This window comes from Catharus ustulatus, chromosome 1, assembly GCF_009819885.2.
Source record: "Catharus ustulatus isolate bCatUst1 chromosome 1, bCatUst1.pri.v2, whole genome shotgun sequence".
NCBI classification, from domain to species: Eukaryota; Metazoa; Chordata; class Aves; order Passeriformes; family Turdidae; genus Catharus; species Catharus ustulatus.
Window position 1 is genome coordinate 52016845 of NC_046221.1, and position 144179 is coordinate 52161023.

The 144179-nt window shown below is 43.1% G+C and overlaps 1 protein-coding gene and 1 long non-coding RNA gene across 3 annotated transcripts; one reads left to right on the top strand and one right to left on the bottom strand.

The window, feature by feature from the left end:
• Positions 1 to 12345: 12345 nt before the first annotated feature.
• On the bottom strand, positions 12346 to 74101 carry TRANK1 (tetratricopeptide repeat and ankyrin repeat containing 1). Its single transcript, XM_033053418.2, is given in 32 exon segments — positions 12346 to 12526; positions 14484 to 14629; positions 24672 to 24721; positions 24724 to 24800; positions 26345 to 26448; positions 31471 to 31559; positions 32380 to 32536; positions 33219 to 33286; positions 33289 to 33340; positions 38327 to 38461; positions 38930 to 39129; positions 39725 to 40457; positions 42149 to 43116; positions 43119 to 43559; positions 43562 to 43771; positions 43774 to 44132; positions 44134 to 44281; positions 45627 to 45689; positions 45692 to 45802; positions 46646 to 46769; positions 46771 to 46898; positions 47270 to 47425; positions 49274 to 49441; positions 51102 to 51233; positions 51676 to 51814; positions 59825 to 59908; positions 64148 to 64266; positions 65323 to 65395; positions 66860 to 66980; positions 68954 to 69088; positions 71009 to 71103; positions 73559 to 74101. Coding segments are annotated over 31 exon segments (5697 nt in total). The 5' UTR covers positions 71035 to 71103; positions 73559 to 74101.
• Positions 74102 to 111358: 37257 nt separating this feature from the next.
• On the top strand, positions 111359 to 133643 carry LOC117005035. 2 transcript variants are annotated; one of them, XR_004419749.1, is made up of 3 exons: positions 111359 to 111397; positions 128961 to 130817; positions 133005 to 133643. It is a non-coding gene; the product is annotated as an uncharacterized LOC117005035 (long non-coding RNA). The 2 variants fall into 2 exon arrangements; XR_004419747.1 differs by lacking the exon at positions 133005 to 133643 and adding an exon at positions 131906 to 132132.
• The last annotated feature ends 10536 nt before the right edge of the window (positions 133644 to 144179 follow it).

Below are 144179 nucleotides of genomic sequence, written 5' to 3' on the forward strand. Positions count from 1 at the left end.
TATTTAAATCACTAGCAACTACACCGTTAAAGCATGAAACTTTGTGTGGCCTAAGCAGAAGATGGGCCATAGGGAGGTAATAATCTCCTATCTATCTCTTTCCAAAGAAATTAAAACTATTTCCACAGATCAAGCAGCACAGAATGACCATAGCAGGCTTCCAAGACACTGCAACCAATCTTCTTGCAACAAGGCAGGATGAACACAGCAAAGAGTATGAATACACACTACCTGCACACATGCATATACCATGTTCAGATGACAGGTTGAAAACAGTTACAGAAGTCCATGTCAGGAAACTGAAATAAATGTTCTAATTCTCAGAATACTTATTTTCAATGGTTATTAACCTGACAATTACAGTAATTTCATGATTATAAGCTGCACCTGATTGATTATAAGCCGCACTTCCGGATGTTGGCAATTTTTCGTTCTTTGTCCATATATAAGCCGCACCTGATTATAAGCTGCACGTTACAATACAGAGTGTGATAAAAGGTATCTATTTGATCACCATCTATTGAGGGTGGGGGCAGTGATCCTTATTTCCATGGGAGATATTCTGCTAATGGGCCATCCATTGAAACCAGGCTGGGCATTGTTCTTTATCTTTTCACAACCCATCCTTCCTCCAGCAAGTCATTTTCTGATAATGGCCCATTGAGTCAGGCTGTGTGACTGATAAAATTACTTCATCCCACTGGAAGTTGCTCCAACCAGGGGAAAGAGCCCAACATTTCTTACCAAGATAAAAACAGAGGTTTTGGGGACACTAAGGTAGCCCCTTTCTCCACTGGACTCCAGAGGAAAACCGGATTTCTCCACATCACCACTGGACCTTTAGAGGGAAACTGCACCTTCTGCAGGAGCACTGCTTCAACTGAACCACATCTGTCACTGCAGGAGGACTGCAACCACCATTTAATCAAACTGCTACCAACACCCTGCCTGACAGGGTGTCAGGATCTACTCTGACTTTGTCTGGGTTTGGAGTTTGTTTCTTTGTAGTACTGTATTTCTATTTTAATTTCCCTAGAAAAGAACTGTTATTCCTAATTCCCATATCTTTGCCTGAAAGCCCCTTGATTTCAAAATTATAATAATTTGGAGGGAGGGTGTTTACATTCACCATTTCAAAGAGAAGCACCTGCCTTTCTCAGCAGACACCTGTCCTCCAAACTAAAACAGCAACTTTTCATTCTTTGTCCACATATAAACCGCACCTGATTATAAGCCGCACTTCTGGTTCGGACCAAAATTTTAGTCAAAATGGTGCAGCTTATAATAATGAAATTACTGTAACTACTTTGGTGTTTAGCTATCTGACTCTTCAAGTATTTCACATTGATGTTGAGTATGTGTACGGTCAGAAATCTTGATGTACAAATGTAGGTATGAAAATTACAAAATAAAGTATGCAAACTCTTCCACTCTCCACCACACCAGCTCTTTGAGAGAGCATTAGGGAAAATACTCAAAAATACTGCCATCTACCACACCAAGATAAAGAGTAGGGATGTTGCTTGGTACTTTGCTAATGCATTTCTGAGTTACAAGCTAACAGAGACATGTCATGAATCTAATACCAAGGTGTCCCTGGGTCTTGCTATATGAGTGTAGATGTGAAGGTTTTATGAAAACTGAATTATAGAATAGTTTGGATTGGAAGGGACCTCAAAGATCATGTAGTTCCAACCCCCCTGCCATAGAGAGGGACACCTTACAGTAGACGAGTATGCTCACAGCCCCATCATCCAACCTGGCCCTGAACACTGCAAGGAATGGAGCATCTACAGCTTCTCTGGCCAAACTGTTCAAGTACCTTATCACTCTCACAGAAAAGAATTTTTTCTAATCTCTAATCTAAACCTATTGTCTCTCGGTTAAAAGCATTTCCCCCTTATCCTATCACACGTCCTTGTAAAAAGTCCCTCTCCAGCTCTCTTGTAGGACACCTTTAGGTAGTAGAAGATACTCTAAGGGGTCTCCAGAGCCTTCTCCATGCTAAACAACCCCAACTCTCTCATGCCTGTTTTCACATAGGAGATGCTCCAGCCCTCCCATCATCTTCATGTCACTCCTCTGGACTCCTTCTAGCAGGTCTACACCCTTCCTGTGTTGATCAACAATAACCATTTCAGTGAATACAGATAAAATAGTCTGTCCCTGTCTATCATTATTTTACTTGCCACTTTGTTATTGCTGGTTATGTTTTTTTAGCTCTTTCTTTTCTGTATTTAACTTTGTAAATACTCCAACAAAAAAGCTTGAAGCTCAGTAGCAACAGATGTGGTCCCTTTCATGTAAGGATTACTGCTTCCTAAATGGTTTTCAGCAAATACCGTCACAGGGGTTTCTGGCAGGAAAACTTTTTGATTTATTTACAGAGATAAGACAATTACTTTCTTCCTATGTTTTCAGTAAGTACTGAGGTAAAAGGCTTCTCTTTAGGAATGACAGCAAATGTTTAAAAAATGGCAAGTGATTAAATTATTTGCCGAGTCATAGTTTGTAACAGCTGACTAGGAAAGTGTTTTGGAGTAAAACTGTGGGCAGTATAATGAAAAAAATGCTTTTAAGAGAAATAAAGGAAAAAGGTAAAAAGTACACATCATTTACCACACAGTTCTTTGTATTAATGTGAGGTTCGAGGAAGCAAGAGATTTTTTTTCTTGGGAAGTCTGAAATTTGGAGACTCATCATGTTTAGGACCACACACCCCATCTTTCAATTGCAACAAATAGTTCATTCTTTTTCATTTAAGTGTAAGTTTTGTATCACCAGGGAGGCAGATTTTAAGCCACCAGTTTCTGAGCTTTTGAAGTCTTTTCAAAATTCTTTTAACATGCCTTAGACAGGCAGAAGTGGGTGGATTAGCTCTACACCCTGCATCCACTGCTTAGTTCCAAGGTTTCAGTGCAATATGCATCTCACACATATCAAAGCACCTGTCATGGGTCTTAAGCCCTTTGAGTCATAGGTGTTAGCTGTTAGCTGGTGCCAGAACACTGGGGCTTCCACCAGAGATGAGAAAGATTTAAAAAAAAAAAAACAAAACGAGAAAAACAGAACAAAAAAAATCCCACAACCCAAGGGTATATCTGGACAAACTCATTTTGCTAATGTAATATGTAAATAAGATTAATGCTGAGATCATCATTATCTAAAGAGACTGCCATGGAAAAGGAAGATTTATGTTTATTCATGCAGACCAGCATAGGGAAAAAAACCATTAAAAGCAGTGATATTGGTCTGGAGATCCAACTAGATTTCCCATTACTGAACATTACTGAAATCTTGACCTAATATGTCTCTGAAACTGCAAGCTCTGAAATTTGAATTGCCATTATTTTTGTATAGCAGTCAGTATTTCATATGTTATTGAAATTAGTTCCATCTGGGAGTCCTGATTCAAAGTCAGAGAAAAACCAGTGCGTTGCATGGAATCACATCAAGAATCATAGATCCCTGCTCCAAGAAAAGTTACCTGAGATTAAGTTCTTGGTAAATTCTGTTGTTATTTCTTTTTCTTTGTTTCCCCTTTGCTTGGTATTTTGATATAATGTTTAAGTTGGGTTTTTTTTCCCATAAAGAGAAAGAAAAGTATAGTAATTCAATCTTTAAAATGTGAAAGCAAGGATTTTGAAATTGTAATTGTCCTTAAAAAGTTTGGGTAGTGTTTACTGCCACAAATGTAAATAGCGAAGCTGGGAAACTAATCAGGTAAGTTTCTGCAAAATGCCCATCATTACAGAAAACAAAGCCAAATAATTTACATGAATGATCCAGCTTCCTTAATTCTTGACTTCTATACAGTGCAAGTGACTTGCATTACATTTAAGCAGTGTATGTTTCCAAACTATCTTCTAAATGCCTGCTTAAGGAATAAAACTTCTTTAAGAAGAAACACCTGGAGAGAGACTTTTACAATGCAATAGAAAATTATTCCTGCTACCCACATAGTTCCATTCTACAGCACCATTTCATTTTTATCCATGTAAAATATCCCACTTCCACAACACTGAGCTTAATAAGAAGTGATTAAATTTTTGACAAACGGTAATTACAGTAATTTCATGATTATAAGCCGCACCTGATTATAAGCTGCACGTTACAATACAGAGTGTGATAAAAGGTATCTATTTGATCACCATCTATTGAGGGTGGGGGCAGTGATCCATATCTCCATGGGGGATATTATCTGCTAATGGGCCATCCATTGAAACCAGGCTGGGCATTGTTCTTTATCTTTTCACAATCCATCCTTCCTCCAGCAAGTCATTTTCTGATAATGGCCCATTGAGTCAGGCTGTGTGACTGATAAAATTACTTCATCCCACTGGAAGTTGCTCCAACCAGGGGAAAGAGCCCAACATTTCTTACCAAGATAAAAACAGAGGTTTTGGGGACACTATGGGAGCCCCTTTCTGCACTGGACTCCAGAGGAAAACCGGATTTCTCCACATCACCACTGGACCTCTGGAGGGAAACTGCACCTTCTACAAGACCACTGCTTCAACTGAATCACATCTGTCACTACAAGGGGACTGCAACCATGATTTAATGGGACTGCTACCAACACCCTGCCTGACAGGGTGTCAGGTTCTACTCTGACTTTGTCAGGGTTTGGAGTTTTTTTCTTTGTAGTACTGTATTTCTATTTTAATTTCCCTAGAAAAGAACTGTTATTCCTAATTTCCGTATTTTTGCCTGAAAGCCCCTTGATTTCAAAATTACAATAATTTGGGGGGGGGGGGTGGTTTTACATTCTCCATTTCAAAGAGAAGCACCTGCCTTTCTTAGCAGACACCTGACCTTCAAACTGAAACAGCAACTTTTCGTTCTTTGTCCATATATAAGCCGCACCTGATTATAAGCCATGTTTCTGGGTTCACACCAAAATTTTAGTCAAAATGGTGCAGCTTATAATCATGAAATTACTGTATTGAAGCAATTTATTTTGTCTACAAACAGAAACCCTTTTAAAGGCAAAATATTTCAACAACTAAATAATAATCTAATAATGTTTAACACACAAATGTTTTAAATAAAAAGGTTATTGAAGGAGACTAAATGTTGCGGTTTAAGCCAAGCCATCAACTAATTACCACACAGCCATTCACTCACCCTCCAACCTTCTCTGTGGGAAGGGGAGGAGAATCATAAGGGTAAAATCTGTGGGTTGAAATAAGAACAGTTTACTAACCGAAATTAAGTAAAATGCAGTAATAATGACAATAATATAATAATTTTAATGAAAAAGGAGATAAAAAAGAGAGTGTGGAATAAAGTCTGAGAAAAACAGTGATGCACAACACAAGTGCTCACTCCCCTGACCGTGGCTCAGCTCCTCCCCAGAAGTGATCAGCTCCTCCTGTCCACCTCCTCCCAGTTTATGTGCTGAGATGGTATTTTATGTTATGGAATGTCCTTTCGGCCAACTGGGGTCAGCTGTCCCGGCTATAGTCCCTCTCAGCTTCTTGTGCACCTGCTCTCTAGCAGAGCATGGGAAACCAAAAAGTCCTTGACCTACAGTAAGCACTGCTCAGCAACAACCAGAATGTCAGTGTGTTGTCAACATTATTCTCATCCCTAAATTCAAGTACACAGCACTATACCACCTACTGAGAAGAAAATTAGCTCTATCCCAGTCAAAACCAGGAAACTACAATATGCTGGACACACTAAGATCCCATCAGAACAAACTCATACTCTGGACCCAATTTACAAATCTCGCTCATGCAGTCACATACAGCTTCCAGAAAGCATTCAAAAAACAAGACAAGACCAAGTGATCTAAAAAAATTTACAGGTTTTATAAAAACATTGTAGATTACAAAAATGTATCAAATTAAGCCTTAAAATTAAATCTTACATAGCACTTAAAATGTGTAACATTCTTTAAGATTATCAATTTTTTCAATAGGTATAGGTAGAAGTTCATATCAAAACTTTATCAAACAAGACAACCCCTAACTTTCACAGCTATCTAATCAAAAGAATATACACTGTCAGAAATACAAATGTGTTTAGTAATTTCTTGTCTGTAAAAATAGAAAAGAGGGATACTGTAAATATCTCACCTAAGACTCAAAAAGTTCTAAACATACCAAGACTCTTAAATCAGAGAAATTATCAACCTATTTTTCTGATGATTCCAGCTCAGAAGAATGATGGTGTGAGTTTACAAGGAAGAAGAAAAAGACTGAGTGGAAAAATACCCCTGAGATAAGTCAGAACATTAATATTTTTCTACTTGCTTGTTTCTTTGGCTTTTGTTACTTTTAAACTATCATATAGGTTTGAAAGGAAATTGGTCCAGTCATAGGTTTTAACAATTACATTATCATGACATAAATAATTATTTTGACACAATACAAGCAATAAAAAAACCCCAAAATAAAATACAGCGTAAGTTGCTCTTTTTCTTCAGACTCTTCTGATTTCTGATCCCATCCCTTGATTTTTAAAAAGAAAATTTCATTTTAAACTTAGATTGTTAATAGGATAAAATAGCCATCTGAAATAATTTTTCAATTATTTATAGTTTCCCATGTCTTCCCTTTTTCCTCGAGTGTTTTTTATGGACAAGTTCTTCAAAAGCCATAATTTCATCTTCCACTTCATTTCCCAAGTCTTTGTTGTGCACCAAGCCTATATTAAAAACAAAAAAATTAATGCAGCATGGAAAACCCAACACCTTTTTCTCCTAACAGCTTGACAAGTTATATAATTGCTATTTTATATGTCAGCAATATACCTTCATATGTGCATTATCATGTTTAAGAAGTATTTAGCTTAATATGACAATGTACTTAAGAGCTCTGCAAAGGAACAGTGACTGCTAAGCCACTTGCTACTCTAGCAATTAATTTTCATACTGAAAATCTGTTTCTATTATTTCCTTTGACTTTTCTAAGAAGTCTGTCTCATCTGTCTCTCAAGATTCTGTTTCAGCATTCCCCTGCTGACTTCCAAGACAGACTATAAGGTTGCTTTTGAGACTACAAGAGTACTCCCATTCCTATTAACTGTATCTCCTGAAATAGGAAGAGGAAACACAAGCCTTTATCACAACAAATTGTTCTAAAATTGAGCTACTTAGTCCATTTTCTAAGTCTAATCACTTCATTGCTGCCTATTTCTGCAACTGTTGCAATCTCACCACTAAACATATATTTAAACATGAACATTCAGGGAGGCAAATGAAGTCTTAAACTTGCCCTTAGAGATCTGTGATGCAAGACTGCATCAATGTATGCTACTTTTTATATGAAACCAAGAGAAATGGAAGTGAAAATAAAAGAAGCAAACACAAGCCTCCTTTATCACGCTGGGATCCACCAAGGACCAGGGAGAAGACTTGCTCCACTCTGGCCACCCTGCAACCAGCTGCTCTGTTTTGAAGGGCCACTGAGGAAGGCCTAGTTATCTTATGTTTCCCAGAGTGCCCCTGTAAGAGTGCCTCTCAAAAGTCAGTGAATATTCACAATGCTGTTGACTGGGAGACTGAAGTGATGCTTAGAGATCACTACTGAACAGTAGTGGGCACAGAAAGTTGTGCAATTTTAAAACATACCTTCTTCTGTTATCCTGTGAGAGTCCATTTGCTTCAGCCACTTACAAGCATCATCAATGGTCTCAACCAATTGGTTGGCATGCATGGTCATTACTTCTTCAGCTGAAATGGAGCACAATTAACATTCTGTGAGAATAGCTGAGAAATGGACAGCAGCTAAAAGTCAAGCACAAAATGAAGTCACACAGAGGGATGACGATGCTGCAAACCCAGAAGTCATGGTCACCTTTGAGTGATGAGTCATGATTTGTGTTCTCATATGGCAGATAATTCACTAATGAAGATCATGTATGTATTACTTCCCATTCTAATCAACATTTCTAGCACTATCAGAGCAGAAGTTCTATATCCTTGTGCTGCACTTTTTGAGTTATATCTGAATCCTGAAAACATTCTACTTTATTTCTGGGTTATAAAGTTCCTGACTTTCATTATCTCACTGAAATTATTCAACTCAAAGTAAAACATGGACCTAAAATGCTGCAGCCTTTGCTGAACTGCACCATTAAGAACCTGAAAAATACCTGTTACAAAGAGAGGCAAAAGTAACCTCAGAGAAAAATAATTTCTCTATATATATTTTCACTGAGTAGAAGAACAAGGTAACATTCATCAAGAAATTGTCATAATCAAATCCACTATTACCTGCTAAAAGCCTTATAATTACACCTGCTATATCCATCTTATTCATCACTGCCATGGTTCACTAAGCAGGAAGCCAAGTGAACAATAAGCTAAACTTCATGGACCTCATCCATATGTAAAACTTTCCACTAGGAGTAAAGATAAAGCTTACACATGAAGAGCACAACCCAACATTTAGTTACAAATTCAACATATTTCACTGATCAGAGCTGATGAACATATCAAATACTATAGTGTTGGGGGTTGTTTTTTTTCCCCTTTCCTCTCTGTGGAATTCTTCCCCATTGTCATGCTAAGAAACCTGATGGCTAGTGCAGTGGGAAGTGAGGGGGGAGGGCAATGGAGGGGGAAGGGGAAAAAATGGTGAGATCAGAAGCCAGAAGAGGAGAGGGGGAAGAACCGGTTTGCCCCATTTTGCTCGTGGAGTTGGAGCAGAATGACTGCCGCTGCTACCCACCACCCCCCACCATCCCAATGCCAGGAGCCACCCTTTGCTTCTGTTGGACACCACACTGCTGCCTTCTCACTTCAGCCTGCCATCTCCAAACACCCTGCTAAGCACCAGGACCAAGACTGTGAGAAAAAAAGTCTCTTCCCCATCCCTCTCCCACCTGGGCCCTGCCACCATTGCCCCCAGCCCACCTGCAGCTGCACTAGATCTGCCCTGCCCCACTGCCGGTAACTGCAGCATAGGGAAAAGGTGCCTGCAGCCAAAAAAAGGACTGGAACTGAAATACTGTTCTGTTTGTTGTTAATTTCATAGCTGCTGCTGGTTTTGTCTGTCTTGTTAGATATATTTGTAAAGAACTGTTATTCCTATCCCTATAACTTTGCCTGAGTGCCCCCTCAATTCCAAAATTATACTAATTTGGAGGGAGCAGGTTTACATTCTCCATTTCAAAGAGAGGCTCCTCCTTTTCTTTGCAGATACCTGTTTCTCAAACCAGGATATACAGTTTTTCACTACAGTCAGGCATCAAAGGCAAAATGACAACTTGACAGGATTGGTGGATTTCTATGACTGAAGCCAGTTAAGATTTCAGTTGTCACTTTCCCAAAGCAAGTATACTAAACAATTTTGCTTCTAGGCCATTAATTCACTAATTCAATTTTGCTTGCAAAAATCAGCATAGAATACTGCTTTAAGCATAAGGGGGAAAGGAATTAATATCAAAATATGTATCTTAAGCACCATAATTTACTGAATTTTTTTATACCAGTCTTGCCTTTGAGTAGCCAATACACCACAGATCTGTGGTTAAGTATCCACTTTTGTTCAGCCCTAGCAAAATTATTAGTTCAAGGGCAGAATAATCCTAGATATCCTCAGTCAAAGACTCCAAATACTCCTACCAGGCTACCCCTACATATCCAAATTACTATGGCTAGCAGAAGTAAATAGAAAACAGTAGAAACAATAGAAAAATTAGGAAAGATGACCTGTCAGTAAAACTGCGAAGTTACTGTAAAACTGTGTAAAACTGTGTAAGTTCAGAGAACACAGTACGTCTGACCATGTGGTTAAAAATCAGTTTACTCTCTAGAAATATTCTCTACTATTCACTTTACCTCTACTATGTAATTCATTATGTTGGAAGAGTTTAGAACATATTTTCAGTATTTCCAGCTCTCTTAGTTCTGCTTTTCCTCAGCTACCTGAAATACCTGGAAATACCTTTCTCTTGACCACATAAAGATTTTTAAATGGAGCTTTGCCAGGTCTAACAGTTTGGCCAAAAAATGATCTATGGTTTAAATTGTTTAAAGAAAACAGGAAAGGTCCTACATTTAGCCCAGGTTTTTTTCTCATAGATTTCCTCTACTGCATCTGAAATTTTTTTAATATTATCTTTGATTTTCCTCTGGCGTAATTTGGAACCTTCTTTATATGCTAAATGGTCTCGGGTGTAATCCCTTTCTGTAATGGTCTCCACTATTTCCAGTCCATCATGTATTTTTGGATCTATCTTTCTTCTGAAAAATGGCATAGTGTCTGTAGGCAGCATGGTTATTTGTGTGTTCTTCTGTGTTTCTGTGCTCCACATAGGCCTCACTGGCCACAGAAATTGCACTTCCTTCTGCATGTAACTCTTCTTCCCCACTGTTCTCTGTCGGTGTCAGAGGTTCAGAAGTGTCTGCCTCCATGCTTTCTGACTGGTTGAAATAGTTCTCAGAGCTTTGGATGAATCTGACTCCACAGTAGTCACACTGGGTTTGGTCAATATCTGCTCTTTTGAATATCTCTGATAAAAATTTCTCTTCTTTCATTGCAACAGGATGAACTCTGGAGTGGGCCTTCCTTTTCCACTTCACATATAGGGAAATAAAATAGAATGCATGATACAGCTGGCGTTGAGCAGATGCTTTCTGGTCTTGCTTCTGTTGCTTGCTGAGAGCAATGACTTCCAGGGGATCCTTTCGATCCTCTAAGCAATGAACCTCTCCAAATTCCTCTTCCAGCTCATCAGTATATTCTGTTTCATCCAAAGAGGCTATAAACCTGTCAAGGTTTACGCGTTCAAACTGGATGCCCCGTATGGGTGGATGCCCCTGAGTGTAGACAGTGTCCCACCTCCAGTGGCAGTCAACCAAGTGCTCTTCATCTCGTTCTGTCAGCAGCTCTTGCAGGCCTGCAGCAACTTGTCTTACATGTGTAGCATAACCCATTTTTTCCACGACCCTCAGTAATCTTTCAGGTACTTTAGAGGGAATGTCTTTTCTCATTGATTCCAGCATTGCCTTGATTTCAGGAAAGAGGTGGCATAAGACGGATCTATCCTTAGAACTCTGCATCTGGTCAGCATTCAGTAACATCACTAAGCACAGCACTACTGTCCGGTCAGCCTCCCCTGAAGTTATGCAGTCGGGATCCCTGAATGCATCCAGGAGGACATTGAACCTTCCATGAACACCACACATGGCTTCTCCTAGATAACAGAGATGAGATCTGAAATAGTATATGGCTACATTTGTGTCCTTTGGTCTATACTCCTGTATAATAGAAAATGTGTCTTTAAGTTCTTTGTAATGGTCCTTGCGTCTGAACAAAAACTCCCAGTAATGAAGGAGAGCAATGTAACTTTTTGGAAGGCAGAGAGTAACGTTCTTGGCAAGATGCATCAGGACAGCACAACATAGGATATACTGGAATTCCAGCAACATCACAGTATTTCCTATGTTTGGAACCAGGTACCTTGTGCATTTCTTGATCAGGACATTCATGAAACGGAAAAAAAATCTTTTACAGTTTTCCGGGTTCTTATGAACATAGAATTGCTCAAGTGAATTTTCAAGAAGTCGAACAAAGCACAAGTGTGTTTTTCCTTCATTTTCAGTATTTTTGTCAGGTAGCAACATACCACGTCTGCCCTCTATTCCTTTGGTCTTTTCTCCCTGGCCTTTATTCTTTGGGGAACTTTTTGCCTTTGCCAAAGCAAACATTAGCTCTTTGTTATAATTATCCTCTTCTTTAAAAAGAAGTTTCTCAAATTCTTCAGGATATCCTAAAGATAAGGACCTTCATCGCACTTAGCCACAAGTCAGTTGATTCTCTTCTGGCAGCAATGTCTTCATTATGAAACTTAAATGTGATGTACTTCCTCAACATTGCTCTACAAGGTTTGGAAATAACACTACTGAATTGCAATATTTCTTTGCATGCTTTTGGGTTCTCAGACAGTATTCTCAAATGAAAATGATTAAGAAAAAACATTCCTAGGAGGGCTTTACACGATGCATATTTGTCAGAAGTCAAAATGTCCTCAAAGCTTTTGCACTGATTCAGTAGCTCTTCAGGGAAAGTGCATGCGGCTTCCAACAACAGTCCATTTATTGCCACCAGATGCATTTTACACTGAAATATTGTCTTTGCTTCGTGATGCAGCAAGGACCTGTGGTAACCCTCACAGGTTTCATCTTCACAGTTCAATCCAGCAATGAACTTCATACAAATATGAGGGTACTTCTTGCTCAGTAACTCATGGGTGATAAAGCACAACCTGCTTAACAAGTGCTGATTCAAAGCTGATTTTACTTTCTCTGTGCTTACTGAGAAATCACCTTTTGCCTTTCTCTCCTTTAGACTTGGCTTGTCTAACAAAAACTTGATAATGGGTTCAGCTTCATTCATTTTGAGACACCTGGTAACTGTCACCTGTTGGGACAACCCCAAAATAGGCAAAGCATAACTTCACCATATCTTTCTCTGCATTGGTGGCTGCTTTCTTCAGACCGCTGACAAGACTCAGAAGAGCCATTAAGCCACGTGTTACCATGAAGAGGATGTTCTGGCTAGGAGTGCTGCTGCAATGACATAATACAAAGAGAGCTTCAACTGCACCAGCAGAATGATTCAGAGATAGAAACTGACAGTATGCATTGCTCAGTTTCATGAAGTCTCCTTTCAGAACTCCCTGCAAAAGCACAGCCTCAGCAACGCCACACTTCTGCCCAGTTTGTTCACAAAGCTCAAGGGCTTCTCTTAGGATGCTCCCACATTCCCCAGATGTAATTCTGAACCGCGACTCAGCCTGGCACGTGCTTCAGCAAGCAAACATGATGCGCGAAACTCTTTTACAGCTGTGAGGTTGGTTGCTTCCAGAGCAAACCCATGTTGTTTCATTAACTTTGCAGCCTCCTCCTGTCAATCCTTCCTTTTCAGTAAGTCTGCTGTTTGGTGCAAACATCCACGAGACTTTAGAAACTCAAGGTGATCCTCTGTATCAAGTTTTGAGAGGACTTGCATCATTTCCTCAGTCCTGTTCATATCCAAGTACTTTGCAGCTGCTTCCAAATACAACTGATTTGCTGTACAGGAGAGTTTGGAAGCCATTTCACCTTTTGCATTCGACATTCTTCATATCTGAAATAACAGAGACATCAATTTATGCCACAGATGACAAATCCAGACAAAAAAAGCTCTGTAATAAAAAAAAAAGCATTAAACAAATAGTTTCCCCTAGAAGCCCTTCCTTCAAAAAGGCCAACTCTTTTGTGTGATTTGCCTGTCAGGCAAGAGAGGATCACATCATCTTAAAAGATCTACAGAAAGAAATTACAGTAATTTCACGACTGTAAGGCACACCGGATTATAAGGCACACCGGATTATAAGGCACACTTTCGGGTGCCGGTAAATTTCCAAACTTTTTCCATATATAAGGCACACCAGATTATAAGGCACACTTTTTTTTTGCAGCAAGGATTTGCATGCAACAAAGTAACCAATAAGTAACGGAATCGCGTGAGCCCCGCCAAGCCACACAGTACCCCCCAGACCCACTGAGCCATGTGGCCCCGCCCTGGCCCCGCCGAGCCACACGGCCCTGCACAGCTCTGCTCGCTGCTCACACTTCTGGGTTGGCAAGTTTCTGAACTTTGTCTATATATAAAGTGCACCGGATTATAAGGCGCACTTCTGGGTTTTGATCAATATTTTAGGCTTTAAGGTGCATCTTACAGTCGTGAAATTACTGTAATTACAACATGAGGCTGTCTGAATCAAAATTATTACAATTTTGGTACAAACAAGATCACAAGGTTTACAGCATTAATGAAGCATTCTCCACACTGTCAAATCAATGTACAAATAAATTTAACACATTTTATCAGCATTAATCTTCTATTTTTAAAAAATATGAATTTCAGTGAATTCTCCACAGGTCAATATTCTGTAAAATTTACATAAACTTGTCAGTTTCAAGCCTGCTCTATGTATCTGCATAGACTTTGTAGCTTATTGAGTGTCTGACAAAATGCCTGCTGGCATCTTTTATAACATGCACTTCAGAATATTCAGTAATTATTAATGGCTGATGTGAAACCATTGAGGTATCTCCTAAGCCAGTTTTGTGAAATATTCTCTCCTGCATGCTGAGAATGAGTAACTTTTTCTATTGGATGAGTAAATTTTCATTAGGTTTTCGCTATCATCTTTCTCATGCTAAATGTGGCGGTGCAGATTTTTGGTGTCCTATGTTGATAAATTTCCATGAATGTTTAGTGGGGGGATGATTTAAAACCTTTTTTATTGTAAAAGTGACTTTAATTCTTCAAATTTTGATCAAAAAAATCTCTACATATAAAAGATTTAATAATTGTAAAAAGCAGTTACCATTACTAAAGGTACATCACAAAGGATTTATATAAAACAAAGTCAGTAGACAAAACTCCTCTGAAAATTTTTTAGTGAACTAGCTGCATTATATGGAATTTGGAAATGCAAAAGAGAATTATATTCCAATACCATCTTCCAAGACATACCTTTCAACTGCCTTTGCTGCTTCTTAATAGAGTTGTTCCTGACAATACATTTTAATGGCCAGATCAAACTCCTCAATTAGTTCATAACATTCAGATGCTTCTTTGTAGCACTGGCTTTTCTGATATTAAACTGCAGCATCTTTCATCTGCAATGCAGAAGTCAATAATGAAAGTGAAGTGCTGTTAACAGTCAAAATTATGTGAATGGAATAAATCTTGTAATTCCATCATGAGTCTCATGAAGTACAGTAATTTCATGATTATAAGACGCACCTGATTATAAGCCACACTTCCGGGTATCAGCAAATTTTCATTCTTTATCCATATCCATATACAAGCCGCACCTGATTATAAGCCGCACGTTACTATACAGTGTGATAAAAGGTATCTATTCGATCACCATCTGTTGAGGGTGGGGGCAGTGATCCATATCTCCATGGGAGATATTACCTGCTAATGGGCCATCCATTGAAACCAGGCTGGGCATTGTTCTTTATCTTTTCAAAACCCATCTTTCCTCCTGTTATAAATGAGCACAATGGGCTATTTAAGTCAATTATATAGCCAATTTATTAGTACAGAAAAGAGAAAGCAAAGTATCAGCGCTGGGCAACAGGGGAGTCACTGCTCTTCCAACTGCCGCACCGCTTGCAGCTCAGATGCCTCTTTTAAGTCTCTCGTCTTCCCGTCGAGTCCCCCTTCCGGTAACTTTTTTTTTCTGTCTCTTGGTGGTCGCTGACGAAGGTTCACGACATTCTTTTTCAGTGTCCTCTCTGTAACCTTGGTGCTGCAATATCTACAAGCATTCGTTATCACGCAAGCATAGCAGTTTCTGTTCTTTGCAGTTTCACAAGCAAGGCAAAAATGCAAGGATATAGTTGGGGAATGCAAGGATATGGCTAGGGCGATCACTTGTTTACACATTCTTCTCCAACAGTGAACAAAAAGGTCACTTGCTTTTCCTCACAATCCCCCCTCTTTGTTTTTACTCTTTTTGTTCACTGTATCTTACCAGTTCTTTTCTGCTGAGTTCTAAATAATCTTCCATTTCTACCTTATTCAATGGCTCATACTTTGCCCTAATAAGCATTAAATGAGCAGCCTCTAATCTTCTCTTGACTATATTGATAAGTTTGTTAAAGATACAAGGTCCAAAGGTCAATGTTAAAACAAACAGTATTAGTGGTCCTGCTAAGGTAGACAGAAGGGTTGTAAACCAAGGAGAGTGATTGAACCAGGATTCATACCAACTTTGTTGTGCCTCTCGTTCTCTTTTCCTTTGTTCAATTTGTTTCTTTAGCTCTGCCATGGCATCTACTGCTACGCCAGTGTGATCTACGTAGGTACAGCACTCCTCTCTTAAGGCTACACATAACCCCCCTTGTTGTAGGAGCAAAAGATCTAACCCCCTACGGTTTTGTAGTACTACTTCTGATAAGGATCTTACTGATTTTACTAATCCGTCTATAGCTGTGTTTATTTTCTGCAAATCTTCATCTACAGAAATTCTCAAATCTTTCATCCCTTGCTGTTGATTAATTAAGGACGCAACACCTGTTCCTACTCCGGCACCCCCTACACTGAGTAAGACTGCCACGGTGAGGGTTGTAAATGGTTCTCTTTTTGTTAAATGTTGCTTAGAGGTGGTATGATGTTTATGGACGTAATCCTTAGAATGATATGCTATTCGAGGGAGGATTAGAACTTGAATACAATATTCTGAGGTAATATTGAAACTATTAACTGCTAGACACGGTGTGACTCCCAAGGTGTTACACACCCACTTAGTATTTACGGCAGGGAGGAGCCATTGAGCTGGCTTCTTTGGATCTGATATAGGTATTACCATCTGGATTTTGCATAGATGATTCTTGTCTTTAGGGATGTTCCCTACACACCTCCCTTTACTCCTCACCTGAGCTAGAGATATCCCAGGGGTATTGTCTTGTCCCTTTCTCCATAGACATTCTTTGGGGTTTGTTTCATTTACCCACCCGTGTTCGGCAGTAGATCCTATAGCTTCATAAAAGGGCGGTTTTACCATGTAACATAGCTAGCATTCTTTTGTTATATTGGGGTATGTATCATTTAACACCTTAAAGGTGGCTTGCATTACTTTCCAAAGTGTATTATATTCTTGGACAGGCTGATTTTTCCTCGGCCAGTTTCTGGTTTCATTCTTGTTTTTTTTTTTGTTTTTTTTTTTTTTTTTTTTTTTTTTTTTGTAGCATTTTCCTTCAAGGCTGAGGTGTTTGGAGTCGAGGTGTTTACAATGTCTCCCTGACTTCCATCCCCTATTACTGGATTAGGTCCTACCGGTTCTGGGTCATGTGGTATTGGTTCTTTCTTTATTAAAAACATATTGCCTCTATCTTTCCCTGGTTCTCGAAGTCGGACCCCCCATGTCTTTCCTAATAACCATTTAGCTTTTTCTGGCTGGGAGACATTGAGATATATAAAAGAACAGTCTCCTGCGTATACCAACTCTCCTGAAGGTCCTCGCCAGGGTTTGGTACAGTCTGCCGGTCTAAATTCTGCTTTTAAAAAAGGATCTCCTCTCATTCTCCAGTCTGAGGCAATGGTTTCGCAGCCCCAATACTCACAAAAGTATTTCCCCGGGTAATTACAATATGACCTTCCTGGGTTTGATGCTGGACACATGTAAAATCCTGTTAAATTCATAAGTCTCCCACAATGTACTATGTTAGTTAGGTTACATAGTCCTACCATGAAACTCGGTGTGTTTGAAGTAATAACTGTTTGTAATGGATTAGGGGCATCCCATCTGCGGAGGGACCATTTGAAAGGCTCATGGCTGCCCTGGCTGGTTTCTACTCTCTTTACCAATTTCATTATTATTATTAAATGCATCATTAGGATCAGGTGACGTCCAATGCAAGTGATGTGGGCAAAACGAATTCTTTTTCTAGTTTCCCTCATACTATCACCTTTAAGTTCCTGGTTATCAAAGGTTGCAAACATCTTTACGGTTGTTCCTGTGTGAGGTTCCCTGTCCCCACCTTTTACCCCTCTGCCTCGCTTGCCAGTTAGGTTGCTGCTAACTGCGAGGTTTACCATCTTCACGGCAGCAAGGATATTCTTCAGGGGCGGAACTCACTCCTCTTTTCTACTTCCTTCTTTTGGAATGCCAATTTTTATTTTTCAATGGTGGAATGTCACACCTGAGTTCTCTTACTTGTTTGCGACACTCGACTGACACAATGTCTGTTTTGAATGGTCCAGGAGGCTCGTTGGGGTGATAGCAATATAAGTCAGGGTTTACCCCTTTTGAAAATATCTGCCACCAGAGTGGATCCCACTTTCAGCTCTCGAGCTGCTACTTTTTGGTTTAAAACCGAAGCAGTCAGCTCGCGCTGTCCCTCCCAACAGGGCTGACACACACTTTTAGGAGCCCTCCCTTTCTTGCAGTGGACCCACCACAATTCTTTACAAATTTTACAACAGAAACATGCAAACGGGTAGCAATTACAGTCTAGCCAGCTACACACTACTCTGATATCGTCATGCTCTGCATGCCCTTCTCCATTATACAACTGACCACAGTACTCTAACCTCACAGGTCTATAGTATGGTTGCTGGGCAAGTTTCTCTAAACTTTTACAATATCCCGGCGCTTCAGAAGTCCCAATCAATTCTTTTTGTAATATCCAATTATCTCCCACCCAAATGTCCCCCTTGTCCATTTACTTCCCTGGGGTCAGGGTGAAGTTCTTTTTTTTTTTTTAGGACGAGCTTTAGATCACCAGGATCACCAGTTGTTCCTTTGACTTCCCAGCGGGGGTTATTTTTGTTGGAGAACCTGGACGGATCTACTGGTCCTTTTATTCGGCTGGCATGCGTCCACCCTTTCTCTGCTGTTCGTATCGCGGTGTCTGTTGTAAGTAGCACTAGGTATGGTCCTTCCCACTTTGGTGTCAATGGGTTTTTTCTCCAGCTCCGGACTAGAACCCAATCTCCCGGTTGTACCTGGTGTAACACAAGATCTAGAGGTGGTCTCTGAGCCCACATTCCTTTTTCCCATAGTTGTTTCTACATCTTCCTTTTCCAGTGTTTCTCTAATCTGTGGCTTTTCTTTCAAGACCATCTCCCTTACTGCTGCCCGTTTGGTTTCTTGGTCAGCAGCATTATTTCCCCTGCTTTTAAAGTCTATTCCTGGCTGATGCCCTTTTAAGTGAACCACTGCTATTTTCTTTGGTCCCCTTAAGGCTTGTAATACTTTCACTATAAGCTTTTGACGAATCAATCCTTTTCCCTGTGAATTTATCAGCCCCCTTTCCTCCTATAATTTTCCAAAGGTATGTACCACCCCGAACCCATACTTGGAGTCAGTATATATCGTCCCTTCCTTTCCCTTTAGGAGTGTCAAGGCCCGAAGTATAGCATACAATTCACACGCTTGGGCTGACCATGACTTGTCTAAAGCTCCTGATTCTATTACCCGTAAATCAGTTCCTCCTATAATAGCATACCCAGATTTCCTTTCCCCTTTTACTATTCTAGAGGATCCATCCACAAACAGTCTTTCTCTTTCATCTAACTCTTCTTCCTCCAAGTCAGGCCTAATCTTAGTTTGTTCTTCTATAGTAGCTAGACAGTCATGGGTTAAAGGTCCCTGTTCCATTTCTCCATACAGGAAGGCAGCTGGGTTTTGCAGAGTGGTGGTTTCTAGGGTAAAGTCCGGTGCTTCTAACAGAATCCCTTCATATTTTAGGAGCCTGGCATCTGATATCCATTTATCTGCCTTTTGTTGCATTACCCCCCTGGATATTATGAGGGGACAATACCTTCAGACTACTATTAAAAGTGATTTTCTTCTTTTCACCCTTTTTAAATAATGCCCTAGGTATTTTACTTCTTCCTCCACAAACTGCAATTTGGCTCTTGAAACCTTTAGGCCCTTAAGTCCTAGAAAATTTAGGAGCTTTATACTCTCCCTTCTTACTTCTTCCTCTTCTTTCCCTGCTAACAACAAGTCATCAACATATTGCACCAGGGTTACCCCGGGGCTTGTCTGATAATCTGTTAAAATTTGCTCTAACGCTTGCCCAAACAAGTTTGGGGATTCGGTAAATCCTTGGGGTAGTACTGTCCATCTAAGCTGTTGTTTCCTTCCAGTGTCCGGATCTTCCTACTCAAAGTAGTCCCTGCTAGACTCATCAAGAGGACAAGCCCAAAAGGCGTCTTTCAAGTCTATCACGCTGTACCACAAATCGTTTGGGCTTAATTTACTCAACAACGTGTATGGATTTGTTACCACAGGGAATCTGGCTATAGTTCTCTTGTTTATTTCTCTTAAGTCATGTACTAAGCGATATGACCCATCCGCTTTTTTTTACTGGGAGGATCGGTGTATTATATGGTGACATGCAAGGTTCTAACAATCCCCGGCTTAACAGTCTGTCTACTTCAGGTTTTAACCCTTTCCTTCCCTCCAGGGACATAGGATATTGCTTTATTCTTACAGGAATTTCAGGGTTTTTGATTTTGACCTTAAAGGGAGAAATCTTTAACTGCCCCACGCTTCTGGGGTTATACCATACTTCCAGATTTATTTCTTTTTCATCCTCTTGTCTCAGGGGACAAAGTTTAATCTGTATTTCTTTTTCCACTACTTCTATTTGTATACCCAATTCTATAATCATGTCCCTACCCAGTAAATTATAATCTGATTCTGGAACTAGCAAAAAGTCTCCTAACCCTAATTTAGATTCTGATTCTACCATTACCCCTTTTATTATTTTCACATCAAAGGGTTCTCCTTTCGTCCCAATCACTGTTGCGGTGTCCCTAGACAGGGTACAACCTTTAGGTAAAGACTGGAGCGTTGATCTTTCTGCACCAGTGTCGACCAGGAAGGTAGTCTCCTGGCCTTGGGGACCCACTTTTAACTTTATCAAGGGCTCTTTCTGATGTTTTCGGGTTCCCAATAGATAGAGCCCCTGACCCCCCTAGTCCTCTTTAAACTCCTTCTCATCTCTAATCTGAACGCGACATTCCCTCCTAAAATGCCCTTTTTTTCTACAGTAAAAGCACACCTTTGAATCCTGTCTCTCTCTCTTCCCAGGAACCCGAACTTCAACCGATTTTTGCTCAAATTGCTTTGGTCTCTCCTCTTGCTTCCTGCTCTCTCGCACAGCAGCTACCATCATTCTAACTTGGCGTTTATCCTTTTCGTTTTCCCTTCGCACATAAACCTGATGTGCTTTCCTTAATAGTTCATCCAGCCCCCTATCTTGCCAATCCTCTAATTTTTGTAGCTTCCTTCTGATGTCATCCCAGGATTTTGAAACAAAATGTACTTTCAGTACTGCTTGCCCCACCTGATCGTTCGGATTCAGTCCCGAATAAAGTTGAAAGTTTTTTCGCAATCTTTCTAACCACTCTGCAGGGGCTTCATCTTTCTTTTGTCTTTCATTAAAGGCCCTATTAAAGTTCTGGGCCCGCGGGACTGATTTCCTAATCCCTTGCACAATTATTGTCCTAAGGTCTTGCATATGGGCTGGGCGCGCGCCGCGGCTGGACGAGGCGCCGCGCGCGGGTGAGTGCGCTCCGCGTGGCCCGCCCGGGCGCCGGGGCGCGGTCGCGCGCGCGCGGCGGCGACTCTGGACGCGCGCTGGGCCCTTCCCGTGGATCGCCCCAGCTGCGGCGGGCGCCGCTCGCCCCCCCCCTCCGCCCGCCCTCCGCCTTGCCGCGGCCGGCGCCCCAGCGGCGGCCGCCGCCGCGGGCCGCCTCCCAGCGGTCGGCGCGCGCGCGACCGCGGCCGGCGTCGGCCAAGCAGTTCGCGCGGGGGAGGGTTCCCGGGCCGGCGCCCCGCCTCGGCCGGCGCCTAGCAGCCGGCTTAGAACTGGTGTGGTTGGCTTTATGTGCTGGATTTTGATGATCCCAATTAGGGTTCTGTAAAGGCCACTTGATATCTGCCGCTGGCCCTTGCCTATGCTGTGCGTCCCAAATACGCATGCCTTCTCTCCTGATCATATTCTTTTCTTCAGCTGTGAACAAGATGTTTAGTATGGACTGTAATTCTTCCCAAGTATACATATTTGGCCCTAAAAACTGATCTACCCTCTCTGCCACCCCCAGTGGGTCTTCTATTTTCCTTCTTAAAATCCCTGACATCCCCTGAGCTGAGAGGTATAGCGCAGCACATCCCGACCTGCCCCGCATGCCCGGGCAGCGCGCGATGAGCGCGTGCGCGATGATGTCAGTGATTACGCGCCACGCGCGGCGCGCGGGCCACGCGCAACAAAGGCCGCGCTGCCGGCGAACTCTGACTTCCCCTGAGCTGAGAGGTATGAACCCTATACTCCCTATACTCGGCTGGGGGCCTCCCATCGGCATTTCCCTCAGTGGGTATAGTCCCTTCCGAGCCCTGCTGCAGGTAACTGGTCCCGCATATTCCGAGTGATCGGAATCTGAATCCTCTCCCGGGGGTGCACTCCCGGTCAGCAGGTTCAGGGGCCTGAGGTGGGGGCATATACGGAGGGGGGGCCATCAGGGTTTCCTCCGGTCGATTTTTCTTTCTCTTATCCTTGTTTTCCCTTGATTTTTCTGTTAATTTAAAGATAAATACCTCCGCACAGACGAGTTTCTTTATATTTACCCAAATATTCAGTCTTTGTTTCACCCAATCCTCTGAGGACCCATATACGGGCTAAAACACATTCTTTGAAATCTCCTTCCCACCCCATACTTCCACGCAGTAGTGTATCATTTTAACCTTATCTTTTCCCTGCGTGCCTGAAAAATGCTCCCAGTTATCCAGCAGAAATCCTAAGGGACTTTCTCTGGGTATGGGTGGAAGCCTGATGCTCATAGGGGACTTACTCTTCCCCTGTCCCATTCTTCCGGAGTGTCTTCAATAGTCGCACTCCGGGATCCCAACCTTCTTCCGGAGTGCCTCCAATCACTCAAACAACTCCCGCTTCCCCTAGTTCGTGGCCCAAGCCCTCGTGGGTCTGTGGGAACCGCACTACTGAAGGGTCCGCTCTCGCTTGGGGGTATCTGGCTGCCAGCCCCCCTCTCGTCCACACACCACACAGTCGCACTCCGGGATCCCACCCCCGCCCGGACGGCTCCCGTAATACTTACGCGTCCTGCGTCTTCGTCCGGACCTTGTGCACAAGCTTTTAAAGGGGTACGCCGGGCCCTCGAATCCCCCTTTGCTTTCTCCTTTCTTTAATTTTAGGATCGTCGGTCGGGATTGGGGTGAAGTCCAAGCCCGGGGGCCACCGAGTCGGTGGGGCGCCCCCCCCTTAGGCGAGACTTCCCCCTCAAATTCCCGATCCGAGTCATGGCACCAAGTTGTTATAAATGAGCACAATGGGCTATTTAAGTCAATTATATAGCCAATTTATTAGTACAGAAAAGAGAAAGCAAAGTATCAGCGCTGGGCGACAGGGGAGTCACTGCTCTTCCAACTGCCGCACCGCTTGCAGCTCAGATGCCTCTTTTAAGTCTCTCGTCTTCCCGTCGAGTCCCCCTTCCGGTAACTTTTTTTTTCTGTCTCTTGGTGGTCGCTGACGAAGGTTCACGACATTCTTTTTCAGTGTTCTCTCTGTAACCTTGGTGCTGCAATATCTACAAGCATTCGTTATCACGCAAGCATAGCAGTTTCTGTTCTTTGCAGTTTCACAAGCAAGGCAAAAATGCAAGGATATAGTTGGGGAATGCAAGGATATGGCTAGGGCGATCACTTGTTTACACATTCTTCTCCAACAGTGAACAAAAAGGTCACTTGCTTTTCCTCACACCTCCAGCAAGTCATTTTCTGATAATGGTCCACTGAGTCAGGCTGTGTGACTGATAAAATTACTTCATCCCATTGGAAGTTGCTCCAGCCAGGGGAAAGAGCCCAACATTTCTTACCAAGATAAAAACAGAGGTTTTGGGGACACTATGGGAGCCCCTTTCTCCACTGGACTCCAGAGGAAAACCGGATTTCTCCACATCACTACTGGACCTTTAGAGGGAAACTGCACCTTCTGCAGGAGCACTGCTTCAACTGAGCCACATCTGTCACTGCAGGAGGACTGCAACCACCATTTAATCAAACTGCTACCAACACCCTGCCTGACAGGGTGTCAGGTTCTACTCTGACTTTGTCAGGGTTTGGAGTTTGTTTCTTTGTAGTACTGTATTTCTATTTTAATTTCCCTAGAAAAGAACTGTTATTCCTAATTCCCATATCTTTGCCTGAAAGCCCCTTGATTTCAAAATTATAATAATTTGGAGGGAGGGGGTTTACATTCACCATTTCAAAGAGAAGCACCTGCCTTTTTTAGCAGACACCTGTCCTCCAAACTAAAACAGCAACTTTTCGTTCTTTGTCCATATATAAGCTGTACCTGATTATAAGCCGCACTTCAGGTTCGGACCAAAATTTTAGTCAAAATGGTGCGGCTTATAATCATGAAATTACTGTACACTTCAATAAAATTAAAAGTATCTGAATAAAATCAAATGCATATTAAAGTAACCATCACTAAAACTGAAGAAATAGTTTAAAAAACTTCAAAACATTTGTGTCTGAAAAACTAGCGTATAAAATGAAAGGTATTATACAGGATTTTCAAAATAATTTTATCCACTCATCTCTGCCAGTTGTTAGAAAATACCACACATGCTTCTGCTGATTTAAATTTCTCGAAAGAATAGTAAGAAATTAAAACAGTAATGGATGCAGAATGAGAACCCTAACGTTTTATCTGTAACTTAAAATATTTGGGACCAATCATTTTACAATTCTTTTAGTGGAAATACACTGAAAATAAAAATATTGCATATTGTTAGCACTACTTTGATCCTTCCAAGTTTTAATATTCCATTTTGATGGCTGTTATCAATGACATTTCAGTACCATCAGCGTACCAAATGAAGCAGCAGCTTAAGTTTCATTACATCAGTCATTCACTAATTTTTGACTGTAAAAGACTGATAATGACATTTGAGAAAAGCCAAAGAAATAAATAATGGCAGCCTGCATAATTGCATCATTCTCCACTTCATTCCTCTTCTCTGACAAATGATTCGTTTTGAACAGCCCAGCTTAAAGAGCTTTTTGGTTTAGCCATTACCATGACACAAAAAGATACTACTACTACTTTCTGAGTAATATGAGAGGAAAAAAAGCTGTAGGAAAAGGAAAGTGATAAGGTGAGGATTTAATACCTTTCCTAATTTTTTACACAATTCTGCAAAAAGACGGAACTCCTTTGAATCAGACATTTTAATGGTAGTTTTGGTTCTCCACATTCCAAGTAACTTTTAGCCAATGTCATATATTCCATCTGTTTTACCCTGTAGAAAGTAAGACAAAATTACCACTAACATCCAAATTAAGTTTAGGATCATGTGAGCTGTCACTGAATCCAACCAACACTGACATCACACATTATTCTCTATACATTACCTGATGAGTTATGATTTTACAATTAATTATATTTTGGGCTGACACTGCTCTGTTCAGAGGTCTGTTCCAAAATATGATAGCTCTGGCAGTCAAAAGACTCTTTTGAGGTTTTTTAACTAATGTATAGTACTGTGATTTTGTACTGCTTATCCTTTCTTGGTTTGTTCTCTCCTTTCTGCTGTTTAGTGCCAGTGTCATTAGAGACACAAGCAAATGTGTACTCAGCCCTTTTTTTGCATGACTAAACAATCTGAGCTTTCCTGGTATCACTGCAGCATGATCTAGATTGAATTCATGATTCTCAAGCCTGGAGAATCAGAACTGTACATAGCATTTCATACAGAACACACAAAAATCTTACTTAGCTTTTCACAACAGCATCAGTACCTCTATTAAAAAAAATTCAACTTTGGCAGCTTCATTATTACGTATGTTCTGTCAACTTAACATATCCTAATACACCAAATTCTTTCTACTCTAATTTTATGCAGTTGACAAGCATAGTGAACTGAAAAAAGTTTTATCATCTCATCAACAACATTTCTGTAATAATGAAATTTTATGAGCAACCTTATACTTCTAACCAGGGCCACTAATGTAAAGCAGGTAATTAAAAAATATTAAATCTCTACCAACTCCAGTAATTGCATTTCTTCAGATCTTCCCTCTTCTCCCTTGTGCACCAGCTCCCTCTGATCATTCCTTTCCCATTCTACTGTCATTGCTAGCTTCTGGTCTCCCCAGCATGAAGTGATTCACTTAGTTCTAGGTCTTTCTCCATTGAGTCTTTTCCTGTCTTATTTGAGATGAGTCTCAAAGAGTTTCCAAGCCTCTTCAGGAAACTGCAAACTCTCTCTCCTGTCCAACTCTTGAGCTATTTTACTCAGCTGAAATAATGAACTAAGTTATTAATCTCAAAATCTATTCCTTTAAAACTGTCCTTTGGTTCAGATCTAGTTCTGCTTGTTTAGTTGAAATTCACTGTAACACTAATTTTACCCCAAAGCTCATTTTTTGCTAGCAGCTTTTCTTCCCCAATGCACATCACCATTCCTTCTCCTTTGTTGAGTGGGATTAATGGAAGCTGAGCATGTGTTCTCCTATCTATATCTAAGGATGTAAAGTCTCTTGACACAATGCAAATCCTGTTGTTTTTCTCTCACACAACCAGTAAGCCCTAGCAACGACCAATTTCATTTGGACAGCCCTTCCACTACTCCCCAGAGGGAGTAGTGCCCTGGATCCTATAGTGCTAGACCTTCCAATTCCTTAAATCTCTTTCGCCAACCACAAACACATAAAGACACCCATCCTACACTATTCTCAGATGTCTCCAGTCCGGTCCCACAGCCATGGTGTGAATCTCACCATCCATACCCCCGAGGGGTCTGGCACTGCAGAATGACACTCACTCAGCTACACTGACACTTACCTTGGGTTGCTTTTCTTTGCGCGCACTTTGAGAACAGCATCGTGTGTCAGGGCCAGTTTTGACTTCTCAGTTGCTCCTCCCTTTTGATAACATTTGGCAGCCACCTGGGGTGAAATCACACACAGCATTCACACATGTACATCCAGCCCATGGCTTAGTTACATAAAAGCAATACTCAATTTTACAGTCACTGGAATGGAAAGCAGAAAGACTGGCAGGGTGCCTGGAAAAAGGAAAAGGTAAAACATTGTGGTATATTTTTAGAACAAAAAGAAAAGTTGGAAGTCAATCTATGTGCAACTACCAAAATTAGAATATTAATTACAATACTGTACATGGACATAGTGAAAGCAGAATTCCTGGTAAGGTGATAGAACAAATAGCATATGCAATTTGAATGATAGCCTAAACCATTAACTGGTAAGTGACCAGGCATCTATCTACAACATATTACTAAAAGTGAGGAAGACTGATTTGTGCAAAGTGAAATTAAAAAGCAAGGAACATTTACTCAATGCTTTTATCATACCAGCCTCTTTCTGTGAAAACTAAACAGAAACACCAGGAGTTACCATGCCCCTAGCAAGGTTTGCTTAATTGTCACCCTGCTTTTCTGCAACATCATGATTTCTTTCTTCTATCCATTAATTTAGTGTTGCTTCTGTTTGGAAATTGCACACTGCAAGCCACTTTTAGAACTGCCTAAGTCACCAGATAATGTCATCTTAAGGTATCATTGATTAGAAAAGATCAGGGTTATAAAGAAAACAGATTTGCAGATAATACACCTAATATATTCCAGATTTCAAGATTATTTTTTTAGCTGCATGGGTTTTTTATCTAAACTCTTTTCTATCCATTTAGAAATTTGCATTTTATTTTCAAGGAGAGATAAAGAGTATCTGTATAGTGGCAGCTGATTATTTTGGGTTTTAGTCTTGTTTTAAATATTTACTTTCCCTTCAAAGAATTGTATGTTGTTACCTGCAAAACACAGAAGCTTTCTCTCTGCCCTGATCATAAAAGTACCTCATTTTATTTTACAGAATCACAGAACATCTCAAATTGAAAGGAACTTATAAGGATAATAGAGGCCAACTTACTGCTCCCTGCAGGACTACCTGAAACAAATCCACACAAATAAGAATGTCATCCAGATAATTCTCGAACTCTGAACTCATGGCTTAATGCCTTGACCACTTTCCTGGCATGTCTGTGGTAGACCACGTTCTCAGTGAAGAGCCCTTTTCTATGTCCAATCTGATCTTCTGACCCAACTTCATTCCTTTTCCTCATTTCCTATCACTGGTAACCAGAGAGAGATCAGGACCTCCCGCTGAGGAAGTTGTAGACTGTGATGAGGTTATTCCTCAGCCATCTCTTCTCCAAGCTGAACAAGACAAGTGACTTCAGCTGTTCTTCTTAAAACATGCCCTCTAGAGCTGCCCACGGCAATGGCAGGAGGTTGGGACTGGAAGGTTCTTGAAATCTCTTCAAAACCAAACCACTCTTTTTCCAAACTTTTCATCATCTTGGTTACTTCCTTGGACACACTCTAATAGTCTGATGCTGTTGTTAGATTGTGGTGCCCAAAACTGCATGAAGTACTCCAGGTGAGTCTGCACCAGCACAGAGCAGAGCAGAACAATCATCTTTGACTGGCTCACAATGCTGTATTTGATGCACCCAGAACACCATTTGCCTTTTTGATTGTGCTGGCTCATATTCAACTTGTCACCAACCCAAACTCCCAGAACTCTTTCCATGGGGTTGCTCTCCAGCCTCTCATTCCCTAATTTGAATGTATAACCAGGAGTACTTCATCCTAGGTGCAGAATCTGGCACTTGCCCTTTTTTCATTTTCATATGGCTGGTGATAGCCCACAAAGTTGTCAAGGTGTCTCTGCAGGGCCTCTCTACCCTTGATGGAATCAACAGCTCCTCCTAGTTTAGTGTCCCCCTAGTTTAGTATGATTGCCAAACATTTAATGTACACTCCAGTTGTGTGTCCAAATTATTTATAAAAACCTTAAAGGGCACTTGCCATTAAATTGAGCACTGAGGAATCCAATGAGTGATGGGCCACCAGCTTGATATGATCCCATTTACTCTAACTCTTTGAGCCTGACTTGTCAACCAGTTTCTCACCTAATGTATTATGGACTTGTTTAGCTGTATGCCGAATCTTCCAACCAGAATAAAGAGAGACTGAGATAAACTATTAAAATCTTTGCTAAAACCAAACTATACCACACCTACTGGCTTCTATTGGTCAACTATATGAGTGGCCTTGTCATAAAAGGAAATTAAGTTGGTTACGTAGAACTTTCCCACAGTGAACCCATGCTGCCTATGACTAATGACTGCATCGTTGCTCAAATGTTATTTTCAGTAACTCCCAGAATAGCCTTCTCCATACCAGGCCCCAAAGTGAGACTGAAAGGCCTGTCATTACTAGGGTCTTCCTTTTTACTCTTCTTGAAAACTGGGACATTTGTCAGCTTCCAATTGACTGAGACCTCTCCAGACTTCCGAGACCTTTGAAAAACAATGGAAAGGGACCCCACAATAAAATGGGAAAGTTCATTCAGTAACTGGAATGAATCCCATCAAGCCAAATAGATTTATGTGCATCCAGCTGCAGCACCAAGTCTCAAACTAGTGCAGTCAGCTGGGAATTTATCATCCTCCAAGTCACAGTCTTCCAGCACATCATCAGTGTTAAAGACAGAGGTGAAGAAGGCATTAAATGTCATTACTTTGCCTATGTCCCTATTTGTGAGCTAAATTACTTCATCAAGTAATGGACCAATGTTATGTCCAATCCTTCTTTTGCTGTTAATGTGTTTTAAAATTACCTTTTTGTTGTCCTTCAGTGCTGGATTGCTTGAACTCTACTCGAGCTTCCACCACATGAATTTTCTCCCTACAGTGACTAACAGTATCTGTGTTGTTCTCTTCCAGTGTCACCTCCCTTTGTTCCAATGTCCACACACTTTCCCTTTTCCCCTAAGTTCAAGAAGATGATGCCTGTTCACCTAAGCCAGACTCTGCTCCACTTGCTTGACTTCTGACTCTTTGGAATTTCCTGCTTTTACACTCTTCAGAGATAGCCCTAAAACAGTGCCTATCATTAATTAGCTCCTTCCACAGCCCAAGTCTGCTCTCCCCATAGTCAGAACCAAAGGTTTGCAGGATTTTATCTTCTACAGCCAAAATCTTGAAATTCATTTACAGTAAATTCACGAATACAAGCCGCACTGAGTATAAGCCGCATCTCTGGGTGTTGGCAAATATTTCGGTTTTTGTCCATAGATAAGCCGCACACGAATATAAGCCGCTCTGTTGTTCGCAGCAAGGACCCGCGTGCAATTAGTAACAGAGCCGCGGCAGGGCGGGGTTTACTGGCTGAGCTAAGGCTGTGCAGGCTCGGCCCACTAGGGGCCGCTGACGGGGCCAGGTGGCCCAGCCCGGTGCTGCTGCTCGGGGCCGGCTGCCGCTGCCACTGGGCTCGGTCACCCCGGGTCGGCGCTGCCCCGCGGTGGCAGGCAGGGACGGAGCTTTCCCGCGCCCGTGGCACCGGCGGTGGGCGCGGACAAAGCACCCCGCCTCCTCCCCGAGCCGCGGCAATGGCGGCGCGGGGCTCCCGCCGGCTCCCCGAGACGCGGCAATGGTGGCGCGGGGCTCCCGCCGGCTCCCCGGGCTGCGGCAATGGCGGCGCGCACTTCCCACCCCCCCCGGGCCGCGGCAATGGCTGCGCAGGGCTCCCGTCGGCTCCCGGAGCCGCGGCAATGGCGGCGCCCCCCCCCACGTCGGCTCCCCGGGCCGCGGCAATGGCAGCGCGGCCCCCCCGAGCCGCGGCAATGGCGGCGCACCCCCCCGTCGGCTCCCCGAGCCACGGCAATGGCGGCGCGGCCCCCCCTGCGTCCTCCCGGAGCCGCGGCAATGGCGGCGCCCCCCCGCCCCCCCCCCCCCCCCCAACCTCTCCTCCCCGGGCCGCGGCAATGGCGGCGCCCCCCCCCCCTCCTCCCCTGGGCTGCAGCAGAGGAGGGAAGAAGAGAGCTCTCCCGCCTCTCTCCCCGCCCCCCGTGCTGCCTGCAGGGAGCCAGGGCGACACGGTAACACTGTAACAATTGCGAAATGCCGGCTTTTACTGGCCGGTGCTTGGCTCGGCACTCTGGCTGGCACGTCTGGGGTTGTAAATGTCAGAAAATTATTAATATATTAGCCGCACCCGACTATTAGCCGCACTTCCGGGTTTCCACCAAAATTTTTGTCAAATTGCTGCGGCTTGTATTCGTGAAATTACTGTACTTTGTGGTCACTGTGACCAACACATGAATCTCTGCTGTATTCATAAATGCCTCTCTGTTTATAAACAACAAATTTAGGAGGTCACTTTTCCTTAGTCAGCTCCCAAGTAACTGTACTCAGAGTTATATTCAAATGCTCCAGAAATTGCCTGGACCTGTCTGTGTCCACTGCATGATTTTCTCAGTTGATGTCTGGGAAGTTAAAATCACCCATAAGGACAAGAGCATTTGATCTAAAGATATCCCTTATCTCCCTGTAGAGTATTCCACTGATGTTGTTGTCCTGGATGAGTTTTGTTTCAATCCCATTAACTGTCATCCCATATCTGTATTAACTAGGAAGCTAGGAAACAAAAGACTATAAAATCTCTATGTTCTTTAAACAGAACTGGAATGAAACCATCATTTTCATACCCCAATTAATATACTTCCAAGAAACGCTTTCATTTTTCTACAGTATGTGCAATGATACTGTCAAGAACATGGTTTAGATTCACACATATAAGTCAATTTTGATGGATGCTAATAATTATTTTCTCCACTGTCTTTCATTTGTGCGCATTAAAGTGTATTTCCCTCATGAGACTGCAAATTTCTGGGCAGTGAATTTAAGATTACAAACAAAAGGTTTGCTTTCCCTGCTCACTTCTTATAAGTCATTTACAAGTAGACACACAGCTACAAACCACAAACTAAGGCAGTCTGCTACAGAGCAACTGAAGGTTTACAGATGATTTTATAGATACAGACAAAAGAAAAGGTTTCAGAATAAGCAAGAATCTTTACTTATTTCAGATAAACATATGTTCCTACCTCCCAGAACTGGTGTCTGGCATAATAGTCTCCCTGTGCAATCCATTCTTCTGGAGTTGAAGTTTTAGCAAACATGCTGTCATCTAAGTCTATAAGGGCAGGAGTGACCATTTTATGTTAGAATGGATAAACCCCAGAAACCACTTACCATATACCAAAACTAAGTATTATCTCACAACATTCCAAGCTCTGTGTTTGTGCTTACACCAGTAATGGTAACTATGAATCAAGTGTGGTAATACCGTTGTATGAAGCTACCAGTGAGAATACAAAAAAATGTAGAGTTTGGCTGGAGACTGGGCAGGTAACACAGCAGAAAAATGTGACCATTTAAAGCCATAAATGTCTGCAGCCATCAGGATCCATTGAGTTCTCTCCATGGTAACTGGCTGAGTAGCAGTGACCTGATCTCCCTTTATGTAGGAACACCTCTTAAGGTCACCCCTTGAGGCTGAGGGATCCCTTACTAAACACCACACATCAATGGGCTGGTAAATGACATTTTTGCACATGTGTGATATTTAAGAAAGGTATAGCAAGCTTATGTGAAAAGTAGAGTATTGAACACCAAATCAAATATTTTACATATCTGAATTTACTGGTTAGAACTCAATAAACTAATTATAAGATCAGGTCTGTCTAAGGGATCATGGACTCTTCTCCTATGACAGCAAGAAGACTTAAACTAGTGAGTTAGCAATAAAGTTATACTTTAACATATACATCTGATCTTTAGAGACAAAATAATTAAGATCCACTGAAATAAGTGTAAATTTGCAAGGGCAGTTATCAATGCATACTGTTAGAAGGAGTAAGAGATATAAATTTCTTTATTACACAGACTAAAAGCAGGAAAAATGAGTTTTGACTGTTTGACAGTCTTTTAAGAAAGTTTTAGGACAACTTTACCTTTCTTCTTGTCTGTTTTGACAACTTTAACAAATTTTCTTTTGATGAAATATTTAAGAGCTGGAGCCTGTTTATCACAGTCTTCATCAAAGATCCAAAGATTGACTCTAGCTCTTGTAATTGCAGTATACAATTGCTTGAGTTCTCCATTCAGCAACTGAAGCAGAACAAAAACATTAAATAAAATAAATGAAACGCCAGATGAGCTAAATTGTTAGAAAGAAACATACTCTGCAGTTATAAGAAAACAGAGAATTTATACAGAACTAATAAAAAGTAAGAAAGTGTTTTTAAGTAAGAAAGTCTAAATATTAAAAATGGGATTTCAATTACATAAGCCATTGTCTAGCTAACTTACAAGCAACTACTACTACAAATCAGTTGCAGGCTGATGACAAGTTATTTTCCTTCTAATCACTTGCACGTATAACTATTCATTTACCTTACAATCCTGAGAATATCTGATTTACCAGATTCTAAGCAACTTCCTTAATTTCCAGGTGGTGACACCAATCAGAAAGCAGACTATAGGAATAATGAACATTGAAAAGCTGAATTGCTATTTGCTTTAACCACAGTTGTTCTGTAAATATACCCAAAAGTCTATGACACAAGTCTGTTCTGTAATCAAATTACATTTGCAAACAATCTCTTATCTTTTAAAATCAATATTATATTACATTATTATTATGTTATATTATACAAATGTGAACAACTATAAAAGGTAAAGCAACCTTGATAAACATGGAACTAACAGGATGAAAGAATTTAAGAAATTTCCCTACTTTTAAGATTGAAGAATTTTGCCCTTCCCATTCCCAATGCTACAAAACAGTCACCTTGTACATTTCTACATTAAATGGAGTCCTTTCCTGCATACCAGTGGCATCCTCTAAGCGCTTCTCACTTGCACTTCCAGATCAGGACTATAAGAAGAAATTATCTTCCATTCTTTGCTAGCCTGAAATATCAAGAGAATAAGGTTTATTTCTATGTGCTAACCACTACTGCCTACATATGCACAAGATAAGGTCGTATGGTGTAACCTGTTCATCCCTATAATGGAAGAAGGCTCAGAGGACAAAACCAGGGGAGAAAATTATCTCAGGGAAGAATGTAAAGAATAATCAGCAATTTTTAATGAGAAAGCTGAACTTCATCTCAACCCAGCCTTTGATACTTGTCTGTGCCAGGTGGTCATCAAGGCATATAAACAACCTTCCTTAAAACAGCTAGTACAGAATTATACCTTCCTGAGCTGTCCACGCAAAAGCAAAGATGTGCCTTAGCCCAACAGACTGTGGACAATGTAAGGAGCAAACAAAACAAACCTTTAAGGGTGCAACTAGTTTGAGCTGGCTACAAGCCGCATATTACTTTTCAGGGACTGGTGATGGCCAGCATCATGATGGAGAAGCTAATGAGAATACATGTAGATATATAGATAGACGTATAAATATATACAGTAATTTCATGACTATAAGGCGCACCCTTTTGACTAAAATTTTTCCCAGAACCCGGAAGTGCACCTTATAGTCCGGTGCACCTTATCTGATGTACAAAGTTGCAAAATTCCAAACCTGGAAGTGAGAGCCACAATGGGGGGGCGGTTCTGCGGGAGCTCCGAGTCGCGAGGAGGGGCGGGAGCGGGTGGCCACGGCCGGCAGGAGCCGTGCGGGGAGGGAGGGAGCTGCCCCCAGCCCTGGCTCTGGTACGGGGAGGGCACCTGGGGCTGCGTTTAAAGGCTACGCCAGTCTGTGAAAAATGTTTGCAAACTGCCAGTAATTCATTACTTTGTTAGACGAGGCTCAGCTCCTTACTGGAAAAAAAAAAAGGGTGAGCCTCTGCCAGTAATTTGTTACTTTGTTGTATGCGGCTCAGCTCCTCGCTGCAAAAAAAAAAAAGGGCGAGCCATGAGCCCAGCCGCGAGTGGGGGACAGGAGTGGCCAGCCCCCGGACAGCGGCGGCCGCGTGGGCCGAGAGGCACCCCCTAGCCCCCGCTCCCAGCCCCCGCCAGCCGCACGGGCTGAGAGGGACCGCCCAGCCCCCGGTCTCAGCCCCAGTGGCCGTGCAGGCTGAAAGGGACTGTCCAGCCCCCGGCCAGCGGCAACCGCACAGGGAGAGAGTGGGTGGGCAGTGCAGCGCCGCCCCAAGTTGCGGACAGTCCCAAGCCGCCCTTAACCACAGCAACCCCAAGGTGTGAGCTGTGGCTGCCCTGAACCACAGCAGCCGCAAGCCCTGCCTCACCAGTCAGGGGTGGTTGGGAGTGCCGGGCCCTGCCCACGGGGAGGGCGCTTGGGGCTGCGTTTAAAGGCTACACCAATCTGTTAAAATGTTTCCATTTTGAGCACATGCCAGTAAACTCCACGGGGAATTCCAGGGGATTCCGTTACTAATTTATTACTTTGTTGCGCAGAGCACAGATCTACGCGGCAAAAAAATAGCGCGCCTTATAGTCCGGTGTGCCTTATACGATCTACAAAGTTGCGAAAGTTGCCGACTCCCGGGGGGTGCGCCTTATAGTCCGGTGTGCCTTATGGTTGTGAAATTACTGTATATACAGGGAGTACTAATGGGAATCACATCTGTTTTGTGAATCCAATGTATATTACCATTATTATGCTTACAGCAGGATTTCAGGATCCTGCTGTATCACTCTTCTAGATTAAAATAATATGCAATACTCAATATATCAAATAAGTAATTTGATATTAAACATGAAAACCTCCTTGGGTGGACTATACATTTTCATCTAAACACCCTTACAATGCTCCCTCTGTGGAGGAAATCAGGTTACCTTCACCATGGAGGAGGGTCAAGTTTTAGTCCTAGGGACAAGGATTCTCCTACAGACCCTCAATACCACAACCAACAAACTCACTGAGGAGGGGTCTGGTGATTGCTGGGCGAGGCAGCTCCATCAGCTTTAGCTTAGGGCAGAGTGAAAGGCAAATGGTGGTGGGATAAACTCACAAGTTGCAATTTGTCATACTAAAATCTACTATCTAAGACATGTTGGAGAGATCTTGGCCTGCAGGTTAGGATGGGCAGCCACTAAGTCTCCTTGACTCTACAAGAATAACAAGCTCAGTGAGCTGGACCCACGCATATCCCATGCTGGCATATATTGTCATCCTCAGGGCTCCCAGAAAAGATCTGCCTGGTCATTCATGTGATGAATGTATTAAGCTTTGTGTTGAACACCAATAACTGCTAGTGGTGATCTCAGCCAGGGGGTGGAACGGCACTTGACAACAACTTCTCTTGTAAGAATACTCAGAGGTGAGCAAAAAAACCCACTCATGGGGAAAGTCTAAAAAAGCGTGGTCAGAAAATACTGGACTCCAACACAGAGACATGTGAAAGATGTCTATAAATACGCAAAGATACTCCTAACTGTAAGTTAAATGAGGCAGCAGATCAGTGCTGTGCACTCTCATGTCATGTAGGAAATGCCAGCTCCTGATCATGCTGCTCTGCTGGTTCCTGATGCCCTGCAAGACCTTAAAATCATTACTATATTCTAAGTTACAGTAGTTTCACGAATACAAGCCGCACGGATTATAAGCCGCACCCCCGGTGCCTCGACAATGTTGCTGTCTTTGTCAATAGATAAGCCGCACCCCGAATATTAGCCGCACTTTCGTTCGTCGCGAGAATCCGTGCGCAGCTTTCACAAATTGGCCAATTAGTAACAGGATCGCGGCATAGCGGGGTTTACTGGCTCGGGGCGGGGCCAGGCAGGCTCGGCCCGCTCATGGTTGCCGACGGGGCCGGGTGGCCCAGCTCAGCGCCACGGCTCGGCGGGGCTGGCCGGGTGGTGCTGCCGCCGCCGCCGGGCTCACTGGCCCCCCTCTCCCGTCAGCACCGCCCCGCGCCGCGTTCGCTCGCCCTGCCGGCAGGGCTGCCGCCGCCGCTGGGCTCGCTGGCCCCCCTCTCCCGTCAGCACCGCCCCGCTGCCGCGTTCGCTCGCCCGGTTGGCAGGGCTGCCGTCGCCGCCGCCGCCAGGCTCGCCGCCCGCCCCGCGCCGCGTTCGATCGCCCGGTCGGCGGGCTGCCGCCGCCGCCGCCGGGCTCGCCGGCCACCCCGCGCCGCGTTCACTCGCCCGGCCCGCAGGGCTGCCGCCGCCACCAGGTTCGCCGGCCGCCCCCTCCCGTCTGCACCGCCGCCGCGTTTCCTCGCCCTGGCCGGCACTGCAGGCCCCCGCACCGCCGGGCTCCCCCACGCTGCTGGCCCCGATTCTGCTGGGTTTCCCCCGCTGCCAGGCAGCCCCACCCGTCGGCCTTCCTGCTTCTGCCATGCTCCCCTGCACTGCTAGCCCCAGTTCTCCCGGGCTCCCCCGCCCTGCTGGCCCGGGCTCTGCCGCCCCCCTGCCCCGCCCTGCTGGCTCAGGCTCTGCCGCCCGCCCCCCACACTGCTGGCCCCGCCTCTGCCAGGCTTTCCCACCTCTGCCGGGGCCGGCCGGGCTCCAGCTTGGCTTGGGGCTGCCGCGGGCTCTCACTTCCGTGTTGGCAGCTTTTAGAATTTTGTTAATGTATTAGCCGCCCCGGAATATTGGCTGCACTTCCGGGTTTCCACCAAAATTTTGGTCAAATTGGTGCGGCTTGTATTCGTGAAATTACTGTATGTTAATTTTTCCCTTTTGGTATTTAATTGAAATGTGATTAAATACTGCCAAGTTTCTGGCACAAAATGAAAAATACTCATTATGAGGCTGAAATAACATTTTTACAATCTAGAAATTTCTGAGCTTTGAGCAACACAAAACAAGTTAACTGTCTTCTCGCATCAGAAAAAAAGCAGAAAACCTTTCCTGCAAAATGTATTTTGAAGTTAAGATTTTGAAAAGTCATCAGTGAAGACATTCCTAAGCCTGTCACAGATTTTAACATGACAACCAGCTAAAGGAATCAGTTTGGTCAAGAGCTTGCTGTGTTTTGGGGGCTTGGCCTTTTTGCCTTCTAGATTTTTCATTCACATCTGCTTCCTGAAACAAGACTCTTCCTAAATCTCATTTTCAAGACAAATAAAAAGAAAACCCAACACTTTTATAAAGTGCACAGGGGCACACTGCTGTGTTTACAATGGTCCACAGATTCACCTTTTCTAAATTAGAAAACCTCAGGGTGAGCTGCTTTCTTGCCTGCTTGTTTAACTGCTCAAATCAACTCAATTATTCATGATTCACAGGAACATGGAAGAATTATATGAAAACCGTTCTCCAGGCCTGACATACATTAGTCTAAGCTAAAATGCTCTGCACAACTCAACTCTGCTGAACTGATTCTGCTAAATTCTGATTAATGATTGTTGTTTTCCTGATTACAACTTGCATCACCAGAAAAAAAACCAACTTTGAGAAATTTATCATCCAGTATTTACCTCATGCTCCTCCTTTCTGCCCTCATCACATAACATTCACTAACCTCTGTGAAGAGCCGCTAGTAGCTGCCCTCATTTTTTTTGTGGTTTTCATCTGCTGAAAGCCACACAAGACACTGAAGGGTTTTGAAAGGTAGAAGCAGAAGACATCTGCAACAGGGCTGTTCACACTGAATGTTAAATCACAGAGTAACTCAGTCATGGGTACATGGAGTGTCTGCAGGTATGTTCAGTAAGGAATACTTGGAATACTTGCCTGTTTGGGGTCAGAGTAGTTGTCTTGGTGTGCAGCAGAAGCATGTGTGTTTTTGTGTGTGTGTGTGTGTGTTTGTGTGTGTGTGTTCACCCCAAGATCTCCCTTAAATTTTAACACTAAACCTGAAGGAAAATGCACTTAAGGAAATGCATTCTCAATTAATAAACCTACGACCTCTCAGTCTTCTACTGTGATGAAACCACTCATCTTCAGAGAAAAGAGGGAACCCTTTCCCAGCTAAACCACCAATTATACCACAAGTAAGATCGACTTTAGAAAAAATGCAGAAAATGGATATGAATTAAATACCTCTGAATCTGTGAAAAAGTTGTAAAGAACATCATCAAATTCCAAGCCCTTTGCTTCATAAATTGTCAGTACAAGTGCCAAACTAAGTTTCTCAGGTATCTTCTCCTTTGCAGTTTCATTTGTCACTAATACCACCTCCAAAAAATACACTTAAAACATTAGAAATCAAAAAAGGAAAAAAAAAGTAAAAGCTGTACAGAGAAAAACAAACATGATGCTATTGCAAGGGCCTTCAAAAATCTAGACAACATTTCACAGAGACACTTCAGCACACTCCACAAAAAAGGTCACAAAGCTGCCACTAGAAGACTGACAAATGCATGATTTGTGCAGACAGTTTTAGGTGTGGTGTAAGAAAATTTGGAGCTAGAAAGGAACAGGTCAGACAGTACCTCACACAATACCTCACACCAAAAAAAGAACAGAAGGAACCAGACATATTAAAAAGAATCAGAAACCAACACAATAAAGGTTTGTAAGTTTAAAATGCCTAATTTATCAGTGAGACAAGGGCTTAAAAAAGAAAGCTATGGGCAGTTCATACAAGACTATTATTTAGCAACAGAGCTGGCAGAATCTGCAAAAAGCCTATGAAAAGCAAATCTGATGTGCTCCAAATTCTATGGGTTGCATTTTCCTTTTGTTGCCCCTCAGCAGAATTGCTAGGTCACTAACACTGCAGGATTCCAAGACAGTAGGTTTTGGCCCATCAAAGAGACCACGGTCCTGAGGAAGGCGATCAAAAGATTCTGGAAAATAATGTTGAAGCAAATCAACCACTCCAGATGCTAAATGGAGAATACCTGTAAAAAGCAGAATACAAGTTTTAGACTTCAGCCTGAAGTCCTTGTAAACACACTTTTAAAAGATTCTGTTAGAAATTTGGAATCAAGAAATATAATGACAAAAACATTAATCAGGGAAGGGTGAAGCTGTAAGCTTCAATTTATGTTTCTTCCAATTTAAGTGGATGTCATTCTTGGGCCTCTAAAGATCAGAAAACATACTACAATGGCTTGGCAGCATTCTCACAAAATAAAGATCACAAATGAGAAACAAGTATGAAAAGCAGAAGCAGCATACCAATGCAGTAAAATCTAGTGTTTTGGGGATAAGACAATAGAGATGGGAATGATAATTTTCCAATTTTCCCTCAGACACAGCCAAAGCATCCAGTAAGCACGAGAGTTAAAAAAAATTACAATTTTAAAAACATTCATTTTTGGTTTTCCAGTTGAGATGCCAAAAAACAGAACTGAAATATCAGAAAAAGCTGTCTATCTGATCTTTTTGAGAAACAGGCCACACAGAGAGTGGCTTTAAATTGGCCAGCAGGAAATTACAATTATTAGTGACATGTGAAGAGCACAGGTTCAGTTTATAAATTTGTTACTCTACCTAAATGGGACCTGTAGTTCTGGTACAACTGATATATCCGTTTGGGTTTCCTAACATGCTGCTTCTTGTTCATAGAGCTCTTGCTTGCATAATGAAACAGTGACCTCAGGTCACTAAAACGAAAAGCAACTCCTTTCATTATGCTCTGGGCAGTGTCATCGGTTAGAAACATGGCATTAGGGTCATTGATGCATTTCATTAATATGGCTAGCTCAGCTTGTGTGAAATCCTGTATTTCATCTCCATAAAACACATGGATAGACCATGGCAGCTCCCTGAGCTTTGAAAGTCTTTGAGATAAATTATACAGTAAATTTTCTTCATCAAAGTAACCTCTCTGTGATCGTATCTGCTGATAAAGACAGAAGAGGTGATAGATCTCACTCCTGTCTTCCGTGAAATTTGGTGATCTCTTTTGGCCTAGCTTTTTGTACTGCTCCTCAGTAAGCTTGCCCCCAAAGCAACTCAGTGCCTCAAAAGAGCCTTTCAGAAATGATTTTATTTCTTTCCAAACCAGTGCTGGATTGTACAAGCTTTTACCTTTTATAATTTTTGGCCATATTTCATTCGCAAATACATTGTAAGTCACAAAAGTCCAAGGATCACTTTCCTTAGAGCATGCATCTGCAGCTCCTCCATCATCACGCTCTTCTGCTTCAAGATTGCCTTCTTCATCCTCATCCTGCCAATTTGGTACAACCAAATCTTCCTGAGGACTCCAACCAACAATTACAGTAGTTTCACGAATACAAGCCGCACGGATTATAAGCCGCACTTCCGGTGCCTCAACAATGTTGCTGTCTTTGTCAATAGATAAGCCGCACCCCGAATATTAGCCGCACTTTCGTTCGTCGCGAGAATCCGTGCGCAGCTTTCACAAATTGGCCAATTAGTAACAGGATCGCGGCATAGGGGGCTTTACTGGCTCGGGGCGGGGCCAGGAAGGCTCGGCCCGCTCATGGTTGCTGACGGGGCCGGCCGGGTGGTGCTGCAGTCGCCGCCGGGCTCACTGGCCCCCCTCTCCCGTCAGCACCGCATTGCCGCTGCGTTTACGTACTCGCCCTGCCGGCGGGCCAGCCACTGCTGCCGCTGGCAGGCATGCCGGCCGCCTCGCCACTGCGTTGTTTACGTACTCGCCCTGTCGGCGGGCCAGCCACTGCCGCCGCTGGCAGGCATGCCGGCCGCCTCGCCACTGCGTTGTTTACGTATTCGCCCTGCCGGCGGGCCAGCCACTGCCGCCGCTGGCAGGCATGCCGGCCGCCTCGCCGCTGCGTTGTTTACGTACTCGCCCTGCCGGCGGGCCTGCCACTGCCGCCGCTGGCGGGCATGCCGGCCGCCTCGCCGCTGCGTTGTTTACGTACTCGCCCTGCCGGCGGACCAGCCACTGCCGCCGCTGGCAGGCATGCCGGCCGCCTCGCCGCTGCGCTGTTTACGTACTCGCCCTGCCGGCGGGCCAGCCACTGCCGCCGCCGCCGGGCTCGCTGGTCCCCCTCTCCCGTCAGCACCGCCCCGCTGCCGCGTTCCCTAGCCCTGCCGGCGGGTTGCCGCCGCCGCCGCCCGGCTCGCCGGCCGCGCCGCGCCACGTTCCCTAGCCCTGCCGGCGGGCTGCCGCCGCCCGGCTCGCCGGCCGCGCCGCGTTCCCTAGCCCTGCTGGCGGGCTGCCGCCGCCCGGCTCGCCGGCCGCGCCGCGTTCCCTAGCCCTGCCCGCCGCCGCCCGGCTCGCCGGCCGCACCGCGTTCCCTAGCCCTGCCGGTGGGCTGCCGCCGCCGCCGCCCGGCTCGCCGGCCGCGCCGTGTCGCGTTCCCTAGCCCTGCCGGCGGGCTGCCGCCGCCCGGCTCGCCGCGCCGCGTTCCCTAGCCCTGCCGCTGGGCTGCCGCCACCGCCGCCCGGCTCGCCGGCCGCGCCGCGCCGCGTTCCCTAGCCCTGCCGCCGGGCTCGCCGGCCGCCCCCTCCCGTCTGCACCGCCGCCGCGTTTCCTCGCCCTGGCCGGCACTGCAGGCCCCCGCACCGCCGGGCTCCCCCATGCTGCTGGCCCCGATTCTGCTGGGTTTCCCCCGCTGCCAGGCAGCCCCACCCGCCGGCCTTCCTGCTTCTGCCATGCTCCCCTGCACTGCTAGCCCCAGTTCTCCCGGGCTCCCCCTCCCTACTGACCCGGCTCTGCCGCCCCCCTGCCCCGCCCTGCTGGCTCAGGCTCTGCCGCCCGCCCCCACACTGCTGGCCCCGCCTCTGCCAGGCTTTCCCACCTCTGCCGGGGCCGGCCGGGCTCCAGCTTGGCTTGGGGCTGCCGCGGGCTCTCACTTCCGTGTTGGCAGCTTTTAGAATTTTGTTAATGTATTAGCCGCCCCGGAATATTAGCCGCACTTCCGGGTTTCCACCAAAATTTTGGTCAAATTGGTGCGGCTTGTATTCGTGAAATTACTGTACTCTTCTAAGACTTCCATCTTCATTTCTTGGAAAAAATGGGTCAGGCATGGATGCATCTAGTACCAGTAACAACTGCTTGGAAGTGACAAACAGTGGAAAATTTTCATTTTTAATGTCTTGTAGCCTGTGAATATTTGGGTCCAGAGGCTTGAAGTGACTGGTCACCTTGGAAGACTTGCTAAGTTCAATGAAATTCTTCTGGACTTCTCGGCACAAGACATGATTTTTTGTTACAAAGATCTGGTGCAGGTGCTCCAGCCTGTTTGATGCTTCTGCACTACACGTTAGGTCTTCTTCATGGTCACATGAATTCACTTCTGCACCAGCTGTGTCCATGGGAATCTTTTCATCCACGCTGTCCTGGTTTTGCTCATCACTCACCTGCTCCTCACTTGAATCATCACTCTCATGTTTTAGTCCACTGTCTTCCTTCTCTGAACTAGTTTTTTCAACCTCACTGCACTGTCTCTGGCGCCACATCTGCCTCTCCAACAGAGGTCCATCTGCCAAGGTGGATTTTTCCCAGTATGAATAGAATTTCTTCCAAAGCCTATATAAGCAGCAAGTTGTTTTCCCTGTCCCACTTCGCCCAATTAAAATGATTGGTTCCATAGGCTTTGGATTGAGGTCAATCACTGCGTACTCCAACTCCCCAACTCAGAAAGGGTAATCAACAGAAGACTGTGCATCATTTATAATGTTAAGTGCCATGTTAGTACTGAAGCTGTGAAACTTCATTATATTGTATTCCAGTTCTGCTGCACTAGCTGGAGGGAAATACTCAGGCATGCTATGTTCTTTTGATTTTTCTACCTCCATGTCTTCAATGTAACAACGTGGAACACGCTTCTGTGTTGTCACACTGTGGTTCTGATATCCTTCGTTTATACCCTTGAGCTTTTTCCTCAAAACGCAAGATAAGCCACGGTTGTAGGAAATGCATATATTTTCTAAGGCATGGTTCAACTGCAGTGATCAAGAACAATGGCCCAAATTCTAATTATTTCTGTGTAAACTCTACCTGATTTTTCTAGATGACTTTTTGTCTGTTCTGTCTCCATGATCTTTTCTGGACTCTCACTGCAACGAGGAGAAAAGTCAATGGCAAGTTCCCATAACATTCTTGCACCTTTGCCCAGTTTGTCTTCATACAGCTGGATATCAGCTTTCAAGTGTTTCAGTGGCTTCTGGAGGCCCCTAGACCATTCCCCATTGCCAAGCCACTTAATTGCCATAATGGTTTTAGCTTTCAGATAATGAGGCACAGCTTTACTGCTCAAAGTCTTTAGCATTTCAGGAGTGCACTCTATTTCCCAAGTCATGTTATCAAACTCCTGTACATATGCCTCAATATCCAGACTCTTTCCCATTTCTTCCTCTAGTTCTTCCTTCTCTCCATTAGGCAGGGCCTAAATTTCCCTGTTCCCTTCTTTTTCTCCCAATCATCCCCTTTTCTTTCAGGATGAGCTATGCTTCCACAAGGTTGCAAGGAACTCCTTCCCTCTTCTGAATTAGTCTGGGCTGAAGATGGCCTTTGCACCAGAGGATGATCCTTTTTCAGGGTGTCACTCACTTTCAATTGCTGAATTAAAGCTGTGATTGCCTGCACTAGACTTTCTGCTGTGTTAAGGGGTTGTTTATTCCTTCTGTTTCCTGCTGTGCCAGCTGACCCCTTTTTGGTTTTGTAGAACACAGGGTTTTTAAATCATTATGCACTGTGTTGCCAGATGGTGCCTTTAGTGAGAACCCAGATGAAGAACACCCCATGCTCTTTGACTGTGAAATCTCAGAGCCTGGAATGGGTTTAGATGTTTTAACTAGCTGCCCTGCTCTATCTTGGCGGTGCCTCTTCTTCTCCTGTGCAGCATTATTCCAGGCTTCTAGCAGTAGATCTCTCTTTTTAATTCTATGCATCACATCTTTTCCTGATTTGTTTTTTATGCTAAAGTTAATATCAAATTTTGCCAATAACTATATTACTCTCAGTCTGCTTTGAAAATCCTCTCTGGAAAACAATATGCATCACTGTATTTCCATTGTCATCTTGTATGTTTGGATTAAGATATGGAAAGTCAGATGGTCTTGAAGCAAAGAGGTCAAGTAGATACTTCAGGATGTTTAAACCAGTGCCATCTGGAAGCAGGAGAACAAACAGAAAACAAACTGACCTGCTTTACAAATCCACATTGTATTCCAACAATTTCAATACTCTTTTTTTCCCTGCTGCTAGTAAATGCTGCAGTTGCTTTTAAAAAGAAAAACAAAATCTACATTTCATGTTTACAAAACATGCTTATGTGAAACAGCTCAAAACTGAGCTTTTCCAAGTTTCAGGAAAAACATTACAAGGCAGAAAAGTTTTAGAAATTCCTAGTGCTGCAATTATTCCCATAGCATCAGTCAATTTAACTCCTTTTTTAACTTCTGGGTACAGACAGATTTGTTCATTTTCCAACATCAGCCCTGACTGCTACCCAAGGGGCACTGGTGATCTGTCATTCAGACAAGCAGCAGATCAAGGTAATGCTCTAGGATAATTTGGTTCACTTTAATAAGGCACCCAGACATAATCTCCTGCAGATAACTTTGCTTTACTAAAAGAACCTGCAGGAAATCCCAATTATTTCCTGATATTCGAGGTCTCTGGAGCAATGCCTACAAAATAAAATGTTACCTCCCTGGGAGGAAAAAATACATATATATTCTACAGCTTCCTGGATTTCATCCAGAAAATAGATGTGATTTAAATGAGACACTATATACGTGAAACATTTATTTTCTAGCTGTAAAATAGTGACATGCCAAAATCATTGTAAAAGAATTGCACATCAAAAACTTCACACATTTCAGAGAACATATTGTCAGGGTGCTTCTTAATCTTTTGAATTAAAAATTACAACTGGTATTATCTATGCTTTTAATCTCTCTAAAGCCGTTCAGTGAAATGTTTGTGCTTTAAAAAGTAACAAATTCAATATTTTAAATAATTTTAATCCTTCAACTCAAAAATGCATTTTTCTGTTAACTTAGAATTAAACTTGATTTGGGGGCCCAATTTCCGAGTTTATCCTAAGTTTTTATATTTTTACGTAAGCCCTACAATTCTTTCACTCACTTCTCCCCAGAACAAAACTTTACTTGATTTACAACTGGACAAAAACTGATAAACAGATTTCAGATGCCACTGCAGGATTTCCTTCAAAGTCTGCTGCCATTGCTCTAACTTTACCTTTGTGTCTTGCAACATATGCCCCGTTCACTTCATTCCCACTCAGCACTCATTTTAGAGAGCTTCAGAGAAGAACCTTCCTTGATTTCCCCATGTCACCTGAGATTCCATTACCTCTCCTCACAGTCCCAGCCAGAGCAGCCACAAAGCAGAATACATCAGCTGAACAGACTGGTGTGTATACTCTGGCCTGCAGCAGCCGAACCCATAGGTAAGGAATGGGGATGTTTTCAACAGCAAAAGCCTTACCTTTATTATTTAAATAGATGAAAACTGCAGCATGCAAAGGAGTATCTCCTTGTGCAACAGAGAGTTTCGAGGGTCTGCCCCTTTGGTCAGCAGCAAATATGCCACTTCAAAATAACTCTTTCTGAGACATATTTTCAGTGGTATTTCAGAGCTGGTTCCAATACCATCAGGCAGAGCTGGTGTGGAGGACAAGAAAATATTAGGGTTTCAATCTAATACACCAATCTGCTAACTACCAACAGCTCTGAATAGATGCAGTCAGACGCTGATTTCCAGGCAGGAGACAGGGGTGGTTTTTGCCAGCTTTTTACATGTATCTGTAAAACACTTTTTGACTAAGATCTTCATCATTTCCCCTTCTCTCCCATTAAGCTGAGCAACCAGTCCTTCTGTTCTGACACGAAGACACAAAGGCCAGAACAGATCTTCTCCAAGTCAGTCAGTCAGTGACTGAAACAAGAGGCCTCCTCGCTCCTCTGGCATTCAAAAGGCTTCAACAGGACCATGTGTCCATAACTTATACCTAACATCAAGCTTTAAGATTAAATTAAATATGTCAGAGGGATCCTAGGAATAAGTTCATGCAAAACAAGAAGCATGATGATGTCTACACTAGCTAAAAAAAGAAAGACATCTGGTCATCCATTACTGGTAGCATAACAGTAGACTGAACTCAAAGGCTGTGGTTTACACTTTCTACCAGGATAATATTGTATCTGAAGACAGAGAAATTAAGGCCCAAAAGAAACTAGAGGTGCAGGAGAAACAATAGTCCTTGGTCTTTTACTAACCCTAGCAGACGAATTTCAATTTATAAACATCTTCCACCTATGTAGCCTTACTAGCTTCACCATGTCCCACACAGCAGATGAAGCCAATGCACTGCACTCCAACAAGCTGCTTCACTTATACAGAGCCAAATAAACCCCCATGTGTTGGTATTTCTGAGACTATCTTGCTCCCAATGTGTAAAATAACATACTGCATCTCTATAGCACATTAATATCGTTGCTTTTCACCTCCTCTTTCAAGAAAGCATCTTATGAGGCGCACTTGCGCATCCAATCTTCCACACTGTTGGATAATGTTGCCAATGTCAACATCTGAAAGACTACAGGTTTTGAAAAGTTCTCCACCTGATGGGATTTTCCCCACTGGCTTTCCTTGTTAGGAGCTGCAAAACTTTGTGCCACATTTGGTTCCCCAGCAACTGTTTTACGAAGCTGTTAGCACAGGCACTGGAGATGTTGCATGAGATTTCTTCAGGGATTTCTGCAAGACAGTCAAGACAAGATAACTCACTCAAAGCCATATAATGAAATCCACCTCATTGTAAACTAATTTCAGAATAATTAACTCATTAAATTGAAAGTAAGGAACAGTAAAATATCTTTCCATCCTTATGCTGTCAGCCAAGTAAGTTTGAACATTTTGATGCATCATGAATTTCTGTGCATATTCCATTGGTTCTAAGTGCAAACCACAACATTTAATATAATTAAAAGCACATTGTTCCAGTCATAAAAGTTACAGAAACAGATAAGAGAAGGAAGGGTAAAAGAGCAATAAAGTTTATGTTAGCACCAAACACATTTTTCACAGCAATTAAGTTTTGTGAAAGGAGACATGGGAACTCACTGCACCTTTCAGAGAAGACAGCCATTTGAGAAACTGTTTAACTGCATCTTCCTTCAATACATTTTTGTTTTGTGCTCCATTTTCACACCTGTAGAACTGGACAAACTGTTCCAGAACATCCTGTAAAGAATCTGTATCAGCTGTGGTACTTTCACGCTCTCCTGCAAAGCATTACAGAAACTGAAAATCCACTTCCTTGCCAGCATTTTTTCAGGGCAAGACTGTAATGCATTACATCCTAGGGCTCTAAGAAATGTGTAGTGGTAGATTAAAAACAAATGGCTGAAACTCTTACTGCCAACGCCAGTCCTGTGATGGATTTCTGATCCCAAAGGAAATTTGATACTTTCATTAAATACACTCTTGTCCTGGTTTTGCCTGGGATAATTATTTTTCTTCTTAGTAAATGGTACAGTGCCATGCTTTGGATGTACAGTGGGAATACTGTTCATAGTACAGTAATGTTTTGGTTGCTGCTGAGCATGGCTTATCCTGAGACAAGCACTTCTCCACATCCAATGCTCTGCCAGCGAGCGAGTGCACAAGAAGGTGGGAGGGCATATGGCCGGGACAGCTGGTCTGAACTGGCCAAAGGGATGTTCCATACCACAGAATGTCATGTTCATTATATAAACTATGGGGAATTGTCATGAAAGGACCATTTCTGCTTGAGGATGGGTTGAGCATCGGTTAGTGAAGTGTGAGCAATTGTACTGTCCATCACTTGTGTTTCTTGGGTTTTATTCCTCTCTCTCTCCTTTTCCTAACAACAACAACAATAATAATAATAATTATAATAATAATATGAGTGGTAGTAATTTACTTTATTTCAATTTTTAGACTGTTCTTATCTCAACCCACCATGGGAGTGAGGGGAAAGTGAGTGAGCTGCTGCTTGGTACTTAGCTGGCAGCTGACGTCAAACCATGACTTTATCTACCATAATTCATTAAGCTGAAAACTGCAATAGCTTCTGTATGCAGGCAGGAAAATGCTGCAATTATATAATTGTTCAGAATTTTTAGAGTAGATGACTAAACCCAGTAATGTTTGCAGTACACACTTTTAATGAGCTTGTCTGATTCCCCAGTGCCATTTAAAAAATACAGCCATAAACGAATTTTTTGGATGAAAGTATTTGGCCTCTTAAAACTAAAAAACAAAGCCAAAAATATACACCACACCAAAATGCTATCTACAAGTTTAAGAGATATTTATGTAATGGGAAATAGCAGATTTTAAACAATGTCCAATAAATGCCCTTAAACAAACACAGAAAAACTTGGCTTGGGTTTCCTAAATGCTTTAAGAAATTCAAATACATGAAAGATCAAACAAAACAGTAGATTTACCTCTTAGGACAAAGAGAGAGATAAGGTTGGTCATCTTTTTAGAAAGAAGGACTGACCTAAGATTACCTCTAAAGCAGAGGCTTATTGTCCAGCCTCTTATTTGCACTAAGTTTAGAAAACTGTTGCAGGCTGTGCATCGACAAAAAACACAAAAAAAAAAAAAAAAAAAAAAAAAAAAAAAAAAAAAAACCCTGGCCACAAAAGACAGTGCAACCCGAAATGCCATCCAAAGCCATTATTACCACAGATATTGGTGTTAACCTTCAAATGGAGAACGACTGTGCTACAACCTTCTCCACAGCAGAGATATCCATGGTAAAGAAAAAAAACCTGTGGGAATTTCTTTGTCAGAAGCTGTAAGAGGCAAGCACAATGAAACCCAATGTTTTCCAATAAACTTATAAACAATACACATTTGAAAACTGAGCTGTAGCCTAAAAATTTTGATTTATGCCAAGCTTGATCTGAACATCACTTGTACATCAGTTGCTTTCAAGCAAGGACAAAATGTTCACTATTGACTAGCAGGAGATTACAGTGACAGCACAGAGGAAAATTTACATAAAACATACCCACAAGTACTTATTTGAAATAAAATGATTTTGTACCTAACGGTTATAATTTTAAAACAGGAAAAGCACACGCTGCATGTAGTACCTGTCTGTCTCCCAGAGGAAGTGTGTTTCTCAATGTGCTTGCTGACTTCTTTTACAGCATCAAATTTTTTGTTCTTTTTCAAGATATCTATGACATATCTTGATCGTGCATCTGGAACAGTGGGATCAATACCAAAATTCAGGAGCATGATCACATCTTCTGTCTGTCCTAAAGCAATACATGGTAAAAAATTAGAAGAAGAATAATTCATATTATTCAGGAGGTTTTTCTGTTTTCCTTTTTATTTCGAATTACCTAGCACAATTTCTAGCGTAATTTTAACTTTAAAAAAATCTAAATTCCTCCAGTGGCATAAGTTGAGAGGGTGGAAATCAGTCAAAGATTGGGCTTGAAGATCTCAGAGGCCTTTTCCAAACTAAATTATTCTGTGATTTTATGATTTATAATATTAATTATATATATAAAGAAATAAACTTTAATAGATTCATATAAAGATATATGTTTCTGAATATTATATATAAATATAAACATATAAACATAAATAAATAAATATTAAAAATATATGTGCTCTCTATGTAATAAATACCATATGAATATTACCAAATAAACTTTAAGCATCCAAAAGTCTGATGCTACTTTGACATTGATGTTTGTTTCCTGTTGCCACCTCGTGGGCAGAGTAAGAAATACAAGGAAAAAAGCCAGGGTAACATAAAATGAAATCCCACATAAACTGAGAAGGAAAGCATTTAGTTTTCCTCTTCTGACAAGGCACACTGCTACCTAGGCTTTTAATTATCACTTATTTAAAAGAACAGGAGAGGCCTGACAGTATCTTAGCTAGCCAGAAATTTTGTGGTCCTTTAAAAATTTTGCAATGAACTATGTTTACTTAGTTAAGGAATGTTCAGCTGTTATTTTAGCTGGTTTTAATTTAGATCTGTGTTGGCTTAGTGTCATTAGAAAACCCTGATAAATTACCTCACCAACCTGCAAAAAGGAACTCAAAGGACCCATAACCCTTAGAGAACTTAATCAATTGTTGAAGAGCAAAATTCAATAAAGGATTATTTAATGCTCTCCTATAACTAGAGATTAATTAAATGCTATAGGACAAGAAAGATATCTTAAGAGAGTTAAGATTCAAAGGCCTATACACTGCAGAAAACTTGCAGGTGCAGTAAAGGAGGCACTTCAGCTTTATACACCCCAGGAAACTTAGTCAATAGTAACTGTCTAACCAGGACAGTAAATCTAATAAAGCATTGTTGAACTGGATAAAACTTGGGTTAGTCATTTAAAAAAAAAGATAGTTGAGATGTTCTGTTGGTAATTAAGAGGAACAAAATACCATAATGCAATCAATTGGGCAGGTTTTTGGGAGTGTCTATAAAAAAATGTTGGATGCTATAGTATATATAAATGTCTGAAAATTCTTGTTTCTTTGAGCATGTCTATGGCAAATTAATTCCCATTATGTTCCCAATTTTGACTCAAAATTGTTTTTAGGAATGTTCATCTCACAGCATTTGCTCTCAGATTTAAAACTCTTTGCTTCAGGCCCCCAGGTGGTCTAATGTGATTTTAAGGGCACATCAGAATTTAAAAGGTAACTTCTATGATTCTAAAAACTGCAGCATACTTGTGAGTAAAAAAATAGTCACACATCAGGCATACAAATTAAAAAAGGAATTCTTGGAATATTTAAATATCACTTGCCACACTACAATTCTACATTCAGACACTTTCTCAATTTGTTCCTTAGCATGAAATAGCTAACACCAGGGTCTGAAACTTTCTTCTATTATAGATTTTTCTATATGAAAACAAAACAATACATACACACACTCACAAAAAATGTATTTACTGCGTTTCTGTGCATATTCACTGGAAGAGGTCACAATATGGAGCAGAGTCTGTCCATCTCTGTCTTTCTGGTTAATCCTATCCTTCAGCTCTGGCCTTCAAGTCAGTAACCATCTGAAGAGATGGTTCTTTGCTGAAATGATAAAAAAGCACACTTAAAGAAACAGATCCTGAGGTTTTTTCCCCTTTGGAGTGACAAGATGCAATTCTAAGGTTGATTTGTGACTCTACTATGTACAATGAAACAGTTGCACCACACTGAGATGGTGGAAAGAAACACTGTACCTTTTTTAAAGCTGATACATTCAGGTTACAAAAGACCCATATCAATCACACTTTTGCTTCAAAACACTGAAAAGAACAATTATATTAAGTTTCCACCACTATCAGGCATGGGTGATCAAAGAGAGTGTTTACAACATTTCTAAAAGAGTGCTTTATTGGCATGTGCAAGATTATACCCAGATGATCTAACCTTAGCTGTTGGGACATTATTTTTAATTAAAAAAAGGTCTAGCTGTCAGTTCTCTGATAAAAGCCAGCATTGCTTCATTTTAGTTGCAGATGTCACTCACTTGCTTTGATACACAGTCTGATAACAGCATGCAGCGGATACAGTCCGATGGACTCAGCCTGCACTCCAATGGACATCAGCCACTTCACTAACTCTGCTACTTCCTGAAGCTTCTCACCATGACCACACAACTCAGAAGTCTGGTAGAAAAGAGAACAATTACAACACATTATTTTTACATACACAAAAAGCATTTCTTTTCTGCTATTTTCCATATTCTCATGACAAGAATCAGTAGAACAACAACCAAGACATAGCCACAGTAAAATGGAACTATTTATTTCATGGACTTTCACAGAACAGCTTGGGTTGGACAGGACCTTAAATACCATCTAGTTTCAACCCTCTGCCGCAGGCAGGAACACCTTTCACTACACCAGACTTCTCAGAACTCCATTCAACCTCAAACACTTCCAGGGACAGGGTATCCACAACTTCTCTGGGCAGCCTGTTCCAGTGCTTCAGCACCTTCTGAGTTAAGAATTTCTTTCTGGTATCTAATCTAAACCTACTGTCTTTCAATCTGAATCCATCCCCCTTGTCCTGTCACATGCTCTTATAAAAAGTCTCTCACCATCTTTCTAGAGGGCTCCTTTCAGGTACTGGAAGGCCACAATTCAGTCACCACAAGGCCTTCTCTTTTCCAGGTTGAACAATTATAATTCTCTTAGCCTTTCCTCACAGGAGAGGTACTCCATTCCTCTAATCATCTTGGTGGCCTCCTCTGGTGGACTCACTCCCAACAAACTGATGTCAGGAATAGTGTGGCCTGGTCCACACTATGGTGGCAATGGTTCATCTGCATTTGGCGCTGGTAAGGCCACACCACAAGTCCTGTGTTCTGTTCTGGGCCACTCACTACAGGAGAAACATTGTGGTGCTGGAGTATGTCCACAAAAAGGCAATGGAGCTGGTGAAAGATTTGGAGCACAAGTCTGATGAGGAGATGCTGAAGGAACTGGGATTGTTTAGCCTGGAAAAAAGGAGGCTGAGGAGAGACCTCACTGCTCTCTACAGTTTCCTGAAAGGAGGTTGCAGCAAACTGGGGGCTGGTCTCTTTCATCATCTCACAGGCAAAAGGAGAAGAAAGGACTTTGCGTCAGCAGAGGTTCAGATCAGATATTAGGGAAAAAATTTGATTGAAAGAGTGGTCAGCACTGGAATAAGTTGCCCAGGGAGATGGTGGGGTCACCATCTCTGGAAGTGTTCAAGAAGCATCTGGATGTTCCATTTGGGGTTTAGGGATGATTATGGTGGTGCTGGGTTGATCATGAAGGTCTCTTCCAACCTTGATGATTCTGGGATTCTGAAAAAGCACACAGTCTGAGCAGAAGTCAGCTGAACTTTAAAAGTATGTTCTTAGCAAGGACTAAATGAACATGAAGCACAGTCTATAAGGGGTATATCCTATGATATAGGATACTGTGGAGGTGTACAGAGGAATCTCAGACGGAAATTGAGACAATATGCCAGAAAGATCAGGATATGAGGAGGTAGTCAGAAACAGTGTTTAGACAAAACTTCTCCATTTGTGCTGTCATCATTTCAAATAGCAGTCTTCACACATGCTTCCATCATTTATGAATAGTTTTTTTTCCAATACCTCATGCCAAATTTTGACTGGTAAGAATTACACTTTGAGCACAATTATCAAATCAAAATACAACAGATTACAGGGAGAATGTAGCAGCAGGGGAAGTTCAAATTGTCAGAAAGCCACATTTTCTAATTTTCGCAAGGGAGAATTGGTACTTAGGGATTTTTCATCATGATTCTTTCAGCTTTCCATGTATACAACAAACCCACTAGAGTAGGTAAGATTGCTTGGGCCAATTCAACAAAAAAAGGGCCACATTATTTTGTAAAGCCTGCCCATTTTTCCTGTCTCAATGAGGCATTTTGCTTTGCTGGAAGATACTTTGCTAAGACACTCTCCATGGGTCTTCTGCTATGTTGTCACACTTCATTGCCAGTGTGAAGGTACTGTGCCAGCACTGGCACACCACACCTGCCTAATGATACCCAACCAAGACATTCTTTCATATATCCATTCCCTAATTCTTCTACTATCTTGAAAAACAAGCCTGTGAAGAGATATGAATTTATTTCCCTTGCATTACCCTCATAATTACTTCTGCTCACTCTGTCAGGCATCTACAATAATTTCACGACTATAAGGCACACCCTATAGACGAAAATTTTGTCCCGAAGCTGGAAGTGCGCCTCATAGTCCAATGCGCCATAGATAATGTACAAAATTGGAACATTTTCCAAGGCGGAAGTGAGAGTCGCGAGGGGGGGCGGCGCTGTGGGAGCACCGAGTAGTGATGGAAGGGCGGTTGAGGGCAGCCCAGGTGCTGAGAACAGCGCGGGCAAGGAGGTGGAGAGCGGGAGCAGCACGGGCAGGGAGGTGGGGGCGGCCCCATGCACCGGGAGCAGCGCTAGCAGGGAGGCGGGGGGTGGGAGCAGCGCTGGTAGAGAGGCGGGGGGCGGGAGCAGCGCTGGCAGGGAGGCGGGGAGTTGGGGGCAGCACTGGCAGGGAGGTGGGGAGTTCGGGGCAGCACTAGCAAGGAGGCAGGGGGCAGCACCAAGCGCCAGGAGCAGCGCTGGCAGGGAGGCGGGGGGCGGGAGCAGCGCTGGCCCCAGGTACTGGGAACAGTGCTAACAGGGAGGTGGGGGCAGAAGCAGTGCTGGCAGAGAGGCGGGGGGCAGGAGCAGCGCTGGTAGAGAGGCGGGGGGTGGGAGCAGTGCTGGCAGCGAGGCGGGGGGTGGGAGCAGCACTGGCAGGGAGGCGGGGAGTTGGGGGCAGCACTGGCAGGAAGGTGGGAGCAGCGCTGGTAAAGAGGTGGGGAGTTGGGGGCAGCACTGGTAGAGAGGTGGGAGGCGGGAGCAGCGCCGGCAGAGAGGCAGGGGGTGGCCCCAGGCACCAGGAACAGCGCTAGCAGGGAGGTGGGGGACAGGAGCACTGCTGGCAGAGAGGCGGGAGGCGGGAGCAGCGCTGGAAGAGAGGCATGGGGCGGCCCCAGGCACCGGGAGCAGCGTTAGCAGGGAGATGAGGGGCAGGAGCAGTGCTGGCAGAGAGGTGGGGAGATGGGGGCAACACTGGCAGGGAGGCAGGGGGCAGCCCCAAGCACCAGGAGCAGCGCTGGCAGAGAGGCGGGGGTCAGGAGCAGTGCTGGCAGGGAGGCGGTGGGCGGGAGCAGCTCTGGCAGAGAGGCAGTGGGCGGGAGCAGCGCTGCTAGAGAGGCGGGGAGTTGGGGGCAGCACTGGTAGGGAGGTGGGGAGTTCAGGGCAGCACTAGCAGGGAGGCAGGGGGCAGCCCCAAGCACCAGGAACAGCGGTGGCAGAGAGGTGGGGGGCGGGAGCAGCTCTGGCAGGGAGGTGGGGGACGGGAGCAGTGCTGGCAGAGAGGCGGGCGGCGGGAGCTGCGTTGGCAGAGAGGCGGCGGGCGGCCGCAGGCACTGGGAGCAGCGCTAGCAGGGAGGCGGGGGGCAGGAGCACTGCTGGCAGAGAGGCGGGGAGTTGGGGGCAGCACTGGCAGGGAGGCAGGGGGCAGCACCAAGCGCCAGGAGCAGCGCTGACAGGGAGGCGGGGGGCGGCCCCAGGCACCGGGTGCAGCGTTAGCAGGGAGGTGGGGGCAGGAGCACTGCTGGCGGAGAGGCGGGGGGCGGGAGCAGTGCTAGCAGGGAGGCGAGGGGCAGGAGCAGTGCTGGCAGAAAGGCAGGGGTCAGGAGCAGCACTGTAGAGAGGCAGGGGACGGGAGCAGCGCTGGCAGGGAGGCAAGGGGCAGCCCGAAGCGCCAGGAGCAGCGCTAGCAGAGAGGCGGGGGGCGGGAGCAGTGCTGGCAGAGAGGTGGGGGGCGGGAGCAGTGCTGGTAGAGAGGCGGGGGGCGGCCCCAGGCACCGGGAGCAGCACTGGCAGAGAGGCGGGGGGTGGGAGCAGCTCTGGCAGGGAGGCAGGGGGCAGCCCCAAGCGCCGGGAGAATCACGGGCACGGAGGCGTTACTACTTTGATACTTTGTTTTGCACGGCACGGATTCTCGCTGCAAAAAAAAAGTGTGCCTTATAGTCCGGTGCGCCTTATATGATCTACAAAGTTGTGAAATTTGCCGGCTCCCGGGGGTGCACCTTATAGTCCGGTGCGCCTTATGGTCATGAAATTACTGTAACTGAAACCCAATTATAGAAAAAGCACCAGTTTGAAATTTTCATGATCGAAGTAGCACCAGGACTGTAACAGCCAAATTGCAAATTCTAGTATATTCTACCAATATGACTTAAACCTTTGTGAGAAACAGCAAAGCCTGAAAACAAGGAAAATTCCTGGGAAGCATGAGAGAAAGTACACACTGCCTCAGAACAGGAGAGGCATCCTATTTTTTCAAAGCCTGCAAACTTTGAGGAAATTAATGAACTGTCAGGCCAATGGATTTATTACAGGCCTGCAACCGGGTTGCATGGAAGGACTGAACAATAATTTTCACATTAAGTGTATAAGTACTGTCTTAATTCTGCAGTAAACAGAAGCATTTTGCTCTCAGCTTGTGAGTCTTGCACTCACACACCAACAAACCTTAACTAGCCAGCCAGTTAATGCCAAGCAGAAGTACTGTGTAGCCTAAGGCTAACATCTTCTAAAGTTCTTGTCAGGAAAGAAACTTTAAGAAATATAGAAATTCTTTACTGTGAGGGTGGTAAGGCACTGGAGCAGGTTGCCCAGAGAAGCTGTGGGTGCCCCATTCCTGGCAGTGCTCAAAGCCAGGCTGGATGAGGCTTTGAGTAACCTGGTCTAGTGGAAGGTGTCCATGCCCATGGCAGGGGGTTGGAATTAGACAATCTTTAACATCCCTTCCAACCTGAATCATTCTAGGACTCTATGGTAAAGCCCAATGGAATTTCTCCATTTCTCACAAACATTTCAAGACGCCTTCAGAAAGCTGGTATATCACTGCTATGGACACTGGCTGCTCCTGAACTACAGAGCTGGTGAACTCCCAGCTGGTTCATAGACAGTGTCCAGCTACACCTTCATAATACTAATGTACAGTAATTTCACGAATACAAGCCGCAGCACTTTGACAAAAATTTTGGTGGAAACCCGGAAGTGCAGCTAATAGTCGGGGACAGCTAATATGTGAATAATTTTCTGACATTTACAACCCCAGACGTGCCAGCCAGAGTGCGGAGCCAAGCACCTGCCAGTAAAAGCCGGCATTCCGCGATTGTTACAGTGTTACTGTGTTGCCCTGGCTCCCTGCAGGCAGCACAGGGGGCGGGGAGAGAGGCAGGAGAGCTCTCTTCTTCCCTCCTCTGCCGCAGCCCAGGGGAGGGGGGCGGGGGGGGGGGTGCCGCCATTGCCGTGGTTCGGGGAGCCGACAGGGGCCCTGCGCCGCCATTGCCGCAGCCCGGGGAGGACGGAGGGGGGGCGCGCCGTCATTGCCGCGGCCCGGGGAGCCGACGGGAGCCCTGCGCCGCCATTGCCGCGGTTCGGGGAGCCAACGGGGGCCCTGCGCCGCCATTGCCGCGGCCCGGGGAGGCGGGTGGAAGCGCGCACCGCCATTGCCGTGTCTCGGGGAGCCAACAGGAGCCCCGCGCAGCCATTGCCGCGGCCCGGGGAGGAGGCGGGGTGCTTTGTCCGCGCCCGCCGCCGGCGCCACGGGCGCGGGAAAGCTCCGTCCCCGCCCGCCGCCGCTGCCGTAGGAGCGGGGGAAGCTCCATCCCTGCCTGCCACTGTGGGGCAGCGCCGACCCAGGGTGACCGAGCCCAGTGGCAGCGGCGGCCAGCCCCGAGCAGCAGCACTGGGCTGGGCCACCTGGCCCCGTCAGCAGCCCCTAGCGGGCCGAGCCTGCACAGCCTTAGCTCAGCCAGTAAACCCCGCCCTCCCGCAGTTCTGTTACTAATTGCACGCGGGTCCTCGCTGCGAACAACAGAGCGGCTTATATTCGGGTGCGGCTTATTTATGGACAAAAACCGAAATATTTGCCAACACCCAGAGATGCGGCTTATACTCAGTGCGGCTTGTATTCATGAATTTACTGTACCTTGGAAATACTAAATTGCATTCAGAAATATCACATTACTGAAGTTAAATTTTCAAATAGTTGATTAAGTATAATCATATAGCATCCATGAATTATTTTTCAATTTATTTTTCTTGGTTCAAATCTCTTACTAAAATTATCAGGAAATAAAGAAATACAGTAATTTCACGAATACAAGCCGCACCAATTTGACCAAAATTTTGGTGGAAACCCGGAAGTGCGGCCAATATTCCGGGGCGGCTAATACATTAACAAAATTCTAAAAGCTGCCAACACGGAAGTGAGAGCCCGCGGCAGCCCCAAGCCAAGCTGGAGCCCGGCCGGCCCCGGCTGAGGTGGGAAAGCCTGGCAGAGGCGGGGCCAGCAGTGTGGGGGCGGGCGGCAGAGCCTGAGCCAGCAGGGCGGGGCAGGGGGGGCGGCAGAGCCCGGGCCAGCAGGGCGGGGGAGCCCAGGAGAACTGGGGCTAGCAGTGCAGGGGAGCATGGCAGAAGCAGGAAGGCCGGCGGGTGGGGCTGCCTGGCAGCGGGGGAAGACCAGCAGAATCGGGGCCAGCAGCGTGGGGGAGCCCAGCGGTGCGGGGGCCTGCAGTGCCAGCCAGGGCGAGGAAACGCGGCGGCGGTGCAGACGGGAGGGGGCGGCCGGCGAGCCTGGCAGGGGCGGCAGTGCCTGGCCCGCCGGCAGGGCGAGTACGTAAACGCAGCGGCGAGGCGGCCGGCATGCCTGCCAGCGGCGGCAGTGGCTGGCCCGCCGGCAGGGCTAGGGAACGCGGCGCGGCACGGCCGGCGAGCCGGGCGGCGGCAGGCTGCCGGCAGGGCTAGGGAACGCGGCGCGGCCAGCGAGCCGGGCGGCGGCGGTGGCAGGCCGCCGGCAGGGCTAGGGAACGCGACACGGCACGGCCGGCGAGCCGGGCGGCGGCAGGCTGCCGGCAGGGCTAGGGAACGCGGCGCGGCCAGCGAGCCGGGCGGCGGCGGTGGCAGGCCGCCGGCAGGGCTAGGGAACGCGGCGCGGCCAGCGAGCCGGGCGGCGGCAGGCCGCCGGCAGGGCTAGGGAACGCGGCGCGGCCAGCGAGCCGGGCGGCGGCAGGCCGCCGGCAGGGCTAGGGAACGCGGCGCGGCCAGCAAGTCGGGCGGCGGCAGGCCGCCGGCAGGGCTAGGGAACGCGGTGCGGCCAGCGAGCCGGGCGGCGGCAGGCCGCCGGCAGGGCTAGGGAACGCGGCGCGGCCAGCGAGCCGGGCGGCGGCGGCGGCAGGCCGCCGGCAGGGCTAGGGAACGCGGCGCGGCGCGGCCGCCGAGCCGGGCGGCGGCAGGCCGCCGGCAGGGCTAGGGAACGTGGCGCGGCGCGGCCGCTGAGCCGGGCGGCGGCAGGCCGCCAGCAGGGCTAGGGAACGCGGCACGGCCAGCGAGCCGGGCGGCGGCAGGCCGCCGGCAGGGCTAGGGAACACGGCGCGGCCAGCGAGCCGGGCAGCGGCAGGCCGCCGGCAGGGCTAGGGAACGCGGCGCGGCGCGGCCGCCGAGCCGGGCGGCGGCAGCCCGCCGGCAGGGCTAGGGAACGCGGCGCGGCCGGCGAGCCGGGCGGCGGCGGCGGCAGCCCGCCGGCAGGGCTAGGGAACGCGGCGCGGCCGGCGAGCCGGGCGGCGGCGGCGGCAGCCCGCCGGCAGGGCTAGGGAACGCGGCGCGGCCGGCGAGCCGGGCGGCGGCAGCCCGCCGGCAGGGCTAGCGAACGCGGCAGCGGGGCGGTGCTGACGGGAGAGGGGGGCCAGCGAGCCCGGCGGCGGCGGCGGCAGCACCACCCGGCCAGCCCCGCCGAGCCGTGGCGCTGAGCTGGGCTACCCGGCCCCGTCGGCAACCATGAGCGGGCCGAGCCTTCCTGGCCCCGCCCCGAGCCAGTAAAGCCCGCTAAGCTGCGATCCTGTTACTAATTGGCCAATTTGTGAAAGCTGCGCACGGATTCTCGTGACGAACGAAAGTGCGGCTAATATTCGGGGTGCGGCTTATCTATTGACAAAGACAGCAACATTGTCGAGGCACCGGAAGTGCGGCTTATAATCCGTGCGGCTTGTATTCGTGAAACTACTGTAGATACAAGGAAAAAATAAAAAATATGAACTTACCTCAAAGAGATTCTTCAGAGATACCTGGCAAACTCTGAGATTATGGGGCAATTCTTGCTTCTCAGACAACAACAACAGACAAGACTGAAAAAATACCCCAAACATTAATGCTCTTATAAGCACACTTAAAACTATGTTTTTCATTACTTTATCAGGTCTTGTCAGAAAGCCAACACAGGTTAACAGTATTTCAGATCTTTCTGTAATATCACAACTGAATCTTCATTTCTAATTTTCAACTTAATTAATGTAATATACAGTGGAGTGTAGGAAGTTAGAAGTGATTAAAGTTTCCACAGAAATAAAAACCATGCTAAAAAGGTTAGGCCCTAAAAAATTCTCCAATACTTAGAATACTTCCAGTGCTTGGAAGTAACCCTTTGCTTTAGGAATGGACCTTTACATTGGGGACAAGACTGCCCAGCTAACATCAACATCCCAAGCAGAAAGCAAGAAATGAATACTGTATATTCTTCTGCTTTCTTCCATTTTATCAGTTTCTCTAAAAAACTTTGTCTTGTTCCTTGAAAATCCACCTAGCTTCACAAGAAGACAACGGAAGGACTATGAATGCCATCTACCTGGACTTCTCTAAGGCCTTCGGTACAGTGTCCCACAACAGGTACAGCTCTAAATTGAAGCAATATCAGTTTAATGAATGGATGTTGGATGGATAAAGAATGGGCAGAATGGCTGCATGCAAAGAGCTGTAGTCAATGGCTTCGTGTCCAAGCAGAAACCAGTAGTGAGTGGTGTCCCTCAAGTGCCTATACTGCGACCACTCTCTTCATGAATAACATCGCCAGTGGGTTTGCGGGGTGGCCTCAATCACTCAGGAAGTTTGCAGATGGCACCAAGCTGACTGATGCAGTTGATAATGCCCAAGGGGAGGGATGATATCCAGAGGGACTCTGACAGGCTTGAGGAGCAGGCCCATTGGAATCCCAGGAAGTCCAGCAAGACCAAGAGTAATTTCACGACTATAAGGCGCGCCCTTTTGACTAAAATTTTTGCCCGAAACAAGAAGTGCACCTTATAGTCCAGTGCGCCTTATATATGGGCAAAAGTTCGGAAATTCGCCAACCCAGAAGTGTGAGCCGCGAGCTGCGGGGAGAGCCGGCAGGGCCACGGCTGCCAGGTGGAGGCGGGGCCGTGGGGCAGCAGCTGCCAGGTGGAGGCCGGGCTGTGGGGCCAGGGCTGCCAGGTGCAGGGGGGCCTGGGGGCCCGCGGCGCCTCTCCTGCAGGTACAGGCGGGCTCGGGGGCCTGCAGCGCCCCGGCAGGCATGCCCCAGCCCCAGGGACGCCGCAAGAAGCAGCGGTGGGCATAGCCCGGCCCTGCCAGGTATAGGCGGGCCTGGGGGCCCATGGCTGCCAGGTTGAGGCGGGGCCTTGGCCAGCAACCGCACGGGGGAAACTGGGGCTGGATCTTTGCTGCAAAAAAAAAGTGCACCTTATAGTCCGGTGCGCCTTATATGATGTACAAAGTTGCGAAATTTGCCGACTCCCGGGGGGTGCGCCTTATAGTCCGATGCGCCTTATGGTTGTGAAATTACTGTAAGGTCCTTCGCCTGGGTCAGGGCAATCTCCAGTATCAGTATAGACTGAGGAAGAAGGACCTGTGTGATAATGATGGATGAAAAACAGGATAAAAGTCACAGTGTGTGTTTGTAGCCCAGAAAACAAACATATCCTGAGCTGCATGAAAAGCAGCATGGTCAGCAGGTCAAGAGCGGTAATTCTACCTCTCTGCTCCGCTGAGACCAACCTGGAATGTTACATTGAGCTCTTGCGTCCCCAGTACAGAAAAGATATGGACCTGTTGGAATGAGGCCAGAGGAGGACCATAAAAATCATTAGCAGGATGGAGCAACTCTTCTGTGACGAAAGGCTGAGAAAATTGGGGTTATTCACCCTGGAGGTTTCAGGGAAAACTTACTGCAATAAGGTCAATATAAAAAGAGGGCTTAGAAAAAAGACTTTCTAACAAGGCCTTTGTGACAGGACAATAGGCAACAGTTTTAACCCGAGAGTATATTCACATTGGATGTACGGAAAAAAATTTTTATGATACAGGAGGTGAGGCACTGGAAAAAGCTGCTCAGTGAAGCTCTTAAGAGGATAGCTGACCCATCCTTAAGAGTACTGAAGGTCAGGTTGGGCTGGCCTTCAAGCAATCTGATCTAGTGAAAGATATCCCAGCCCAGAGTAGGGGCTTGGATGGGGAATGTGGGGCTCCAGTGAGTCCACAGCTCCAGTGTGGGTCCTCCAAAAGCTGTGGTTACTGTCAGAAGCCTGCCCCTTCATGGTCTCTCCACAAGCTGCTCTGCCTAAGCAGAATACTCTACGTTAAGTGGTAGTAAAACAGCTTGAACTTTACCTTATTTGCAAAGGGTATCAGTGATGGGTAGAGAAAGGAGGGTCACACTGCTTATGGTCTTGAAGAATGCTGAGACCAGCCTGACCCATCAATCCCAAAGTTATACCGAGGTCAGACAAAAGGAAGAGTGAAGTCCCAGATGAGCAAAGAAGGAGAGTTTTCTATTTTTTATGCTATGGAGAAGAGACTCTTGTTTCCCTATAACAAATAAAGAAATTATGGGGTGGATAGAATGTTCTAACTGTAAATATGAGCAGAGGCATTGGTGTCAGAGTAGATATTAAAATGGCTGTGATCCCATGAGTTTGAATAAAGAGGAGATGAAGACCCCTGTGGCTCCCCAGGGAAGATGAGAAGGGAGAAGGGAGCAGGGGGCTGATCACTGTGACATCGAGCATCAAGGCCATAAGAAAACTGTTTTCTTGTGTAGAAATCTCCATAGACTGAAGAGAGAAGTCTCCTCTTCCAAGTGAATTGGTGAAAAACTATTTTTAAAAAGATGGTCAGCTGACTGATTGTTTTTCTGCACATTGTCAGTATGAAAGAAAAGGAAGTGTGTCGGGGGAGGGGGAGTGTTCTAAAAGTTTTATTGTGAGGGGTTTTTTTTTCCTTATCATTTCTAGTAATAAAGTTCTTCTTTGTACCATTTAAAGCTGAACCTGTTTTGCCTTCCTCCTAATCCTATCTCACAGCAGGGAAATTTCAAATTGGTGAACCAAAACCACTACAAATACCAATGCTTCAATATTGCTTCAATATTGCTTCAATAAATAATACACTATTATATAGCGCATATAATATTATATAATATTTACTGACTGTTATAACTATATGTAGTTAATGTACTACAATTTAATTTATTATATGTAGTAAATAGTTCTGATAAAGTATTTCAGTCTGATCATTATAATAAATTTAAGTAAGTTATTTTATTCATATAGATATATTTGGTTTGCCATCCTTAATCCTGTGGGACAAAGTCATATAAAGGCTCAGTTACACATATATTATCTTTTAAACACAAATCATTCACCATGTCCACAAGTAGGATTGGGTCCCACCACACCCAGGCACCTCTCTGAGGAGTTTAGGAAGCAAGTGGGTCTTGTCTGAATCTTATGACTCAACAGTAGGGCTTCTCTGATAAACCTCAACTGAAGCTTCTATTTTGCCTGCGACAGTCGGCTCCCCTGGGGTTCGCAGGGCTGTTTCTCTCACTCTTTCCCCCTCACTCTCCCAGGCAGGGCTTGGCCCTTTTTTAAAAACCCTTGCTCTGAGGCACCACCACCTAGGCTGAGCCATGCCCTAGAACAGGGCTGTTGGAGCCAGTTGGAAATGGTACAGCTCTGGCGACCTTTCACAGGCGCCCCGCTGCCCCTACTGCCAGCACCTCACCACCAACACTCCATACAGGTGTAACTGTGACAATGATCAATTTTTTCCACAGTTACTTAAGAGAGGACTAAAATAATTTCACATGGTCCACCTTCTGATTTTTCTAATTTATCTGTTTTTGTTCAACAATCAAGTACCTCCACTGATATGCTCCCTTATTGTGGGTCTTTCACAGACAGTTTCAAATATCCAGCTTGTCAGAAGGAAAAGTTAAAAGGACCACAAATAAATTTGTATTTTTCCCTTCTAATTTGAATATTATTGAATAGTGACTCTATGTGGTACTGTAAGAGAAACAACAGACAGCAGCAAGAGACAAGCAGGATTTCAAGTCCATCATATCCCTTTCAAAACTGAGTTTCAGAAATTATTTATCACTAAAAGCATTTTCACAAGTCTTAAAAATCAAGACATTTGAACCAGGTAGAAATACATATTCACAGTTTGGGCTTTTAAAAGTAACACGAACTTATGCTGAAGTGGTAAGATATGAGTGCCCAACATGCAGTGGGAGGTGACATGGTGACGCATCGACACAGTGACACACTTACCTGCCACTTCCCTCTCTGGGCCAGCCTCTCTATCACTGCTTGCCAAATCAGTGCATCAAAATGTGCACTGAAAATATACTCATACACAGGGTGGAAATTTGGTGGCAAGATTTGTTCATCTGCAAGAATAAACAATAGAGAAAACTATTTGGTATATACAGCACTTCAAAGGTTGGAGCATCCAACTAAATTACTTCATTGCACAGCAATAATTTTAGCACTGGTTAATACCCAGGGAATTGCCCAGTGGGGTCTTAAGAAATGCTGGTCATCCAACTGATTCAGTACCCTGTTTATCAGTGGCCAGACTTCATTAAAGAAGGGGGAAAATTAATCCCTGCTCTCAAGAAACACCTCAAAGCCCCAAGGCATTGTAAACCTCATGGCACTTCTTTCCACTTACAGATCAACCAGCTACTGCCTCTGCAACAACTAGTCAAGGACCTTAACATGGGGCTACAGGTTCAAGAAAAGGCAGCAGAAGCACAACCTGAAATCTCCTGGCATGCCTGTAGGCCCATCATACAAAGCATTTAAACAGACTAAAAAACAAATACAGGAGGAGAGACTAAGGAGAGAGCAGGGAGACAGACAATGGATATTGCTGAAAAAGAACCTATACAATGTCACAGAAAGGCCACATTTCCTCTTTTCATTGCTGTCCATTACTAGTTGAGGGAAAGTCCTCCACACTGAAATACACTTCACTGTAAAAAAGTTTAAACAGTCTATCTTCCAATTATTTGAAATCTACCTGGTTAAAAGAAAAGTAGGGTGGTCTGGACAAAACTCACTTAAAGCCTCTGGGATCTAGAGCTCCAAATCTCTGATCCTAAAGTTAAATTCTGGGCTTTTCTAACTATTCCATAATTGACATTTTCCTGTGAGACAACTCACTCCCCTGCAGTATTCTGAGATTGTTGGTGTCTGCTGTATACAAACCGGACCAAATTCACCACATCCTTAATATATTCATAATCCTCAAACAGGCCTGAGGCACTAAAGGAACAAAGGATTATCTCACAAAGGACGTGCTACTAAGTGCCTTCATCACTACTGAAAGGCTCTTAGAAAAATTAAGGTCTTAATTTGAGTTCCATTAACACTTATGAAGATTCCTGCTACAAACTCAGCAATCTGAGATTGATGTGCAGAAGAATTCAGGAGAACCAGACCTCGATGGAACATAGAAACTGCCTCATAAGACTCTGATAACATGATGAATGAGTGGCCAGCTCTATAATAAGCCTGAAAAAAAAAAAAAAAAAAGAAAAAAGGAGAAAAAAATACGTTGGGAAAATATTCAGAGATGTTTACTACCAAAAAAAGAGGGTTTTTTTGTAAATTCTTTCATTATATTATAAATATGACACGTAGTACTATTTCTCATACACAGATAAAAAAATAAAAAGTGAAATAAACTATATTATTCTAATCCCTTGAAATTCACAATATACTACTGATATTATCACAGATATGTAGAGAGTTAGGGACATGCGTGCGGAAGATATCGTGCTGTACAGTCAACTAGGACACACCCCTCTGCAGTCAGACCTTTGCCCTGTACCTGGCTGCACCTAGCTGACGTAAGCAAGAGGAAGTGACACTAACTACCCAAGCTATAAAAACCCTTGTGACCCCTCAATAAACGCCATTTGCTTTCCACCACGTTGGTGTCAGGAGCATTTGGACCGAGTGGCCCTGTGGTTGGGTCACCGTGCCGGGCCTGAACCAGGTCACCACGCCTTGAGAAGGTGACACAGATACTAAAAGTGAAATACTGAAATTCAAAGCTTGGAAAATAATTGCAGGAAGAAAGACATACTTTCAGCACCTGTATGTTAACCTCCTCTGCATAAGACTGGCAGGTTTTATTGCCACAACATCCAGAATATGTATTTATGTTTCCACATCACTGCATTTTGCAGTATTTCCCACAATGCCTATATTCTTCAGCCAATAGTACCTGAATATGTTTATATTCACCCTGAATCAGCTCAGAATCACTGTGGAGTTAACTTGTTCAAATCAGGTAACTGGCATGTTGCAAAACAGCACAAGTTAAATGGGCATTTCGATGCAATTTTACTGTATCTAAACAAGAAAACATTCTTCTAAAGGCTCTGGGAGTCTTAAGTGGTTAGACCAGAAGAATGTTTATTGTACATAAAAGCCAATCCAAGTGTATGACTTCACATCATAAATACTATACAACTCCTACTTATTTCTAACAGATTGCTATTTGAGTCAAGGTGTACTTCATCAACATGTATTTAATCACAAGCCAAGTGCAGTGTGTTGTTCTGTCCACTGGAAATACAGTATGACCTTGATCACCAAGTACAACTCCCAGGAAGTGGAGACTTATTAACATGTAACCCTTGTTTGGGATATTGATTGTTACATTTCTTGAAAGCATTGGGACCCAGAGAGAATCAGCATCTCCTGGTGCAAAAGGGAGCTGCTTCATTTCATAAAAAATACTATTACAGCCGTGATTCTGATGCTTATGTATAGAATCAAACACTGATTCTGGAATTTTATGCTGTATTTACTCATCTTGGCCCAAAGCAAAAACACAATAAAATGAAGATAATGACACCATTATTAAATTTTTAAAAATAACAACAAAAAAACCAAACAACAACAACAACAAAACCCACAAAAAACAAGGAAGGCATGCAAAAACTGCCAGTTTAAGCATATGAATACCTTAACATACTCTGGATCCCACTGTAAGCTTTGGTGGGCTAAAACTATTGAATCCTTCCATTTGCCCAGGCAATACAAGACAGTTGACTTGTTGCACAACACAGTTATGTCCCGTGAGCACCTAAAGATATGGTTTTAGCATTACTGTTTATTCACTTGAAAAGGATCATACTTTATAGATAGTGATATGCATAAACTAAAAAACTACACATATCTCCCACCTGACAAAATTAGAGGTAAAAAACGTAGTTGTATATAATAAAGATAAATATTTGAATATCAGCTATGAAATGTCTTAGAGACATCCTAATGATACCATAGTGATACCCATGGTGATAACCTAGAAGAAAGTCAAGCCACTGGAATAATGAAGTATGAGGATTTAGTAAAAGTTCAGATCCCCTCAATACACCTACATATGAATCAGTGAAAGCCAGCAGCCAGGAATGGGGGAAAACAGACAAATGAATGGAAAATGTGGGATGGAAGGAGTACTAAACACATTTTGGTCACCAAAAAACAACCTCAATGCATTTTAGTACAGTAAATTCACGAATACAAGCCGCACTGAGTATAAGCCGCATCTCTGGGTATTGGCAAATATTTCGTTCTTTGTCCATAAGTAAGCCGCACCTGAATATAAGCCGCTCTGTCGTTCGCAGCGAGGACCCGCGTGCAACAAATTTGCCAAATACTAACAGAACCGCGGCATGGCGGGGGGTTTACTGGCTAAACTAAGGCTGTGCAGGCTCGGCCCGCTAGGGGCTGCTGACGGGGCCAGGTGGCCCAGCTCGGTGGTGCCGCTCAGGGCTGGCCGCCGCCTCTGAGTTCGCTCGCCCCGGCCCCGCTCCCGCCGCGGCGCTGGCCGGGCACGGAGAGAGCGCCCCGTTCGCGGCGTGGCGCCAGCCGGGCACGGAGAGAGCGCTCCGCTCGCGGCGCAGTGCCGGTCGGGCACGGAGAGAGCGCCCCGCTCACGGCACGGCACTGGCCGGGCATGGAGCATCCCCCCTCCTCCCTGAGCTGCGGCAATGGCGGCGCGGGGCTCCCGTCGGCTCCCGGAGCCACGGCAATGGCGGCGCGGGCCCCCCCCCTCCTCCCCGGGCCGCGGCAATGGCGGCGCAGGGTCCCCCTGTCTCTCCCCTGGGCTGCGGCAGAGGAGGGAAGAGAGCTCTCCTGCCTCTCTCCCCGCCCCCCGTGCTGCCTGCAGGGAGCCAGGGCAACAGAGTAACACTGTAATAATCGCGGAATGCCGATTTTTACTGGCAGGTGCTTGGCTCAGCGCCCTGGCTGGCACGTCTGGGGTTGTAAATGTCAGAAAATTATTCACATATTAGCCTCCCCCGAGTATTAGCCGCACTTCCGGGTTTCCACCAAAATTTTTGTCAAATTACTGAGCTTGTATTCGTGAAATTACTGTATATTACCTCTTGGTGAAGTCAATAGAAAAATACACATTTAAAACAAATGAGTGGTTGGTGTTAAATTAGGTTAATAGCAGTGTTAATATACAGTGGTAATTAATATTTAATAGTGACCATAACACGCAACATAATAGGTAATGTTATTAATGATTAAATAGTTTACTGATGAAAAGCATCTGGAAAGAAATACCCAAAGGAATCTTCTGCTGAAAAATTATTTTTAACAAGTCTCAGAATACTGAAAATGACCAAGTTATAAGAACAGAATAACCTGCATGAATTATTTTACAGATAATCAGATGATTCATGTAACAAGATGCTAGGACACGGCAAAATCACAGCAGGATTAATCCACAACATGTCAGCTAAGAAACAGAAGTAATTTAAGAGAAACCACTGCAGCTTATGGAAAATTAATTTCAGCTTTAATTGCACTAATTTATAAATGACGTTTATGTAAAAATGTTCAGATTCAAGTCACTAATTATCTCTCATATATATATAAGGAATAGAATAACTCTAAAACTGGTACACTAAAGAGTGTGAAAAAAGATACAAGAAAATCAAGTGTTAGGTCAAAAAATAAGTGTCTTGAATTAACTGTGCAACTGTACATATTTACATATTTCAGGCTTGTCTTATGGTTTACATCTCATAACTCAAGAATACTTACGGGACCCATTGCATTAAATAACCAAGCATTTGTAGAGCTTCATCATAGTTTTTGATGGCCAAAGAGTAATTTCCATTTTTAAAATCCTGGTTCCCAGCTTGCCTCTTCAACTGTGCATATGCAATGGGATCCATGCTAAGAAAAAGCAAAAACACTGAATTATGACACACTTCTTTCCCTAAAATTGACTTAAATTTTCATCTTAGTTTTTGCATACTTGAAAAGGAGAAGAAAAGAGCACATCATCTTTGTTTTCTGCAGTTGGACTAGTAAAATAGAGCTCTGGTGAAAGCCTCATCTTTGCTGTTGATGTCTCCTCAACTTTTCATCTACTTTTTAATAAACTTCAGCTAACCAGATCTACTACTGGTATGCATTTGTTTTCAATGTTTATCTTTGGGTCTTAAACTGTGTCTTGTAAATTAAGGTCCCAAATTACTGCAATGTGTGAGCACATACTCAATGCAGGAGGAAATATCTGAGAAAATAAACAGTATTTACATGTTTAAGAAATACATGAAGCTATGCATTTCAATTAATTAAATACAAAGCTCATTTACTTGCTTTTTATTTATGAATCTAGATACTCCACAATCCAACATACACAGGACTTCTTAGAAACTTAATTACTGCAAGAAAATATTGTAACATAAATAGAGCTTGAGGACCTCAAATCAGAGTTAAGACAGTTATTAAAATGAATACAGGAAGTGGCCAAAGAAAACAAAGGTTGAAACTAGCATCAACTGTAACTTAGTGAAAAACTATTTCATCATTAAAATTCTAAACTCAGGTCATTACACAAAACTAATCACATGGTCCAGCAGCTAGATGAAAGAAAAAAACACAAGAGGAAAACCAGTTAGCTACCTGTGTGAGAAACAGCATATAAGAAACAGACAAGAGAAATAGCCAATGCTAAAGTACTGCGTAGAATCATTCTTCACAGATTGATTTTATGATCAAAAGTTGTTTCCATTACCTGTAAAAACCTGTATGAATCTCACAAATCTCAGTGCAATTAAGTAAGATTAATTCACCAAATAGGAATGCACAGATAAGAAACAGCAGAGACAAAAATGAACAGCTTAGAACTGACCAAGTTACAAGCAGACACATTTGTAAATCTCATGTAGAAGACAGGAAAGAAGTTGAAATTTAGACATGGACATCCTTATGGATCTGTTTAGTCTGAAAAAGGTCATAGCAGCATTTGTGACTATGTGAACAATATTTTAATTGAATGTTCAGCCAGTATCTCATGAAGAGATATTGAAGAAGATGACGATGAACATGAAGTTCTCATATTCTCAGCCCTTGTAAAATGTCATGTTGGAGAAACTGGTCAACTCAAATGAAGACATCAAACATCCCTATCATTAGGGATATATTCAGATAGATAGACAGAGATAGCCTTATCTAGAGATAGATTCTCACTCAGTCCTACAAAACAAGAAAAAAAAATCTGTAAGAAGTCACCTTGCCAGATTTGTACCAGACCTTGGAAGTGCCAAAGACACTTTGCTCCCAGTACAAGCCAGCATCACTTGGAAAATAATGAAAGAAATTCTAGAGCAGATTTGGATTAAATTAGGGCAAGTGGAGTAGCCTAGTGATAGCTTCTTATCAGAATGTTGTCCTGAACTCAGCACAAACTGGACCAAATGAAGTTTCTTTACTGCTTCTGGGCTCTATGGCCAGTCAGCATCCTATACATTACAGTTCTCCTAAGATAAAGACAGCATGCATCTCTGGAGCTGTTTGCCTCTAAAAAGACAAAGAAAAACATTTCCCAGGTAAGTGAATAGAGAGAACATTTTATTGGGTTGTTTCAGTCTGAACCGGAGACCTGTACACAACCTCTATCACAGGCAACCATCAACACCACCTTCAGAATTTGCTTCTCTAGATACTCTTCCTTTCTAAGTCTTCAGGCAGAAGCAGTACTAGCAGAATTCAGGCTACTGTTCTGTAGCTTCACCAATGCAGTACCACACTGAATCAGCACACCTTGACAGCACAAAGCATCTCCCAATATTGAGAAGGAATTCTCACCCGAACTGGGTCTGCAGGCAAGCCATATTTCCGTATTTTGGCAGTCAGCTGTGAGACTTCTAAGTTCTGGCTGTATTTACAAAGATGTTAAATGGCTGGGGGTAGAGAGACAGAGTGAGACAGAACATTCTGCTTTTCATTTTATACCAACCTTTTCCCCGGAAAAGTGCTCTGTAGTAAACTGATGACTGTAGGGCACAGACATTGTCAGAAACAAGATGGTGATATCAACATTTCAACATTTGGCAAATGCAGCCCAGGATGCAATTACCAGAGATGTCTCAAAGGCCTGTTAACATCTCAAACACCACATACAAACGAGAAAGGTCCTCATTTTTCAGATTATCACTTATGTTGCTTTCTGTTTGTGCAAACTGTCAGAAAGGAATTGTTATAAATAACAAAGCCCAGCCACCTGACGTCTTCAACCAAGGTCACAGATGACACAGCTTGGCAGCTCACTTTTTCTTCAGATGCATGATCACCAAATAGGACTACAGAAACAGGACCCAAACCCAGTCAGAAGTTGGCCAGCCCTGCTGACATGCAGAAATCCATGCAAAACCTCAAGAAGTGGACACTGAAATGTTACTAATCTTTAGAGCAGAGATTTATTGTTTGAAAGGTACTAGGCAAAGAAGTGACATAGCAAGGAAATGGATGTGAGAAGCATATCACTAGGAACAAGAGAACACCTTTCACAAAAAGAGATGGGTGCACACACCCCAGGACACCAGCTCTGTACCTACTTAAGACCCTGGGAAACGAGAGTTTCACACCCATGGACAAGGCAACAGAAACAGTCCAATGTGACATTCTATGGTATGGAATATCCCTTCAGACAGTTTGGGTTAGCTGTCCCAGCTGCATCTCCTCCCAGCTTTCTGTGCCCTCACTCAGCCTCTCCACTGATGCAACAGACTGAAAAATGCTTAACTTAGGATAAGCGCTGCTTAGCAACAACAAAAACATCAGTGTTTCATAAACATTATTCTCATTCTACATCCAAAGCACAGCATCGTACCAGCTACTTGGAAGAAAATTAACTCTATCCCAGCCAAAACCAGATGACACCTCAAAACATCTTTCCTCCTTTCCTTGCAAGCTGAACTCAGGCCAAGCACGTGACTAGCCTTCCTTGAAGACTGTTTCACAGTTTGCAGCAGCAACAGGTCTGGCCTTGCTCCCAAGCACATCCTGTTTTGGTAAGGGAGACAAAATAGGCTTCTTTGCCTTCAGCTTCAAATGATTCTTCCCAGTAACAAGTTACACCTAAGAAAATGTACGGTTGAGCCATTTCTGGAGTTGCTTTTTCAAGAAACACATCTGTTTATACACACAAATACCTATGATTTCCAGTAAATTAAGAAAAGACTTGTATTTCCCATTTTATATACAAAAGAAAGATGCAAAAACATGTTCAACATTCTGTTTGCACAGTGTCATTACTGTGTCACCACAAAAACCTCACAACAGCAGGAAAAGTTAATCTTTCTGTTTCTCTCTGTAATAACAACAATCTTGAAACCCCTAGTCTACAAGACCTAACACAGCCCAAGAGGGAGCTGTTTACACTCCTGCAGTTGCTTGCTCAGCCTGGCAGTGTTCTGCCATCACTGTCCTGCTCTTCTTTGCACTGGTATGGCCCTACCTTGAATACTATGTGCAGTTTTGGGCACCACAAAATAAAAAATACATTAAGCTGTTAGAGAGCATCCAAAGGAGACCACAAGGGTAGTGAAGGGTCTGAAGAGGAACCTGTATAGGGAGCAGCTGAGGTCACTTCATCTGTTCAGCCTGAAGGAGACTCTTTGCAATTGAGAGATCTCTTTGCAACTTCCTCATGAGGGAAAGAGGAGGGACAGCACTATTCTCTTCACTCTCATGACCACCAACAGGATTTGACAAAACGGACTGAAACTGAGTCAGGGAAGTTTTAGGCTGGATATTAGAAAGAGGTTCTCCAAGGGAAGTGGTCATAGCACCAAGCCTGTCTGAGTCAAGAAGCATTTGGACAACACTTTCAAGCACATAATGTGATTATTAGGATGGGTGTCCTATGCAGGTCTGGGACTTGGACTCAGTGATCCTGGTAAGTTTCTTCCAACTCAGCATTTTTTATGATTCTATGACCGGGTAAGAGAAACAGCAACAAATCACCTTTGTATTTCCTTTGTATAGATTCACTCCAGAGGGTATTGACTATGGAACAAGGAAAAAAACAAACAAAAAACACTCCAAGACCAAAACACCAAGACTGCCCTAACATCAAGGTTTTTAAGCTTGTGCAGTACACAGCCAATGCTTGACAAATGTAATTGCACATTGGTAAAAAAAACACTGATAGGAAATACTCCCTCTGGCATGTTTTCATGAGAAAGCAAAACGTCTTCCCATTTGCAATAAATCTGAAGTTAATTCTCTGTAAATCGCTAAAAAATACAAAAGCTGGTGAGAGAGCCTTCTGCATTTATTCTTCTGCAGTGCACACTTTGCTCAAACTCCTTTCCAGTTGAAAAAGTCTGTTTTGTTAAGTGACCACTCCACTACCTTGCACAAGTGTTTTGCTTTCCAGGGGAAGGATCCAAAACCACTGAAGAGACAATGCTTCGCTCCGGGCTATGCTAAAGGAGATCTCCCTCTTCTTTTCAAGCACGACGACGGCACCACATCTCCCCCAGCTCCTGCGCACAAAGCATACCAGGCCAATACACACTCCCAGATGCGTGACCGGAGCAAGAATGCACTCTTCTCCTTTTCCTTCAACCACCCCACACATTCCCTGGAAGGCTTCCCAACCAGCACAGCCATCCCCTCTGCCCACATGCCAAATCCCGCACCCACGCTCCTCGTCACGGCAGAGCATCCCCTCTACGGAACTGCTCCAATATGCAGGAAGCTCCCAACAGTTCCACCGAGATGGGAAGCCACCCCCAAGAGGCCGCGGCTGCTCCCGCGCTGCACGAAGCATTGATGGAGCAGCGCAAGGAGCAGCGGGCAGCTCCCGAGGCGGCGGCTCTCCCGCCGCACCCCGGTATCCCCCACAGAGCGGCGGGCGGCCGACAGCGGTGCTCCCCTTACCGGGGAGAGTGAGTGGGATACAAGGGGTGGCCGAGGAAACACACCTACCAGACTGCCCATTCCCCGCCACCGAGACCCGTTCCACTCGTCGCCCTTAAACTCTCAGCCCCGCGCTCCGCCCCCACCGCCCGCGCCACCGTGTGAGTGGCAGTGGGGGAATCGAAACAAATCCACGGCGCTCGGGGAATCGAAACGAGACAGCTCCGCCCGTAGGGGATGTCCTCCCACCCCCGTCCCGACCCGCAACAGGGAGTGTGGCGAGGGTGGGAGGTACTGGGCGTCCGTCTCCGTGCCGGAGTATTCCGGCTCTGCAATGGCTCTGGGCTCCCTCCGCAGCGGGAAGTGTATGGAGTGCCATTTTTTAAAATAGCATCGCCTTGCCTTCAGGATACTTGGAAAACCAGCGTTCGTCCATGCTAGGGGCACCCCCGCGTCCTGGGAAGCCGTGCTGTCCCTCCGGCTTCTCACGACAGCCGTCGCTTAGAGGAAGCTGTGGCTCGTTTGGTCTTCACTGTGCAAGGATCACCTGGGGAATGAAGGCTTCTCCTCCTGCGATGCAACTGTTTGCTAATCTATCTTTTTCCATGGTCTTTTCACACCATAAAAAATGGATCAATAAGTCAAATATGAATACTCCACGATCGTTCAGTAATTCACCCCTCTGTGAACCACGTTTCTGACCGAGTTTTTCTCTGGCATTGAGTATTATGACCTGCAAGTCTTCCTCTGTTGGATGTCTTCCAGCTATTGGATTTCCTTACTCTCCAGCTGCTGACTGCTGCCCTGTTATTCTAGCACTGGAGCAGCCAGGGAGAAATCTGCTCACTTGTCAGGTGGCTATGATCTTCCCACAAACCTCAAAATTCTTATGAAGTCAGGGACTGGGTAGTTTTTGCTTCCTGTATGACTCCTTTCTCCAATTTGTGTGCATAAAAGGCACACTGTGAAAAAACAGTGTCCACAAAGGAAACAGAGGAGTCCTGCTCCTTTATTTGAATAAATGGGCCATACTCCCTAGACTCTCGAGCTATTGAAGGGTGCAGCCTCCTTTAATCCTAAACTTCCAACCACATGTTGCCCTTTTCTTTTACCCATTGGCTGAATTACAGCCTTCCCGAACCACCTACTACATATTCCCCCCTTGAACCTGTATTGTCATTTTCTCTTGAAGTTCAAGTTGTCTGGTTTCTGCAGACCCATTGGCTCAGACTGTCTGGGATCTGGAATAGACTTGTTTTAGAGCCATTTCTCCTAGTACTGTAAAGTTCAGAAGTTCAAGCTGGATCAAACTGCCTGGGTTCTGTAATAAACTCACAGGACTTGATGTTAGTAGACACATTACACACATTTCAAAGACAATTAACACCCGCTTCTCCTAAAGACCTTCATAGCTATTCTTCCAACACTTGATGGGTTCTTTCAGACCTAGACCTTTGTGAAGACATTAAGACCCATGTCTCCTACCACCAGTGAAGAGCCTAAATCCCATCCTACAGATCCAGTGATTTGTGAAGACATTAATGCCCTTGGTTTTATCATTTGTCAAAGAACTAGCTTCTTGATCAGACCTTTCCTCTTCTTCCTCCTCCTTTACTAATTGACAATATGGATCCATTGTTTTCTTCATTCACTGTTTCTGTCTCAGTACTGGGAGAACTGCTAAAGCTGTTGTTTGGGTTCCTGTCTCAACCATGGTCCTCTGAGAATACTGAACTTTTGCTATGTAGGCACAGGCCAGGACCCAGTACAGTACAAGAGGCTGCTGGTTTTCACCAGGATAGGCAAAGCACCCTTCTATTAGTCTGTGGCATGTCAGTTTGCCAGGATAACCTGCCTCTTCAGGTGTGAATTTCCAGTATTTGGTAGGGATAACTGTTCCTCTCAAGTGTGAGAGCAAGATACCCTTTCAAGGAAGATCTTGTGAACTTGCTAGAAATGTGTACCTACCACTATATGCTATGGAGAAACAAGATAAGAATGAAAAACAAAGGTTGCATATGGACTCTTGGGTGAGATATTCAGAAGTACCTGAAAGACCGTGATGCCTTGGAGCTCAGATGCACATCCATTTAGCAAACAGCTGCAAGGGCTTCAGATATTGCAGCCTCACCAGCTGCTGTTTATGACTAAGAAGTGCTCTCATGGTTCTTTTTAAAGTAACCTTTGGCAGAGGTGTGATAACAAATGGCTGGATTGGGAGATGAGTATAGTGAGTGCCACATCTGTTTGCTAAATGAACAAAACTGGTACTCCAGAAAATCTATTGCTTCTTCATTAAATCAAGGCTCTTTGTTAGAAAAGCTGTTTTCACCAGGCATTGAGTATTTCATGGGGTATAGTGCCTTTTAAATGCTGAAACCATCTATTTTCACTGCATTCTCATGACATTACCTGTAAACCTGCCTAAAGCTGTAAAAGGAAAATGTGATTTGTGATGGCATGCAACAACCACACTCATTATGCCTCTTCCTTACTCTGTCTAATGACCACCTCTGCCAGGACCTGTCAGGACCCTCTGTGCTTTGTTGTGCAGTCCCTGGGCAGCCTTGACCACCCTCAGTTTCCTTCCTTATCTAGAGCCAGCACCTGCAGAGCCACAGGTCAGAACAGGGCACCTCTGGAAATCAGTAGGTTCCCACTTCTGACTGCCACCATGTTATTTCACTGTCCTGTTTCAACCCAAGTCAACCTCTAGTGTTGGACCACATTCTCTTTCCAGGCCTCTCTTCACAAAGGGTTGTGTTGAAGGCTGCACAGACATGGGAAGTCCCCACATAGCTCTCTGCAGAACTGCTTACAGTTCTGTTTGTACCCATGTTATCCAGCTGTTTTAAGAACCCCACAGTTCTCCCAATAAACAGGAATAACAAAGGTTGTGACTGGAGTCTGAATTACAGAGACAAATATAATATGAAGAGGTAAATAATCCAGATCAGTATTAACCTTTTATAAACTATGTTCTAGACCTGCACATCATTACTTGATTTCCTCTATACACTTGCAATAGCTATTAAAAGAATGATTAGGCTGTAAGGCTGATCTCCCCTAAGGCAAGTAATGGCAGAATTATTTGTGTCTGGGGAACCTTATTTCAGTTCTCTTCTACTTGTGTCTTTTCTAAGTTAACTATTTCAGATGTGAACATCTATCCAATTTTCCATTTGTAACAACCCTATTATCTTTGTACAGATCTTTATATGGGCTATTTCAGGTAAGTGATCCTTTTCATGCATGCAGGTCTCAGAACTGGATTGACAAATGCTAATGCTAGTCATCAAATTCAATCTTCTTAGCCTAAAACTGCCCCTCATAACTTGTAAACAGTATTTGAAAGCAATTAAAGAGGAGTTTAGGTTGTCATTGTTCTGTGATGGCTTAAAGATACAGAAGTTAAATGATTAACAACTGAAAAGGCTATTTGAGTCCAAATAAGATGGTGTAAACAAGATCCTAAAAATAAAAGGTGGTATGACAGCACTGTGAACAAGTGACAATCCTCATTCCAGATAACCAGTACTGCCCAGAAGATGCTAAAAATGTTAGAAACTCCCCCTTTCCCTATGCTGATCCCTATATATATGTCTTTCCACTGAACTATGACTGTTAGACTCACAGTCTCCAAATTCACTCAGTAAATCCCAAGCTGCTTAGACATCTTTCTGAGGCACTCCTAGCCTTGTTTCCTTTTGAAGAGGGTTGAGGAAGAATTTTAAATCAGGTCTCCAACTTTTCTTCAGTTTGAAGAAGGGGGTTTAGTCCCTTAAGTGTCCAGGTGCTTGTTGCAGTTCAATCAAACATCAAGCACAGCCTCTTTATATTTTTGCATGAATAACCATGCACCAATCTTCACTTGGTATTTTGAAAACTCTCTACTATGAAGGTTTTTTTGTGTGGTAAGTCCCTGTGGAAAGCTGCTTTTATGGCAGGGCTGCACATGGATGTTCCTGAATCAACTTATTTCAATGAAGGAAAATAATCTGGAAGGTCTGTGAGGCAAGCCTGCGGAAACGTCAGATTCAATGAACTTTCTCTTAGGTTCCATTGAGTGTGCTTTACATTTCTGCACAAAAACTTAAAATTCAATGCAGGAAACACACCACCTTACCCTCCACATAGGGACTGAGAATCATAGTCCATGTGCTGAGGAACCTGCTTCTGTGGAGAGGCCACCTCCAGTACTGCAGTGCTAGAAGCACAGCATGTTGCAGAAGTCACCCTTCCCTGCTCTCCCTGCCCTTCATCTGTTTTAAATTAGACTTTTAAAGTGTTTAGAATGTGAGTAATAAGTAACTTTTTTCATCTCTAAAGGCCATCGCACGGGTTTTTTTGGTTTGTTGGTTCCCCCCTTCAAAGTTTACTATCACAGAAAAATTGACAGAATTAGGGGGTCAGAAGCTGAACTACTCTCACTTCTAAGAAAAGGGTTGTAGTTTATTGGCAGAGCACTCTTAAAGCACTTATACCATTACAACTCATAGCACAACATTTTTAAGATTTCTAGGGATATCAGCACTGAGCTCTGGAAGCTTCAAAGATTTTTTTTTCTCACACCCATCAAAAAAAGTTTAACTGCACTTTTTAATGTGATTTTTGTTTTAAATTCACAATGGTTAAACTTAAAACATTATTTTCAAAATAGCCAACTATTTCATATGTCAGTGAAAGCACACAATAATTTGTGCTGATGTCCATGAATGTTTCTGTCCTCACAAAGAAGGACTCAGCAAGCTCATAGATTCACAAACATACAGGCATGTGTCACTGAGCTGTGAATCCAGCAATTGCTGATGCAATTAGAACTTAACCTTGATCAACCTTACAAACCTATTATGAAGAATGGTACAAAATTAATAACATAGACAGAGCCAGAGAGTATTACATGAATCTAAAGCAGATGGTGCTTCCCACTTCTTGCATCATTTCAACTAAAACAGAGAAGTCCAAGTCCAAGATGAGCTGCCTGTTTGCTCTTCTCTAATACCTCATTTGTTTTGCTAGGTCTAAGGATCAGATTTGTTACTGAAGTTAAGCATTTTACTTAAGCATAAGTTAGGAATTCTTGCTTTTGGTTTTTCCAGTTGAGTTTTAAGACCCAGAAGTTCAAGAAATGACACTGAAAACTGTACACCTAATTGGATCTTCTGGTCCCTACACAAATTTCTCTAGCAAGTTAATTACACCACACAGACTTCAGACACCCTTAAAACAACACATGCTTAATGATGCCAGCAGTCTCAGACAAATAGCTGTATTGTAGTTATTTTGGAGCTGACTACTACTGAGCATGCCATCTTTAAATCATAAAGAAAAAACTCCCAGAGGAAGTGACACCATTTATTTTCAGACATGGAGCTACATATGTCAAAAATAGCTTTACCAGAAGAAAAAAATCCAAACCATGATTTTGGGTTCAAGTGTGCTCTTTCTGGACACATTCCATTTACATACTTTGCTACTAGTTTAAAAAATGAACTTGGAGACTTGAGAAGTAACAAATCTATTCTGCTGCTTGTCAGAAAGATGGTTCACATGGCCAAAACTGATGCTCATCAGTTTCTCAATCACAGAATATTCTGAGTTGAAACAGACACACAAGGACCAAAAAGTCCAACTCTTAAGAGAATGGCCTGTACAGGAACTAAACCCACAACCCTGATGTTATTAGCACCAAACCTTGATGCACTGAGCTAATTTGTTCAGTAAAGTGATTTGGGCAGATAGGAAAATACCAATGTGAAAACCCAATATCAAATCTTCATTTGAAGATGCCACAGCGTATACAGATTTCTTTATGTTTTTGGTTAGCTTGAATTTAAAACAGAAGAGAAAGCCTCTGTTTTCCCCATGTGAAAGCAAAGATGACCAGAGTGTTTAAGGTGGTGTGATTTCTTTTTCTTTGCTTATGGCAATACATGGATTAAAGAAAACTAAAACAACTTGCGAGCATCTCAGTGAAGACTGATTACTGCAATCATATTTTTCTGTGCTTGAGTCTAGTCCCAAAATTGCATTTGTTGATTTTCCCAGATCTATGAATGACTTTTAGTATCTGAAATATCTTCATATATGCCAATGTTTCATAAGTCTCAACATTATCCTATTTTAACTGAAATATAGTCACTGCTATCCAAAAGTGCTTTGGTCATAGGCTTTCTTCCTTTGTCCTGAGTACCTTGTTGAAAAGAAACCACCCCTGCTGTGGGAGAAGGGTTGTGGTAGCCAGAGAAGCATGTTACTGCTTTGGCAACGACCATGCTGAAGTAGGACTAATTTTTAATGAATAAAATTTTATTTTTATTTGGGGGGGAAGGGGAAAGCAGCAATCCCAGATTGTATTCAGATTTGTGTTCCTGTGCTGTCCCTTTTTTCCAGGGCAAAATGTTTTGTATACCCCAGTACAGTGGTCTTGTTGTGTTGTGGGCTGGGGGAGGTTTAGAAAATTTTTCCTATTATTATGTTAAGCTAGCCGGGATGGCTCCCCTTTTAGCCATTAAATGCTCAAAGGAATGGTTGGGCGGGCCCTGATTTTCTTGATGGCTAAAAGTGGAGTGCTGCTTTTGTCCTTCAGCGAGTGGGAGGACACTCGCAGCTCACCGGCTGAACTCGAGGAGCGAGGTTGCTTTCTCCGTGGTGAGATCAGGCTCCTTTGGACTCGGACTGCTAAAGCTTCCTGCTTCCTCTGAACAACTGGGAACTGGGACGCCCACAGTGAGCAGAATGTTTTCCGCATCCTTCTCCCCCCTGGGACAGCCAGTGCTGCCTCGCTCCCCCTGCTCCTGCAGCAGCTGCGACTGAGAGGCTGCCTGCCTTGCTCCATCTCGACTGTGAGGACGAGAAGGGGCATCGGTGACTGAAAAAAGGGGACTGGGACTGAGTTCCGTTCTGTTCTGTCACTGTTTTTTTTCTTTCATATAGCTGATGCTGTTTTTGTTTGTCTTATAAATATATCAGTAAAGAATTGTTATTCCCAACCCATACCTTTTTTGCCTGAGAGTTCCTGAATCTCGTTTTCCTGGCAATACTGTCCCTTTAAACCAGGACAGATCGGAACAAGATTGACAAAAAAACCCCACCAAACGCCTCAGTCTGTCATAACCCACTTTGTAACTCCTAGTGTCTGGAAAATCCCAGTAGTGTTTCACTGGAATTGGTGGGATTACAGCTATGTCTCACTTCCTGTGGAGATTTTTAATGTACATGCATTGATCGTGCATGTGGGAAATTCAAAAGCATCAGTGGAATTTCTAGGAAATGCTGAAGTTCTCCCCTGTGCAACCTGTGGCCCATTCTCAGCAGCCTGACAGTAATAAATGGGCACAAAACAAATAACTTCCATGTCTTTGACATCCAATCTGCTGTAGATTACTGCAAAAGTTAACGTATACTTAAGTTTACTGGTTTCTAAAGTTCCATTATTTTTCTCCTGGTGATGATAATCAGTAAAAATCAGTCAATCAGTAAAAAGCAAAGAGGATGTTTCCTCAAAGTAACTTCTATCATTTCTAGAACTACTGAGAATTATTCTAGAGCAAACAAACTTTCTCAGTAAATTAGTGAAAAGTTGAACAATGTTGTTCTATTGCTAAAGAAAATGTGCATACTCTTCATGATACTGATGTTGAAAGACTCACCTAGTATGGAGGGTTTACCAGCAACACTTAGAAATGCAATATGGTAGCATAATAAATATTATAAATTACTTTATATAAAATTTATAAATGTTATATAAATTACTTTTCTCCTCTGTCAAGCTGGCAATTTAGTAAGATGTCAAAAATACACAGAGACAGGCTTAGCATCTTGAATCCTTTCTCCTACAGCCATCAAAAGCCAATCTTTCAAATAACAAGATACTTTAGACCCTGGCTCCATAGTGAACTTCCCACCATGGAAACAAATTGATGGCAGTTGCTGCCCTCAAAATAGCCCACTTTGGGGAAGAAAGGCAGGATACTATATTCTATTTCCAGAGCACACCTAAAACACCCAATCCAGGAATACTGCACTGACAAGGTTTACAGCAGTGTTGGAAGTGGGATGAGAATATGGTTTTGAATCCCTTTGCCCAACTAGGTTCTCAGTTGTTACTGCCACCTGTACAGGGGAGTGACAGGAGCTGCTTTGGACTTTGCAGACCTTCATAAGGATGTGGTTGGGTGATGACTGAGGGACCCAGAGCTTGCAGCTGTGAGTTCAAGTGGTTTAGCTCAGCCAGTCACTGGCACAGAGGATTGCTCACAGTGTGAGCCCCAGTGGGGAAGCAGCAGGGGGGAGCTGGTGCTGAAGCAATGAAGCATGAGTCAGGTGCATGAAACAGTCTAGTTTGATATTTTCCATGAGTAGAGGCCACTGTTTGTGAGGAGCTGTGTGTGTAGACTGCAAATAGTCTCTATCACTGTTGGAAATGTGGTGATTCATTGTGGTCAATGTGTTTCTACCACCACTTTTTTTCTTCCTTTTGGTACTCCTTATTTCACTGAGTTTTTTTTTTTCTGTTTCTTCCTGGGCTTTCACGATCCATGGCAGATAGACCTGTCATCTTCCTTAGCCCTATATTTATGGCAGGTGGAAAAAATTCAGTCTCCTAAGTGTTATTTGTTTCTCTTGTTCATCCACAAGCATCAGTGACCTGTATTTGTGTCTCTTGTAGATAGCTTGGATAGGCTTGCAGCTGCTAGGGAGTACTCTCAGGTCCTAGGAGGCTGCCTGTCACTGGACTCCCTCTCTTCCTCCTGCTAGGCAGGCTGTGTATCTGTGGGTCAGAGCAAAATAATCAGGACTTGAAATAGGTTCAAAGGAAACTTGGAACATAAAATTTGGCAACATCACCCAGGCAATTGGTGCTAGAATCTGACTAACTCCATTCCCTCAGGCGCTCTGCCAGTCTCTCCTGTGGCCTTTGCATATTTTCAGGCATACACAAGTTAAAATACCAAAAAATATTTTGCAGTCTATCACCATAAAAAGCTGAAAGATTGTGTGCAGTCCTTTAATTCAGGACTTTAAACCATGGTAAGCACAGCCTCCTTTTTCCCCCAGATGAAATGCAGAGTGCATTTCAGAGGTTCTGAACTTAGCAGGGCTCTACTTCCAGGCAAAGGAAAAAAACTTAGCTGACAGGTTTTCCAACCATTGTTCCAAACACCTCCTTTCAATAAGAAGCCCCACATGGAAAAAACAGTTATCTCTTTCACCTGGAAATCTGATAGTTATATTTAAAACTTTCTTAAAATCTATCCTAGCTTAAAATAACTTACTGTATGACTAGAAAATAACTTTTATCCAGCCAGCAAAGGCAAAAACTTTGACCAGCATTGGCAGAAAAGCAAGTGAGCAACTAGGAGAGCAGCTCTAGGGGTTGAAGAAACATTCCAAGCAAAGAAATATGAGAGCCAAGTGAATAAATGGGCCAAAATTTATAACACTGACTCAATAAAACAGCCTCAAATGCAAACATGTTTAGGAAGTGCCCAATCGAAATCAGCAAATTAACTTAACTTGAATGCATGGATTAAGTTTATAAAATCAGTGATATCCCTGGAACACAGTTGCCCTGGTTAGTGAGCCATTTCTGTAAGCAGTTACATGACTGTAACAAGGAGCAAAGCTAAATAGCACAGCATGTGTGTATCAGTGCTGGAATAAGAGATATGATGGTCAAAACAAACTGTAGTGCTTGGAAGGCACATAGAACTCATGAATACAGCTGGCAGCCTGTTAAAGGGTGAGAACTGGGTGCATTTGTATTTACCAGATGGATCTTGTACCTACTCAGACAGGAAATGAAACCATCCTATTCTATTCTATTCTATTCTATTCTATTCTATTCTATTCTATTCTATTCTATTCTATTCTATTCTATTCTATTCTATTCTATTCTATTCTATTCTATTCTATGATGAACAGCAGCACATGTTGCTGTTGAGACACTAACAGCCTGATAATGAATACTGCCTCCCTTCGAGGCCACTCTGAGATTTCACAGCAATTCAGGATACTGCCATTACACTTGCATTTCCCATTTTCTGTGACAGAATGACACCCTACTGGCGGTGATCCAATCCAACGCTACTGCCTGTCAACCAACACATGCCTCCACAGGCTGTCACTCCTCCCTCCCACCCCTTACAACTCTCAGCTTTTTAGGATTTTACCTGTTCAATGCAGTGCACTAGCTTCTCCCTCCAGCATCTCCTGTTCCTTGTTGCTACGGTCCAGGGGTTTCAGCTGTGTAGAATGAGCCAGAAGGTGCTGTGGTGAGCTAGAAAGTTCGCTCAGAAGACGTCGTTATGCACGAGGAGTTAGGCCCTGCCCTCTCCATGGCGTTAGCCAATCACAGCTGTATCGAAGTTACTTAAGCCCGTGTTTGCCGAGCAATAAATGCATTTCACCATCGACTGTATCAGTGTAGCGAGTGATTTGCCCGGTGACTGGGATTGTAAAAGTGTATGTGTGTGTGTTCGCCGTGGCCCGCTCTAGCCAGGTCGCCACTTGCCTTCGTTCTCCCCCAACGAAGGCAGCATAGTGGTGCCGAAACCCGGGATCGCCCCCAGGTGTTCGGGTGAGGGAATAGCCCCCGATACACGCGGCTGAGGACGATCCAGGTGACGGGACTCGCGCTGGAGGAGGTGGGCGGTCGAGGCAGGTGGATCTGACCCCGACGGTGAGGACGCTCACGTACCGCCAAGAAATGGATGCGCTTGGCAAGGTAGTTTCCCCAATTGCTTAGGCAATGTGGCATCCAATGCAAATCAAGGAATTTTGATTACATAATCATGCAGTTGTTAAAATCGAGGGCGATAGACCGTACCACAGACACCCTGCATTCAGGGCGCTGGAGGGAGTGTACTAACGCCTGCGCTAACAACGTGATTGTCTCCAGCTCTGGTAAACGTTTGGAGAGCTGGGGAGGAGTTGTGAGGACTCTGGAGGGAGCGTGGTTAAAACGGGAAACTTGGAGAGTGGCCCGGGACCGTTTGGAAATCACACCGAAAGTGGAGGTGGTCGCCACTCAGTCTGCGTCTGGTGATCGTGCGGGGTTGAAAACTGACAACCGCTCGCGGCCCCAGTCCCTTATCTCAACCCCCAATCCAGCTACTAATCGGTCGCCAGACTGCGGGAAAATATGTGAGCCTCGGGGCATCTTTAAAGAGGCGAGCCCTGAAGAAGTTTAAAAAAAAAAAAAAAAAAAAAAAACAAAAAAAAACCCCAAAAAAAAAAAAACCCAAAAAAAAACCCGCTGCTCTACGCGTCACAAGATGGCACCGAGCCTGAGGGCGAGGGGCGGGGCCAAGAGCTTTCTCGCGCCTCACACACGGGCAGTGACGAACATGAGGGGCCATGGCGGGGCTGCGGGTGGAGGCTGTGGAAGCGCTGCTGCGGGAGCTGCTGAGGGAAGAGGCGCCGTCCCGCATTGCCGCCCTCGCCGAGGAGCTGTTCCAGGCGGTGGAGGGCATCTCTGAAGAGGATGGGAAGGTGGCGGAGGGAGAGCCCCCCGCTCCCAGCCCGTCGGGAGGAACGGGGGATGCCTCACACCCCACAGCCCTGGCCCAGGTTGGTGCCGCAGCTCCGTAAACACGAACTGCTGCTGCTTCCCACCCTTCGTGGTGAAACCAAACCTGTAGCACTACTGAAACGTAAAGAAAAGAATTAATTTCTTCATCGTTCGCCCCAATAGCGTGGAAGTTCAAAATAAAGTGGGCAATGTTATTTTTAAAAGTCAAAACAAAAAAAAAAAAACAAACAAAAAACCCAAAAAAAAAACAAAAACAAAAACAAAAAAAAAACCACAGGGAAAAGAAGCGGGGAGAAAGACAGGAGATTTGCCCCAAGGCATCTGGGCATCGAACCAGCCAGTCACAGAAGAAGAACATCTAGCTCCCATCCACGCAGCAGTCCCTCCATCAGCTTCTTCTCGCACCAGGACTGCAGGCGCTCCTCCTGGAGGGGCACCGGGTCCCCATCCAGCAGTCCAGGCAGGAGCGTGCCCACACATGCGAGAATTCCTCTGCCAGCGCCTTGGTGCACGGACTCAGCTGCAGGTAACAGGCAAGAGAAGAGGAAGAAATTCAGCCGAACTGAGTGTTACTGTGGAGGATGCACTGCTAAGAGAGTGCCAGAGACTAGAAAGAATGTGAGTGATGACACCACAGCAAGTGAACTAGAGCTAACCTCTGAAGCAGTGACTGCTCTGGAGACAGCAGAAGCTTCCTGCACTAAAGAAACGATGGAAGCTAGTTGTAACGGGCAGAGAGTACGCGGCAGTTAAAAAATGATGATGTCATCAAGTGGTGCCCATTAAAATCCATAAAGCCCGTGCTGTCTAACAAAACCGATGAAACTAACGAAATCTCTTGAGTTTCTTTTGATAGGTTCACCGCCATGATCCATCTCATCAGCCTCGCGTTCCATCTTCGTGCTTCAGTGTCCTGTTGTTGCCAAACCTGCTTCATCGGCAAAGCAAAGAACTCGAAGACAAGTTCCAACGTCACGGCCAAAAGCTCCGGCAATGAAATCAGTTCAACTCCCCTGTCTACCCAACAGCCCTGTTTACCACCCATGTGTTCACCCTAGTGGGACTAGTTGCAGTTGTTGTACCCGTGTTAATGTTCGGTTCCCTTTTCATTGTTAGCCTGGATAAGTTATAACCAAGTTGCGATTGCATTTAGACGTTTAAAATAGTTCGTGTGTTGTTACTAATATGTTTCACGAGTTGTTACTAACATCAGTTTAGCACAGCTGTGAAGGCTTAATCGGTCATGGAGAGGGGGGAAATGTGGTGAGCTAGAAAGTTCGCTCAGAAGACGTCGTTATGCACGAGGAGTTAGGCCCCGCCCTCTCCATGGCGTTAGCCAATCACAGCTGTATCGAAGTTACTTAAGCCCGTGTTTGCCGAGCAATAAATGCATTTCACCGTCGACTGTATCAGTGTAGCGAGTGATTTGCCCGGCGACTGGGATTGTAAAAGTGTATGTGTGTGTGTTCGCCGTGGCCCGCTCTAGCCAGGTTGCCACTTGCCTTCGTTCTCCCCCAACGAAGGCAACAAGGTGCAGAGAATCTCATGGAGTTCTTGCAGAGGGTGAAGTTAAAAGTCTTCCAAGTTAAATGGCTTTTATTGCTGTGGCTGATGCTTGAGTCGGTATCCCATTTTTCTAGGCTCTCAAAAAGTGGCAAATCCTGTGGCTGCCTTTTTTTTAACGTTCAGTTTGCGTCTGCTTGGGTATTTTCTTTGTTTCAGAGTACACTCAGTGAGTTGGTCTCTGCTTGGTATACATTGCTCTTACTAACCTCTTCCTCACAGATTAATTATTCAACAGAAGTGTATGACACCTAGCAGCACTGGAGAGTACTACCTGATATTTTAATGGGAATGCTGGCACCTGCCTGTTGAGAGTTTTGTACTGTGAAATAAGTAGCAAAGGAAGTACAGAGGAAGTACACCAACAATGCCACCAAGAACTGACAAACAGCCCTGCCAAGCACACCTTGAAGTCCTGCCAAACCAACCTAGCAGATATGGCTAGCTGATCATCACTACCTAACAATAACACTGAGCTATCAGCTTCAGGCAACCTGTCAACCTCGTCAAAGTTCTGCTCACGCACCTGACTGAAAGAGATCAGTAGCATGTTTTGTTTCCAGGCAGGAGACCCCTGTGCTTGGGATCTGCTCCTTAATAACCTGTTTAAAAAGCAATAAAAACTGTGTGGATGGGCATGATATCAGCCCAAGAGAGCTTATCTCTTCTGCATCTCCTGCTGTACTTACAAATTAAATATTAAGCCTACAGCTTAAGCAGTTTGAAGAATGGGTGAGGGAAGCAAATTAAAGTCATATTAACTAGATGTGAAGTGACCTTACCTATTAAAGTATGAAATACAGCAGCTACAGCACCAGCCACAACCATGCACAAAACTGCTTTGGTCCTGTCTCTCTTGCTTTTCACAAACACCAGACCTACATTTTTGAAGTCACTCATCAGACCCGTGAAGAACTTCATCAGGGAGTAGGCCAGCCCATAGCTGGCCAACATTTCCACAGCATCTTCCTTGACAGCAGCGATGCCCCTATTCAAGGCCTGCTGAAACACAGAAAGAGCCAATGAGGTAGCACATGTGGAAGGGTACCAAACACAATCTCCTGCATCAGGTTTCTGAAAGAGCAAGCAAATTTAGCTGTCATTGTTTTCACCCCAAGCTGGACTTTATTACTCTGGATTCAGCAGCAGTAACTTGTGACCTGTGACACAGGCAAAATAATTTAAGATAGACTAAATTCAAATCAAGTAGACTTGAAGATAAAGTATCTATTTCTGAACTATATAATGGAAATTCTGCCAGAAGTCAGTCTCTATCCTTTTTAGAATAATTTTATGACCTGCTAATAGTCATGGATAATACAAAACCACTGAAATATACTCTGAGGTTCCAACCATGATTTCAACAGAGCATAGTCCTCGTAAGTCATCTTTACAGGCATAAACTCTGACATATGCTCAAAGTCAAGGAGTTAAAAAATGTTTTCTGTGTAACAAGCTTTTCATAACTTTTGCAACAGCTTGTAACAGCTTTTCCCATGTAATTATTGTGAATAGCTGATATTAGCCTGTGACTTTCACTATGAAATGAGGCCAAATACACATGTGATTAAACATAACTGATCTCCTTTCATGTAGTTGACATATACATATTTGTGTACATACAAATTTGTTTGCATTTCATACCATGTTCATGTATATCTTCTTGTAGGAAATTTAAAAAGAACTATAGCACATATCTTTCAAGACGTATTCAGGTAGAACTAACTTACTAATTTATTCTAGGTCTGTGTTTAGGAAATGTCTGACAATTAATCACTGAGAGTTGGATGGATTGTTTTTACAACTAAGGTGAACTATAAAAAAGATGTGTAACCTTCCTTCAGATTCCAGCTTGAACCAAAATACTTCTAAAGTATTGAATAAAAATGACAGAATGATAAATTTTATCTGCAGTGTGACAGCATCAATCATCCGGTACACCTAGCAACTGTTAAAACAATATTAGATTCAAAAAGCATGAAGGATGAAATACAATTTAGCAAGTATTTAGTTCCTATGGATTACAGCTGATGTGTGTTGACAGGGCCGCAGCAATGAGGCCAACCAGGAACATCTCTCCAAGCCACCACACAAACCTTACTCACACTCAAACAGTTCTAATACCACTTTATCTGAATGAGCAAACCAGCTAGAGGTAATTGCGGTGGAGTCCTTCCATTTCAAATGGAAGCATAAGCTTTTTGGTGCAGTTACTTGACTTTATTTTCTGTTCCAAAGATACCTAAACAAGCAAATCCTATTGGCTTGAAAAGAACCTGCATCCCTGAAGTAGAAATGAGCATTTTTCCTACTGTTCTTTTCCACTCTTTCTATGAGACATTCTTAATTTTTAAAACTCAAGTTGCACTGTCAACATAGGTAAAAGCTGTAGAAAATACCAACTTCTCCACCTTTGATGTCTGCCAAATCTCTCTCTTTTAATGTGCTCTGACCTGAATGCCTGAGACTCCAAATGTTTTCATCTGTCTTGCTCCAGTTTGCTCCTCCCTGAAAACACCCTGTGTTAGATATGGAATATCTGCAGCTGCTAAGTGTAACTTTTCCTGGGATATAGATAATTCCATCTATTGCATTGACATCAGCTCAAATTATATTAAACCCGCTGATGCTCAAAGCACTAGTGTGTCCACAAAATTGTATTCAAACAATTTCTAAAAGACTGTGGTCTCTGAAATGAATAGTCAAGAGTAGTTGTCTTTCATGATGATACTTGTAACGCTGAAGTAATCAGTTTCAAAGTGTATACAGAGTTACACAATCTGCTAATTTAAACTTGCTAGAAAGATGCCAAATTTCCCAATTGCTGTTGCCAGCAATAGACAAATAGCCTTAAATTATGCCAATAAAAGGTTCCTTGATCGTGGCTCTTCCCCACTTTTTTCTTCTGTCAAGAATGTAATATTTCTGGCAGCTTCAATTGAAAGAGAAACAGCTAACCAATATCAGGCAGGCTATTTTAAAAACTTCTCATCACATGTAAACAGCTGAATTATGTCCAGCAGTTTCACAAGCACAAGTGCTTCTTTCCTACTTTGTACAACTACAGAATACCAGAGTTTGTGGAGGATGGTAATCCACTTCTCACAAGGTCATGGCATAAACATGGCTTTAAGAAATAAGTTTTTGTCAAAAGACATGGCACTATGATCCCTCTGCAGAGAGAGAGAAATCTTTGCCTAGCACAGACCTCGTGCCAGTGGAAACAGCTCCATATGACTCTAGCCCCAGGGTAACTAAGTTTTTCCACCTAAGTAGGACAGACAGAAAGACTTGAGCACTCCTCTTTCTTTCCCTCTCTGGTCTCTTTTGAATGAACAAATGATAACCAAGTAGATAACTTCTGAGTAATCTTCCCTGGAGACACCCTGTGTACCAGGAAAGGTAAACCGGCAAAATCCAAAAGGGACTTTTGTTAGAGATAGGTTGCCATTAATTTTTACTCCTATGGAACACATGGCTGACATGATGAAATACTCCAGAGGCTAACCCTGAAAAAGCAATCCTTCTGAATACTTCTTTGGAAAGATCCTTAGGAAATGAACAGCCAATAGGGTTGTGTTTAGGGATGGTTTAGCTTCTGTAGACTTTTTCTTTTCCACTTTAAGATGACAATATAAGACTCTTCATCCTTCATTTTCAAACTCCCTATGAAAAATTGCATAGCTTTTCAACCCTATGTAATTCCAAATATTTTTGCTGCTGAAGCTGTTGATGTCATATTTGATATCCTAAAATTCACAATAAATCCCAGATATCTGATAAAACTGTTTTGGTGTGCAGTATGAAAGACACAGACACTTGGTCCTTCATGGCATGCCAGCCACACAGCTGGCAATTTTCCAGTCTAATTTCCTGTTAGATTTCCAATTAAATCTGTCATAAAGGAAGCCAATATAAACCGGGGCAAGGCCTCCATTTTTTAATCAGACTCTATTTTGAACACTTTTTGTATGAACAGAAATCAATAATGAAAGTTCATCAGCAGCATCTCTACCACAAGGAAGCATACCTCCACAAAGATTTGTGTAGCTTGTGCGTGAAGTCACACAGAACTAGCTAGCAATAATACTAATGACAATATTTACCACAGCATGTTAGCTTGATCACACACATTTCAGATGTCATCCTACTTTGAACTGGCTTATTCATACCATGTTTGATGGGATCACTAGGCAATCCAGAGGCTGGAAGATAGACTGTTGGTGACATCACGTAATTGTGTGCTGTCTAATGTTCACTAGAATGAGAGAGGACTAGCATTTTTAAATTCCCATCCAAGAGATTAAAGTCAGAGGGATATGAAATACACTTAACATTGTAAGCCAGTAACTGCATCTTTACAATTGGGTGCTGCAGCTGGCTTTAGCCTCTTAGAAGGAACATATGAGACCTCGATCAAATTTCCAGGACACGCATAATGGATGAATCCAACAAACGTTTGCATGCAAAGGCAGTGATTTAAAAAACAACAGTTGTGAGAAAAATTTCAAAGGTCTAGTTTGTCCTATTTTGCATGAACTTTTAGCACTATTCACTAATGTTAGCAGAAAAAGTTTGGTTCCAGTCTAGGGCTACACATCTCTGTTGCCAAAAATTCAAAGGCTGTGTCTTAAGCTAGCTCAATAGTTTAACCATTATGCACATGATCCTCCCTTCCCAGAGACTACTGGATGACTGACACTTTATTTTGTATTGGTTTGGAGGTATAAAAACAATTTTAAAAATACACCAAGACAGCAACATCTATTGTACAAGTTTTCTTCTGCTTTTAAAACTGATTATTACCTACACACTACCTACATTTCATAGTCTGTATCTAACTATGCAACATTTTCTACTACATTTGAAGTTAAATACTGACTCTGTAGTCACTACTTAAACCTGATGCTTGTGTTTTAAACAGGAGGATGTAAAACCCAAGAAATGTAATTTTTGTCAATGCTCAATTTTGCTTATCCCAGAAAAGTAGAATGTGACATACTGGAAGCTGGCGTGTTTCTACAGCTTGTTTGAAACAAGGCTTCTGCCTGAGATGTTTTTAAGTCTGTTCAGGCTAGTTATCTATTTACAGGTGACATCAAAAATCTGCTCAATTTGGCCATATCTTGCCCAACTGTATGTTTGGTTCAGCAAACATTTGTAATGTGTTACCCTTCCCTGCACATATCTTTCTTCCTACCTGGTATTCCCTAAGAAAACAGAAGAGAACCAAAGTATCCAGTTAAAGAGCAAGTTGATGCAGGGGGCAATCTACCTCCTGTGTCAAATAATCTCTCTCGTGATGACTCTTGGTTGAGTTTTCATTTACTAAATCCTGTCCTATTGAAATCTTCAGCATCAAATGTACCAGCTGGCTCTGGCTGTCCTGCCTCCTGCAGTCACCACAGCAGGAACTGTGCTGCCAGAAGGATGGACACCTGACAGATCTGATGCTCTCAAAGCATGGCATAATTGGATCACTGTGTAGGTGCTACCTGAGTGCTATTGCAGCTGCATCTCTGCTTCTGGATGGGCTTCTCATAAACACAGAAGCCCCCATAGGCAATCTGAGATAAACAGGTAGTGCTCTGATGCAGGTGTGTGTAAGACTTCCATGGACTCTGGTCCAGAAGTGAGAGAAAACTGGGAAAAAATAATATGCACACATTTATTCAGGCTCAAGAATATTGTCCAAACACCCTGTATGATGACAGCCCTGCAAGGGTACATGGAGTCAGACCTTTTATCTTGAAAATTATGACTGAAGAGTGTTCAATTCATACTTCTGGGTCATTTTGGCAGGAGTTGATGTTTGGTTTGTTTTGTTCTGCAATGCTTTTATCCTAATTCCGTATCTCTAATTTTTGGGCCAGCATCTGTTGTAGCTCATGTGTCAGATGTCTGAAATGCCATCTGAGGTAAATTCCTATTAGCCCAATATTAAAACACTTCACTTTCCCCCTGCTTCATTACTAAAGCTGGCTGTGGGGGAACAGCCAGCTATCCACAGTGCTCTAAGTGCTGACATTGGTTCAATCCACAGAAATTATCCCAGTTCTCAGTAAGAGAGCAGAGCTCTGAACCCCACCTAAAAGAAGACAAAATGCCTGTCCTGAGAGAGGAACACCTCAACATCCCTGTGGTACGTGACCTGTCTCTGTAGAGGATGTCCTTGGAGAGCATTAGGACTGACCTGTAAAAAGAGAGTTGAAATTCTTCTGTTGCTTGCTGCTTTCTAATTCTCAATGCAGGGTAAGTGTCACATTTTATCTTTTAAAAAAGTTAGAGTACAAAAAAACATCAATTCAATTTACTCCGCCTACTTAAGGAATGAGAATATGGCCTAGAAGAAGAAAGCTCATATACCCTGTGAAACAAAAAACAAGCCATGAAAACGAGAATGCCATTGGTTGCAATGGAAACTAGAATGCCATTGTTTGCAATTTTTTCGCCATTCACCTTCCTGAGCAGCAAAGAAAAGCAAGAATGAACGTTTTTGCAAGGTTCTTACTCTAACAGAAATACCTGTTACTCTGTGACCATGATCAGGATCTCAGTATTACTTGATGACATTGGCCATTTGCTGTTCAATTTGTTGGCTGTGTGTCATGAGAGAAGTTTAAATAAATACTCTAAATCCAAAATAACATAGTTCTAGAGCACTTGCAGCTCTCAATTGACCTGGGATGCATCAGAGAACTGCACATTTAGACAGGCACAGCCAGGAGGTGCAGGAATAACTAGAGTAGCAGTGGCAAGAGTCACCTCAGTGAAAATGGAAAATCCTTCCCACGGTAAAAATTAAGGCAGAGAAGAAGTGTCTGGGAGCTGGAGGAGCAGGTATGGCACACTGCCCTAGGGCTCCTACTGCCTGTGCATAGATTAATGAACAACAAGATACAGTACAATGAGGCAGATAATAATAGTGGTGCAGGAAAGAAACCAGACTCAGTGAAGCCAAAAAGTGGCTCTTTTCAAAGTACGTTTGACAAAGTTCCAGAATATTTATGACAGAGAGCAATCTTGGAGAGGTAAATAAGCTGCTGCAGATGGTTGGCTCCCTGTGGGATGTGGAGAACACTGATCCTGAAGCCAAGAGACCCATGAACCACGACTGTGGGAAGCCCTTCAGGCCACACACCCTTGTCTGGAACAGGGATGCCTGACACCAGCATGAAGGAGACCGAAACCACTGCCATTTCCACTCATGTCTGCAGAGAAACATGACTCCTGAGGTGAGACCATGATTTCCTGGCCTTCTTTTAGGGGAACAGGACAAAAGCAATGTCAGAGATAGTCCTCTGCATTGTGACTTTCCTGGTATCCTCTGACTGATGCTAATCAGTTGTCCAAAATGTATTCAAGGGGAAACATGCAAGGGAATGCTTTGCTCCCAAAGCAGTGTGCAAGCTTTTCATTCAGGTTTCCCTGGAGCTGGTCTGCAAAGGTGAGAAGCATTTGGGATTAAGTTGCATAAGCATGGCAAACTCTGGGCTGAGGTTATTTGTCTTCAGATCTTCTTCATGCCAAAGACTCATTTTCCTTTCAAAAGCTGTTTCTGTTTCTAAGTCTAGGAGTACAGACAAATAAGATAGAGACATAAATTGAGACAGAAAACTAGGAGAAGGTTGGTTCCCTGTCTCTTCAGAATGACCAGTGGAATAACTATTGTTTCTTCACCAAATTCCATTTTGATTACTTTTAAGTGCTAGAAAACACTGGGGAGGATATAAATGCATATCAGGTATCCACACACAAGAATATTTGCCTTAATCACAAGTGATACAGTATCTACACCAGTGCTCCTTCTTTTATTTTTAATTTCCCACAGAAATGGACTCTGTTCTCTTCCACACATTATATCCCCAAAGTAAAAAGTAGAGCTGATTTCCTATCAGTTCCACATTTCATAAAATCACTTTTTCTCATGTTTATAAATTAAATCTCTGCAAGGATTGTTATAAGACTTGTTCGCATCACACAGCAAATCTAATCCACACAGGTCCCACACCTGTCAGTCCCTCACAACTCTGGCATATTGCCTATTTTTCAGCACTGACTTGTCTTTGATGAAATACTGCTCATGGTTCTCTCATTCTGAAATGAATAGTGACACTTTCTCCATGACTACACCTCACTAGGCTCCGGAGTGTATGGACAGGTTCAGGTTGGAAGGGGCCCTGGGGGCCAGCTTAGAGCACTGCCCCAGGCTGAACGTCTGGGAGATGTCCAGGAGACTCCACACCTTCTTTGGACAACCACCTGAGGGGCCACTCTCAGCCTGACCTTAACATGTCACCAAATTGGCATCTGAAGGTCCACATCTGCCTCCCTTGCACATTAAAATTTGCTAACATCAGCCTTTCCTTCCCATGTGTTCCTTTCTTTTCCTGAAAAATTTTTTGTTTCTTCATTCACTACCACCTCTTCTCACTCTCACCAAAGATCTTGTCCTCCACATTAACTCACCTATGTTTTTACTTCATGGCAAGAAATTATTTAGCTCCACTTGTCTTCTAATTTTCACCCCTCCTGTTCAGAATTTTTCAGAATTGAGATGTTGTGTTTGTTTCTTTTATATTTCTTTTGTATGTTCATATGAAGTCATGCCTCTGCTTTCACATAGGTAGCCTTCTTAAGTCATATTTTTTCATATAAGGTCCCCTGAAACTCACAATTACAAGATCCTGTATGTAGTGTAAATCCATTTAAAAATACTCAAATAGGAAAAGAAAATCCAAGCAAACACTTCAATATACCTGCAAAAGTACTTTTGCCAACTGAAGGATTATGGAAAATTAATGAGGTTTGTCCCTGGTTTTGCAGATTTTTAAAAACATTTTCCTTAAATTTTTTGAGTTATAAAAAATCTTGATGCATAAAGCAATTGTTGAAAATTTTGAAATTTGGCAGAAGCTATCAAAAATGCCTGTAAACCAGACCAAAATTTGGCCAAGCACCTGCAAAATATGAGTTGCACAGCTTCAGTAAAACTTGTTCAACTACTTTAACTATACAGAAATCTTGCCTATTGTCCCGGTTTAAAGGGACAGTATTGCCAGGAAAAGGAAATTCAGGAACTCTCAGGCACAAAAAAGGTATAGGTTGGGAATAACAGTTCTTTACTGATATATTTATAAGACAAACAAAAACAGCATCAGCTATATGAAAGAAAAAAAACAGTGACAGAACAGAACGGAATTCAGTCCCAGTCTCTTTTTCAGTCACCGATGGCTCTCCGATGGAGCAGGGCAGGCAGCTTCTCAGTCGCAGTTGCTGCAGGGGCAGGGGTGGGGGGGCGAGGTGGCCTCATCGCCCCAGGTGGAAGAAAGGGTGAGGAAGGAACTCTGCTCACCGTGGGCGTCCCAGTTCCCAGTTGTTCAGAGGAAGCAGGAAGCTTTAGCAGTCCAAATCCAAGAAGCCTGATCCCAACAGGAGAAAAGGAACCTCTCTCCTCGAGTTCGGCCGGCGAGCTGTAAGAGTTCCCCTACCCCCAGTGTCCTCTTACTTGCCGAAAAACAAAAGCAGGGCTCCACCTTTCCCTAATGGGGCTATCAGGTTACTTCAGTTATTCCTTTGTCTCCAGCTCTTAATGGCTAATAGGAGAGCCATCCCGGCTAGCTTAACATAATAATGGGAAAAATTTCTAAACCTCGCCAACCCACAACACCTATATTTCAGCTGTGCTGTGAGCTCCTGGGCATTAAGCTTAGAGCAGTGAAGGTCAAGCATCAACACCCAGCAGAGACCACAAAGGTTCAAATCCTTAAGGAACCAGGAGACAAGAACACTACCTCTATTTGCTCAAAGCAAAAGGCAAAGAAGTTTTGTTTCCACAGACTAAAGCTGCAGTACCCTACTATAAACTCTTTCTCTCAGGAATTGTGGGGTGATTGATTCCCCAGTTTCGCCTCTTTTGGAAAGTACCCTAGAGGAAGGATCAGTAAAATTTTATTGCTTAAATTCTCTTCTTTCTATACACTTTCCACTCTTTATTAATGGTTCAAAGCCCATATCCTCCTGTGTGGAAGACAAATAATTGACATATCCTCTCAATTCCCCTTCTGCATGGATTTTAAGGGATGCATTAATTACACCCAGCAAACTGTGTGAAAGCCAACAACCAAATTCAAGGCCATCAATACTACAGCAAAACCTTTTATTATCACCACATGTACTATCTTACCAGTTAATGGCTGCTCTAGAGATTAGCCCACTGCTGCTGTTGTTTCAAATTACTGATTTTGTCATCTGGTAGTCATCTGGGAGAGCTGGGTTGCTTCACTGGCCTATGGTCATGCAAGTACATATTTTGGGGTTTCATGTAAAGTAGAAGAACAAATTTGTTACTCAGAAGTTGAAAGTGTGATAATTAGGGGGAGCTATTTTTGTTTACATCTGTTCTTTGCTCCTTCCCTCCCCTAATGTGGTTCAAGTTCATCAGTAGCCAGCAGCAGACCAAAGTAAGTGTACCTCACAAACTGCTACTCCTCTGCTATCAGTGGAGCTAGGCAAAATATGTAAAGCAACTGAGTTTCTGCTATTTAATGAACATTTATTGCACATGTTGAAAGGGTAAAGCAAAACAAAGCAAGCCTGCAAGTTTTGTTCATTCAGCATGAGTAAATGTTCTCTCTCTCACTGCAGACAGGAGGTAAGGAGCCTGCTGAGCAAATGCATAAATTCTTGACTTGTCTTATGACCGAGCTTAGGAAGAAGCCTTAGTACTGCAGTACGTCAAAAACCCCAGAACAATCTATAAAATACTTGTCAAAGCTCTGTGATTACAAAAAATACACATAACCATCAAACAAGGCTTCTGTGCCTGGCTTTGGAAGCTGGAGCTTGACCAGTTGTCCCCAAACACATAGTACAGCCCCACCTTTACTGGCGCTTAGTGCACCATGCAATTATCTGCTGTCCATTAGCTTACTCTTGAAGCATTTATCTGCCCATGTGGCCCAGCACAGACTTGTTACTTATGTTCCAGGCTTTACCCATCTTCAGCCATGCAGAGGATATTTGAGGTCTGATATTTTCCTCAGCTGTTGTGTCGGGAGCAGGGAGCACGGCTGGTTAAGGGCTGTCATTAAGCAGCTGTTCCCTCCAGAACACTGTCAGCTGGACAAAGCACAGTTTGGGCTATGCAAAGCTGATTTATTAGGTGTGAGTGCGTGTGACTGCAAGTGTAGTGCTGCCAGAATAGCGCATGTCCTAATTGCTTAGAAGTGACGAACAGAGGGCACCCCGACCACCAGCCTAAATACAAACTTGGTGTTTCCTCTGCTGGAAACACCCATCATAAATAAAGTCCACTACAACAGTAGGAAAACCTTTCATTTGTATCTGTTTTGGGGCTTTTTTTCCCTCTTCCATTCTTACTCTTTGTAGCAGCTTAATTAGGATGAGATTAAAGTCACTCAGTGGACTTAAAAACAAATCGTGGCTAGTGGCTGTGGCTGATTTGTGTAAAGCTAGTGCAAAACATACTTTAAAGTATTTCCAGTTCTTACAGAAGTTCCCAAAACTTCAGTATCTGCAGAAAGTGACAGTCTCACTACACCAGTTATTCTGCCTCTAGAATTTAACCTAATATATCCATTAAAAATAAATGGAAAGGAGGTGGTAAAGATGTGCAGTGGAGGAAAATGGAAAGGAGAAGAGACAGTCCTTCCCCAAAGTAAAATTTTCCCTTAGAAAATCTAGCCTTCTCTGTCCTCAGCCTAAATTTTGAGAACCTTGGACTCTTTGCCCAGTTCCCACAGGTGTTGTTGACAGGACTGGCCAACACTTCCTTTTAAAAATAGCTCGATTGGTTCTTTCAGTGTCCAATGCCATGAAGTCAACAAATCAACCCACCATGAAATTACTGCACATGGGTTTTTCCAGACGGTGGCTATATGGAGAACAAGTAACAAAAAAGTTTCTCTAGAAATCATGCACTCTTTTTAAAACACCCTGTCTTTCACAAGGAGAAGCACAGTAATATTTCTACACAAGCAAGGCTGAAATACCCTTCTGACCTAGAGGGATGCCATGGGAGAACCTGATTACTGCTGCTTATGTTATCTCACGGCAGCTGAGAGCCAAATTACTACTCTTATAATAAATGGCTTTCTGTCACAATGGAAATAAGGTGAAATACCAGTTTATTTGAAAGGCAGTCAAGCTAGATAGGTTCTGTCCTTACTGGATTCAGGGAAAAAGGGGAGATGTGGAAAATGTATCAAAGCTTCAAACTTTTCCTCTGTACCTCTTGGTAACATGTAAGTTTATGAAGGGTGTCAAAAAAGCATTTTCTGAATATACTGGGACACACAGACCACAGAGACAGGGGTCCACTGGAGTAATTAATTGCCTAATACCTTTAGCAAATCCCTGGCTAGTGCTTCTACTCAGAATTCCTTAAGCAGTATCTAGGCAGTCTGCTCCACAGAGAGTGAGCCTTGGAAGCACCCATGGAGTTGAAGCAAGTCTTATGACTTTGATTTCTATGTGTCCAGCAGGGGTGAGTCTTAATCAGAAGTGCAGTCACAAGTCAGTTTGTGAGTGTTCTTGATTATGCCAAATATGTGTTCTAGTTTGATGCTTAATCTAATTTCAAAGGTGTGACCAGACATACTATGGATGGCTTTCTCCACTGAGGAGCTGCTAATAATGCTACAATAATTCTTAAATTGGGTTTTGCTAACAGCATTTCTACAGACTCCTTCAGCAGCAGAATATTCACAACCATGACACCTCTGACAAACTCAATGCTCTTTTAGCCACCAAACTTAACTCCAAGCTTAAAACTATGTTCACTGACATCTTTTCCCATTCTTGTATTCCTGATGCAGTGATCCCTTCTTGCTAAAAGTGATTCTTTCAATTGCAATGAACATTTTTCCACTACTCCTTTTAACTCATTGACTTGAATTGCACAAGTAAACCTTACTACCTCATTTTCATTTGTTTTATACAGGCACGAGACTCTGAATTTTTAAGTTCAGGAAAAACGCTGAGGGATTCTCAAAGCTTAAGTGAAACTGATCCTGCTACACCATAGTGCAAGTAATTTTGCCTAATAGGTTCTCTGTCTGAGTCACTGGTTTTAAATAATGGGTGTCTTTACTCAGGGATTTCAAAAGTGGTAAGAAATGCAATGAAGACAGACTATCTACCACCCTTTCACAGCACTGCTCTACTGAGGTTTCATCTCACTGCTCTATTGTGCTGAGGTTTCATCAGAACAGCCCCCATTACAGTCCCTCTGTCCCCCAGACCAGCCTTGTTCTACTTTCTGAGTCATTTACACACAAAGCCAAATGAGATGCAATCTCCTTTCTTTCTTCTCCATATGTGAGGTTTTTTGTCCTCTTGATGATGATCAGGGAAGTAGAGAGGATGTAAAACATTAATTCAGAACAGCTATAATTTATCTCTGAGTTGCTCCAATGCAAAATACAAAATTGGTCTTGGATGGGCATCCTGCCAAGATTCTTAAGCAGGGAGAGAGAGTTAAGTGCCACACTATTGACATTTTGGGGGTTGAAAAATTGAGCTGGCTTGCTTTGATAGCTTAGCACAGCCTGTAACCCGAGTGAATGCTTCACTACATTTCTCTGTCTACAAGAAAAACAGGTTAGAATTTATCCTTTGCTGAATCTTGAATACCAAAGGACAAAATTCAGCTGTTGGGCTGCCTTAGTCAAGGCCTGCAGGGCAGTTGGGCAAAAGCAGTAGGAGCTCCCAAATCAGCTTGTGAAATGTGATGGTGGGTAAGGCCACCAACTCGCACTGCAGTGGCATACATCCCAGGGGTAAATATAATGCTGAAGCTCTTGTAGGGGTGGTGTGTACTATAAGAATTCAAACACTGCAGACACGTGAATGAAGCCAACAGTACACAGCAACCCCGACAGAACTCTGTTTTCTACTTGCATGGTTCAAAAATTAAAATTGGGATATGCAGAGTCCCTGGTGGCACACTTCTTGGACACTAAGACTACCAAACCTTCAACTGCAGGTCAGGAACAAATCAGTCCATGCTGATCTTGACAAATAAATTCTTCTGACATCAGGGAAATGAGGTCCTGAAGCAGATCTTACAGAGTTGTAGTGGGAGCAAGCATCTGAAATAATTTGAAGCAGTCAATGTTGGTTGTGCCTTACAACAAAAAACTGGAAGGTGTACTTGCAAAGAAAATGAAAATTTCTTTGAGAAAATGCCATATGATGGTTTTAGTTACTACTCCCTTTGGTCATGTTCTTGCTGATAATCTATTATGTTTGTTCTGAGCAGCCTAGAAGAAACTTGCTTGTATTAGTCAAAGGTCCCAAAGGAAAATTTAAAACTGGAGTTTAAACAAGGTCACAGTCAGCTGAAATTCAAGAAATGATCTAACTTAGGAACTGCAGTTTAAGAGCCATAAAAGTATTGTGGGATGATCCTCCAAAGGACTGTCATTTGGTAATTGTGATCCTAAATTTTCAAAACCAGCCTACTACAACTGTAAAAGCATAGTTTTCTACACTGGTTATTTATAGACTTTAGTGGTGCTGCACAGCACATATATTTTCTAAACACTCTATTTGGAACTCTTTGGTCCAAAGAGTCAAAACCATGACTGTGCAAGAGTAAGTGAATGCAGGTGTCGTGACACCTCCCTTGAATAGTCTAACTTTGGGTTCAGATGATCCAAAAAAGAGCCTTTCTCTCAGATCACCCCAGATTTACTGCAGGCAGTGAATTCTCTGAAACTGGTGACTCTACTGTGATGACAACGTAGGGCAGGACTCATAACCCCAGTGAGCTCTGGGGCCAATCCCCAGGAACATGTATGTCTCTGCCTGTTGCTGGTGGGTAATTACAAACCACAATCGGTTTGTCCCTGGTGAATCAATCTAACAGGCACTTCAGCCTTCTTTAGGTCGTCATGCACTTTATAAACATCACTAAATGGCATCACAGAAAACAGTTTCTCACTGTCAGATGCTTTAGACTTTTACACCTTTCATCGTCTCGCCTTCTCCATCCTCGTATGCATCCCTGGCAGTTCCCTCTCTCAGGTGTGAGACAGGTCTATACACACTCCCTGTCTGCCATCTGAGCCACAACCTGGTGGGTCCAGTTGTCCTCACATCTTGGGTCTCATCACAGAAAGATGAACTGGCTTTAAAAGCCTGGTAAATTGCTTCCCACCCTACCATGGGGCAAGACCAAATTGCCTTAAACATAACGACTCTATTTTCATAAACTCATAAGCAGAGGCAATTATTGTATCTCTTTGTGCATTTCTCACTGTCTATGAGGCAACTCACAACTACTGTGTTGTCTTTTTGGAAGACTCGACTTTACGTTTTAACTTCCTTTTATAAGTGTTTGATATTGGAGAAAATCCTTTGTAGAGGTTACACTGGAGCAGAACTGTTGCCATCACTGAAAATTTAAGCAAGAGTGTGACTGATTTCTCAACTCCAGGCAAGTGTACCAAAAACCTTATTTTATAGTAGGAACTGAGATGCAATAATTCTGTAACTCAACAATCTCTTCAACAAATACAGTTCAAATCTAGGGGAAGAATTTAATTTCTTTTATTAGCTATATGACTTATTTCACTTTGAACAAAAGACCGGCCCACTCAACTACATAATCAAATACTATAATTTTTTTTTTCAGTCTGTAATTCACATGCTGCTGTTGATCAGAAGACTTTAAGGAAAATAAGGTATTTCTTTCTATTATAGAGCTTTTCTGAAGTCTTTCCTTCAGGAGACTATCTTGATTTATTTTAATAAAGTCGCCTTTGAGGAAGGAGATGCTTGTCACAGTGGTATCTAGTGGATTAAGTCTTTTGTTCTTGAAACCGGTGGAATTTATAACCAAAGAGCCTTGAATCATAGCCATTGTAAAATTAAAAGGAAATTCTGTTCTGAAGGTCTGTTGCATGCTTATCTTGAAACCCAAACAACATAGGACAAAGAACAATAGTTTGAAACTCTTTCAGTCATGGCTTTTATTTCACCCCCAATTTGGGGATCAACTCTTGAGCCCCAGTTTGGGCTAGGACGACTTGGCTCTCAGACTCTGGACAAAGATTTACAGCAGCAATGGACGTCCTGTCAACAGCAGTAAAACCCAGCACTTTCTACTAAACCCTGGCTGGCTGTGGCAGGATGAAGTGGCACACTCCTCGTGCTTGTGTCACCAGACTCACAGTGCACTCAGCCTACACCGGGTCCCAGCCCTGCACCAGGCACCTCAGTGACAGACAACCCCTCCTAACCAGAGACCTGGTGGAGGGACAGCCTTTAATTGAAACTGGCAGTGGAGCTGAGGTGCAGGAAGGTACACCCCAGCCTGCTGACTTACTGCAGCAGTCAGCAGTAATTTCTTGGAAAGGGAAGTAGCAGGGTAGTCACTCAGCCAGGCCCATCCCTGCTGCCTGCACTGGGAAAGTACTCTTGCAGCCAGCATCAGAACAACTGCCAACATCTCTGGGAAAGAAACAAGGGCATAAAGTACAAAATAAAGAGAAAAGCCTCTGAAAAAGGCCATTGTATTTTTTGGTTAGAATTTTATGAAGCATCACAGGCCCTTTTAAGATGGGACTTCAACCAGCACTGTGACAATATAAGCTTTTTCCAAACTAATGTTTCACAAATGTTAAGTAAATGTATTTAAAGTGCTATTATATGCAAGTGGTAGGACCTGATCCAGGAATCTCAGGAATCAGTGCAAATCAGAAAGTGCATTTTCCTTGAGGAATAGCTTTCTTAGAGTGCTTCTGCTCTTCCAGGTGTATTACAAGAAGACATGGAAGGATGCAGCAAGTGTCAAGACCCCTCCTCTCAGTTTGTCCATCTTCACAAACTTAAACAGGTGAAATTATACCAGCAATGGAAAGAAGGAATGGTACAATTCTACAGGAGGTGGTGCAACTAAGCTTGGCTTTATATTAATTTAATATTGGTTTTACTATTCTAAAGATAGTGTCTTTTAAAGGGTGCTAACTACCCTCAACCACGTGGTCATGACAGAAGTCACAAGTCTTGTTTTGTACAATTTGGACATGTTTCTCTTACAGCTGTTAGATAAAATAGTCTTGAAGTTTCAGACAAGTAATACTCTGCTTTCTGTCCTATGTTAGGTATTTGAGGGTACAAATGTGCTGTAACCTTCCATACAAGTTTACATTCCAGGGCAATGTTTATTTGCAGTATTTCACAGTTTACATTGTACTATGATGAAAGAATTGTATAAATTACATTTATTTATCTACTTGTTTATTTAATTTTTAAAATACTGATTCATACTAGGATTACTGTTCTTCTCTAGAGACTAAAAGAACTGAAGCACCTTAAAGCACCCATGAGGTCAAAAATGTTTTGTACTGTATGAAGCAAGCCGAAGTGCCACAGCTAGAATGAGGGGCTGTGCAGAGGCTGGTGACAGACCCACTGTCCCTGTGACCCTGGAAACCCTTGCTCAGGGCCTTTCCAACTTTCTGATTTCAGGCTGGGTTGTCTGCCTACAGCAAACTAATAAACTGCAAGGCAAGCCTACGGAGTATCTTGACCAAAATACCAAAACCTCCTGCTCCTAAATAACCTGATGTCATTACCACATATTTATTGGCTGTTTCAGTGCCAGCATCCCATCATGCCATAGATCAAGGTTTTCCATCAAGACAAAGTAGTTGGGAATAAATAGATTTTGAAAGAGGAAAGTGAAATCCAGGTCAGAGCAAGAAGAGATATTCTGTTTTGAAGCATTATGTGCAGTCTAAATTCTTATGCTTCACAATATTTAAAATATTTTTGGACATTACCCTGTATTTGCTGCTGAAAAACTCATCAGCACATGAATAGTTCAAAGAATGGTACTGAAAAGTGACAACAGGAAAGGCAGAGCTATGATTTGTCTGGCAGTGAACTTCCCGATGACTAAGCACTCACACCACATGAGTGGAAAAATCTGATACTACACTTGAAGGCCAGAGGCCATAGTCCGAAAAAACAATCTCTTCTAACAAGGAAAAGGTCATCAAGACTAAGATTTCATTTAATCTATCAAAGTGTCTTCAGTTTTTAATGGGCATGATGGCAGTCATAACTTCAAATGCCAGACCTGAAGTTCTGATACAGCCAATTTGGCAGGTGATGAATGAAAACCTACCATTCTACTCCCCAGAGACTTTAAGTATAAACAGCTTTAGAAGGTATCTGATAGAGAGAAAGAAGTATTCACTCCTTCTCAGGGAAGACAGTATAATATTCTAAGAAGTCACACAGGTTCCATAGAGAGAAATAGGTTTTGCCTTCGGCTAGACAAGTTCAGTGCTTCTTGTCTTCTGGTCAGAGTTGGCACTGTAATATACTAGAGACCAAGAGACAAAGGATGGTATTAATTTTAAAAAATAAAATAAAATCCATCCATGTAAGAAAACACTCACAATTCTCTTATGGATTTTTAATAACACTTTTGAATCTGGGAGCCAAACCAGACAGTGGTGATTAAAACCACTACTCCAAAGTTGTATTTAACTAAGGCTGAAATTCAAATAACAATTTGAGCTGATCTGAAATAGAGAACGAGGTGGTTTGCCTCCTTCTGTTGTGAGCAGTCCTGCCTTTACAAACCTTTCTGCTAGAGGTTAACCTCTCAAACCTCTCTTCCTTATTTGCCAAAGAAGAGTGAGGATACAATCAATACCCTAGAAAGCTAGTAACTTTTTTCCAGACAGTGAACAGAAAATAATGCACATACACCATGTAATCCAAGGAGCTGGAAGTCAGACCACAGACTGATTTGCAAATAATGCAGGAATGTTTTCTTCTAATATCCTTGCTCCTCAAGGACCAAACTTTTCAGCATAGACAGTGCATAGATAGTATTTGCCTAGCAGTGCTGCACATGTTTAGTTTTAATAAAGACATTATGATAACTGAAAATACTGTTACCAGTCTTTTCTGATGATAGGAAGAGAGAAAATAAATTAAGGGCTGTAATGCACTGACTGAAATTTGGGTGCATACGAGTGATGATCCTATAGTCACAGACATATCTTTACAGTTTTGTGTGCATCAAAAGTCATTTTCAAGTGCTATCTTTAAAGTAGGTTCAACCCCAATCATGACTTTTTCAGCATGTATTATTTCTCTCATCTTGAAATAGGAACAAAAAGCCCTCATGTAAAAAAAAACAAGGTGGGACATTATAGCTTTGAAAGGTATCACCATGAACTTTTTCAAAAGAGCTTATCTATCACTGGTCGACTATCCTCTTCTACAGTGACGTGCAACAGGTAACCTGACGCTTCCTTAAGACAGCAGTGAATGATTGAGGTTATTTTATTTCTCCACTGCTTCATGGTTAAAACAAAGCACAAATGGTTGCTGTGTTTAAAGTTTGCACACTGTGAGGGAGCGGTGCTTGTGGTTTGATCCCAGTCCGTCAGTTGAGGTCAAGGCCACACAGCCACTGGATCACTCCACACCCTGCACTGTGAAAGGGGAGAGAAAGGAAGAGTAAGGTGAGAGAACCCAGGGGCTGAGATACCAGCAATTTATTCACAAAAGCAAAAGACACACACACAAGCAAAGCAGAGCAAGCAATTCATTCACCATTTTCCATGGGCAGGCAGGTGCTCAGCCATCCCCAGGAAATCAGGGCTCCATTGAGCAAAAAGGTAACTTGGGAAGACAGATGACATCACTCCAGATGTCCCCTCTTCTTCTTTGTTCAGACCTTTGTATGCCAAGCATGATGGCATTCGGTCTGGAACATCCCTTGTGTCAGCTGGGGTCAGCTGTCTTGACTGTCCCCTCCCAGCTTCTTGTGCACCCCTAGACCTCTGGCTGGTAGGGTAAGGAATAGAAAAGGCCTTAACTCTGGGCAAGCACTGGTCAGCAATAACTAAAACTCCCTTAAATTATCAACAGTGTTTTCAGCACAAATCCAAAACATGGCCCCATACCAGTTACTATGAAGAAATGTAGCTCTATCCCAGCCAAAACCAGCACATGCAGATATCAAAACCTTCCATGTAAAGTACTTTAATTGAATTATCAGGCACTCTGCATCCAATGAAGAAAAGAAAGTACTTGCCAATGAAACTACCCATTTATTCACTCATCATTGTGCTCCTGCACAACTCTGGAAAAAACACTGGAGGCAGAGAAAGGGGAAATGATAACTTGTTTCTCGACAATGTCAGCCTTACATACAAGAAATGTTTTTGCTACATTTTTTTTCACCTTATCTTTAAAATCCTTCAGTGAGGGTTGAAAAACTTGCCACACACAAATTAAAGAAAAAAAAAGGCAACGCAGCAGCCCTAGTGCTTAAGAACTCCTGGAGCAATAAGAAAAATATCTATATCTTATCTGAAAATACCTGTTTATTAGCTTAAAAAAATAAAGGTTTGTAATTTTTTTTAATCCTTTGAAGCACATGTTTTCATCTTTTGAATCTGGAGGTTTGTCAACTCTGAAAAACATGAAGAATTAGCACAACAAATATAATAAAATTTGATAACACTGGATGTCCTAGTAATTTTTTTATTGTTTACTTTGTTGTCAACAAGCCTAAGTATGGCATACGCCTGCCTGCATTTATTAAATGAATCAAATTACTTCACTGTATTACTTTTCTGAATGGCTTAAGTCCAGAGCTAGAATAATTTTAGACCTTCTTACTATGCAAAGACATTTCACTTCTGTATTCATATTTAACTAAACTGGCTCACATGTTCTAAGCCAAGTCCTCTCTTTCAATCGGCACATCAAAAGGAAAATACAGCCTATGTTCTGATGCTGTCATTAATTCAGCAACTGGACACAGACCTGGAAAGGCACTTTTCTTCTTCACAGCCTTCTCATTCAGATGGCTTCTTACAGTGGCTCTCAGACATTTTAGATTTCAAAGCTGCCTAGCAGAGTTTAGGAAATCTGACTTAGTGTGTTTTAAGCTGACTCTTTTGATGTGTTTCTTAGCAATGTGCTAGCTTGGATTTCCTAGTAAGAAAATAATTACTTTTTTTCCTCCTGCTTATAGCTTAGATGCTTGTCAGAGGCAGATTGTTAGTAGCTAACTTGGCAGTATCATTACTTTCAGCTGCTGGCTCAGTAGGTGATTCACCTAAATGAGTAGAAGTAGAAAAACCCAATGACGTGATGTTAATTTCCTTCAGCAAGACAGGTAAAATGCAGAGGTTGCAGGCAAGCAGCTTTGGAGAGTGGCAGCTATCCAAACAGCTACTAGTGCTGCCTTTTTCAGACTTCTTTAAAATTACTGCCTTGGCAGAGGGAAATGCCCTGAGCAATCCTTCCAAAGCTATTGTACACGCTCCACGAGGTATTGTGCAGCCTACATCTGTATGGCGGATATAAATTTTCCTCCTGAAAGGAATAAATCTTTCACAAGTAAGGGAAAGAGAAGATATGGTTTCTAAATGAATGATTCATTGTTTGAGGATGCAGCCTTGATTTGCTGGAGTTGCTACAATACCGCAGCAGCAATGCCAACTTACCATAGCCCGTAATGCTCTCTGGAAGCTCAGCAAGCTGAAAAGGCATTGCTGAGAGAAATTATTTATTTTTAAACAGGAGATCTGTATTTACCACAAAACTACTTTCAATCTTGCACCTTCCTTCATAGGTGGCTTCAAATTATGCATAATTCCCCCCCAGCACTTCTGGGGGAGTGAAGAGCATAAACAGGAAGGCAGTGTACACTGAGAAAGATGGCAGGACACCCCAAAATAGTAATTTAAACAACTCTCTTGCTGAGCCTGCCAAAACATGGGTTTGGGCCTTTTTTAATTAAAAAAAAAAATACTGTCAACAATTTTCTGCTGTATTAATGGCATATGTGGCTTTGCTAATTCATATTTATCCAGTGAAAGTCTAAAAGCATATAGTGCATTTTCTTTGGGAAAAAGCACAACAGGGCTAGATAAGAATAAAGTCATAATTTCTTGGGACTTCTTGCGTTTAAAGCTCTATCTGTAGTAACACCAAATCTCTCTTTTGGCAGCAGAAAAACTATATGTTATCAAGTTGATAACCAGGTGTCTGTAGCAGGCTAACAGTACAAAACAGGGAATTGGCACCAACTAAACACCCGAGCCTCTTAGACACTACCAAAAATGATGGGTGAAGATAAGAGAGAGGTTAAAGGGAGAAAGAGACCTCAGCATGCAAATTTGTGATGCAGAAAGCTAAGGGGAAAATGGGGAAATGAATTATTGCAGTTGCTGAAGGAAACTTGGCTCATACTGCAGAAGGGCCTGTGACTGTCTTAGGAAGAGGAAACACATATTTCACGTCTTTCCGATGAGCTGCAGACTTTCAGACAATGCAAAACAACAAAAATAATTTAACAAATAAGTAATGCCAGCCAGTCATTGCAAAAGGATCATGATGATAAAAACATGGCAACCTCTAGGTAAGGATAACCTAAGCCCGCACAGCTCTTCTGTTGCAAAATCAACTAAATTTTCTGCAGTTGTAGCACACATTGCCATCTCTTTTATTTGATGTTCTCATTAGTCGTCCTAAATTCATAAAACAGAGAGTACTACAAAAATAGGAAATCAAAGAGGACTGCTGATCACTATCAAATACTTTTCTGCTCCTGTATCTGCCAAGGCACAAGGTGCAAATAAAACAAGCAGGATGGAAATCAAAGTAGGAAAATTGCTTGTAAAGAAGACGCTAGATGAGGAAATGGATACCTAGCCTCTAATAACAAAATGAACTCTGATGATTTTTAGCTTACCTCTTTTTTTGTAACATTAAAGTTTTTATTTTACTTTTAAAAATGGACAGATTTCTTCCCGATTTTATGACTGCACTGGCAGAGAGTTATCTTTGGGTGGTTCTTGACCAAACTGAGTACTGAGTAATTTCACGATTATAAGCCACACCATTTTGACTAAAATTTTGGTCCAAACCTGGAAGTGTGGCTTATTATCAGGTGCAGCTTATATATGGACAAAGAACAAAAAGTTACTGTTTTAGTTTGGAGGACAGGTGTCTGCTGAGAAAGGCAGGAACTTCTCTTTGAAATGGAGAATGTAAAGCCCCTCCCTCCAAATTATTATAATTTTGAAATCAAGGGGCTTTCAGGCACAAATATGGGAATTAGGAATAACATTTCTTTACTAGGGAAATTAAAATAGAAATACAGTACTACAAAGAAACAAACTCCAAACCCTGACAAAGTCAGAGTGCAACCTGACACCCCGTCAGGCAGGGTGTTGGTAGCAGTTTGATTAAATGGTGGTTGCAGTCCCCTTGCAGTGACTGTTATAAATGAGCACAATGGGCTATTAGGTCAATTATATATCCAATTTATTAGTACAGAAAAGAGAAAGCAAAGATGCAGCGCTGGGTGACAGGGGAGTCAGTGCTCCTTAACTGTCACACCGTTCGCGGCTCGAATTTCCCTTTTAAGTTCTCGTCTCCCTGTCGAGCCCCCCCTTCCGCGAACCCTCCTTCCGGTGCCTTTTGCGCTTGCTCAGCCTGTTGCTCGGGGGCCGCCTCTTTTTTTTTTTTTTTTTTTGCCTCTTGGTGGTCGTTGACGAAGGTTCACGACATTCTTCTTCAGTGTTCTCTCTGTAACCTTGGTGCTGCAATATCTACAAGCATTCGTTATCACGCAAGCATAGCAGTTTCTGTTCTTTGCAGTTTCACAAGCACGGCAAAAGTGCAAGGATATAGTTGGGGGGGTGCAAGATACGCGGGCATAGCAGTTTCTGTTCTTTGCAGTTTCGCAAGCAAGGCAAAAACACAAGGATATGGCTAGGGCGATCCCTTGTTTACACATTCTTCTCCAACAGTGAACAAAAAGGTCACTCGCTTTTCCTCACAATCCCCCCTCTTTGTTTTTACTCTTTTTGTTCACTGTATCTTACCAGTTCTTTTCTGCTGAGTTCTAAATAATCTTCCATTTCTACCTTATTCAACGGCTCATACTTTGCCCTAATAAGCATTAAATGAGCAGCCTCTAATCTTCTCTTGACTATATTGATAAGTTTGTTAAAGATACAAGGTCCAAAGGTCAATGTTAAAACAAACAGTATTAGTGGTCCTGCTAAGGTAGACAGAAGGGTTGTAAACCAAGGAGAGTGATTGAACCAGGATTCATACCAACTTTGTTGTGCCTCTCGTTCTCTCTTTCTTTGTTCAATTTGTTTCTTTAGCTCTGCCATGGCATCTACTGCTACGCCAGTATGATCTACGTAAGTACAGCACTCTTCTCTTAAGGCTACACATAACCCCCCTTGTTGTAGGAGCAAAAGATCTAACCCTCTACGGTTTTGTAGTACTACTTCTGATAAGGATCTTACTGATTTTACTAATCCGTTTATAGCTGTGTTTATTTTCTGCAAATCTTCATCTACAGAAATTCTCAAATCTTTCATCCCTTGCTGTTGATTAATTAAGGACGCAACACCTGTTCCTACTCCGGCACCCCCTACACTAAGTAAAACTGCCACGGTGAGGGCTGTAAATGGTTCTCTTTTTGTTAAATGTTGCTTAGAGGTGGTATGTTGTTCATGGACGTAATCCTTAGAATGATATGCTATTCGAGGGAGGATTAGAACTTGAATACAATATTCTGAGGTAATATTGAAACTATTAACTGCTAGACACGGTGTGACTCCCAAGGTGTTACACACCCACTTAGTATTTACGGCAGGGAGGAGCCATTGAGCTGGCTTCTTTGGATCTGATATAGGTATCTGGCTTTTGCATAGATGATTCTTGTCTTTAGGGATATTCCCTACACACCTCCCTTTACCCCTCACCTGAGCTAGAGATATCCCAGGGGTATTGTCTTGTCCTTTTCTCCATAGACATTCTTTGGGGTTTGTTCCATTTACCCACCTGTGTTCTGCAGTAGATCCTATGGCTTCATAAAAGGGCGGTTTTACCATGTAACATAGCCAGCATTCTTTTGTTATATTGGGGTATGTATCATTTAACACCTTAAAGGTGGCTTGCATCACCCTCCAAAGTGTATTATATTCTTGGACAGGCTGATTTTCATTCTTGGTTTTTGTAGCATTTTCCCTCAAGGCTGAGGTGTTTGGAGTCGAGGTGTTTACAATGTCCCCCTGACTTCTATCCCCTATTACTGGATTAGGTCCTACCGGTTCTGGGTCATGTGGTATTGGTTCTTTCTTTATTAAAAACATATTGCCTCTATCTTTCCCTGGTTCTCGAAGTCGGACCCCCCATGTCTTTCCTAATAACCATTCAGCTTTTTCTGGCTGGGAGACATTGATATATATAAAAGAGCAGTCTCCTGCGTATACCAACTCTCCTGAAGGTCCGTGCCAGGGTTTGGCACAGCCCGCCGGTCCAAATTCTGCTTTTAAAAAAGGATCTCCTCTCGTTCTCCAGTCTGAGGCAATGGTTTCGCAGCCCCAATACCCACAAAAGTATTCCCCCGGGTAATTACAATATGACCTTCCTGGGTTTGATGCTGGACACATGTAAAATCCTGTTAAATTCATAAGTCTCCCACAATGTACTATGTTAGTTAGGTTACATAGTCCTACTATGAAACTCGGTGTGTTTGAAGTAATAACTGTTTGTAATGGATTAGGGGCATCCCATCTGCGGAGGGACCATTTGAAAGGCTCATGGCTGCCCTGGCTGGTTTCTACTCCCTTTACCAATTTCATTATTATTATTAAATGCATCATTAGAATCAGGTGACGTCCAATGCAAGTGATGTGGGCAAAACGAATTCTTTTTCTAGTTTCCCTCATACTATCACCTTTAAGTTCCTGGTTATCAAAGGTTGCAAACATCTTTACGGTTGTTCCTGTGTGAGGTTCCCTGTCCCCACCTTTTACCCCTCTGCCTCGCTCGCCAGTTAGGTTGCTGCTAACTGCGAGGTCTACCATCTTCACGGCAGCAAGGATATTCTTCAGGGGCGGAACTCACTCCTCTTTTCCACTTCCTTCTTTTGGAATGCCAATTTTTATCTTTCAATGGTGGAATGTCACACCTGAGTTCTCTTACTTGTTTGCGACACTCGACTGACACAATGTCTGTTTTGAATGGTCCAGGAGGCTCGTTGGGGTGATAGCAATATAAGTCAGGGTTTACCCCCTTTGAAAATATCTGCCACCAGAGTGGAGATCCCACTTTCAGCTCTCGAGCTGCTACTTTTTGGTTTAAAACCGAAGCAGTCAGCTCGCGCTGTCCCTCCCAACAGGGCTGACACACACTTTTAGGAGCCCTCCCTTTCTTGCAGTGGACCCACCACAATTCTTTACAAATTTTACAACAGAAACATGCAAACGGGTAGCAATTACAGTCTAGCCAGCTACACACTACTCTGATATCGTCATGCTCTGCATGCCCTTCTCCATTATACAACTGACCACAGTACTCTAACCTCACAGGTCTATAGTATGGTTGCTGGGCAAGTTTCTCTAAACTTTTACAATATCCCGGCGCTTCAGAAGTCCCAATCAATTCTTTTTGTAATACCCAATTATCCCCCACCCAAATGTCCCCCTTGTCCATTTACTTCCCTGGGGTCAGGGTGAAGTTCCTTTTTAGGACGAGCTTTAGATCACCAGGATCACCAGTTGTTCCTTTGACTTCCCAGCGGGGGTTATTTTAGTTGGAGAACCTGGACGGATCTACTGGTCCTTTTATTCGGCTGGCATGCGTCCACCCTTTCTCTGCTGTTCGTATCGCGGTGTCTGTTGTAAGTAGCACTAGGTATGGTCCTTCCCACTTTGGTGTCAACGGGTTTTCTCTCCAGCTCCGGACTAGAACCCAATCTCCCGGTTGTACCTGGTGTAACACAAGATCTAGAGGTGGTCTCTGAGCCCACATTCCTTTTTCCCATAGTTGTTTTTTAAATTTCATTAACGTTACTAAGTATTTATTAAGATGCTGATCATTAATGTTAGGGTGGGTCTGGACTTTCTCCAGGTTGTACGGCATTCCATACAGCATTTCAAATGGGGACAATCCCACATCTGCTCGCGGCTGAGTCCTAATATTTAGTAAGGCCAACGGAATGCATTTTACCCATGATAATTTAGTCTCTAGTACTAATTTGGTCAACTGTTTTTTTATTTCCCCGTTCATTCTTTCTACTCTTCCCGAGCTTTGTGGATGATAGGGGGTATGTTTTTCCCATTTAATTCCTAATGCCTCTGCCAATTCCTGTGTCACTTTTGATGTAAAGTGCGGACCCTTGTCCGAGTCAATAGTCTCAGGCACCCCATATCTGGGTACTATTTCCTCAAGCAAAATCTTTACTACCGTTCGAGCTGTTTCCCTAACCGTCGGAAATGCTTCTACATAATGGGTGAGATGATCCACTATTACTAAAAGATATTTAATTCGTCCTACTTTGGGTAGCTCTGTAAAATCTATCTGCAGACTTGCAAATGGTCTTTTTGCCAACGGCCGTCCCCCTGGAGGTAGTTTTCTTAGGTTGCTACGATTGACTCGTAGGCAGGTAGGACAGTTTTTTGTAACATATTTAGCTATATCCAGTAGCCCAATGCTCATGAATTTAGTTGCGAAATGGTCAACTAACCCCTGGGCCCCCCAGTGTGTTCCTGGTCGAGTATGTGTTCCCTGATGTAACTTATACAACATCCGTTGTATAAGTTACAATACTTCTCGCCCATCCTCTGTCATCCACTTCCCCCTATCTTCTTTTACCCCCATTCTCTTCAATTTTTCTTTCTCTTCACTAGTAAATATAAGTTCTACATCTTCCTTTTCTAGTGCTTCTCTAATCTGTGGCTTTTCTTTCAAGACCATCTCCCTTACTGCTGCCCGTTTGGCTTCTTGATCAGCAGCATTATTTCCCCTGGTTTTAAAGTCTATTCCTGGCTGATGTCCTTTTAAGTGAACCACTGCTATTTTCTTTGGTCCCCTTAAGGCTTGTAATACTTCCACTATAAGCTTTTGATGAATCAATCCTTTTCCCTGTGAATTTATCAGTCCTCTTTCTTCCCATAATTTTCCAAAGGTATGTACCACCCCGAACCCATACTTGGAGTCAGTATATATCGTCCCTTCCTTTCCCTTTAGGAGTGTCAAGGCCCGAAGTATAGCATACAATTCACACGCTTGGGTTGACCATGACTTGTCTAAAGCTCCTGATTCTATTACTTGTAAATCAGTTCCTCCTATAATAGCATACCCAGATTTCCTTTCCCCTTCTACTATTCTAGAGGATCCATCCACAAACAGTCTTTCTCCTTCATCTAACTCTTCTTCCTCCAAGTCAGGCCTAATCTTAGTTTGTTCTTCTATAGTAGCTAGACAGTCATGGGTTAAAGGTCCCTGTTCCATTTCTCCATACAGGAAGGCAGCTGGGTTTTGCAGAGTGGTGGTTTCTAGGGTAAAGTCCGGTGCTTCTAACAGAATCCCTTCATATTTTAGGAGCCTGGCATCTGATATCCATTTATCTGCCTTTTGTTGCATTACCCCCCGGATATTATGAGGGGACAATACCTTCAGACTACTATTAAAAGTGATTTTCCTAGCTTCCTCTACCAACAATGCACATCCGGCTAACATCTGTAGACATGTGGGCCAGCCTCTACTTACAGGGTCTAAAATTTTTGATAAAAATGCCACGGGTTTCTTTTTCCCTGCCCAGTCCTGGGTAAGTACCCCAAATGCAATTCCTTCTTCTATATTTACGAACAAAAAGAATGGCCTCTTTAAATCTGGAAGACTCAGAACCGGAGCATGAACTAGACTCTTTTTTAGTTCCTCCAGTTTATTCGTGTCCTCCTGGGTCCACTTCATTAACCCTTCTTGTGTTAGCTTTTGATACAAAAATCTAACTTTACTACTATAGTTCTCAATCCATTGTCTACAATACCCTGTGAGGCCCAAGATCTACCGAATCTGTTTTTTATTCTTCGGTATCGGTAGCGATAGAATAGCTTGAATTCTTTCTGGGTCTATCTTCTTTTCACCCTTTTTTAAATAATGCCCTAGGTATTTTACTTCTTCCTCCACAAACTGCAATTTAGCTCTTGAAACCTTTAGGCCCTTAAGTCCTAGAAAATTTAGGAGCTTTATACTCTCCCTTCTTACTTCTTCCTCTTCTTTCCCTGCTAACAACAAGTCATCAACATATTGCACCAGGGTTACCTCAGGGCTTGTCTGATAATCTGTTAAAATTTGCTCTAACGCTTGCCCAAACAAGTTTGGGGATTCGGTAAATCCTTGGGGTAGCACTGTCCATCTAAGCTGTTGTTTCCTTCCAGTGTCCGGATCTTCCCACTCAAAGGCAAAGTAGTCCCTGCTAGACTCATCAAGAGGACAAGCCCAAAAGGCGTCTTTCAAGTCTATCACGCTGTACCACAAATCGTTTGGGCTTAATTTACTCAACAACGTGTATGGATTTGCTACCACAGGGAATCTGGCTATAGTTCTCTTGTTTATTTCTCTTAAGTCATGTACTAAGCGATATGACCCATCCGCTTTTTTGACTGGGAGGATCGGTGTATTATATGGTGACATGCAAGGTTCTAACAATCCCCGGCTTAACAGTCTGTCTACTACAGGTTTTAACCCTTTCCTTCCCTCCAGGGACATAGGATATTGCTTTATTCTTACAGGAATTTCAGGGTTTTTGATTTTGACCTTAAAGGGAGAAATCTTTAACTGCCCCACGCTTCCGGGGTTATACCATACTTCCGGATTTATTTCTTTTTCATCCTCTTGTCTCAGGGGACAAAGTCTAATCTGTATTTCTTTTTCCACTACTTCTATTTGTATACCCAATTCTATAATCATGTCCCTACCCAGTAAATTATAATCTGATTCTGGAACTAGCAAAAAGTCTCCTAACCCTAATTTAGATTCTGATTCTACCATTACCCCTTTTATTATTTTCACATCAAAGGGTTCTCCTTTCGCCCCAATCACTGTTGCGGTGTCCCTAGACAGGGTACAACCTTTAGGTAAAGACTGGAGGGTTGATCTTTCTGCACCAGTGTCGACCAGGAAGGTAATCTCCTGGCCTTGGGGACCCACTTTTAACTTTATCAAGGGCTCTTTCTGATGTTTTCGGGTCCCCAATAGATAGAGCCCCTGACCCCCCTAGTCCTCTTTAAACTCCTTCTCATCTCTAATCCGAACGCGACATTCCCTCCTAAAATGCCCTTTTTTTTTACAGTAAAAGCACACCTTTGAATCCTGTCTCTCTCTCTTCCCAGGACCCCGAACTTCAACCGATTTTCGCTCAAATTGCTTCGGTCTCTCCTCTTGCTTCCTGCTCTCTCGCACAGCAGCTACCATCATTCTAACTTGGTGTTTATCCTTTTCGTTTTCCCTTCGCACATAAACCTGATGTGCTTCCCTTAATAGTTCATCCAGCCCCCTATCTTGCCAATCCTCTAATTTTTGTAGCTTCCTTCTGATGTCATCCCAGGATTTTGAAACAAAATGTACTTTCAGTACTGCTTGCCCCACCTGATCGTTCGGATTCAGTCCCGAATAAAGTTGAAAGTTTTTTCGCAATCTTTCTAACCACTCTGCAGGGGCTTCATCTTTCTTTTGTCTTTCATTAAAGGCCCTATTAAAGTTCTGGGCCCGCGGGACTGATTCCCTAATCCCTTGCACAATTATTGTCCTAAGGTCTTGCATATGGGCTCTATGTGCTGGATCTTGATGGTCCCAATTGGGGTTTTGTAAAGGCCACTTGATATCTGCCGCTGGCCCTTGTCTATGTTGTTCGTCCCAAATACGCATGCCTTCTCTCCTGATCATATTCTTTTCCTCAGCCGTAAACAAGATGTTTAATATGGACTGCAATTCTTCCCAAGTATACATATTTGGCCCTAAAAACTGATCTACCCTCTCTGCCACCCCCAGCGGGTCTTCTATTAGACGTCCCATTTCCTTCTTAAAATCCCTGACATCCCCTGAGCTGAGAGGTACTGATATGAACCCTATACCCGGCTGGGGGCCTCCCATCGGCATTTCCCTCAGTGGGTATAGTCCCTTCCGAGCCCTGCTGCGGGTAACTGGTCCCGCATGTTCTGATTGGTCGGAATTCGAATCCTCCTCCGGGGGTGCACTTGGGTCGGCAGGCTCAGGTACTTGGGGTGGGAGTACATATGGAGGGGGGGCTATTAAAGCTTCCTCCTGTCGATTTCCCTTTTTCTTACCCCTATTTTCCCTTGATTTCTCTGTTAATTTAAAAATGAACACCTCTGGTCGTTCTACCCAGACCTTTGCATAATCACTTTCTTCTGCACAAAAAGGGGTCTTGGTGTTCACCCAAATATTCAGTTTTTGCTTCACCCAATCCTCTGAGGACCCATATACGGGCCAAAACACATTCTTTGAAATTTCCTTCCCACCCCATACTTCCACGCAGTAGTGTATCATTTTAACCTTATCTTTTCCCTGTGTGCCTGAAAAATGCTCCCAGTTATCCAGCAGAAATCCTAAGGGACTTTCTCTGGGTATGGGTGGAAGCCTGATGCTCATAGGGGACTTACTCTTCCCCTGTCCCATTCTTCCGGAGTGCCTCCAATCACACAAACAACTCCCGCTTCCCCTAGTTCGTGGCCCAAGCCCTCGCGGGTCTGTGGGAACCGCACTACTGAAGGGTCCGCTCTCGCTTGGGGGAATCTGGCTGCCAGCCCCCCTCTCGTTCACACACCACACAGTCGCACTCCGGGATCCCACCCCCGCCCGGACGGCTCCCGTAATACTTACGCGTCCTGCGTCTTCGTCCGGACCTTGTGCACAAGCTTTTAAAGGGGTACGCCGGGCCCTCGAATCCCCCTTTGCTTTCTCCTTTCTTTAATTTTAGGATCGTCGGTCGGGATTGGGGTGAAGTCCAAGCCCGGGGGCCACCGAGTCGGTGGGGCGCCCCCCCCTTAGGCGAGAAATCCCCCTCAAATTCCCGATCCGAGTCACGGCACCAAGTTGTTATAAATGAGCACAATGGGCTATTAGGTCAATTATATATCCAATTTATTAGTACAGAAAAGAGAAAGCAAAGATGCAGCGCTGGGTGACAGGGGAGTCAGTGCTCCTTAACTGTCACACCGTTCGCGGCTCGAATTTCCCTTTTAAGTTCTCGTCTCCCTGTCGAGCCCCCCCTTCCGCGAACCCTCCTTCCGGTGCCTTTTGCGCTTGCTCAGCCTGTTGCTCGGGGGCCGCCTTTTTTTCTTTTTTTTTTTTTTCCTCTTGGTGGTCGTTGACGAAGGTTCACGACATTCTTCTTCAGTGTTCTCTCTGTAACCTTGGTGCTGCAATATCTACAAGCATTCGTTATCACGCAAGCATAGCAGTTTCTGTTCTTTGCAGTTTCACAAGCACGGCAAAAGTGCAAGGATATAGTTGGGGGGGGTGCAAGATACGCGGGCATAGCAGTTTCTGTTCTTTGCAGTTTCGCAAGCAAGGCAAAAATACAAGGATATGGCTAGGGCGATCCCTTGTTTACACATTCTTCTCCAACAGTGAACAAAAAGGTCACTCGCTTTTCCTCACAGTGACAGATGTGATTCAGTTGGAGCAGTGCTCCTGAAGAAGGTGCAGTTTCCCTCCGGAGGTCCAGTGGTGATATGGAGGAATCCCATTTGCCTCTGGAGTCCAGTGGAGAAAGGGGCTCCCTTAGTGTCCCAAAACCTCTGTTTTTGTCTTGGTAAGAAATGTTGGGCTCTTTCCCCTGGCTGGAGCAACTTCCAATGGGATGAAGTAATTTTATCAGTCACACAGTGGGACTCAATGGGCCATTAGCAGAAAATGACTCGGTGGAGAAAGGATGGGTTGTGAAAAGATAAAGAACAATGCCCTGCCTGGATTGAATGGATGGCCCATTAGCAGACTATCTGCCGTTGAGATAAGGATCACTGCCCCCACCCTCAACAGATGGTGATAGAATAGATACCTTTTATCATACTCTGTATTGTAACATGCGGCTTATAATCAGGTGCGGCTTATATATGGACAAAAAACGAAGAAGTTGCTGGCACCCAGAAGTGCGGCTTATACTCAGTGCGGCTTATAATCGTGAAATTACTGTACATTGTGTTTAGACACTTAGGAGCATCACTCTTTGGTGATGAAGTATGGTAAGTGGTGTTTGCTTTCCAAGTGGTTGTGCTCCCTCACTGACAAGTCCATCGTTTTTCACTTTCAGTGCATGCTGAGAAATAACCCAGATTGGTTTTGTAGGACAAAGCTCCATTTTAGTAATGGTTTTTCTTAAATGAAATCTGATTCAAAATTGCCATTAAAGAAGAACTGTCTTTCTTCTTCATATCACAATTAAAAAGTCTCACTAAGTTACAGTACTGGGACAAGAATGACATACATCAGATTTACTGGTATCTGAAGCATGATTTGAGATGACTTCTCTGCACAAAAGATATTCACAAAATAACTCTGTGGACCATTTTGGAGCCCTAATCTTAATGACCCAACTTTAACACGCCACTAGCATTACACTGAACACGTAAGTTTCAAAAGATACAGCTTTAATATAAATATATGGAACCTGATGGTAATTTGGCTTGTCATTTTGCTGTTTGCTTAAAAGGTTGAATAATCAGATGCTTCATCCTTGGACTGAAGATGAATATTCTAAGTCCTATTACTTTTCAGTTTTTCTCCCTTGGTGCTGTGATATGTGAAGAAACTGCTGAGACTTCCTATTCCTTTGGTCTTTGATAGTTGCAGGAAAACAAGGAGGTTAAAAGAGCAATAAGGGAATTAAAAGGATTATTAAAAGAACCTGAAAGGAAACACAAGCAGTGTCAGGAGGAAAGCACACTCTGAATGAATGCACTGCTTCCTGACAGTATCTGCAGTCTTTGACTAGGCTCAGCCCCTGGAGACTCCTGGAAGGATCCTAACAGCTAATTAGAAAAATGACATGAAGTGATGAGAGTCTCCCCAGCTGATCTTTATTCTTTGCTCTCCTCCTGAGGGGGGGATAAAAAGCAAAAGGAGAAGATACACACCAGTAACATCAGAAATTAAGCCACATTGATTATGGTGGTTATTCTATTGGATTTGTGTTGCAGGGGTTGAGCTGCATGAAAGGAGGCCACAGGATTAAGAAAAAAGGTCATTCTTAAGAAGCCATCCCTTGAAGTGTGTGTGAAAGGCTGTAGGAATAAAATTATTCTCAGGCAAGGCTGTGCTCTTACTGCACCTTTTTAAATATTGCTCCACCTTTTTAAATACAGCCAGGGGTGGAAACGGCATGAATAATTCACCCAAGAGACCTGCTAGATTGAAGTGGAAGAAAAAAATGAATTTCCTTCCTTTTCTACCAGTATTTGCAAACTGTACCTTGCTTTAATCTTTCCTGTTGGTAATTCTTACTGCTCTCCTGACACTGGATTAAATTCTAGTTTGGCACATTGTCTGAGAAATAGAGAGCAGTGACATAGCAGAAAGAAAGAAAAAGATAAAAGAAAATCAGGAGCCAAAATTGATCTGCCTGCACCAGCAGCACAAATACAAATTACAGTAAATTCACTAATACAAGCCGCACTGAGTATAAGCCGCATCGCCGGGTGTTGGCAAACATTTTGTTTTTTGTCCATAAATAAGCTGCACCCGAGTATAAGCCACTCTGTGTTCGCAGCGATGACCCGCGTGCAACAAAGTTGCCAAATAGTAACAGAACCGTGGCAGGGAGGGGTTTATTGGCTCAGCTCGGGCCATGAGGGCTCGGGGCTGCCGACAGGGCTGGGTGGCCCAGCTCGGCGCTGCTGCTCGGCGGGGATGCTCGGGGCCGGCCGCCGCCACTGCTGGGCTCGCTCGCCCCAGCCTGGCGCTGCACCGCGGCGGCCATGGGAGCCGGGGATGTAGCCTGCCTGCTCCTGCGGCGGCGGCACACGGGATGGGAGCCCCCCGAGCCGCGGGGCCAAGCGGAGAGAGCTGCCCTGCCTTCCCCCGAGCCGCAGGGCCAAGCAGGAGAGAGCCCCTGCTTCCCCCGAGCTACAGGGCTAAGCAGGAGAGAGCTGCCCTGCCTTCCCCCGAGCCGCAGGGCCAGCAGGAGAGAGCCCCTGCCTTGTCCGAGCCGTGGGGCCAGCAGGAGAGAGCTGCCCCACCTTCCCCACCCCCTGTGCTGCCTGCACAGAGCAGCTCCACCTGCCGTGCAACAGAGTAACAATTTGTAACAACCGTGTAAATGCAGGGTTTTACTGGCAGGAGCTCGACTTTGCAGTTTGCACTGACTTGGTTTGCACTCCCAGGATTGAAAATGTCAGAAAATTATTCACATATTGGCTGCACCTGAATATTAGCCACATTCCCGGTATGGGAGCAAAATTTTGGTCAAAACAGTGCGGCTTGTATTTGTGAAATTACTGTATAATGAAAAAAAACAACCTTCCATGCAAGCTTCTCAGGCTGTAGTTTATACATAAAGGTAGCTTTACCTAGAAATAGCTACTGATACAATTTATTATGTTACAGCTTAGCTTAGCAGGACCATTCTTTGCAACTGTGGGGATAAGAAGTAATTCTCCTTGGTCCGGCATTTCTGCGCAGATAGATCACAGTTGTTAGGTAACTAAGGCTCATTACTGGGTGTGTGAGAAAGGAGAGAAAATAAATAACAACTGTCACACAGCTGTCCTGGAGGAAGGAGCTGCATCTTTCAGCCAAGCTGAACCACTTCTGAGTACACCGCAACAGCTTAGAAGCATAATGTTATATGAAAGGCAGTGAGATGCTAGTGGAGGCTGTCACAATTAAAAGCTTAACACCATGTGGCCCGGGGTAACCGATCCAAGCCTCAAATATCCCAGGGGCAGCCATCATATAAATCAATTAGACCTCATGTGCAAAAGAAGAGCTCTGTATATAAGGGCTGATCTCCACCAGAAAATGACATTTACTTCTCTTTAATTTAAATACTGTTTTAATAAGTGAAGGACTCTATGGCTCTTTCACTGCTGAGAAAAACCCAAGTCTCAATTAGAGGCCACAGCCAATATGGGTGTAATAGAGACATGCAGGGATGCCCACATTTGTTGTCAGTGGTAAGAAGCAAAGACTATTAAAAAGAAAGTGACAGTACTTTGCCAAAGGATGTTTAACAGAGACAAAATATGGTCTGGAGTTCTTAAGGATGTGGACTGAAGTGAAGGAAGTGGGTCCTGTTTCTTGCCTGGCTGTGGACTTATATGACCTCAATATTAATGATATCTTTGCAACGTGCATTGAGAATTTAAGTATGTAGAAACCACATAATGGGAAATGCAGTAGTAGCATTGCAATAAAGAACACCCCATGCTGACCTTCACTGTCTGGATTTAGATATCCAGTTTCTATATAAATTTTTAGAGGATGATTGGAGGCTTTTCACCCTGGCAGGAGGAATACGGCACCATCATGAGGAAAGACAATTGAGTGCAGTCTACAAAAAAAAGAGATCTGTGTATGTCTGTGCATAATATAGGTTTATAAAAACTGTAGTTCATAAAATCTAAATCTAGATTTTTTTTTTAATTTTACTGAATAAAAGGAAGCTTTTGCTAAGCAGTATGAGTTTTAAACAAATAGGATGATCCTCCTGTGATCTGCCATGTCCACTGCAGTTTCACTGCTGAAGACAGACAAAACCTCCACAGTGGACAAGTCATTCCACCAAAGTCCCTTAGCAACAGCTGTCCAAAGGACTAGATAGACATCAAAGTAGACACTGATGGACAACTAGGACACTGGATGATCTGGTGTTGGTAACATAAATTTATTCCTTATTTAGACTATTTGAAATACTACTACTCTGCTCCAGAAAATAGTTACTGATATCTGAGGTATGCTTTGAGATAAGAGTCCTATGCACAAAACATGCACCTAAATTTGTGGGAAGTAATCTGTTTTCTGTGAAGGTATTTAAAAGAAGAAAACTAGATCTGGAACTGTATCTGCTTGAAAACAACGATGACAAGAAAAATAACAAGCCCATATCATTCGGCATCTGCAGGGTTAATTTGTTTTGCTAAAAATGACATTGAGTCACACTCTTATATCTCTAAGCTTTCAGATACCTTCTGAGTGGGCAAATTAAAGAATATCTATCAAATAATAAAATGCATATAGAAATTAATAAATTGACATCAAACAAATCAAACTAATTGATATGGTTTTGTAGTGTATAGTCAGGCTGACACTCCAGTTACTGGTTTTCCATGGTGCAATTAGGAGAGAGATTTTTTTACCAAAAATTCTCCCAAGAATGAGGCACCTAGTTGCTATGGACTCTCAGCAGCAGCAGCAGCAGCAGGCAGCCTAAATCCCTCATATGATGCCAGGTCAGCGTATTTATTACCTTCCCAACCTTCTCCTCTCCTTGCACTGCTAACCCAGGCATGGTGGGCTGTTCTCCATCAGCAGGCAGGAGCACCAAGCTTGTTCTGGTGTTCCCTACAGAGTTTGCTTCTCACCTCGGGTATGTTTTGTCATTCAACAGCAGGAATCATCCCACCAAGGTGTTTATCGCTACTTCTGCTCACCTCAGTTCACAGCGTAAAACCTTAAGCAATTTCCTGTAGGAAGAACAACAGGCACACATATCAAAATACTGCATGGACAAGTAGTCCAGACAGTTCAGGGCAAAAAACTACCCTACCTGACAGGAATAAGCTTAAAAACAACCCAAGTCCTGAGGGGAAAAGAGATATCACACAGTGTCTCTGTCCGAGAAATGAGGCATTTTCCAGTGTGTTATGTTTTGACGTGCCCACTATTAAAACAGAGATAGAGTGTGACAAGAAATCTCACAGTAAAACAAACGTCATGTCTTGCACAATAGTTTTGTTTTTGCAAATTGCAAGACTGCACATGAACAACCATTGCTCTTTCCTTAAAAGTGGAGACAGATGACCCCAGCACTGGTGGTGGAGATGCTGGAAGCTGCCCAGCAGAAGGCTGGCCTCCCTGGCCATCCTCTATCACTGAGTGAACTTGTTTCGTTTCTTCTGGAGTGGCTTCCACATCTGCAGAAAAAGTAATTGTGGTAAGCCTAAATTCAGATGGAAAAATTAAGAGGCAGCATGCATGGCACTTGTGCCCCCATGATGTTGTGGCTACCGGGAGCTGCCTTCCCCAGCCCCACAGGCATGGAACTGGGGCGAGATACTGGCCCTCTGTGCCTCTCAAGCCAAGAGGCAGCCAAGCACAACAACCCCACCTGTGCGGAGGAGGGAAGGAAGCAGGCTGGGATAGAACACCAGAAATGTGGACATTGTAATCAGTTTTCATCCAAATCAAGTCACTTGTATGGGGATTAAAGAGCATGACTGGAAAAACACATTGCAGAGTAATGCTGTAAAGATTTTGTACTGAATCAAGCACAAATCTTAAGCACGTCTTAAAAATAGTAACTCAAGAGAACTTATTTTGACCTGAGAAGTCTGCAAAAACACATATATCTCTGAATGAAGAAATGAAAAATGTTCTCAAAGGCATCCCAATAAGCTTTCTTTATTTTATAGTTGCTCATCTTTTCCTAAATGGACTGGACATCTAGCTGCCTATTAAGACAGTTGTATGTTCTTACAGCACTTCATGAAAACTTTTTTAAAAAATCTTTTTGAAGCATTTTCATTAATAGAAATGTCATAATGTTTCAGGTCCTCCAGGGAGAATGTATGACTTGTCACTATGTAGTTTTAATAATTTAAATGCCAATGTAACAATCCAGGAATGGAAACAGTATGTTCCAGGAGTGCTGTGGTGAATTAGTAATTGTAATCTGCTTGTAATTGCTGATTATCCCCATGAATTCTACCCAAATCCAGTAGAGTACATGTTTTTTACTGATGAAAGGAAACTTGGGAATAGTATTAACTTAAAAAAATTTGAATCAACAGCAGCCTGCTCTGTTTTGAACAGGGTTTTGACTCTTTGTATCTTTGATCTAAATAATTGCAGAGGCTCAGCATATGGAGCAAGAGACCCTACTTGGAGAGCAGAGCCTGGGCAGGAATCCTGTCCTGCAGCACATGTAAATAGCAGATCCTGTTACCAGGCACTGCCACTGTAATGTCAACACAAACACGGTCACTAGGGCAAGGAGAGCAGCCAGCGGCTTCAGAGGCAGGCAGCTGGGCAGAAGGCAAGGTAGCAGAACCCTGTGTCCTGGGCAGTGTTTGCATATGTCAAGAGGTATTCAAATGAGATACGGGATACACTGCGAAATAATGTATATTCATTTGGATGTGTTCTACCAACTGTTCCACTCGGCTTCGTTTCTCTTTTGACAATATTTGTTTCGAGGAAAAAATTTGTGGTTTGAAGGGAATAATAAACATAGAATTGGCACAGATTCCCATGAGCAGATGCTGGGTTTCTTCTATAGCAGGCTGAGAGATCAGAAGCACAGTCATTAGGCAGTATGAATAAGAAAGCCTGTGAAACAGGTATGAATACAAAGGAAAATATTAAAAGAGGAGTCCAAGGTAACAGAGGGTTATGATAAAGCAGAACATGAATAAACAAAAGTTGTGAAGGAGACTATCAAGGGACAGGGTAAGCAGTAAAGAGCAGTGAAGTGCAATACAGACTCAAGGGAAAAAGAAGGCAAGAGACTTAAAGCTTAGCGAGGCAGTATTCACTCTAAATGAAATTAATTGCACTGAAAGGAAACTGATATCAAGAGAGAACTCAAGAGATAATTCATGAATTGAAGACATTAGACAAATCAGCTCTTGCAAATTAGCAGTTCAGAGGGCTGTCAGGCAAACAACTTGTTGAATAGTTGATACACAGTGGTCATCAGGAAAGTGGGAGACAATCAGAAAGTGCCAAAGGAAAGAGCAGAGACGCACAGATGAGTAGGAAGTACTGTGGAAAGGCCTGCACAGAAAAACAAGAAGGATGATTTCAGTAAAACTCATGACAGATCATGCTGGAAAAAATATCCAGTTTGGCCTTCCAGGCTGTGACACAAGAAAGTGCTCACCTGAGACTGGATCCCTAAAGCATGCTCAGTGCTTCTTACACTTTCACCTCTGAGCTACATTTAACACTTGATTGTTACCAAGTTTTTTCAAGCCTGACCATGAAATAATTTCTTGAGGCATGCACAAAGCTGCTTTGAGGTCAGTAGAGCACATCAGCTCATATGCATTGTACCAGGACCACACTGACACTGACCATGATTATTTTGCAGACTACAGTAATTTCACGACCATAAGGCGCACCGGACTATAAGGCGCACCCCCCGGGAGTCGGCAAATTTTGCAACTTTGTAGATCAGATAAGGCGCACTGGACTATAAGGCGCACTTTCGGTTTCGGGGGAAAATTTTAGTCAAAAGGGTGCACCTTATAGTCATTAAATTACTGTACATGTAAGATACCACTCAAGCACATAGAAAGACTTTTTGCTTTTTATTTTTAAATTAGTAAAAGACAAATCTAAACTATTTCTGAAGTTTATGGTTCTTGCATGGTGTGGAAAAATCATGGGCTTGATAGATTTAGTAATCCTGTTAGAAGCATTTATGATACTTGGGAGTTAAAGGCAGGAATTTCACATAATTTATTGGATTAGACTTCATTGGCAAAGGTTGTGGCTTAATATTGTTATATTTTTATGATTTCCAGTGGTTTTCTTCACTTAAATGGAGCTACCCAAAGGTATCAAACATGCGGGTGGCTCTGAGGTGGGAATCAAAACACTTCACAGGTGAGAAAGCTTCCAGATTCTTGGAGCTGAAACTCTTCAGTTTTTGCTGAGTTATGGAGTTTTAAGAATCCTAAGACAATATGTAACATCACAAAACCTTGGCTGACAGACACTAATTTAGCTGTAGGTTGTCCAAAGAGACAAACACAAACCAAGGTCTTATAAAAATCAGACTTAAGCCAAGACAGAATAAGAATTTAAGTAAAATGAAAGAAATACTCAGACAACGTCTCTACCTCCTGAAACAAAACTTCACAAGAGGGAGTAGAGCACATCATCCTTAAGTGATGTTAACACTGCACGTATCACACCCTGCTAGTAATTATTTAACTGTTAAGAATTACTTATTTGAACATGTAGGTTTACATATTAATAAATACTAACCCAAAATCTGACTCTGAAGTCATTACTGATAACATCAACATGTAAAAGAAAAAAAATGAATAAACAGACTTTCAAATTTAGCTTGCAGCTAAATGAAAAAACAGACTTTCAAATTGAGCTTGCTGCTACCCCAGAGTTCCTGTGTCCAGTCAACTTTTGTGTATCATTGTTTTCATTACATGATGATACAAAGTTTTCAGAGTTTTATGCCTGCCGCCAGAAAACTGAGTTAGTTATGAACCTCTAGTTCTTTCTTTTCCCTTGGTCCGAGATAGGTTTAGGGATGAACCTTTTCCCCTTCTTCCAGCAGCCCCAAAACACAAAAATTCAGTCTTTTTACATGGAAGGAAGTAGAACCTTTTGGTCCAAGTGTCTAGTCAGAACAATTCCTATTCTGTCCAATCCTACATGCCTGCCTTTACCTACACACACATACACAACCACCCCATTTGTTCAAGTACTATACTTTCCATTTTGATTACATTTGGGGGTGTGTAAATGCAGGAATAGGTATGACTGAGACACAGCACAGAGATTTTGCACAAGTTTCTGTTACAGTTGCACAAGAAATGAACAGAATTAGACAAAATTTTAAAATGCTGTTTCTCTTCCCCAGCTTTGGAAATTTTTCCTTTTGATCACTGTTTGCCAGGGAATTTTGGGGGCCTTTGAAGTACTCAAGGACCTTCACTGACATAGCTTTGCCTTCTGCATCTCTTCTTCTTTTTCAAACAGCTGGCAAGATAAGTTCTTCCCGATAACCAAGGGTCATCAAGGTTTAGAAACCTTCTATGGACACCCTTGCAACATCACTGCTTGCAACTGCAGCCGAATGTAGAATGCGGAGGTAATTAAGATAGCAGAAGGAGAGACTGGGCTTACAAACAAAATGGGAGTCTGCTGGATATTAAAGGTGCTTACACAGAGCTCACAGTCTCCTCAATGCAGCTCAGAAGTTGTGCTGTCCTCAACAGGTGAGGGCTCTCTGCAAGCCGCAGCCGCCGGCATTCCCACTCACTGCGAGGATACCACAGCAACAGCAGTGGTGCAACACCAGCCACAGTCAGCAAACCCTGCTTTCCTTTTGCTGTGGTGGGGAAAGGAGGTGTTTTAACTTCATGTATTACTTTGGGTTTTAATCTCAGTGAACCCCTCAACAGTATGGGCAAGTGCAGGATGATAGTTTGAGAGTGAGCTACCTCACTGAACCAGGTCTAGGGTAACACATCTGCAGGAATCTCCGGAGCTCAATCGTGCAGCTCCCAGGCTCTGCAGGAGCCTCCACTACCCCTCACACCACAGAACACTCAGGATCTGCTACTGAACTGCTGTTTTCACAGCAGGAAATCTGTTTTCAAGGTGGCACATTTTCTCATTTGCTTTGTTTCTTCAGTTCAAAAGCACTATCTTGAGTTTTGGTAATTTCTCAGTGAAGAGCAGAACTGACTTGCTGCAAAAAGGAAGATGCGAGACTCGTCTCCCTGGGCACATTCCAAATATTTCTATTTTGCCTTTTAAAGTCCACTTCTGTTGTCAGATACAGCCTCATTGTTCTAGTAGCAGCCAGAAACACAAGATGGCCTAGAGTTCAAAGCAGGGGAAAAATCAACGCACAGATTTCACTTTATCACACATACACAATGGTTGGTTGAATTTGTTTCTACCTATATAGAATTTACAGACTAATTCACATTTATTTTTAGATTGGCTAACTATTCATTGAACATGGAGGAAATAATTGAGCAAAGGAGTGAGTAACTTGCATTATAGAACTGCACCTATTAGATAGGGCAGGTGAAACGCTCACAGCCACTAACAGTGAAGAAGAATCTGAACACAGAGTTCTTAACTGGGACAAATATTCAAGCAATTCAAACACACAGGCAGTGAATTATAATTACCATATTATTTGTTTACAGCACTTCTGTATCAATTACTTTAGGCAAAACTTAGCTTTAACACTAATGAGCTTTTTCCTAAAAGGAAGCAGCTGCAGGGGACTGCGGTGTCACTAAGGTCTCTTGTTTGCCACTGCTTCCCAGTTCACCAGTGCATTTCTGCCAAGCTTACCTGCAGTCTTAGGCTGAAGTTGCCAGAGACAGCTTCGGGACCCATGTGACAGCAAGAGTGTCAGCATTGTAAATAATCCCCAGTGGATCCTGGCTGTGAAAGGGAAGAAACTCGGTGCTGATTGAGTAAGAAGGGCTGAGACCTGGAGAGGGGATGGGGAGGTATTTTTTGGTGGAAAAAAGGAAGTTTCCTTAAGATGGTGATGTACTCTCAAGAACATATTTTTATCACTTTTTGTCTTACATGCTATTACCCACTGGCCTATGAACAACCCCACTGCTGACATTTAATCTGAGAGCACAGCAGCACTGCTGCCATCAGCTGTACCCCAGCAGAAGAAGCAGCAAATAAGTGCCCATTCAGTACCTCAGGTCGGCTTGATATTTGGAGAATTCATTGCCTGTGTTTCCAGAAGAAACGACTCAGATACATGTGATCAAGAGTATCTGCATAGAAATTGGAGGCAGATGTTTGCTAGCAAGCAAAGCACACACTTTAGAAGCAATGAGCTCCACTGAAAAGGTGGGTCTTTGAGTTTCTGGAGGAAACAATCTTTTTTGACTACTGCTGTAACTGCAAATATGGAATTACAGCAGCAGGGTCATGCAAACTAGAAAGAACATTAGAAGAAAACAATTCATACAATTCGTGGTTCTTTTTAAACAGAGTATCCTGGCTGTTCAGAATACTAAGTAACTGCAGTATAGGTGATCTAGAATGAAACATGGTGTTACAATACAGAATGATGTAACAGAACTTCTTTGTTATTTGCTTGTTTGAAACACAGAAACTGTCCTTTCTTCAAGTCTAAATTCTCTGGTCACAGACACAGTAAGGCAGTCAAGATACTATAATAAAAAATTCCCTTTCACTCTAGAAGCACACTTTATCTTAAGCTTTGCTCTGGTATCCCTAAGTCTGCTTGTGGGCTACCTATGAGATACTGATATTCTATAGTAAAAGGCTGAAGTAAAAACCTATTGAAATATAGATAAATCAAGTAAACAATTAAAAAAAAAAAATTGTAACAGTAATTTGTGCAGAGTTATTTTATAATCTGTAACTTTTTCTCTAATTCTTTTTTCTGAAACATAATACTACAAATGCTACAAATGATGTTGCTTGTTCTCTACAGCTCTTGCATAGCCTTCACAATTTCAAACTGAGCATATTCACTACTTTTAGTGGCTGTGGCTAGACTAATGCTTTTATTTCTATTCCTGCTATCATTTTAATAAATACAATAGACAATACAATATTGAAACATTAGTTCTTTATGTATTTTTAAAATAGGAAGATAAAACATAGCTGTAGCTTCAGAGCAGCCTGTTTCATGGCCTTAACAAGCTCTCCTCCTTTAACTATGTTAAGAATGGGTATAGTCAGCTATATGTATTATTATTCTTCTGCAGGTAACATGAACATTTGTCACTAGAGGAAACTGTGCAAAATAGAACTATTCACGGAGAGTAGTTCTCAATTTTGTTTCAAAGACAAGCTTGCCTGAATCCCTATCTTAAATTTCATTTTCATGGGATTAATTAAAGCTTTATTCCCAGAAAACATGTCACAGGTCCATATAGTGAAAATCATCTTTTTTTCTTGCTCAGGTCTGAGCTTGCTCTTCCCAGCGGTAGCCCTCTGTCAGTGGGCAAAAGTTAAGTCCAGTAGAGGCACCAAAGACAGAACTCCTTGGGTATCCAGTGAAGGCAAATGCAGTGGTTTCCTTATCTCTCCTGGGAGCTCTGCATCCTACTATAACAATATCCATGATTTCTTCACAGAAGTACCCTTCAGTTACCAATAAAGACCAGGCTATTGGATCATAAAAAGAAAAGAACACTCCTTGCCTTATTTTGTTAAGTTTCATGAAAATCTGTGAGATTTGGCCGCTGCTTCCTACATTTGACATCCTGCAGCTTTGTTAGGATTATCTGGTATTAGTTCTCAAGTAAAAATACTTTTTCCACACAGCATCTCCTCTTCTGTCAATGATGAGTGCTAGCTACCTTCTCTTTCATTGCTGACTTCTCTACCTATGGCAAAAAAGTGATACAGAAATATTGTTGAGGCAGTAACACAACAACAAGTATTTCAGCTGCTAACTTCTCTATTCTTTCTCTTCTGAAACATCACTACTATTATGCAACAGGCACTCAGCAGTGATTTCAACATTACTGAAAGCAAAAGAAGCTGAATCGTGTTATATGAGTAAGCAGATGCCCCTCACTTTTACAACAGCACTAACTTCTGATGACCATTGTGGAATCCTTGGCTTAGATGCCACAAGAGAAACTCCAAAGCACAGAGATGGTGCCATTTCCTGTAGGTGAAAAACTGGTGAATCTTTATGACAAACCCACATTGGTCTGATGGGTTAACAGGCTGCTGTTTGAAGTCCTGCATTTAGTCCTCTCTCCTGATTTGTTTTTTTATTGTCTGAGTGAGGGGAGGTTTGCTTATTGGCATATCTCGGGCTCTTGAGTTTTATTCTGCTTTTTACATAATAAGTTCTTTGTCCAGAAAGCAAAGAAATGTGATGACTATAGCTTTTGTTCCAATATCTGGGCTGAGTTTTGGGCCATGAAGACTCTTTCCAATTGTAAGATATTGTTGCCTCAGGTTTTTTTATGTAACATGTGATAAAGAAGTTGGAAAGCAAATTTATTGCCTCTTTTTCTTAAAGGCTTTCCTTTTCATCCTTGACAGTGCTAACAGGACCTTTACTGCTGAAGCTATTGGATTTCTCTTGAGTGTCTTATTCATTGGTGTCATTAACAAGATAAGTTATCCTTTCCTAAATCTCCTCCTCCTGTCCACTTTTAAGGGTCATGTTTTCGCATGGCTTCAATGTTAATGTGGAGAAAGTTCCCATGAAACATAGGGAAAGTCTACAGGCCATCTTGGATTAAGACCGCACTACTGGTTATGGATTTTCATGTATCTTTTCTGTGGATATCAGATATTACAGACAGCCAAACACTTCCAGTGAGCAAAAAAAACCTTTTGGAGTCGCTTTTACGCCATGTGATACTCCTTTCTGTAACCCTGGTTTCTGTCTCTCTGTTTTCAGTTTGGAAACCCAGTATTGTACCCAGTATTCATGTTCCCTGTGGGGACTATTTCTGATGACTTTACAGTTTCATAATGACATTGAGCAACAGCTGACATCTATCTGCACAGGCTGAAGCCATTTTTATTTCCAGACTGTTTTTATTCTGCTTAGTTAACAATGATACAGCAAATTCCTAATTCACTACCAAGCGTGAATGAAAAAGACCAGTCTTTTAAAAAGACTGGGAAAGAAAGAAAATCCGTTTTCTACATTCTAAGGGCATTGCACCTTCTGTTTACAGGGATCATCACGACTATGCAAGGAGTGAAGATATTTGGGGAGATACCAAATCTGCACCCATTTTCCCATGCATTAGTCTAGCAATGAGGAGTAATTATAGAGGTGAAAAGGGAACAGCTATGCTGCAGGGAGATTTCAACCTTCCTGAGTCTAGGATGCAAGTATAAAGTAAACAAATCTGCCACTTTATTTATGGAAAAATGAACATTACCCTGATTAAGAAAAAATAAAATCAACAGCCTTTATAAAGGCAAGAGGATTCATTTCTTTGCACATACAGCAGTGACAGAGTGAGACAAACCTGCCTACCCCTCTCCCTGGCTATCCCTCCTCAGCAAGGCTGAAGAAGGTGTAGGGCCAGATGATGGCCACAGGTCAGAGCAGGTAGGACACACCTCATGGTCTGGCCTTTTGCTTCCATTTACTGTCAGCAGAGTAACTGGACTGTGCTTCATCAGTGTTCAAACACTCGCATGTATTGGTATGTATTGCATGTGTGCAGCGAAACTAAAAAGAATCCCAAAGCCCCCATGTGAAATGAAAGTCCCTCTTCCCTCAGCCTCAACTCACCCAAATGAAAATGCAGAATCTCTCAAACACAGAATTAAGACTCTCATGTTTCAGCCTTTGCTCTTATATCATGCATTGTTCTAGTGACAGTACAAAAACCATTTTAAAATCACATTTTTAACTTACTAGAACAACATCAATACGGCTTCTTAGTAGCCTAATCATGCAGAGGCCAACAAATTTAATGCCCATGCTTATTCTAAAATGCCACATTTTTGAAAGTACTGTGTCTTGTGAAACTTGTAATAGATTTTTTTTCATTACTGTAATAATGGTTGCTTTGCTTTCAGAAAGACCAAAGCAATGTAATTCAAATGGATGGAAATACACAGACTGAGACTTTCAAAGTGGCCAACAGAAGACAAGCATGTCTTTTCCAGTGCTCTCAATACAGTCTGGATGCTTCTGTCTTTAAAAGGATTTTCATATCACAACAGCAGCTTGCTATTTGGAATGCTGGGAGAAGACACAAGCAATGAGAAAAAGGGAAGGTATTTTATGTTTTTAGATTTTTCTAAATAAGGGTCAATGGCAATGACAAGATGATCAGTTTTATCATTAGCATGCAAAAAAGGCAAAAAAATGAACAGATAAGCTATCCTGTGAACAATAAAAGGGCATTAGCAAACCCTTCCAAATTTTTTTTTACATGTATAATTGAATTAATTTTTTAATGAAACTGAATATACATTGTCTTCTCTCGTTATGCTTTTCTCATTCTATTTATCAACCGCCATCCCCAGCTCATCCTTCTTCTTCCCATTCCACGTCCTGCTGGAGCAGAAAATGGACAGAGCTCTGTTTGTTCACCAGTGCCAGCAGCAGAGGTAGCAATTGCAGCCCTGCAGAAACAGCCCCCTGCCTCTGCGTCCCTGACTGAGGGGACACTTCCCATTTTTAGATATCATTCCTATGGGAGAACAGGGTTTGTGAAGCTCTCAAGTAAGCAATGACTGTTTTAAAGAAGGTATAAATATTGAAAACCAAGTCTTTTAGAACCACAGCACACTCAGATTAACAAGTTTTTACTACCTTCCCTTCACAAAGGGAATGGAAACTACTCGCAGGGGTGTAGGCTTCAGCCCTTTGTGCTGCTCCAGGCACACCTGCAATAGCATGACTTTCATTAATGCAATCTTCAAAACAAGTTGTTCAGCTTTCCTGACCCTGCTCTTTCCAGAGTCTCATTTTTCTGGTAGCTGGGAGCCCTCCTCATTTCCAGTTTAAAAGCACTCATTGTTCTGTTCACAGTCATAAGTTGCTACTCAATTTCCTCTTGTTTGCGGGTAGGTTACCATCTTCCCATCAGAAAACATGATCCCATCTCCCTCACAGACAAACATCTTTATCATGCTCTACCTTTCTTTGCAGGACTACAGAAACCAAAACCTCTCAGCTTCAACTCCACAGATAAGATAATGGGGAAAAAAAAAAAGGAGAAATTAATAGCTGGAGTGGCTTTCTCCTAATCTTTTGAACTGACCTGCCTTAAGTATGTATGACCAAAACTGTGCAAAATATCCCAGGTGAAATCTCACTTAGACCACGCATTACCTCTACTGGAGGTCTTGGAGATAAATCCTCCAAGATCTTCTATCTTCTGATCTTTATGTAAACCTCATAACTCATCTTCCCCCCGCCCAAGAAAATGAGGAGCCCTTTTGTGGTTATATTTTAGGCAGCTTGCAATGCCTACGTAGGGAAACATCCATCTGTATTAATTAGGAGACAACTGCTTCAGCAGTTTAGAGCTTTGCAATTTGAACTTTTAAGAGTGCCAGGCAAGCCAAAACCTATATGCTACTGAAGCTGTTATTTCATTAACTTGCTTATTCAGAATACTTTCTCCTAGTTGCATGTTTTGAGTCCTCCATCATACAGTTGTCCTCCATGCTTCTGATTTATATTTTTCTTCATTATAAATCTCTGTAACAACACTATCAGCAATATCTCTAAGGTAGGGAGATTTTCAAAAAGTCTTAAGATCAATGTTGGCTCAGTACAAGTTTAATTTAGAACATATGATGGGTCTGTCTGTGCTATTCATGCAATCCATCCCTAATTTGGAAAAAGCCTAGTAGTTTAGTTACGCCCTGAAAACATCTGAAGACAAATTATATATAGTATTTTAAAAATATTCATATTAAAAGTGGTCATGAACATCAAAGTCCCTGAAAGGATGCACAGGTTCACAATGGGGACGTTTCTGCCTGAAGTCTACAGTGAGCACCTTCACAACACCTGGATCTCTCTGCATCTTATAATCATGCCCTTGTACAACTGATTGAGCTTGACATGCTCAGGTTTCCTTAAAGGATTGTCTTTGAAAGAATACACCAAAGAGCAGAAGTGCTCTCTGATCCAAAAGGGGCTTTGCTGAGATTAGATTCTCTCAGCACTCCAATAGCTTTATCTCTGGCCATGCAGGTAAGAAAACATTCCTGTTTTCAGGAGCAATGAGACCTAACCACAGCCATGAGAGCTAACAACAGGATGAACAGGTATATGGGGAATGCAGGCAATGTTATTCTTGTCTGTGATCCAGAAATTTGCTTTAAGATTTAGTGAGAATAATCACTCTGACTTTGGTTTGTAAGTACTTTGAAAAAAGCCACCAGTGAGGACACCAGGCATTTATCATGTATCATCAGACATCAGCATGCAGGGACAAAAACTGCACTGCTTCTCCTACATGGCATCATGATGAGCAGGAATTTAAAACACGCCACCTGGGTGAGGATGAGCGGGAGCCACAGGTGAAATGGTGACGTAGTCACAGCCATGCCTCGCCAGCACAGTGCCATGACAGTCCTAGAGAAAAAATATCTGAACCAGACTGGCCTGGACCTGGCTCTGACATGGTGGGATATGAAAGGAGGAACACATACAGCTGGGTAGCATGCTGCCTGGTACCACAGCTGCATATCTGAAGGAAGAAGTGGCAAGCACGGATCCTTTGCTAGGTAAAAGTCTCGCAGCTTTACAAAGCTCATATTCCCCATTTGAAGTCTGGCTGTCTCATATGAGATAAATTCCTGTACATCAGCTGAAGTGAGGCCTACATTTAAAGCCCACAAATATAACTAATATTTCTAATTAAGCATTTCTTTTGCTGAGCCAGGCCTCTTGTCTGAAAGGAAGGAATCTCTTGGGGGCAGGCAGTGGGTACCTTGCTGCCGTACTTACTGTGGGCTGCTTGTCTGCAAACAGTAATGGGATGTGCCTTGGAGGCACTCTGTGGACAGGCAGAGAAAAGGAAAAGCAGAGGAGATACAAGAGGTGTAGGTATTTGAAGCTTACAGACTACTGTGGACTAAAAAAAAGGGCAGTAAATAGGAGGCAGAATGACAAAGTGAAGGGACAGGAGCTGTCCTGGGGCACCAACTAGAGCAGTGCACAGGAGGCCCCAGGCAAGGGCTTAAACCAAAAAATCTCCCATCTTAAAAAAATATGTATAAACAAACAGCCAAAACCAGACAGTAAAATATGAGATTGATGATGCTTGATCCTTCAGTGTTCAGTTTGGCAGGCTGCAGATATCAGACTGTTGGTTATGGCGCTGCATCACTGCACTGCCACGCAGGGATTCAGTGGAAGACAAAAAAAGAATTGAATTGAGGGCAGTTCCCTATTTTTATATCCGGTTTCTCTCTTTCTCAATGGTTGTTTTCTTTCTTTCACAAAGGAATTGCAAAACAAAGGGATATATGCAGAATATTTGAGGTTATAGAATCTTACCTGGCTGAAACAGAAAGAAGGAATGTGTAGCGGTATTTGATTCTAAGTATCAAGAGACTATAGAGGCATGATTCTTCATGGGAAGCAAACGAGAGACACTCATATTTGCAGTTGTTTTTGAAACCAACTCCCAGAAGTTGCAATAGTAAGCTCTTGCAAAACAGCTACTAATCCTTTCTTGTAATTGTTTCAACCTCCCTGTGCATCCCTCATGCCTATGCTGTGTCAACAGCAAAGTAGAACATTGCTTAGGGCTCCCTAATGCTGTAGGTGTGTTAAGAGAGAAAAAACCCCAAAACAACAAACTCAAGTTTTCTTTGTTCTTCTGCCTGCAGACAGAACCCCTTTCCCGTCCAGCCAATTTGCTTCTTTCTTGTCATAGCACTCCATCCTCAGAGTTCTCAAGAGAGAGCTAATGGGAGAATCTAATGGTTTCATGTGCTGCTACTATTCTCTTCTCTTGAAAAAAGGTCAAAGATATTAGTGAGTCATATTTTTTCCTCTATTTATTTTTACAGTTAAGCACAAATTATACTTTATCACCAGCTGGACAAGTATTGATTTAACATTCTTCTCAATGCTGGTCTCAATACAGAACTTGATAGCCTTCCCATTAAGCTAAACTTGCACTGGCATACCTCCTTTGTCTACTTTAGACTTGCAGCAGAATGACAGAGGAAAAAGTTTCTAGTTTGTTATTCAGCAAGATATTAGTGATAAAATTATGCCCCTGCAGTAGCTTTGATTGGAGCATTTCAGCCCTTCTAGTGCAGTGGAAAGCTTTCATGACCCAGGACTTCTGGGATGTGATGGTATTTCTAAAGTCGAGGATGTCAGGCTTTTTTCTTTAAGTCACCTTGATCTAAACCCCTTTCTTACCACTCATGTCTCCTTTCAAATCTCTGGATGCACACAGGATACAACAGACCCCACATCTGCAGTGTGACCAAGCCTTTGGAGCTCAAAGTGACAAAAATGTAACTGCACATGAGGTTTCCTTGGCAAAGTCCTGAGGCAATGATTGTGCCTTTGTTAGCTATTTTCTTCTCTGTGATGCAACTACCCACAAAGTGATCGGAGCTTGCAGCTGACAAAAATGGCATGCTGTGATTTGGAAAAGCTAGCCCACGACACTGGCCTTTTCTGGACAGCGACTCAAAGCTCCCTGACAGGTCAAGCCTAGATTAAAAAAAAGTCAAGCAGGACACCTGCTGTGATTTATTATGAATTTACTTAGAGAGAAACACCGGCATCTGCACAGTTTTAACAAAAAAACCCCACGCTACATATATACTAGATCCAGAAGGCACTGCTGACATGCTGGAGCATGTCCTGACCAGTAGACCATTGACTGCATCTCAGAAAGCTCATAAGAACGAGACTCTGAATGCTGAAAGGTCGTCATGCTTTCATGTTTTGAAATAAAACACTGAAGCAAAATGACTGCCCACAAGTATATAAAGAACAGTGGTGCAGGGGATCAGGACTGCTCTCAAGGTCGCATTTTGAAAATACATGCACAAAACCATGGATTCAAAAACAAAACAGCATTTGCACATGCAACATGGAACCAGAGATGGTTCAAACTACAAGCCACAAATCAGGTGCATGAGCAGTTACAGCCTATCTCCTTATTTCTTTGACCATTTAGTCTTGCATACAAGTCAGTAGTAATCAAGACAGTACTTCAGCACCACTCTGTGTATAATTCTCCTATAAAGGCACAACACACCATGTACATGTGCATGTGTGTCTTAAAGAAGCATGTGAAAAATGTGTTTACCTGTGTCAAAAAAAAAGCTTTCAGTGGACCACTACCTTTGGTGTTTTAATGTTTTGAAAAATGTTGTGCAGTTTGGATTTTCATCCTCTTTTAAAGTGAATGCTTAAGACTTCAAAATCATTATAACCCTACATAACTACAGGGGAAGCTGACAGTGCTGTCACACTAAATGTGGAGGCTCACGTTACCAGTTGTTATGTGCTACTAAGTGCAGAGAAAAAATGACCAGATATGTCAAGTACATCACCTGGCATTTTCGCTTCTGTTGGACAGAGTTGGTGGGCTGGTTTGAACTCATCTTCTGAGCTGGTCTCTTGGGCTAAGTGGGTTGCAAATAGTTCTAATGTTCAAAACCATCTCCAAAATGCCACAGTGGAGGAGGAAGGGGGATGAACTGATGGAATAAATTGCCCAAGCCAGTAGCAGGATGAGGGCAAAATGGATGGGCTCTCTGGTAGCAATCAGGAAGAGGTGCTGCACTGCAGCTGCAGTCTGGTAACAAAGCCACAGAGACGTCTGTGTTACTAATATACTCCAGCACCCATGGGACAACCAAGCAAAGGACCCAAAGAACTGAACTGGAAAGGCAGTAAGAAAGGGTGAGAAAGGTCAAGAAAGGGTACAGGGCTGAGGGCATACACCATATGGGACCACAGGACTGAAAACCTCCCCTGTGCTTGCCAAGACTTATGCCTTCATAAAACTCAGCAAGCCTCCAGCTAAAAAGCAGAGCTAAGATCTCCCTTACTTCCACACTGAGGACATCTCAACTTAGCTACTTCTCTCATATTGGAAAGGTTCCTGCACTTTGATAAGCTCATTTTTTTTTGGATTTTTTCCCCTCAGTTCTTCCAGGGAGACCCTAACACAGTGTATTGCTCACTCAGGTAGCATGCTGCCTCCAGTGAATGCTTCTAAAAGGAACAAGACAAAGATTCACAGTCAATACTTCTACAAGCTAGGTAGCCTGAATTTGAGCCTACGGAAAACACCACCACAACCACCACCAAGTGCTGTCTAAAGGTCAGCAATCTTTGTGCCACATTTTAGAAGGCAGTAAAGTGTGAGAGGGAAAAACTTCGGCTTTTTAATTGGAAAATCATCTGGAAATCTTTTCAGTTTAAATTGTGTTTACCACCCCAATCTTTCTTACTGCTTCTGCCCATATTCTTCTCCATAGCAGTGACCTACCTAACCTCATCTCCCCTTTCCTCTCCTTCATAACCACACTACAGTTCATACAACTGCAGATGGTTATCAAACTCCCTTCTCCATCCAAGCTATAAATGCTTCACTTCTATAATCTTTCCTCTTGTGTAACTGACATTTTTTCCCCTCTCAACAGAACCAAAAATGTGAAGTGTCTTCCCACCCCTCCTGCAAAGTCTGTGGAAATCAACTGTGCTGTTGCAAATAACAATGCTCTACTTCAGTCCTCTCCATAACAAAATCCACATTTACGCCTGGAATTATTCTTAGTTAATGTTTCATGCAGACTCTTTTATTCTGCATTACATTGGGAGGGAACTCATCAAGAGAAAGTGCTCATGTAGAAAAACTCTAGAGCAAGGTAGTGACATCCTGTGGAAAATCTGAAAGAGAGGTGATACCATAAAGGAGACAGAACATGGGAAAACTGCAGAGCTTTGCTGTTTCAGACACTGAAGGGCACAGGCCATTTACATCTCTTATGGTGGTTCTTTTTTAATGTTCTGTCTAACGGTTATCTGAAAGTCAGTGGTGGTGTCTAAAACCATAGATACAGCAATATCATGTCAGTAGAAAATCAAGCAAGCAGAAAGGAGTGCAATCTGATGATCTGATTGCATATTAACATTCCTGTTTCTCTCACCCCAAAATCCATAGATTTCCAAGCATAAAGAGCATGTGGTAGCAATGGCTGATTAAATTAGCTTGTTAAAATAAAAGATCTTTACAAATTACCCATATATTTTCTAGAGAGATATGTTCTGATATGTAATTTAATCTGGAATTGAGCTCAGCAGTAATATCTGTTATTTAAAAAATCACAGATTTCTCAAAGTAAAATCTGTTTGGAATTGCTCAGTTTTATGCATGGAGTTTTCTGCATGAGCTGGTAGATATATTTAAATTTTCTATTTATACAGCAACTTACATCCATGTTTTACAAATATGAAGGAATATACTTTGTAACTGCCTTGTGAAACACATCACTATTCTAGAACAACCAAAACTCACACAGAGAAATGTCATGTCTAGGATCAAGATAGGAACAGATAGAATCTGCACTTTCAGGTCTGGAGCCTTGAGTGCACGCCTTCTTTAAATATAAAAAGAAACTTTAGTCATAATATTGGTCATGTCATATAAGCTTTTGTATATAACCAAAGTCTTCAGGCAGCAGCAAAATGAGCAATGATTAAAAAGAAATCAGTTCAGACCAAAGCAAATGTGAAGAGAAATCTGCTTTCTTGGTTTTGGAAAAAGGCAGCAAAAAGAAATAAACAAGAAAAACAAATAAAGCAAATGGTCAGTTCACAACCAAAAGTTTTACTTCAGGGATTTCTCAACATGATGCAGAATACAGTGGTTCCAACCCCTTTCGAAATTCCAGTTTTGAACCCATGTTTTAAAATTGGACTTGGGGTATTTTCAACTCCTGATTCAATTCCTGATGCTGCCTTAGTCTTTTTGATTTTCATTGCCATAGGGAGGAGAACCAATTTCCTATCTCTGAAAAAAGCATGAGAATTATTTGGTTACCCCATGTACCTTTTTCAGTAGATATCCAATGATTTTATGACTGGAGTATCTCCAGTGAGGGCCCTCCATTCTAGAGACTGGGAACTGGGACTATGTGGCAAAGCTGTAAATGTTCCTTGTCTCCCACTGCATGAATTAGTTTTCTGGTAGGGAGAATCATTTCCACCCCGCAGACCTCAAAGTTTTATTTTCCAGCAACGTGCTGGGAAAATATCATCTGAATTTACAGTTTTGAGATTAATTAAATTACGTCATGAAAAAGTCGCTTGTTGGTGCTGCACGGAAATTTTTTCCGCCTCCTTCCAACCTGTCCTGGAAATAAGCTCTCTCTACAGCTCTATAGATAGAAAATTCCTTCAGACATGCTCAATGGTTATCATCAAGTACAAAACCTGCCTGTTCTTAACAGTGAAGCATAAGAAAATCCAGAGAAGCCCTTAGAGCCAAGCTGACACAGCCATGGAAGGTGGGAAGCAAGGAGCTGGATACTTTTGTGAAGGAAGGAAGGAGAGAGTAGGATAAAAAATGGGAAGGTACTGACAAATGACACAAAACAGGTCCTAGCTCAAGGTTATGTATTTTACACTATGGCAACATGGAGCACTGCAGGGAATGGACACCTCATTAACAGTGCAGGTTCACTCTCATAATTTCTAGTACCATGTGAAATCTCCAGTGGTGATAGATCCAGTGCTTTTCCTAACCCGTTTACTTTGTACCCTGCATGCTATAAAATGCAAATAGATATTGGTTTAGCTGCCAGGAGTAAGTCTTTGTCACCTTGAAGAACATTAGCGCTTTGTTGAGATTTGGCTTTTATCTGCAAATGTTTTATGAGATGTTTGACTTCTTCCCAGATCTCACCATGCACTGCTTGCTATGAAATGCCAGCAAAAAATGCTCTGCATGAGTGGTGAATGCAATGCCTGGTGTGCAACACCCACTGCACTAACACAGACTTATAAGCCTAATTTATCTCTTGCGCAGTCTCAAGAGCGGTCTAGAGCCCACCTAGCTCTAGTGTGAAAATCCCCAGTAACTGGCAGATGACCATTTAGGAGCCAGGGCTGGAGCACTCAGGCTGACACGCATGGGGAAGTAAAGCTGCGCTGCTTACAAAAAAAGTCTCTGGAGACAGCACTGAGATATATATCCTGAAAGTTACTACTTCACATGTGTGTGGTTTGGTTTTTAATCCTTCAGAGAGGGTCTCAGTAGGATTTGCTCATTCTAAACAGGAAAGTTAGATATATTTCAATAGTCATTCCTAGCTATTTTTCTGGCTATTTGGCTTGTGAATTCTGCGAGAGAAACTACTTCAAAACAATGCCATGGAAAATAATAACAGCAACAAAAAAATTCTGTTGATAGTATACTCTGCATATGTTTCTTCTTCAACATGATTTAATCTAAATTTAATTTAAAAATATGTGTAGTTCATATTAATTGAAAATAAATAGGACATTTCCATCATTAGTAATGCAGTTGTGGTAATAACAAACAGTCATGTTGTACACCAATTACAGGACATGGTTAGCTTTCATGTTTATATGGTACTGAAGTCCTACACAATTTAAACGAGTCCCTGACCTGTTACGACATCAATAACAGGAGTACTTTGCACTCATACATCACCTCTCATCTCAGAGTGCTTCTGACACATGAATTTTCATTACATCTACATACAGGTAAG